Source organism: Chlamydotis macqueenii, chromosome 7, assembly GCF_036417535.1.
Source record: "Chlamydotis macqueenii isolate bChlMac1 chromosome 7, bChlMac1.mat, whole genome shotgun sequence".
Lineage (NCBI taxonomy): Eukaryota > Metazoa > Chordata > Aves > Otidiformes > Otididae > Chlamydotis > Chlamydotis macqueenii.
In genome coordinates this window covers 11310863-11455041 of record NC_141562.1, presented here as the reverse complement: position 1 = coordinate 11455041, position 144179 = coordinate 11310863, and the positions used below count along the sequence as shown (strand labels likewise).

General features: G+C 43.6%; 2 protein-coding genes and 2 long non-coding RNA genes across 4 annotated transcripts; 3 read left to right on the top strand and 1 right to left on the bottom strand.

Annotated features, from left to right (window-relative positions):
* Positions 1–46644: 46644 nt before the first annotated feature.
* EGR2 (early growth response 2) lies at positions 46645–49240 on the top strand. The gene is made up of 2 exons (XM_086751898.1): positions 46645–47002; positions 47319–49240. The coding sequence occupies exons 1-2, from the start codon at positions 46825–46827 to the stop codon at positions 48521–48523; spliced, it is 1383 nt and encodes a 460-aa protein (XP_086608024.1). The 5' UTR covers positions 46645–46824; the 3' UTR covers positions 48524–49240.
* Positions 49241–50976: 1736 nt separating this feature from the next.
* ADO (2-aminoethanethiol dioxygenase) lies at positions 50977–54280 on the bottom strand. The gene has a single exon (XM_086751899.1). It carries the CDS (start codon positions 54046–54048, stop codon positions 53305–53307), a length of 744 nt encoding a protein of 247 aa, XP_086608025.1. The 5' UTR covers positions 54049–54280; the 3' UTR covers positions 50977–53304.
* Positions 54281–56104: 1824 nt separating this feature from the next.
* Positions 56105–74109, top strand: LOC147600046 (uncharacterized). The gene is made up of 6 exons (XR_015259036.1): positions 56105–56426; positions 57218–57328; positions 70003–70043; positions 71831–72200; positions 72774–72914; positions 74037–74109. It is a non-coding gene; the product is annotated as an uncharacterized LOC147600046 (long non-coding RNA).
* Positions 74110–77226: 3117 nt separating this feature from the next.
* LOC147600045 (uncharacterized) lies at positions 77227–102767 on the top strand. Its single transcript, XR_015259037.1, has 3 exons — positions 77227–77399; positions 82843–82982; positions 102568–102767. It is a non-coding gene; the product is annotated as an uncharacterized LOC147600045 (long non-coding RNA).
* The last annotated feature ends 41412 nt before the right edge of the window (positions 102768–144179 follow it).

Sequence of the window (144179 nt, the reverse complement as noted above, 5' to 3'; positions counted from 1 at the left end):
GTTGCCTGACAGTCACTATCATATGAATTTCAGAGAAATGGCAAAATTAACTGATACACAAAATTTCAGAGGTGAAAACTAGGGACAATTTCTGATAAATCAAAAAAGTAAATGCTAGACAATGAGAAGAAATAGAATTCGTAGTATAATTTTGAAGGTAGCTATTGGACTGTGGATCTAGAGATTGAAGAGTTCTTGCTTGCTGTGGATATATTCATCATAACAGAAAAATATTTTGTAGTCAAACTGTTTATGCTCTACAAAATTGCTCGAAGAATCATAACTGCAAGGCCAATTGTTAAGCATATACATAAGGGAAGATACTTATGTTTGCGAGCCTTTGCTCTCACGGAAAGAAGCCAGTCGTAGTGTAGTACTAATTATTAGTATGGAGCTGCTTACTTTTCTCATATTGGTGTAAGTAATACTGGTGAGAAATACACTGACTTTGAATTTCCTTTGATGATTGCCTACACAGTGGGTAGCAATGCCAACCTTCTTTCCTCCAACCCCCAGATGGATGGTCCCCCCACAGTTACTTTATGTAACAGCCTGTCATGGACAGGATTAGGCCATTATGGCAAAGTAGATGCTTTTGTTTATATTCACCAGCAAGATGTTTAAAGTGCCCTCAGCCCACAGGCTGTCATACAGCCAGCCAGCCTCATCCTCATCTTGCTACACTGACTGGAGGGTTGGTCTTATGGTCATCCTGCTATGGCTGCAAAGCTAGTGCAGCAGAGGATGTAGCAGATGAACATGGGATGGATACTTTTAGTGCTAAGGGGAAAAGATTGCGCCTCCAAAAAGCTGAGTATTTCCTTCCTACTTCCTGGGAGCGGTTTGGGGCCTTTAGTACCTCACAGGAACATGGCAAATCCAGCCAGCTAGTTAACATTGCTAATACTTTTGAGTGGGTCAGCTGAAAATGGTGATTATTTGTATGTTAGATGAGTAACTGATAGGCTTACCAATTTTTAGTTTAGAGCATATTTTGTGGTTTAATGGTTTCTGACAAGGATATGAACAAATGCTAAATTGAAAAAAGACAATAATATATGGAAGCTCACAAATGTGAGTGTCAGTGGCAGCAATTCGTTCTTTCTTGTTTGCTACCCAGCCACCTCTCATTATGTTATTCTTCATGTCTTAAAGTCGACCAATTTCAGGAACAAATCAATACCAGGGAAATCCTTTTGTCTTCTTCTAAGGCATAACATGTAAAGAAAGTTCAGTCAATATGTCTTTTAATAACATCTCATGGAAATGCCTGGATTTCCGTTCATGTTCTATAATTAATTGAGCTCCTTGCCACCCACAACGTATAGCTGTTCCCCTCTATAATTCTCTTTCGGCTTAATTGTCATTTGTTTTTCTGTTCTATTTGTCTTTAGCTATTTCTTTTGTTGTTGTTGTTGTTGTTTTTATGGTGTTGGATGTGCTTTGTACTTAGTTTTATCTTTCTGAGCTTTTGCTTCTAAATGTCAGCATAATTTTTCTGCCTTATAATATCGGAGATGTTATAACCATCAATCAGTCCAACAGAAGAGCAGAAAAGATTAGATACCATTTATCTGTATTGGTTGCCCATTGTAATGACCCAGTGGACAACATGAACAGATAATCTGTTGCTTTGATGGAAACTAATTATTCTTAAGAGTGACAGCGTCGAAATAGCTTTTGTGACATTGTTTTTTAAAATGATGACTACCTAGTCATTGCTAGTGTAAGACTGCAATTCCGTGCTGTTCCTCAATGATTTCCCTATATAAGCAGCAGGAAACCAAGTTGTTTTTTTTTAAAGGAAAGAACCCTATTTGCAGAGACAAAAATATCTGACATCCCATGTAAAATGCCTATTAAATTTAATACAGAAAACACTGCACTAGCTGCTGAAAAGTATAAAAGTGCACTGCCATCTTATTTCTGTCGTGTGTAGTTGATCTTGTTGTTCTGTGAATATGAAGCCTGTTTTATTTTGACAGCTAATGGTTCTGCTAGTGTACTGTGCTGGCATTTCACCTCTTGAAAAGAAAGTTTCCTGAAGCTAAAATATATGTCTAATTGAATGATGGAATTAAAAGTAAGTGATACAGTTAAAAATAGCTGCAACCATGCTTTCCAAGCACATGTAAATCACAGAGATTTTACTCCGTGTCAATTAAAGGACTAGGGGGGAAAAAGGCAAAAAATAACTGTGCCTTGCAAAAAGTTTCAAGAACCTCCTTAAAAATTGCCTGTGTGAGAACTTTGTAAATGGCAGGGTTCTTCGGTGTGTCCTGAAATTCAGTATACTCAAGCTACTGTTGACTAGGGAGGCATGAGGGAAGAGTTCGGGGAATTGGGTCTCCTCACTGGTACAGATAATCTATCCGAGACCTTAGATTCTTATGTAGTTACAGAGCTGTCTGTGACATGTAATGAGTAGGAAGTACTTGCACGGCAGATGCCTTGTGCCTTAGCCAGAAGACAGTAGCTTCTTGAGTGTTCTACAGCTGTTGCTAAGCTTGTGAAACTGATGGCCGTTGGGGCAAATAGAATAGGTGCAGTGCTCTTTGGTAGGTTTGCTTTCAGTGGGCACACTGAGTATGAGCTGCGGCAGCTGAAGGGCTGGTGCTGCTCCCTCTCTGAGGCGTGTGATGGGCAGCTGGAGGTGGCAGTGTTCTCATCCCTACTGTCTGGTGAATTATTGACACATCTGGAAGGAAGTGGAGGGATATCCCTGTCTTCCTAAACAAATGAAGGAAAATACTAAGTTGAGAAAGTTAAGCTGACTTCCTTTAGGAAGATGAGTGCTTTTTCAGTGCTGTCATTTGATTTCTCGGGTCAATAGGAGTAGGATGTCTGGAGACACTACTGATGACCTGGCCTGGTCAAAGCACCACGTTGGCTATTTTCATAGTCAGCTCTGATGTGACTTAATCTCACCTGGACTGTTGTAAATCAAAATGTCAGTTCCACCATGCTGCAAACCCGTGTAAATAGGATCATGAAACTTGGATGTCTACCCAGCATTAAGTACAGATCACTGCTAGCGGTCTGTGCTCTTTTGTGGTCTCAGTGGGCCTAACCACAAATTAAAATGGCCGAAGAAATTTGAAGGCTTTGTGGCAATATCAAGGGTTGATTGGTGTGTCCTTATCTGCAATGGTTTCTTGAAAGGTGGAAAAAGAAAGCTTAAGGGTCAGGAGAATGGGCTTACTAATTTGAACAGTTTAAACTCATGCATATTGTGAATACTGTGATAGCCAGCACTGGACTAAAGCTGGTTTTTTGGGCACTAATGAAAAATTCTTACCCGTATCGTTATTTGGAGTCAGGAGCAAGGGGTAGGTATTAAAGTCTAGACTGTTAAGTAACTAATAACCTAAAATAACCTAAATAAATAACCTAAATGCATAACCTAACCTCATAAAGAAAACCAAATACTCCACAGCAGAGCTCCTAGAAATCCTTTTGAAGCATCTGGGAATTAAATTGTGGTGGTATTTCAGGATGGAAAGAGTCAATGGTACAAAAGATTTCGAGGGGCTTTGCAGTGAATAGAGCACACCAAAAAATATATTTTAAGAAGCACACTTAACTTCAATGTGGTCTCTGCAGCCAGTTCTCGGTTACTCAGACCAGTCCACCTCTACTTTTTCTTCCACAAGTCTCTCTTCTTCCCTCTGTAAAAACAACATAAACCTATGGACTGATGAATTTTCCAGATTGCTAGAAACTGTTTTTGCAGGAGTTTTCAGCAAGGTATGCTTTAATCCTGTATACATACTTTATTGGAAATACATTCAATAGAGGCATTTCTATACACGTTTCAAATGTGCTTGTGTGTGTGTATGGATCTTTTTAAAAGTCTCAAAGACATTCCACCATCTCTCCCTATGTTTTTCTCATTCTTAAATTGTTCTCGTGGTAGAGCCTGCTGTAATCAGCCGTTTTTGAAATACACAAAGCAATCTGTTATATCCTACACAGCATTTCAGATCTTTCCAAAGCATCTATCTTAGCATCACTGAAAGAAAAAAACCTGATGTTAAGCATTGCAAAGTTAATGATTAATCAACAGTGTCTGGTCCCCATCCATGGGACATCTTGTAGAACAATCAAGCCCTGCTCCGTCATAGTCCCAAGCAGTGATTGCTTCTGCGTCCTATGAGGCGTGAGGCACTGGGGATGAAGATGGAACACCTCAGTAGCTAATTAAACAAGGCAACTTACAACTAAAGTACATGCCTGGCTAAATAGGCTGGAGTGCAGAGTCTGTCAGGCTGATCTGTCTTTTAAGTGCTTTGCACCCTTCACTGTACCTGGTTGAACATTAACATCCCAAATTTGCTGATTTTCACCAATATCCTGCCACATGCAGAGATCTAGCTGAAAGAAAGCTGGTATTTTTTTGTAATGTAGTTCCTTGAAGCATTATCCTAAAAAAGACATCAGTCTTCACTGTCGCAAAGAAACAGCACAAGATGTTTTAAACATTTTGAAGGGAAAATGCACTGTCTGTACTTTCCTATTTCTCTTCTACTATTTCCTCACTCACTGGGATGTATGTTTTTATAAGAATTCAGAAAAGAAGTATCTAAAGAAAATGCAGGAACAGTAACAAAGTAAATTATCTGCTCTTCCCTGCCTGTTCACAGATTTTCTAACTTTGTCTGTGGCTGAGCTTTTTAAAATTATCTTATCTGTACATTTCAAAGGTCACCAGAACTTCTTTCTGAAGAGCCAGTGAAGAGAGCTATGCAAAATATAAAGCAGGAATAAATACAGAGAGAAAAGCTTTTCCTCAAAGCATTTTATCTTCATCTCCTGATCCTGTCTGGATCAAAAGACATACATATGCAAAATCTAAAGGAAATAAGCAAAATATTTGTTGGAAATAGACATTGAAAAAAGGAATGGGGAGGTTGACCAAAAATACAGATGTAGAAGCATGAATGTGAGGAAAAATAGCATCAAGAAGCTGCAGCTAGCGCGGTTGTGAATAGTCATCATCTCTGAGAGAGAACAGCAGAGATCACAGACTGGTATTCCAAAAATCTGTGGAAAAGTCTGTATTGTAATAGAAAGATGTCAGAGTAGAGAAAAAATATTTAGCGAATTTGGGCAATAGTTATTATTGTCTGTGCAGAGTTCAAAATGTAATTTTCCCTTCTGTAGGAAAGGTTGTACCTTTAACATTAAGTGGTCTCCTTAAATTTATGCATTATCCTTGGACAAAGGACTGTGCAAAGCAGTTGGAATATACAATATTGAGGCCCAAGATTCCTAGATGATTTCAATAAGAAGCTCAATTCTTGTTAAGACTCCTCAGAATAACTGGAGAGTTTGTAAGGTTTGGGGTGAGCCCCCAATTGACATGGGAGAACTTTGATGAGAATTGACACTAACAGTCTTGCAACAGTGAAAGAGTATGAGAATGGTTGTGAGTGGAGGATTTTGACCATCTGTTGTGAGTGATGTGAATTTTAAGGGATAAAAACAGTTAACATGAAGATGCTTGTGCAGATAGCTAGTGATAATGTGCAGGGTAGCTGTCATGAGGAACTGCTTGATATGGTGGAGGAATGGAACAAATACAGCAGGATGTATAAAAATTGAAAATGTACACACTTACGTTCAGGAACCCTTCCAGGGTATGTAGCAGTGTTCCTAGGAAATGCCAGCAGTCCTGTAACATCGGAATTAAAAGCAGATAAAGTTTCTGAAAGTTCATGAGTAAGGCAGGAACCAAACCCTGTCTTCAGAAAGGGTCTAGGCCACAGAAGGATCGAGCCATGACTGTGCTCCAAGCCTTACTTTAAATGCTGTGCTACAGTTCATACTCTCACTTTTCTCTGGCCCTGTCTTGTAAAGCAGCTTAAACAGGAAACCTGGGAAGTGCCTATAACTGCTGAGGCGGTGAGGTGATGGAAACTTCTCAGATGGAGCTGAATATGGTTTCATGCATGTGGCAACTGCAAGCTTGGTGCATAGAAGTGCACATTATTACATGTAGTTAATCCACCTCCTGTGCTGAGAAGGTGTATCGTATAGAAGGAACAGTCTCTGCATTGCTTGTTACAGAAAGACACTCTGGGCAGGTCCTTCTCTGGACACTTTGGCAAGATCTCGATTTTGTAATGATAAAAGACCTTGGATAACTGTTTCTGCCCCTAAGAAATTCCTTTGAATTTGTATAAATTTCTCAGTCCTCAAATGTTTATTTTTTTCAAAGCTAAGATAGCTCTAAAGCTGCATTTGATGACAGAGATATTTTATAGAAAATGCTAGGGAAAACTAAATTTTACTAAACCATTGGCCAAGGAAGTACGCTAAAAAAATAGTGACATAGGCTAAAGTCTGGAAGTGCAGATGCATCATTGCAGTAGCTGTCATCTTAATTGTCTGTTTTCTGTTAAATCGGTGAGAAAATGCAAATTGCCATAATTGGAATGAGATTGGACTTAATTTATACTCTATGTAGCTGAAGTGGTTTGTGAATGTTTTCCTCTACAAAAAAAAAAAAAAAAAAAAAAAAGCTTTTTGAGATATAGAAAATATTCACAGCAGTTTTCAGATACGTGGAGATAGTCCTGCGTTCAGTGCAGTAATTAAAAATGGAAAATGTTCTGACTGAACCTGAAGCTAAAATAAAAGTATCTGGGATTTGATTTACCCCAGTGCTTCCCTTTCTTCTCTTTTTTTTTCTTAAGGAAAGTGCGGGGAAAAAGTCCCAAAAGCAGAAAACCAAACCATCAAAATGTTTTTAAATCTAGTTTGTTTCAAATCCTCTTTTGTATCTGTGCTACATTCCTAAGATCAAGCAAAACCAATCACAAAATAAGTGGAAAAGGATTTACTTCTATTGATATTGTTAGAATTTTGCTACTTGCTTAATCCAGTGCAAAACTGGAATAAGGCTGAGCCAGACCATCTCTCTTTGTTCAGTAAAAAGCACCTTTCAAATCAGGTGATCTATCAGCCATGTTTTCAAAGACAGTAAGGTGCTTAATGCCTGTGTATCTCCTGGCGGGTGTGAAGATTTACCTAATCACTCTGCATTAGTGTAAGTAACTGCCCAAACCACTATGTAGAGTGAATTTGTCCCTAAGGCTTGATCTTATACCATTTGCATTTCAACTTCAGGGAGAGCATTGTGTGCATAAGGAGAGAAGAAGTGATGCCCCTGTTGGACATTGGAGCTCAATTTTAGTCTGAGTACTGAATGTGCAGAGTTTGGCTAATAGCAGTCAAAGTTTTCTCGTTACATTGATATTCACTGAAACACCTAAGCTAACCCTGAACTGGTAAAATTAGAAGTGGAATCAGCAGAATGCTGCAAGACAATATTTCGTTTCTTGCAAATGTTTTTCCTGCTAATAAACATCTGTCAGAAAGGACTCCATGGGGGCAAGAACACCTGAAAACACAGAAAATTTAAAGAAGTGTTCTTCCATGTTGCTAATGACTTGGTCAACTGAGAGCGTGCAACAGCTCATTTTTGTTCGTTGTTAGGCAAAACATGCTTGATTTCTAAGTGCAGAAAATATGAGCTTTTGATATCACTACTTAGTCTAATTGACTCATCTGAGTCCTGTTTGAACTCTATGATTCATCGTTTTTCAAATTAGTAGGGACATAGGTAGGATAATCTGTGGATACAATCAGTAAAACATTCACAATGCTTTCCACTGTAATGGATTATCCTGTCATTTACAGTATCTCTTATTTCTGTTATTATCAGGGCTTCACATCCCAATTAAAAGCCTCATTAGTTTGTTCCTGAGGAAGCTACCCCTCTGCATTGCTTCTGACAGCTGAAGGAAGTGTGTCAGCTTGCTGTGTAGAGCATTATTTGCTTGAAGTTGGCAGCTCACTTTAGCATAGCCGTCCTCCCGCCACATAGGAGATACTTAAGTGTCAAGCGCTTTCAGGCCATCCATCTTCTTTGGCCATTCCACCCACCCATGCTTGAGCCACATCCACCAGTGCTGGTGCCCCTCTCTGCCTTCCCTTTGTCATTATGTCATTGTCAGTTGTTCAGTTTATTCAGTGATTAATCATCATTTGGAAGGTTCTGCTGGGAGTAAACAGAAAAGAGGGTATTCCTGCAGGTGGTTTCTCTCTGATTAGTTAAAGACACAATGGCTGGCTGCTGAGCCTTTGTTTCGGTTTCTTCTGAAGACTGCACGGCCTTTTTCCTTACCAGAATTTAACTGCGCTGGTAACTGTGGGCCTGCCTTGGGTATCCTACTGGTGTACGCCGAAAATTAGACCTGTTAAGCTCAGCGGTCTAACATAGCACTCGTCTCTTTTGGAAAGATTGGTGGAGGGTTTTTGTAAGGAGTCCCTTGTTACGTGTCCACACTAACCCTGTTACAGGTTTACCAGCAGAGCTTTACACTATTTGTTCAGAAATGCCTGCCTGGCTGCTTTGTGTGTCGCCCAGAAGATAAGAGCAGTTCAGCATCTCATTTCTCCTTTGTATTTGCACCAACTATTTGATGAAGTCAAGTAATAAGACTTTTCAATAACCTCTGAAGAGGGGAAATGATGGTATTCAAAACTGTGGAAAACAAGGGAGCTTTTCTAAGCATTGCTTTAACTTCTGAACAATGGCTTATATGCAGCTATTTCACTATCTAATTTTACACCTCTTTGGGTCACATGAAAAATCATATAAATATTTCATGTATTCTCTCTACTTCTGTATTCCTTGACAATCCTAACTTACCAAAACTTATGTTCAGTTAGGAAGGTGGTTGATGACACTAACAGCTATGCCATGGTTCCAGATCTGTTAGCTTGCCTCAGTATTAAATTGCTCTTCACATTTCTCTTGCGGATTAATATTTCTTTTTATGCTGCAGCAGCTTTTAATGTCATCAAAAGGAGACAAGATGAATAAGATATGTGTGGGAGGATGAAGCAGTGGTCACTCAAAGTATCCTGCTGTTTACTCTGGCTGCAGAGTTTATAGTCCCTCCCACAGGGCAGCTGGCACTGGGATATGATTTTAGTACTTGCATTATTTGCAATTCACAGCCTCCAGTCATGAAACGACAAACTGAGCATTCAGGTAAACTTGCAGCAGCTGTATTCTGACAGGCAGACTCACAAATGTGACGAGCTAACTCTGAGTGACATAGTGAAAGGATACTTTTTTTGCATGTTTACTGTTTGTTTTATTATATGCGTAAGAAAGGGTGGATGGGTGGGTAACTGTGGGTGGAAACGACTGGAAGCGTAGCACAGCTAGACTTAATAGAACCTGAGGAAGATGCAGTTAGGGGCTTAGGTGCTTGTATGTTTAACTGAAAGCATTCTCAATTTTTGTGCAAAAAGATCTTCTTTTGTTGTTTTTTACCTTGATTCACAGGGACTCTGCTCCACATCTTCTTCGCACACAGGAAGTGAAAGGCAAGAAATCCAAGACAAGCAAATAGTGGTGGTGAATGGGATAGCTTTAAGAAGAGTTTTGTCATGCAGACCTGCTATTCTAGCTCGACTGGGTACGGCCATAGTGAGCATTCCTCTGCCTGGGAATGATTCTCCGGGGGTGTTTCAAAGAGTAAAAAAGCAGCCTGCATGCCCTTTATTGTCCCAAGGCCTAAGCTAGGACATTTCGGGGGAGGGAGGAGAGATAAGACAGGCCAGCAGTTGCGTGTATAAGTCTGTACATGGACCTGTGTCAATACCAAGTATGCAGGCATGGGTGGTAGGTAATGTGCCAACAACTGCTTTTCTAAGCTCCACCAGCATCTCTTCTGTTCTGCTGAAATCCTGAGTCAAATGAAGGGGGGAAAAAAAGTAAAAAAAAATAAGCTTAATAGTCAAGATTCTGAAAACAAATTGTTTATTTGCCCATAATCTTCAGAGCTTCTGGAAAGTCTCTGTTCAATACTTCTCACCAAGGCCACATTTGCTGCCTAGCAGCATTGAAAAAAAGGAACAGAGGGATTTTTCCAGAACCACACGCCTCTAAGAGGGAGCAACACATTAAGGAAAAGCATCAAAACCCACATAGCTTTTAATAACGTTGCAAGACCTGGTCATACCACTAGCTGTCACTATAAGAGGGCTCGTCCACCTGGTTGCATATGCAGAGCCCTCTTACAGTTCGTGCCTGTGAAGCACCCCTTATTCTTGTCTCCCAGTGTACATCCACAGATAGGGGTATGCTTATGCAAACAGGAGCCCTTTGACTTTTGCAAACCTCATTATTGTATGGTCCAAAATGGGAGGCTCACACTAAAAGTCTGGCAGGAGAAAGCCTTGAGAGCGAGGTCTTGCCAATCAGCAAGACTTTTTCTTCCAGGAATTGCCTGGGACTCTAAAAGAAGGAACCTCCTCCAACAGTTCTAGTCTTGGCCCTTCTTTGCACTTACTCTGCATTATCAAGAAAGCCTGGCTGTAAAACACTTGTCACTCATAGTTTTCGTGTTTTGTCAATTAATATCTGACTCATGCTGTATCCCAGCTGTCTGAGTTTCTTTTGCAACTACTCGTTTATTGGTGTACATAAAATAATAATAAAAAAAATCGATGAAAAGGCCTAGACAGTAACAGAGCTTTATAGAGACTTATTCAGAACAAATGGGAAAGAATTGAATTGCATTTTTAGGACTCGTGGGTGGGTACTTCAGATAAAGTTCACAAGGTTGACTGCAGCTTGTTTTTCATGAAACACAAGAAAATGGCAAAGATGGCGACACGGTATTGCTATCACAAGACCCCTTGCCCTTCTGGTGCTTCTCCTCCCTTGTCATCCCACGGTCAGCATGGAGGAGCAGCAGTCAGCAAAGGGCAGGGGCCAGGGACTCCTGGGGATACAAGGGACCTTTCTCCTTTGGAGCAGCAGGCATCTTCTCTTTCTCATCGCAAAGCAAAATCCTCCAGGAGGTGTAGCCAAAAGACACCCTAGCTATTGGGGTCAGGATGGGTTGCATTTACTTTTACTACACCCAGTCCTGTGTTTGGTGGTGCAGTGATGGCTGCCCAGGGCCATGAGTGGTCCCTTCACCCTGGGGCCAGGCAGTCCCTGCAGCCTCAGGAGCTGGGAAGACCACAAAAGCTAATTGATACTTTTGTGTTGGATGGTTTTTAACGTTAAAATTTTCCCTTCATGATTATTTTTGTTTACTCAAGCTCTACTTAGTGCATAATAACACTAGGTTAATATGTCTTCACCATATTGTTATGGTTATTGTTTTTTAACTAAGCTACAAAATCAAGTGGACTTTGTATGCAAGCATAGGCTTTACATTTTTCAGTGAAAGGTGGGTTAGTTTTTAAAGCATGGAAATTAAGTTGGTGTGTTGTCCATAAAATGCACCCAATTTGCCAATAATTTGCTTGAAAAGTAACATTATTCTTCTAATTGAGGATGTTATTGTGTTTTATTAAAAAGATTTGATTTAAAAGAAAAATACTTAAAGAAACAAAGTGACAGAGAAAGGGAGATCAATGGGGCAAGCTGACTACAGGCAGCAGATACTAATTTAAGAAATAGCAAATTATCATTATGTTAAATACACAAAATAAAGTACTTATACTCTGGCTTATGCCAGAGAATCTGTGCATACTAAAGGATTTCAGAAGGTGATTGTTTTTTGTTAATTGATTAATGCTGATAATATGCCTGGTACTGTACAGTGAGCCCTACTCTATTTTTAATAGCACAGCCCCATCAATGTAAAGACTGTACTAAATTAACATATAGCTGCAGGTGACATGGAATCCTATTTTTACACAAATTAAATGTGCACTCTGATCCAGCTCCTTCAAAACTCTTAGATGCTTTTCTTCAGACCTCCTGTCACTGAAGCCATTTTGGGAATGGGGCACAATGCTATGATTAATTCTAGTTCGAGCAGCTATTTTTAGTATTTGCATATTTCCTATAGAGCAGAGCCCGAGACTTCACTCAGATGAAATCTGAACTGATCTGGTCACATGTGAACTGTGTCTGAAGGATGCTGGAATAGTAAAGGAGTGTCATACTTCAAAATGGCAGAAAAGCCACAGATCCTAGTCTTCTCTATTTTTAAACATGATTAAACCAAATATACTTTTTATATATATATACGTATGTGTGCGTACGTGTGTATACACACATGCACACATATAACACAGAAGGATACCTTTTTGTGTTCTTGTCAGTTTGGGGTTTTTTTTTCAGATCTTAGAAGCCAAAGAGTAACATCCAAATTATACCCTACCCTTCCTGTGCTGGTGTGCTTTTTGGATATAAGACCTTTTTGGAAACAGGATTTAATTGGTTTTGTCCACTTAGACCTCATGAGGTATTAAGTTGACTTTATGTGGCAGTGGGTCAGCAGTGCAGCTACATTATTGAAGAGTTGAGGGTCTTCCTCTTTGTAGTTAGTGATCCAGTCCTCTCACCGCTTACTCCTAACCTAACTATATGTTGTTAACAGCACTGAATTTTTCACAAACGGGAACGTCTTAATCAATATACTGAAAAATTTAATCTATTAATATTTTACTTCAAGGATATTTTTTTACAGTTATTTTCATTGTTTCCAACACTGTTGTTTATGTTCGTATAATTGTACTGCAGAAATCCTCAAGTGAACTCATTAATGTGTATCAGGTTCATCAGTACATAAATAGCTTTCGCTGTGTGCGGTAGACACACCATATTTGTGTGCTGGAGCAGGCAAATAATGTTGGTTGTCTTTATTCATTCTCACACTCTCACTTCTTGCTGCTCTAAAAGTTTTATTTACATGTTCTCCTCTGTTGATGGAATTTTGACTTGGGTGATGAGTGAAAGGACAACTTTGGTTTCTCAAATAAAATAAGAAAAACAATTGAGCACTCTTACCTTTATGATACATTAATTATTAAGGAGAAGATTATATGAATCAAAAGTACAAAGGCTTCTTCATTAAGGGCAGTTAAAGAAGCCATTTTCTGAGAACAAGAGGACAATAAAATGTAAATATGTGTACAAAAATATGCCCCAGAAAAGATTTGCATATGTGCTCATTGTGAAAAAAAAAAATGATGTGTATTTAGCTGAGAACATGGTAGACTTTGAACTGCATGAGAGCTATTTCTGTATAAATACTTCTTCCTATAACAATGAAAAGGGAAACAGACACTGACTGGCATCTCCTTTCTCTCCCAGTAAAACTGATGAAAGCTTCTCAGCCAAAACCATATCCAACTGGAAAACAGAATTTTGTTCAAAATTATTTTTTATTTGGGTAAAGGGTGTAGATTTGGATGGAAAATTTCTTGTCGTTAAAATGTAAGAATTTCAGTGTCTTGGATCTTTTATTCACAACCACTGATTACCTGTCTAAGTCTTAATTTCACTCCCCCCTACCCCTCTCTGTAGTGACTTTTTAAGGCACCTGTCTTCTCAGATTTCAGAAAAATGACAGGACAGCAGAAGGGAGAAAATGAAATTATTTCTCGTTCTGCAAATCTTAGTAGTTGATGGTAGCAAAAAAAAAGTGTATTTTGTTTCTGTAGGCTCAAATGTACAGCTGCTACGCCAGATCCCTCCCCAAACCAAACACAAATAGAGATTGGTCCACAATGGCTAACAAGCTAGAATAAGTAAAAACTAGCAAAATTCAGAGAATTTCCTGGTTAACTAAGAATTATTCATATTAATATATATTGCAGCTTGGGGTACTGTCCCTCAGCTGATAAAATGTTTTATAGCAATGATCATAAAACCACATGTAATTTCCTTTGTTTATATTCTTTTTGAGCTTTGAGAATAGGCTCAAGAGATCTTGAATTGTGTCTCCTGAAATGACAAACCTACACAATTCAAGTGTTGTCATACGATAGGTGTATGAAAGAGCGGAAATCTTGCAGATCCCTCTGGCAACATTGATGCCAATAGCGTTGGCTGGAGGTGCAAATGTTCCTGCCGGAGCCGTTGCGGTGGAAATGTGCACCAGATGAACAGCTGCCCTCCTCGCTCAGCAGGCAGATTCAGCATGTTAAAATAGCTGCTACATAAAGCATGGAGAGAAAAGAGCAGATAAGCACTATTTCAGCTGTAAAGCACAGGAAGATGCGTTTCCCATTGTAACTATAAAAGGCATTTTAATATTTATGTAGCATTTATTCTCATCTCTGAGTGGGGGATTAATGTAAATTACTTACTGTACATAAAGATAGAAAAATACCCCAAATATTCCACTATGTTATTTATTCCTTCACAAGCATCCATTATGAAGTTTATTTTCCAATTAATCCTGACTATCAAACTAATGTTATTCTCCTTCTGCATCCCCAATGGTAACTTCCTTCTTGTGAGTTTTTCAGTGGTTGAATTAATTAAATGATGCTTGGTGATTTTGTTGCTGTTATAAGAATAATTATGTATCAGCAACTGCAAACCATGCTATTTAAGAAAGACCATTTACAAAAAGTGAAAATGCAGTAGTCTTCAGGAAGATTATTTTCATGGCAGATTATAACCAAGATGTGTGTGTCTGAATGAGGGAAAGTGGGAGATAAAGAAATTGAAATGATTTGTTGTTTCTCCTTTCTCGTCTTCCTCAGTTTTAGACTTCTTTTAGTGTGGCCCCTCCTCAAAGCTTCCTACAGAAACTGAACTGTGAAAGATGGAAGTTCTTCATATGGATAAATGAATTACTTAAAGATAGAAAACAAGGAGCAAGAATAAATGATTGGGTTGCTCGATGGAGCGATAGAATCATAGAGTCATAGAATAGATAGGGCCGGAAGTGACCTATGAATATAATCTAGTCCAACCCCCCTGCAAGGAGCAGGGACATCTCCAACCAGATCAGGTTGCTCAGAGCCCCGTCCAGCCTGGCCTTGAATGTTTCCAGGGATGGGGCATCCACCACCTCTCTGGGTAACCTGGGCCAGTGCCGCACCACTCTCGTTGTAAAAAGTTTTTTCCTTATATCCAGTCTGAATCTGCCTCCTTTTATTTTAAAGCCATTAGCCCTGGTCCTATCATAACAGGCCCTACTGAAGAGCCTCTCCCCATCTTTCCTGTAGCCCCCTTTAGGTACTGGAAGGCCACTATAAGGTCTCCCTGGAGCCTCCTCTTCTCCAGGCTGAACAGCCCCAGCTCTCTCAGCCTGTCCTCATAGGAGAGGTGCTCCAGAGCCCTCTGATCGTCTTTGTGCCCCTTCTCTGGACCCTCTCCAGCAGGTCCATGTCTTCCTTATGTTGGGGGCTCCTGAGCTGGACACAGTACTGCAAATGTCAGGAGAGTCCTTTGGAAACTAGTGCTGGTTTGGGGCTGGTCTGCTTCTTTGTAGATAATTGCCTGTGAAGTGCATGATGGTGTAGTTAGTGTGTTCACTGATGTGACATTATTTAGGACAGTTAAAGAAAAATATTGAAAAAATAAAGGCTTTAAATGGTGGACAGAAGAGTTTCATGCTATAGAGTGTCTCAGAAACAAAAAGGCACATGAAATTCAGTACAGATTTCAGTAGATTAATGTACATGAAGAAAACACATTTGATACTGCATGCACAGTAATGGGCTCTGAACTGATTACTGTCATGATGGCTTAGCCAGGGCAAAAACCAAACAAAATTAGGAAAAGAGAAGGAAACAGAAGATAGAAAAAAGAGTCCTGACAGTCATGAGAAAAGTGCATAGGGATACTATGTCTTGTCTTCTCCTATACAACTGTGAGGAGCCATCAAAACTAATTATCAAATTGCAGACTGAAAACAAGCAAGTTACTTCTCCACACGGTGTGCAGTTAAGCTCTGGAAGTCACCACCACAGGATGCTGTGCATTGTAACAGGCTCACATGGTTCAAAAAGCGATTAGAAAAAAGAAATGGAAGAAAAATCCATCTGCTAAATGCAAAGATGCCCTGCCTGGCTCAGGAAGCTCCTAAGCTGCAAATTTCTGCAGAGTGAGAAAGTGTGTCATAGACATAGCACTATATGTCTACGCTTTTTTTTTTGTCTTTCTGACAATCTGCTGCTGGCCCCAGTTGGGACACAGGATGGTTAACCACCTGACTCATGGTGGTTGTTACTATCAGGTGATGGGTACAGTCAGGAAGGTGGAAGAAGTAGCTTGCCTTTCCTCAGAGCTGTAGTGGCCTGATTGCGATGGGTAGTAAAGGGCTAAATGGTAAGAAAGCTGCTTGATGCGTTTTCAGAGAGAAAGTAGTGATTTTGGGAGAAGAGAGAGAGCAAAATATACTGCGATATGGAAAGCCAAGCCTCTTGGGAATCACCTTGGCTATTAGTGTTGGCTTTTGCAAGGAGGAGGTGGATGTCACTGTTTTCACAGAGAGTTATCTGTTTGAGGCATGGGAAAACTGCTTCTGCAAAAAACTGAGGTAGGTCATTACCTGCCATGGTGACCATGGCTTACAGCCAGGAGAGGCTCACATCCTGTCCTGCACGGACAAACCTCAGCAAGAAACTGAATTGTCAGGGCTTTCTGGGTGGAGATAGAGCCTAGCTCTCAGGACCAGCTTCCACAGGTACAGTCAGAGTGTGCAGTTGCACTGGTTATGAGACCTCGTGTGAGCGGAGGTTTGCAAGGCTGAATCCACAAACAGCCTGGTGGGCTTTGGTTATATTTTGCCTGTTTAGATAAAGGTGATTTAATTTTATTAGTTTTATTATTCAAGTTTATATCTGCCTTAGGAGGAAAGTGAGTTTTGCTTTTCTCTCCAGAGAAGAATGCAAATAGATGGGAAGTATGGTTTTTTACATATTGAGTATCTGGTGGCTTAAAGATTGAGCTCAGTTGTATAACCCTAGGGCTACATGTCTTGGAGTACTGAACAATTACAAAGGAGTCATTGTTTTCTGATATTCCTTTTTTTTTTTTTTTTTAAGTAAAATTCACATTTGAAATCTCCTTTGAGCAGCACTTTGAAGTAGAATGTAGCTCCCAGAGGTGGGTAATCTTAATGCTAATTTACTATACAACAATGTACATTATTAAAGGACATGTGAATGATTCATCCAGTGAATGAAGAAAAATTATTCCAAATGATTATTGATGAGTTAATCAAGATAGCCACGTCAACTTTCTTTTGTCCATTAGTGTGAACAGTATTTCACAATCATAATAATAAGAGCCAAATGTTAATGGCTGAGGTAATCAGACCCTAATGAAGAGCAGTGAAAAGTGCTCTCTTCAAATAGTTTACAGTTTTCATAATCACTGGAGTGGTCAGTTGGTCCCATGATTCTTTGTATTTCATAATGTATGTTTACTATCAGCTTTTGTTTTTAATTTCCTTTTTCTTTCTCCAGAAGGTGAGCGAAGAGAGAAATTAAGAGGCATAAAGCTATGTAATAGCATACCAAATAAAACTCATTCTGTAACATGAATGGAATTATAGGTAGCTAGGAGCCTGCTTCTGCCTTTAATTTCTATTTGTCATACAATTCTTTTGTTGAAAATAATCACTATCATTATTAAGAGCTCAACAGAGGCTTAAGCCTTATCAGGATAGCCAACCAAGACCCTTGGCTGCTTTGGTCTGGGAGTCTTTTGGGGAAGAATATTTTAACTGCTCTCTTTCCCGAGTAGTATACTTGTGATCCACAAACATGCAGTTCAAGAACTGGTTAGTGTGACTGATCCTGTGAGTAAATTTACTCAAATGGCTTTTCAGGATCAGTGCCTTTCCCGTTGCTGGTGTACTTGACTTGCCTTTCTCTCCCTCCAGTATCTAAGACAGTTCTTTGAAAGTGTATTTTCTCCTTCAATGTAACATTTGAAAAATCAATTAAAATTATATAATTTTGTGTCATTTTAGGCCAACAGACTCACCAAGTACCTGTAGTTTAGACTGGTCCACAAAACATTCATCCAGCTTCCTCCTCCTTTTCCCAAGTGATGAGACTTTGTAGCACCCTCTGATAAAATGAGGCCATTAGTGTAAAAGATCAAAAGCCACGAAACTGGAAAAAACCAAGGCATGTCCTAGGTCACTGCAGTGGCAGCAGATTGCAATAAAAGGAAAAAAAAGCAGTTTGGCCTGGGGGGAAATGCCTTTCTGACTCCAGTGGTCATTTCCACTTCTCTTTCCTGGACAATAACCTTTCCATCCACAAGTCCCTCATTTGAGGGATTGCTTTGAAGGCTGGAAGCGGTAACTTGAATAGTCCAGCTACCCACAGTTTGTAAGGTGGGAAGAACACAATGTTATTTTGCCACACCACGTATCTGCACCAACTCTCATGTCATTTTGGACAGGGACACGGCATTGTCAAGTCATTTCTTAGGCTACTAGGGACCATGCACCACACTGGCAAAGACCTTCGATCAGTAGACCCAAGCCCAATTACTTTATGTTCTACGGACTACTCAAGCCTCATCCACACAGCCCCATTGCCTGTCTCACATTACTGTTGTCTGAACGCTTGTTGGAAGGAGAGTGTGATAAACCTACCTGCTGAAATGCTGCCTTGCATATAGCTCCCCAGAAACATCTCTTCTGTTTCTTTGTGTGGAAAACCATATTAGTGGGAACTTAGGAGTGTTGTGGGCTTGGCTAGCTTGGCAAACTCACAAAATGTTGCAGCACGTACTCCAGGGGAATTGCAACTGTGGACCAATGTGCATCTTTAAACTCCCCCAAACAGGACAATAGATGCAGATTGGTATTTCAGCAGCTGCTGAATTTGTGATGATGCTTACTGGAGAAGAGTCTGGCAATGGTGTCTCACTGAAGGTTGTGAGAAAATTTGACTGATCTCTAGGTGTGCAAGTCTATGATAAGGAACAACCCTGTCATGGGAGGGAGTTAGACTGGCTGGGAGAGACCTTGATCAACATCCTCTGTAGATCCAGCACATTCACAGCTTTGGCTGCGCAGGCAGTGTAGTGCAGTCAAGATGCATCAGTGTCTTCCTCTAAAAGTCTCCAAGAAGGTGTTTGCTACTTGACTGCAGGATGACTCAGCCAGTGTCTGCTCAGCTAAAGTGCATGGCACCGGGGGAAGGAAGCTACCAGGTGAGACTGACCCTGTTCTTGCAGGAGGCTGAGGTCTCCTCAGAGCTCAGGAATGCATGTCCTGAGGGGAATAACTGGGCAGGAATATAAAATGTCCTATTGTTTAGAGCCTGCCTAGGCTGCAAGGAGGCAACTGGCATTCTTCTTTGTGGTTTAAAACATTTTATTGTTTTTTCAGACTCAACTCTTTGGGAATATTATTGGAAATCCGGGGGATAGCTGTATCTGGGGGACACGTAAATATGCGGATAATTACAGGAGCTATTAGCTGTGAGTCTTACCCACTACAGTAACTTCAGATGGTAGGGACAGTTATAGTGTCAAATGAGAAGTGAGAAGAAAGATCTGACAACTTTATTATGGTTATTGCTGTTTGAGAAACCACTATGCAGCTAGTAAGTGTACACTGTATTTAGCACGTCTTGCAGTTTCCTCCCAAAAGAGAGAGAACATCTGAATTGTTAGAATTAATGGTGCTGTAGTGTAGGTCAGAAACACACTAAAAACCAGAAAGTAGAAGCAAAATTTGCCTTAAAACTATTCTAAACTCTCTGTGATGTATGTGTATGTGTATACATCGGCTTGGCATTAGGAAAGCCAGGGGTGATGCTTCTGCTGCTAGGGGCTTGCAAATAATAACTTTACTTTTCATATTCGGTTAGCTTCTGTTGCTAAGCTGAATTTTGCCTGGTGTGTGTGTGTGCATTTGCTTGCACTGCCTAGTGATGCAGGGAAAATTCAAGCACATTTTTGGAAAGTGTAGCCCATCTAAGGCATAAGTGTACATGTGACTCTAGGGACTGTCACATATAAATTAGAAGGACAAACTTGTCCTGGCCTGCTAGCAACTTTTGAAGTCAAGCTTCTACTGTATAGAATAGAGGTAGTCTTGTAGAGTTCCCCTGACTTCTGGGTACTGAGGATTTTGGAAAATGAAGTTCATAACTGGTTCTCATTTTATGTCCCGGAATGACCTGGTCAAAACATAGCATGTGGCATTTCCCAGAGTCCAGTGGGAATGAAAATCATATCTGGAGACAAATCCTGTGGTTTAGCACACCTGTACCGGAAAGAGAATATTGTACTTTTATGTTATAATTGTCTGATATACTTGTGTCCTGTATACTCTACCCAAAGAGCAGTTTTGTGCAAGAGTAAATTTGGGATGAACTGCCTTAATGGCAATTTCCTGAGTCTTGTTCTTGACCCTGCCATGCTACTTATTCCTTCTCACTTCCATAATGCACATATATATTTTTTTTTTCAAACACTGTTATGTTATATAAGCTATTAATAGGAAACTCAAATAATCACTTGGGTAAGCTTTTGTCTCCTTTTTACCTGTTTTTCTTTGCATTATCTGACCTTTAGGAAAATACCATTAAAATACATTTTCTGCTGTACATAAATGATTTTAAATGAATTGTTTACTAGAGATATGACGTTTACATGCTGTGTGAGTTACTTATGCATATGAAAGAAGAGATTAAGAGAGCTTTTTTTATATCAGGTGTACAGTATCACATCTCTGTTAAGTGTCCACCTGCAATTAGTGGCCTTGTAAGACCTTTGACATTTGATTTACAGGTTACAATCAAATTTCTTGCCCATTGCTGCTGCTGCTGATTTTGCTTTTAAATGCTTGTTATCTTCTTGAGACCCTTGTTTGTGAACTTAGCCAGAGATGCAACATGACGTTCAATTCTAGTGTATACAGAGTCATTAATTTCAACCTATTCATGTGCTCATCATCTTTGCTCTGAGGCTGCTGCCTTTGATTGAACCAAAGCTTTGCATTAACACAATATGTAATTTGTGTAAATGTATATATTGTTTAGCTCTCATGCTCTGATCAAGCTTTCTGTAACAAAGTCACATCTTTGCACAGGAAGGGAGGTGACACAGCAACGGTGTTCTTCAAAACAGCAGTCTGGGATTGTTGATGGCTCAGAGTAGCAGCCTGATGCCATACTCCTGCTGGAAGATCAGCACTCTGAGCTATAGGAATAAAAAGCAGGACTCAGCCTCTGAGAGAAAGTATGGCCCATGAGATAAGGGAAGCCAGCACAGAGTCATGCTCATTCTGTGCAACCTCCTCTTGCAGCTTCATGCCTGACTCCTCCTGTGTTTGGAAAAAAGTCCTATTCTCTTACATATCTAATCAAGCATGACACATAAGCAGCTGGCTGTAACCCAGCATGAGACTGAGGGTGTATGTGAGAAAGATGGAGGTAAAACAAGGTTGGTGAAAACCCTCCCCAAGGTTTTTGGACCACTCCAGTGTCTTCCAAAGATATCAAAATTCTTGTTTACAAAGTGAGACAGCAATCATCATCTTCCCATCTTTGGGACCTGCAACAGTAAAGTGGTTGGGAAAAAAGTACAAAATACAGTGCTGGATTTTTTAGATTTTTCTGTTTCTTCTATGCTTGGCTTGGCAGATGTGTCTGTGTACCCTTTCAGCCAGCTTTCATGCATCTTCTGCAGGTACCAATATGCAGCACCTAGTCCTTGGATTCGTGTTGGCTCCCATTCACAGGCCACTCTCAGTTCTTGTCTGACAAATTCGATGGTCTTCTATGTCAGGCTTACAGCATTGGTGGATAAGGGAAGAGCAACTGATGTAATCTACCTGGACTTATGCAAAGCATTTGACACTCTCCTGCACGACATCCTTGTCTCTAAACCAGAGAGACATGGATTTCCTGTATGGACCACTCGGTAGATAAGGAATTGGCTGGATGGTCACACTCAAAGTGTTGCGATCAACTGCTCAATGTCCAAGTGGAGACCGGTGATGAGTGGCATTCCTCAGGGCTCAGTACTGAGACTGGCACTATTTAACATATTTGTTGACGATGTGGACAGACTGAGTGCACTCTCAGCAAGTTTGCTGACAACACCAGGCTGTGTGGTATTTTTCAAAATAATTCCTGAGGGCAACAGAAATGTCATTTATCCTGCTCCCATCACAATCTTCTAGCTTAATTTTTCAGAAGCACTTAGGTAAACTGTTTTTCATGCCTGTAGTTTTGTTCAATGACTTCAGCTGAGGAAAACTGATACCTGCTTTAAGTTGCACCTGGCAGCTTCGAAATTTTCATTGTTTTTCTTTTCTTGAGAGGAGAGTGTGATTATGCCATCTGGAATATCTCCCATTTGGCTCTCTGCCGCTTTCAGCTGTCTCTGAGGGCTGTATCCTGCTCCAGTTGTATCTGCACAAGGTTTGTTACCGTAATTTCATTGTGCTCACCTGCATGTCAGAGAGTTGGGTCTTAAAGGCCTCATTTAACCATAACATTTAAATTAGTTATTTCTCCCAATTGTGAGGACTGGCATGTCTGTTGACTCCTGCAGTCCTTACCTGACAAATACCCTTGTAAAATCAAAGGAGCAGTGCCTGTCCTTAAACCAAATGACAAAACCAGTGCCCTTAGTGTCAGTACAGGTGACTTAGCAGGACTGCTAACTGATGTTAGTCGTCTTCAGATTGTTACTGGAAATACCACACTTTGTACTGATTGTGCTTAGCTAAAGAAGATTCTAGGTATAACTGTTGTTGGAGTAACAGCCAGAAGTTTCTAAAAAACAGAAGTTCCTAATCTATGCCCTCAGATCCACCCTGACAGCATCTTGAGTTTACGGAAGGTAAAAATACTAAGCGTGTTGTAGGATCTGATTAGTTGTTTGCACGCCATTTTAACATAAAGCTATCAGCGTTCCTTTGCTTTGCAGAAGGATGTTTTATTATTTTTTTTGTGACTGTTAAAACCAAATCTAAATACTGGTGGTTTACAGCGCTGAGATTCTGCTGCATGGCAACATTGGTGGGGTAATTTGTCAATGACTTCTCAGAAAGGCTATGGATGAGCAGTGTTGGGAAACCTGAGCCATCAGCTGTCTCATCATTTAAGAAAATTGTTCCAAGTTTGTTGTAGTTCCCGGTGCAGAGAATGAATTCATTATAAAATTAAATGCTTAAAAGAGTTATACTGGGGCCTATAAAATCTGTATAAAACCAAATAGGAATGATTCAATTGTTTATATAAAAGACTTCTTCCAGGAATATTTGCTTGCTAAACTACCAGCCTCACTAATTTCTACCGCTCTACTTGGGGAAAATAGACTCCTAAAATAGCAGTTTTAAATTCTCTTAACTGTCCCTTCCTTTTAATTTCTTTTTGTTGTGACACTGACTTTGTGTTGTAGTCCCATCAACAGACCATGGTAACAACATAACACCATCTTCCACATATAGCTTTGCTGAGGGATGTCTTTTTCTGAGAGTTAGTGTTTGGCTTTGTTGCTCTTTTAGCTCCTCCTTTTGGAGCTGCATGGCTGTTCTGCCAGCTTTGGGTAAGAGTAGCGTGTGTTTGTATGTGTACATGAATGTGCCTGTGGCGGAGCAGGGTGGGGGGGGGCGGGCGTGGTGTCCTTTTTGGTACCACTGTGTCAGTATAATAGACGTTTTGTTGTGGGTTAAATTGATAAAATAAACATCTCCTGTTTGATAACAAATACTGCAGTGTTTTTTTAAACTTTATGTTGCAATTTAAGGTAGTATGTTTCAGTAATGAAAAAAAATTGTATTTCTAGTAATAGCATTTTATATTCACTTCAAAGTGCTGTGTAGTGTTAGGTTTTAATAAGATGACATGGCTCTGCTCCATTTTATTGTTTTATTTACATTTTAAACTGAATTGAACACAACAGCTTTGAACAAGTGAAAAATAGCAAAGTAGACCTATATATATATATATATATTTTTTTTTTTTAAGCAGACTTTTTGGAAGGCTATATTCTGCAGTCTCTAAAATGTTTAAGTTGCTGCCGTGTGAACTCATGTGAGAGGAGGAAGACAGAGAACTCAAGTGCCTCATTCTATAGTGTGAAAGGTTTGTGGGTGGACTTTTTACAGGGCTGCATTATGCTTTGTCTCCATGTGACACGCTGGTTAAATGGACAGGACGAGCCTTTGTAGTTTTGTAATGTCCCATTGTTACTTAGCACATAAGAACAGCGCAGTATTGGTGCAGCTGTTCATAAACTGGTGATTGGAAAACCTTTAACAGGACAAGACAAAATGTTGTATCATAATTTTGAGTCTGAGTCTTGAAGATGCTTCTGGCGATGTGAAACACTCCCTTTCCTTAAAAACATGATTACCTCTAATCCTCATTGTGTGATACTGCAGATGGAGACAGTACTGAGCAGCTATTAGCAATTCAGATACACAGGGCTGAGGTTGAAGTTTTGATCTTTTATGCTCTCTGAGGATCTCTGAAGAGTATTTTTGGCCTGGGGGTTTTACACAGTCCTATTTTGTGAGAAATGCTGAGCTCCCGTTTCTTTTCTTTTTGCTTTGCTGAGGGTGGGGTTCTGAAAGCCACTGCTGAAAACTTCAGTTGTAGCCTGTCTTTTTGAAGTTGTTGTATTTTAAATACTTTGTGAGCTTAAAGTATTCTAATTTCCCCTACAAGCATCTTCCTCTAAGAGTAGCCAAGAGGAGACTAGCTAACACCACTTTTCACACACACTACCTAGTTCATGTGAAATCTCATACCCCAGGGTACCAGACCTGTTCTGCACTGCTGACCTGGACATTAGCCATTACCTTTAACTTTAGCAAGGAAGGACGGATTTGGCCAAAACTGTGGATTTGGGATGTTTGCTAGAAGGCTAGGATGTATAAGTCAACAACTAGATATCTTCATCTGTTGCAGCTGCCATGTAGCATCAGGAGCTCCCTGGGAGCTTTTGCTGTTCATAGAGTCCCAGAGAGCTGGTACCATGCAGGGAGAGCAAACTGAAGGGTCAAGAGGATGTCAGGTACGCGCTCAACTGAGGTGTTTCTGATGTCCTGGAAAAGCCATACAAAAATGCAAGGATGCATCTGACACCTTCCCACATTCCTTGCCTAGGCTATGGAGTCGGGGAGCACCCCTTTCCGGCATTTTAACACTGATCGTGAGAAGTCTAAATGTTTGTTTGGCAGGTCTGTGTTGGTGGTTTGGAAATTTAGTTTTCCTTTGTACTGCAAGGCTTGTTTTCTGGATACTCCCAGGTTTTACCATGGTCATTGAAATTCAGTGCAAGAGGACAGATCTGTCCTTGCTATTATTTACTCACAGGTGCTTGGTTTAGGAAGCAGCTATTACAGAACAGGGTGAAAATATTAATCACAGAGAAGGCATTATGTCACACATCATTTTTTCCACTGAATGCATACAAATATGGGACTCATGAGATGACACCCTGTGTTGCACTGGCTGCTGTATAAAAGATGAAATCTTGGAGCAGTTTGTTTGATTAATTCCAGTGTAGCAGAGTCCATTGCTAGTATGTGACCAAGGACTGAGACAAAGGGTAATCGTTAGAATGTGTTAACTGCCGGGGATTGGGGCCGACTTTCACAGAGGTCACAGAAAAGGGTTCGTCCCAGCTCAGTGGGTAAGTGATCTCCCTGTTAAAGAGAGCAAATGCTGCTTTTACATACATGATGCTCTTATTTGCTCACAATGTGACAGCACAAAAGACAATCAAAATGAGTTAATATATTAATTCTTCTCTTTTTTTCTCTTTCTTGATGAGTCATTGTAATTACTGAAAACTAACATACTTTCCAACATTGAAATACAGCATTGGGCTATCAGTATTCTAGTGTACTCTTTCATGCTCAAAATGTGGAAGGGAGTTGCTAGAAGATAACTTCCTGTCTTTAATTAAGTGGCTTATATGTATATGGTACTTTTCAGAAAAACTAAATGAATAATCTTAGAAAGGATATTGTCAGGGTGCAGAGTTTGAAATGATATATTGCACTGTCTTACTTTATCATTATTTTTCATTAATGGAAATCTTAAAAAACAAAAAACTCCAAAATAATGAAAGGATTATTCAACAATTTTACGAGTGAATGTTCTTGCATTTGTGTATTTTGTTATTTTCTTACAATCAGAAAATACTGCCTACAAAAACTGCTTGTCCTTTTATCTCTGCACAGGGTCACCTGGAATGATCTCAGTATTTCCATATGAACAGTAAAGAGCTGCTCTTTCCAGTGTCAGACTTGCCTTCTGGTCCAACAGGTATGGGAGTACGTGCTGAGGTTCTCTTACTGTGAATTACATATTTATATTTTTTAAAGCACCTCTTTTCAGAAGCAAATTAAACTTTTTGGACAGGATTTGTAAAGTTATTGAGGTTCCTACAATGCAGATAAACTCTAGCTGGGACTTTTAAACAAGAATTAGGACTCCAAGATACCTCTTAGAATCTAGGTTAGCATATATTTGCATCTTTGGGCCAAATGTGGCCCTGGGTCACTTCTTGACGATGGGATTTAGGAACTACTATCACTCAGAGATATATCCAAAAGCATGCAAGTATTTTGCCGGATAAGACGAGACTTTAAACAGTATGTGTTTTGCTTCCTTTGGCTGACAGACTTACATCATGCTTTAAATTCTGCAGTACATGTATGGCTGGCTGAATTTCAGCACCTCATTTCCCAAACATGCAGGCTTTGTGCAGAAAATGGTGGACTTAACTGCTGGCACCAATGTATGAAAGGAAAGTTTCTTAGAAGCTGTCTGACATGGCACCTAAAGTCCCTTAAGGTAACCACTCTGCCAGTGAGCCTGCGCTTGCCTGGACTGTGTTGTTATGATATCCTAAACTGTCTGAGATAGTATCTCAGGCTAGCATGTAAAGCCCTATGTAAGTGCTAAATATTCCCCAAACTCTGTTTGTCTTTGTAGATGTCCTTATTCCTTGCTGAGAAATCGAAGAATGCCATTAACATATTTTGTAGAAAAATTGGCTCATCTTTGCTTTTTTTCTCCTATTTCCTTCTCAGTCAGGAGGAAAAAAAATCAACTTTTTGATGACCAAGGTACTGGGTAGAGTCACAGGTTGTACACGTCATGGTTTTGGAGTTCTTGGCAGTGCCTGGACAAGAGGTTTAGAATGATGAACAGCTTTCAGATTCAGCTCTTTAGCAGCAAGCCAGTCTGCAAACTGCTATTGCAGTATCTTTAAGCAAACTGAACACTTCTAACTTGATGGTTGGATTAGGAATAAAGACTAAGTTTCTCCCATTTTGATATACTTTGGGAATACTTGGGGCTGAATATATTATATTCAGATTTTTGCAGCCACGTTACAAGTGTACTCATTGTTAAAAGACAACGTAGATCTGGTTCAGAAGCACATTACCTCTGCTGAAGTTACGATGTATTTGTTAGAATTAATTTTAATGGTAAATCCCCAACACAAGCAGATGTGCAACGTGGTGACTGAAACTCGTTCAGTGCTGCAACGCACATGTGGACAGCACCCACTGTTCAGCACCTGCCACATACAGGTGGATCAGCCCGCAGCTGCTCTGACTCAGAGGTGAGGATGCAGCGTGGGTGAGCATCCTCGCTGCCATGCAGCAGCCAGGATCATCTGTCATCTGGCAGGTCCACCCTCTCCCTCGATTGAAGGAGGTCTGCCTGAGAGCACACGCTTTGGCAGTACAAAGCTTATATACTACAAAAACAGAGAGCACTTATTCTATTACTAAGAGCAGTTGGATGAGGATGTAACTATTCAAACACTGAACTGGGAGTTCTGATTTACTTGCATGAAGATAATTTGTACTCCAATCCAGCGCAACACTTGGATGTATGCTTAACTGTGAGCCTCGTAGACGTATCAAATGGAGCACTTGCAGAAGCATTTATAAGATTCATGATCATACTGGTGAGAGATGAGGAAGCATCCTTGCAGATGGATACACAGGAATGGTGCCTTCTTTTTGTATTTTTATAAGACAAGCAAAAACAAAAATTGCCTAGAATAGAATAAAAATCATAACGGTAGAAAGATGCAATGAAAAGCCTGACATTCTTCTAGTGTTCAACAGCCTTCATAACAATGCATATTGTTCTATGGCAGTGTGTCAGCCACCCAGAGTGTTTAGATCAGCAGCAGGGAGATTCATGATCCTGCAAGAAAATTTATAATTGTGGCAAAACCAGAATGAAATCCAATTTCCCTCCTTTTTACATATTTTATCTTGAATTGTACCTTATGTGACAGGATTGCAATTAATATCTCTTGTAAAACAGAAGGCTCATTAAATTGGTCTCATTATGGTTGCTGAGGTTGTGTGGTGCTGCTGAAAGGGATTCCCCCATTATCTGTGTTTGACACGTATTCCTAATCAACCAGGCCAATTCTGCTTTATCAGAGGTCTGTCACATGAGAGGAGATAATATTTATTCTGACTTGTATTATTAGTGTAAAAAATGTAGGTTGCGTTGGCAGACACATAAGCTTCTGTCACAAATGGCCACGCAGAGCATTTATTGAGGTGTTCCCTTTCTGCAAAGGTGGTTCTAAATATAGCCCACTTCACCTTTCAGTACAGGGGACGCAGATCATTTCATTTTTTTAAAACCTTTACTTTTGAGGGATATTTATGAAATTAAATTTAAATAGACTGTGAGGAAGTCACACAGCAAGAAGTGTTAAGGGGCAAGATTAATATCAATTCTGCAATTTCCTCCACAATTTATTGATGAAAAAATCATCCAGCAGCCCTACATATCAAGATTGCTTTGCAAGCTTGTTAGCAATAAGTGTTCTCCTGTCTGAGAGGTCTTAATATGTATCACAATTTTACCTCGTTTGTTCATAATTTTCTGAAGACTTGGTTTTGTTTCATATCAATACTCAGTTTACCAGCATCACAGACATTTTCTCTGTTTATAGAACTGTTTATAGAAAATTGATGAATGAGTTTTAATAGAGATGATACCACTCTAGTCTATTGGACTTACTCAAATGCAACGCTTAACAACATCACCCATAAAAGGTTTGCAAAAGTATTTTCATATTGTTACAGTGCTATATGTTCAAAAGAAACATTTGTAGCTGCAGTGCAGCCTCATATATTTGCATGACAAACCACATACCCCGAACTGCAAACCAAATGCTCTCTTAGCTACCCATAAGAAATTTTGGATAACAGGTAGATCCATACAAATGATATATATAGATATATAACGTATACAAATGCTACAGACTTGTTTTTTTATTTTTCCTCCTTTCCTTATATATAGTCCATCTGTTACCAGGGGAAGATGCTTCCTCATCTCCAGTAATACAAAACAGTTTCCAATTTGAGGGAGAAGATGGGAACTGGGAGGAAAGGGAATCGACAGCACTCATGCCAACAGTTGGAATGATGCTGCAACACCCTGACCAGGACAGATTGCTAGGAGAATGACAAATAAATTAGGTATGAGAATGTTTTTTGCTATGGGAGTCCTTCTTTGGTTGTTTAAACCTCTTTTTACATCAGCATAATTTCTTTCTTAGATTACCATGAAACTGAGAGAATACTGACCTGCATTTTGCAACAGACCCCTTGATACAGTAGTGCTGAGTATTGGCTGATACTTCAGACAAGGTAAATGAAGCCTGGAGAAAAAAAAAAGCAGCCCCGGAAGGAGATGGGGGAATGTGATTGCTGCAGAAATCACTGTCACATCAAGGAGGAAGGTGAGAAGTTGTAAGGGTGCTGAGCTTGAATGAAAGCAGATAATGTCCTGCAAGTGCCTGAAAGAGGTTTTGCAGGAGGGCCCTTAAAAGCACAGCTTAGTGCCAGATCTCTTGGCCTCTCCCTTTCGTCTTGGGGCCAATGGCTGAAACTCTGGATGTCTAGGAATCAAATGGTTTCCCAGTCACTATTCTGTTCCTGGAAAAGCTTTATCTGCTAATGAGGGCCTTATGTTTATGATTTACTCCGCTATGCAGAAAAGCTTCAACTGGGGTTGTAATTCAGAAGGCAACATCTGTCTCCTTCTACAAGAGATGGTCTGAGTCAGTGTGTTAATGCCAAGAGATGGGGCCCTTTACTTCCTGTTGAGAAGGGAACTTTCTTTTTTCTATCTCTTTCTTCCCCTCCCAAGGTGAAAAACTCTGCATTGTTTCTCTGGTCCCACACAGAATGATGGGAATCATTGTATTTTACAAATGAACAGAGACAGAACACCACAGTAGAAAAATTTTAGTCTTTAGTTTGATTGTTCTTAGGTACAGTGTGTAGAACATTGGAATATCATATAGAGATATAATATGCTAAATCAGTCAATCACAACTTGGAAATTATTAATCCACTTGTAGCCAAAACATCTAAAACAGCTGAAGCTAAAAGTGAAGTGAGGTTTCTTAACATGTAGATAATAATATTTCCCTTTTGCAGACTCATCTTCCATGAGCTCCCAGTATTGTGTGTACTTCTAACACTGTGTAGTTTGGTGCATAATTAATGAGCTTAGTATAATGCCATGTTTGTTTATTCATACCTACTTCAGATTTATTAGCTGCAATATCCTGAAAGTCAGTGTTGGAAATCAGAAAGCATGGAGCTGGTCTTTTGATGAATAATTTGTTAAGAAGTTGATGCTTTTGCAGACGTAAATCATCAGTTAAATAAACATGAATGTAGACAACAGAATGGTCCTGGTGGGGTAGTCTCTGCACCCTGAAGCTTAACGAGTCCCATTCGCACAAAGTTCCTGCAGGCCTTGTGGAGCTGCTGCCTTGTATGTGCAATGATCTTCCTGTCAGCTGTACACTGGCAGCTGGTGGCAGTCTGGGTTAGCAGGAACTCCCCAGGCATTGCTGTGCTGGGAACAGTCATTGGCTGCATCTTGCTTTGTGGGGGACAATTGCTCCTGGCTTCAGTAGGATTTGGAGCCAGACCTCTTTTTAGTTACTTACAGTACTCAGAGAAGAGGACACCTACATGAACTGAGGTTTGCATGGATTATCAGGGCACAACTCTGCTTGTGCTTTCAAATTTTCATTAATTTTTATTGCACAATGTATTGTCTTAAGCACTTCGCAAGATCTGGCAGGAAGGATGCGGAAACATGGGACTGTGTTCCCTGCAGGAAGTCCATCTTTCCCTCTTCTGTGGACTGAAGTCTCAAAGAGAAAGTCCAAGAGTCAATACGGGCAGGGGATAACTCAGCTAAGAGGGCTGTGTAGGCAAATGCTGGGCAGGTCGTAAGTCCAGGCATGGTCTGATGCAAAAGGCTGACGTTCTGTAGGAACTTCTGAACATAATTAACAAACAACAGGCCAAATTATTTCCTCTGAGTCTTCCTAATCTGGAAGAAAGAATTGAAAGAAAAATCTTGCATATGCAGAGCTCAGAGATGTGCATTATCCCCCAAAAATGGGGCTGAAAATACAACTTCAAGTGTTTAGCGCAAGGATGAGCCTTTAAAAAGTCTTTCATTTAGACATCTGGAAAACCAGAGAAATAGAGGTGACGATCTCTGCTTGCACCGAGAACTGATTTCTCCAGGTCAGAGATACTGGGGTCACTTTTGATTTGTTGTGGGGCACTTCTGATTTTTTTAATAATTGCACAGAGACATCTCGATGTTTTGTCGAGAGAATGTAATGAAATCAAAGGGCAGTGGTTTATCTGAAAATACTGAAGGGAAATATTTTTGCTGTGCATGTTAGACTGTAGGAGTCAGGCTGGTATTTTGCCAGAAAATGTGATTTTGGGGAATTCTGTGGAAATTTCAAGATATAATAAAGAAAAGCTGTCTGGCAAAAGGTATGAAATCAAATGTTTTCATCTTCTGAAATAGACTTATTTAAGAAACACTACAGATATGTGAACTGTAGAACAGTGCAGGGGGTGGGGAAGGAACTCCTGTTCTTCCTTTAATCATCCCTTAATTTCCTTCTGACCAATCTCATTTAAGTATCAAGATGACTGATTTCTAACTGCACCCAGCTAAAAAGAGAATTGTTTCTTTTTACTCTGTTTAAATTTTAAGCTTAGCATAGATTTCTAGAAAGGACTGTCTTTACGGAAATTGGCAATGCCAATGGACTTACACTTTTCAAAGGAAACTCCATCCGGGCTTCATCAGTTCAGTTATAAATATATACTTGAATATATATATATATATTAAATATATATATATATATGTCCATATATATACACCCTTTGCTGCACTTTTATTTTAGAAAGAACTCAAAGAAATTAGACTTCAATTCAGCTACTTATCTAAATATTCCCCATAGGTGTATATGTAGTGAACTGACTAGCTGCTAAATTGATAGCCACTCTTGAAACATTGTCCTTACACTTTAATATCACAAAGGTCTTCTGTTTTAATTCCTTATACATAAGGAAAAAGAGAATGGGTTCCAGTGTGAATAGGACAAGAAAATGGGATGCACATGTGTGTGAAGTTAAACATATGTGTAAGTGCTCACAGTATTGCAGCCTGTGCTAATAAAAATGACAGACTTTATAATTTTCTATTACTTTTTCACTCAAAGTGGTTGATGAATGGCTTTTTATTCATCTTTGGAAATATATTTTATTTTAGACTTTATACAATATTTCAGATTGCACAAAGCTACAGTTCTTATTTGTAGAGCAAAGAGGACAAGCTATTATGCTCTGTGTCTGCCCGAGCCTTCTCTCAGTTTCTCTTAGTTATTACAGACAGCTTGAAATGCCTTCCTTTTTTGTGCTTATATACAATGCTTATCTTGCATCCACATCTTCTATCCTCTAGATCATACTATATGAAAACAGTGTAAAATTTAAAAGTGATTTTGGCAATGTATCAAAGTTACTTAGGAGTAATCTTGTTTGTAATTTTCTATTAATAGGTATTTTTTTCTTTTTTTTTTCCTAGCAGTCATTATTCATCAAAAAGGACTTTTTGTGTTTCTCCAAATGGGTAGCTCAGTGCCTTTTTATTGGCTATAAGCCTAAACTTCAGCAAGTGTGTGACCAAGTATACCGGAAAAATCCTTTGTCCATTGCTAAACCTTATGAAATTGTAGATCAAAAGAATTTTCCTATCTTACAAGGACTGTGGTACTATTCATGGGCTAAAAATGACTGTCAAAGTAATAAAACAACTACTGTTGTCAGGGAAAGATTAAAAGCAGCAGCTGGATTGTACACAGTCAACTTTTAAATCTTTCTCTAGGAAGGTAGATGCTTTAGAAAATGATCTGGCTTTTCAATTGATTTGCCATGATTGGCAGCCCCATAAAATGGCTACTGACACAGGAACTTGTGACAGAAAGAAGCCTTTTTTTTTGCTTATGAAGAGAATATTCTGCTTCTTGCCTTCTCCCAAATTGGACTCTGCACTTGGAAGTGAGATGTAATGCAAGTGTCATGGAGATGATGGGTGCCAGCCTTTTCCTCTGTTTTATCCAATTTACCTATCCTCTTTTTTTTCTGAAATCATTCTTGCTGTCAGTTTTCTGCAGCTTGTATTTTAACCTATGTTCTTCTTACTATTTTAGTTTTGTTGCTTGAGTTCATCTGTACATTTTGCAATTCTCCTTAAATTCAGTATATTGCAACATCGGTTTCCATGTAAGTTTTCGAAGATCATAATCAGCTGGAACACTACCACATACATCTAATCTCCATTCAAATTCTGCCTTTATCCCTGGTGCCAAGGAGTGAATATTTTTGTCTCCAAACTTCTAGCCATCCTGCTCCTCAAATTAGCATTTGTGCAGTCTTTGAAACTTACATTTATGCGAGGTCAGTGTAATGGTTTCTTTAATTAATTCTTTCTTTCCATTTTGATGATCTCTCTTATTTCTAAAAATCTAGACTTTCTTGTTCTACTGAATGAAGTAGACTATCTTTCTACCTTTATCTACAAGATAGTGCTGTCTACTTTGTACTTACTGGTGAATTTGCACAGATTGTTGTTATCTTTGAGGTTTTCTTTCCCTATACCTTTTTGATTTATGTTTATTTCTTAACCTCTTCCCTCAAATATTTCTGTCTGTATAACCTGTTAACTTGGAGGGTAGTTTATCTTTTTTTTCACCCTGACAGCACCATTGGAAATCAACTAAATGTTTTCACAGCCCTTCTCTTCTCCCTGGTTTCTGATTCTAGCCCTCCTAGCATATCAGACTGTAATCCTGGGCTCCACATACCCCTGTGAACATCCTTGTATCTCTTCTCACATATGCTTGGCTAGATTACCAAACTTAGGACCTGTTTGTCTGTGCTGTTTCCCCTTTAAGTTATGTGCAATGGAGTTATGAAATGGATAGCTTTGTTCCACTACGCCCTTTTTTCCATGCACTGGTCTTAAAATCATGTATGTGTTTGGCTTTTGTGGGGGTAAGGACACATGTATAGTGCGTAATTTGTCACAACTCAAATTCATTAGTGGTGACCATGCCAGGCCTGTAACGTGCCCAGTTTGTAAGCATGTACGTTTTCTTCTTGTCCATTCAGATGCTGGGCTTGGAACATACTGCCCCACAGTTATCAGTTAACATCAGCAGTGTTCTTCGTATCTGTGCTGAGGATGGAAAACTTCAGCTAGTAGCCAAAACTTACTGTCCCTTCTGATCTTTTTTCAGTGCCCTGCCTGAAAAACACAAGCTCTTACAGTAGGTGCTGGTTGAACTGATTCAGAAGGAACGGTGTGCAGAAGAGCTGCTGAGTAGGAGGGGTGCTGGGTGCATCTGCTGGCACAATGGCAGGCAATGTGGTCCACCCTCTCCGCAGTTACCCTGCTTACAAACTCCTTTTATCCAAATCTATAAGCACCACCGTCTGAATGCCTTCAGCTTCTTTTTGGGCTCAAGCTCTAACAGCAGCACCAAACCTCACCCTTGCTGACCGTGGACCTTGAAAAAGAAAAGAAGAAAACAATGTCTGTTTTTTTTTTTTTTCAGATCTTTCTGAAGGAGAAATACAGATAAAAGCAAAGCTCTTTGTGATTGATTTTTTTCACTATCTACTTGAAAGGCAGTGGGTCAGAATTAAGGCATTTTTGCTGTGGAGGAAATGTGTGGGATGTTGGCTGCAAGCCAGTAGCCACTAACATCCCTGCTGCACTAGGAATACTTGAATGAAGTGGGCGTCAACCTCGGGAGAGCGGGCAGCACTACCTACATCAGAGGAAAACCTCTTCATTGAGATTCAAGGAGTGAAAATACTGAATGGAGATAAACCGGTCTGGTAGATTTTTCTGCGAGGGACAGTGAAAATGCAAGAATTGTCATTCAGTCTGGAAGAATGTCCTCTAAGGTTCTGTGCCTGTCAGGTCTCATTCATTCTGCAGGAGAAGAGATCCATACAGTCCCTGACTTCCCTGGCAATTTTAAAGTTTCATCTTCTAGTTCTGTTTTCTCAACACACAGAATGATGAAATAACATCCAGAAACTTTCAGACCGTAGTCCTTGCTACAGCTGGTCTTTTAGTACTTTTTTCCAAAACCAGAATATAGATCTGAAGTGTGTCAAATGCTTCTATAGAATATAGTTTATCCACACACTAATCCTGCTTGTGTCCAGGTGAATATCCACATGGGAAAAAAAAGTGAATTCTAGAGTTCCTTTGTACCACTAAATTATGAATCTGAAGGATCAAACAGAATACTCCCAGTGTTGTCGTTCTCATTGTTATCTGCCCTAGTTACAGAGTTAAGCCATCTCACTGAGTCAGTCACCAGTTCTATCCAGTCTAAATATGACCACATTTTTCTTGAATCAAGTCCATCATCAAAACATCATGCCTGTGAAATAGTTTTTCTTTCCAGCTCCAGTAATGTGATATGTAAGCAACAGTTTGGTTTTTTTTTTTGTCCAAAACTACAGATCTGTTCTCAGTATGCATAAGGGAAAGGAGATACCCATCTTATTTGCGACATTATTGTATTATTACAAAGTAATAAATTATTTTTCTTCAAATAAGAAAAATGGCAATGATGGAAAAAGGGAAGGAAGTGTTTTGGCTAAGTGCTGGCACTGGACAAAAGTGGCCATATAAAGACAGAATGCCTAGAACAGAGCCTCACAAATACTTTAAAAAGTTCTTCTCTCACATGGAAAACAAAGAGATCCTAGACAAGTGCCAAAACTATTTCCATGTAAATCTAGATGTTTACATGGTAGTGATGATTTAGATTTTGGATACAGTTGTGCATGTTGGCTCAAACACATCTGGTCTAGTAACACTGAGGTTACAGAAAGCTAGAGGCTAGAGGACCCAGAATGACAGCTAATTGACATACATTAAAAAAGTGAATTTGAGCAGGATTTGGGAAAACTAGAGTCATAAACTGGAGCAGGTCTACCAAAGCAGACAAGGTAATCATTGGCTTTGCTTTTATTATGGATAATAGCTTTATGCGGACAACTTATCTTTCCAATTCTAGTTTTGGAAATGACCTGTAGGGATGTGTTTGTGGACAACTGGTTTGCAGTGTCCTACCTCCTGGGTAGAAAGCCTAGGGTGAGGAGAAACAGCTTTAGTGCCTCAGGGCTGTGTAGTTCCTGTGGCTACAAACTGAAGATCACCAACCAACCAACAGAGCAGGTCTAGGTGGATTGATGGGTGATGTCTGGTATGAATCAAGCCTGTAAGATTAGGGAGAGAAATGTACTTGCTAGAGCAAAACTAATTGTTGGACTTCTAATGAGTTGGAAAGTGAATTAGGCTGCAGCTTGAAAAAAAAGGGTGAGGCTGAGGAAATGTGCAGCCAGGGGAGCCCATTAAGGATGGATGAGGCAAAATTTGTAATTGCCAAGGTAAGTGTGGATGTCTGTGAGAATACACAGAACAGAGCTAAGAATCAAAGCCTAAGATGAGGAGAAGGAGTTGGAAGAAAGCTTAATGGCAGCAACACAGGAAGGAGAGAAGGAACAATGCAGAGAATGTTTGGATGCAATATTGGAAGATGCTTAGATACTTCAGCAAGAAAAATGGTCTGAAGGGTAAAATACTCAGGCAAGTGGAAGAAATGAATGTAACTGTAATGTCTTACACTGTGAAGAACCTTTCTTTTTCTGAGATCCCTGGGTAGCAAGCAGCAAATTAGCAAATCCTCAAAATGAATTTTGAAAGTAACCACACTTTCTGCTCTGAGAGAAAAGTTTAAAACATCTAAAGGAAAATATGCTGGAGGGCTGAGAGTTCTTAAGACCAAGTTATAAACCTTTGAAAATAGGATTTTATAATGGAAATGCAGAGATCATTAACTATTGTAAGCACCTCTAAGAATGACACCTCTATAGTAAATTACATTCAAATTAATATAAAACTGTAAAGATTCCCTGACAGCTTTGATTATGTAAGTTGATTTTAGTAGTTAAGTGTTGACTTTTTATAATGCATTCTCCAAATATTATACTGAATGCTGCATCATATATAACAATTACCATGTCACAGTGCTATTTTGTGTAAATTAAATTATTGACAGCAATATAATTTTGTATTCACTTTATTATTTTGATTCATTTTTCTGTCAAAATATACATTGACTCTTCACTAGATTTAGAAACTAGAAAAACTCTTTAGATGGTGAAGTATTATTCTCCATACATTATTTTTCCTCAGCCTGTAATGAGGTTGGGGGGGAGAGAGGGAAGCAACATTTCATTCCTTCTCTGACATTGTGCATGTTTTTAGACACGTTGTCAAATTTAAATCGTGTTACAATAAGTGTGCTTATCAGAAAGCCTGCAAAGTCCATGGCAGCCCTGGTCAGCCTCTCCAAGTGTGCTGCAGACCTGGTGTTCTTAGTGTGCTCCGGCACAAGCGCTGGCTGCCTGAAATCACAGGACGGGGTTTATGATACAATGATTATTCAGCCTAGCTTTAAGGAAGGCCTGATATACACCACAGGGTGAATACTTTATGTTCTTTGAGATTTCTTGTGAATAAAAGTGAGAAATATCATCTATTTCGTGCTGCTCTTTCTTCACATGTCCTTTGTGGGTTATGGCAGCAGTGATTGTCCCTCCTTGGATGCCTGGAAAGTACTTGCAGGTTGTGGTTGTAACTGCAAATTGATACTGATACTTGTAATGCAGCACTTAAAGTTTTCTCATTAACCCTCCTCCAGATGCACGGCCTGTCATCTCCTCACGACCTGCTCAAAGCTACAGTGTGGAAATTGAGGTACCAGCTGCGTCCCCCTACTGGCTGTTCTCCAGGCAGGTGCTCTGACCTCCCCTGCAGGGAGGTAAAGCTCAAAGTCTGCATCAGGACACAGGCAGGCCCCAGAGTGACTCTGAAACATTGTTTTGGGCACCATCCTACAAGATGGAAGAAAGGAGCTCAGCTGCATTTAAGCAGAAAAGGGGACTCAAGCCAGCATGTCACACACCATGGACAAAGACTCCAACTCTGGGTATAAAAATGCCCTCCATTCTGAGTGGTGGTAAAAAGGCTCAGAAAATGCTCATCTTCTCAGCTGGTTCAGACCAAGGAGATTGGGGAAAGCCTACTTCGCAAATCTCAGCAGAGTTCAGTTATGGCTTACATGCAGCCAAACCTTAGTCACGTTTGCATCTGCTCAGTAATAAAAACCAAAGGCACATCAGCACTCCAGAGGGCCTGGAAAGCAGTTTCTGGTCCCTGGGCCAGTGAGTGCAAACTTGTTTGTGGCCATACAGCTGTAGGCTAGCTCCCTCTTCAGCAAACTGGCCCAGGTCTATGCCCCGTGTAGCGCCCTGAGTTCCTTAAACCTAAATATTATATTTCGGATGCTCTTTGCCAGTTGTGTTATTCAACTGTACTCAGCATGTGGAGTCAAGGAGGCTGAGAGGAAAGCTGCAAGTTGCCAGCATGGTGAGGATGGGACAGAGGATAAGAGGTAACAGGGGAGGGCTAAATCCTCTCCGAGTTAACCATGGATTTAGCGGTGTTCTTCAAATATGTCAAAGTTCATTTGTCTGTTGACCTGAGGCTGGAAACGCGTAAATGAAATACATTCCCTTTCTATGGCTGCACAAAATTGCAAAACTTCATCTGATACTGATGAAGTACACTTAGCCATTGCACTTGCATTTAATTCAGTATGAAATGTTATTATATTGTTATGTCTGCAGCATACACCAAATTCCCTTGTGCTCAGTGTTAAGGGACAGCAGCCCAAAGACACCTGGCAGTCTCTGTTGGGGATTAGAGGCAGTGCTGAAAGTAGATGCCACTTCTTAGCCTGGATCATTCTTTTTCCGCTTTGCTTAGCCTCTGTTTGATATGGCACATTCAAGATGTGCAGTGTGGTGGCAGTAGAAGTAGTGTGGACATGGAAAAGAGTCTATTTGCTTGAAAATTGATCTGATATTCTATTAGATGGTCTGATAGAAAAACATGACAGCTCTGTCAGCCTTGCCCTCCTAAGATACTGTCCAGTGCCTAAAGGAGGCTTATAGGATAGATGAGGAGAAACTCTTTAGCAGGGCCTGTTGTGATAAGACGAGGGGCAATGGTTTTAAAATAGAAGGAAGCAGATTCAGACTGGACATAAGGAAAAATTTTTTTACACTGAGGGTGGTGGAACACTGGTACAGGTTGCCCAGAGAGGTGGTGGATGCTCCATCCCTGGAAGTATTCAAGGCCAGATTGGATGAGGCTGTGAGCAACCTGATCTGGTTGGAGATGGCCCTGCTCCTTGCAGGGGCGTTGGACTGGATGGCCTTTAAAAGTCCCTTCCAAGCCAAACTATTCTATGGTTTTATGATTTTATGATTCTGGTATTGACAGGTATCCTGAAGGCAAACGGGATGTACTAACACTTTTTGCAGAGACAACTGTGGAAGCCCCATGTCAGCATGACCATTTGTGTTAGCTGGTTTATAAAATCCCGGGAAGCCATCACTAGATGGAAGAATCATTTCTGTCTAGCTTCTCGTCTAACATTTAGCAGCCATCCCGCCTTTGAATGTTTACCTTGAAGGAAAGATCTTGTCCCCTCATCTGTCTGCATGTAATTTCATGTATCTTTCCCTGTATGAAGCAGTTGCACACACAAACACATGGACAGCAGTACGGTTTTAATAGAAACAGCTTTACTTGGGAGCAGGCAAATAGTCCTCGGTCTTCTTCTGGCATAGGCACAAAACATTAAGCTGTGATGCTGAATTTCTCATTTGGCCTCATTTCTTGTTTGGTTTGCCAATGTGGGAGTTAATTGTATAAACACAGAAATATGGGGGATAGGGAGAAATACATTCTGTGCTGTCCTGTTCGTGTAGCTCTGGTTCTTGCTGGCTTTGTTAATATATTGCTTACAGCAGTTTAAATGGCAGGGGTGATGAGGAACAGGTGGTGGTGAGAAGGAGTTAATGTGAGAGGACATGGAGAAATCACGTTGCTCAATAGGAAATTGTTCCTCCCAGCATATTTCTGTGCTAGCCCATACAAGTGGGACTCTATAACAGTATCCTGTGACTACACCACAAGATATAATGGCATTGAGTTCAAGTGTTAAACAAGTATATATCCTGTTTCATCTAATTCTGGCATCTGAGATTTTAAGTGTCAGTCATTTCCCTTGATGTGTGAGTGCCCGAATGTTGTGGTGATGAGCTAGGCCTTGTTAGGACCTTAGCTTACAAACCTGGAGAGAGGAATTTTGCACAAAAGGAGAACTGAAAGCTAAAACAGAGCAAATAAGAACTAACAGCTGGTTAAAGTTATCCTGAGAGTTGGGAAAGACGAACCTGCTGGGCAGGTATTCCCTCACAATGTAATTTTGACTTTACTAGCCTGCCTTCTCTTTGGTGTATCCTCTATTTGTTCAAAGAAAATCATCTGCTCCTCTCAGTTATTTCAAAGTAAAGTCACAAGAATAGCTTGTTCCCACTCTATTCCAAATATAGCTGTTGGCAGCAATTGCTGAGATAAGGGGGAAGGAAAAGGAACTACCAAGGAAGAGGAAAGACAGGAGGGGGAAGAGAGAAAAGATAGCTGAAAAGGTTGGACAATAGAGAGTAAGGAGAGAGACATGAATGAGAGGGGAGGTGAAAGAATAAGGACAATACACCACAGCAGAGAAAAAAAAAACAAAGACAGAAACAAACTCCTGTAAAACAGGTGGAAGAAGCCCAAATACAGAATGAAAAGGACTATGGCCACCCTCAGGAGCAGTTTGAGTTTTAGCCTTGAAAAGTAAACAAACCTTAAATAAAATCATGTCCAATTTTGATTTTCACTCAGATTGCAGGGGTTAGAGCATCAGAAAACTTATGTTAATTTACACTGCTTGAAGATCTGGCCCTAGAAATTTTAAAGCAAAACATGTTGCTTATTTTAATCTTTTGTGGGATTTAAAAAAATATATATATATCTGCCCCAATAAACTTTGTTCGCAGTTTCTGACAGAAAGACATCCATTGGGAAACTTTGCTGAAAATGAACCTGAACACCCTTCTCCTCAGGAGTTCACAGTCAGGATGGTCTTCTTGTGAGACTCGAGCATGTAGACATGCCCTCGGGAGCAGAAAATAAATGATGCTAAAAACTAAGGAAAAGCCAGAACCACGCTCAGACTGACTTACCCAGAGCAAAGAGCTGAGGGTTTTCAAGGCTCAAGGCAGACTGGTTTAAGACCAAAGCACAGAGAAACGAGACATAAATGGAAACAGGTTCTGAGAAGTGGTGCATAGACAGGGCAAATGCAACAAGTCCTTGGCAATCTAGAAATCCTGTGAATGGCTCCAGCTTCCCTGGAGGGGTGGGAAGTTTCTCAGAAACACCCCACAGAGCTCTTCTCTTCTCAGAAAACTGCTTGGAAAATGGTGCCAGAGTTTTGCTTTCCCTCCTGGTCTGCTAAAAAGAGATGCCATATGTGACCTTACTTCTCAGCTGAGGATAAAAAGCCACACTGAGTTCTGAGGGCGCTGTTTCCTATAAACTGAGTATGTCCTGAAAGCCTTCTGACAAGCTTTCTAAGTACTCAAACACTAGGTAATGGGACCAACAAGAGAACTGAAAATGTGACATCTGCTGTACTTCTATTATTTCAGTACTTCAAGGAAGAAGGTCACTTGTCTTGTTAAGGAAAATGCTCGATTAGTCTCTCCCTGGACTAAAAGCCCAGTGCAGCCATGGGACAAGATGGTATTTACACAAAGCACAGGAGACACGTTAGAGCAGGAAATACAAGGGTAAGTGAAACTAGTTTCAGAAGAAAGGACTGGAAAGTAGAGCTTAGCAGTCAGATTATTGCTATTCAGAAAGAAAGTCGTAATTATTTTCAGAGTCTTGTCACATGAATGATAGGTGTATCCGAGTTATTTTCCCTGATAGGAGAAGCAACTTTTCTTTTTTCTTGTTGTTTCCCCAGCAAGCACCATGCAGCACTGATATTTTAGCCTTTCATCAGGGATGCCCTCTCTGTGGCTTGCTCCTAAGCATCTCTCCGGGGTATGCGATCTTCATCCTGACACCTTTCAGGCTACAGGGGTCACAGCCTGTGGGACAGCCATCAGGCAGCCCTGCTGCCCTGGCCGGGGTCTCTAACCCAGCGGGGCTATACTTTGGTCTCTCTATAGGTAGCAGGTCTGTGGTGTAAAGCTTTGCGGGCGCTGTTAGAGGTGAAACACCAGCAGGACTCTGCCCGGCGCACCGCTTTTTGTTCAGCTGTCGTGTCCTCGCCGGCTACCGGGAGCGCCTTCCCCCAGGAGAGGGCAGTGGAGCCCGCACACGCTCCACGCTTCCCTCCCGCCGGCTGTGGGAACGTCCCTTCCCTCGGGGGTTCCGTGAGGAACGAAAGGGAAGAGCACAGCTTGGACGGCGGATTTAATACACACGCTAGAAACCGTGTATGGGAATGTCCAGGAAATGTTCTGCACGTTTAATAACAAGAATAGGTTTTGGGCAAACGAGTTTGTTGTTGCTTTTATTTGACTGGAACTTTTCTCTGTCACACGTACGTTTTTACAGATGCACAAACTTAAACTAGCAACTTGCTGATTCCACACGGGTTTGTTTAATTCCTATAGCCCGAATTAGAAAATGTTACTGACATCTAAATAACCCTTCAGGATTCTGCTAAGGCTCTCCTGAGCCAAATCCTCACAATAAAGTCATTTACTTATTTCAAATTTACAGGCATTCATCCTAAGACAACAAGCAGCCTTGGCTGAAAACCACAGAGTGTGGTTTCAAGGTATTGTAGTTAAGGGCAGACTGGGATGCCTTCTCCTCTGCTCTTAACCATTCCCTTCCCCTAGCACACCAGCAGTCCGGCAGCTGGTTTCCATACGTTCATGTTTACAGCGGGTTTCCCTGGCTGGGTACCAGGTTTCAGTGACTGGCCAGTACAGGCTCAGAGCCTGTATCAGGCCTGTGAGGGGCAGGCAGGGTAGATTGAAGGGAAGTAGCTTTTGCCTGCAGCCTGGGAATCCAGCAGACACCCCTGGCAAAACAACAGGTATTAGTAACCCAGCATCTCTACCTGTGAGGACACGCCAGATCTCTCTACCCCCAGTGAAAAGGGGCAAATTTAGGAAACACTGAAATCCAGCTTTGGAGAGAAGAGCTTCTCTTTTACATGAAACATAGCAACGCCAATCTGAATCTAGTCCAGACTTAGGACACGTCCCTTGCCATTGTCAGATGACAAGGCCACTCGCCTCCTGTCCAGGAACACGTCCCTGCACCTGCTGAGCTGGGGCCACCCTAATGTTCCCAAAAGCAGCAGGGTGTGTAGTGGAAGTGGCAGGGTGCGTTTCCCAAGCAGGCCTACTAGCATCACTGCTGTTAGCACATGAGGCTGGTGGAGTTTTGCTACAAAAGCATAGTAACCCCCCGGAGGGATGACTCAAATGTGTGATGTTAAGCTGGTTAAATGGTACCGCCACCTCTGCAGGTGATCAGCTGCCTTTTATTCCTCAGCCTCTCCTAAGCTCAGGTATGGAGGCAAGGACAATTTTATTTCTACGGCTCCTGTCTCAGGTCTTTGTGGTAGAGAATGACTGCAGGAAAATATACCCAGTGCAATGTCAGCTAGCACCTTGTTAAAAGAGCAAATACAGTAAACCCAAAGGAGGCTGGTTTCAAAGAAATTGGGAATAAAAGCACAGTTCCACCCTTCAGCTCTGAACCCTCCTCAGTCAGTGCGTTACGCGCGAACGAAGCGCAGCTCCTCTCGGTGTGAGTGGGGCTTTGGCAATTTGCACCAGCAATCTGTCCGTCATATGAAACCACGTGGTTTATAGGAACCACAGGAATCAGTAGGATTTTTTGCATGTAAGGCTCATTGACGTCAGCACGAGTTGGACGGTCTAATTCTCGAAGTCTAGTATAATCAGCCAAATGGGGATCAAAGGCACAAAGCACATGCAAAGCACTACAGCAAGAATATCTGAAAAGGGACCAGAAACATTTGAGTTTCAGCTGTCAACATCTTCCTGAAGACCAAGCATTAACTATGTTTCTATCTTGCCCTGCACCATTCAGACAAAGCTCCCATTGAGACAAGTTGAGTGACTTGATTGTCTGTGTAAAGGCTGGAAATCGGACACAATTTACCCCATTCTTGAGAAGGCTTTTAAAATTAACCAACAAAGTCAACTAATGCTAGTATTCCTTAGGTGAAGTTAGCCAGAAGGTACGTTCAGTTTTGTGTCCGTCTTTCATTGAATCCTTCTCTGTAGTGGAAGAACATTAAATTTGCCTAGTTCAAAGGTGCAGCTGAGACGTGGGAGGTTAAGGTGGGATATGAAACCTTGGTTCTTCTTTCTCCTGTGTGCATTACGATTTAGTGTCATCAGTGGGCACATGGTATGTTCAAATAATACAGGAAGATATTATAGAGTATCCCTAAAGCCTGTATCTGATACATCCATACATCCATGACTTTTTGCAGTAAGGAGGATACTGTACTTGTTTCTCAAATTCATCTAAAGTAACTTGCCCCACCGCACAACAGATTCCAATATTTTGTTCTTTCATAGTAACGATCAGACCAATTATAGCTCGGCTGTAATGGAAAGGCACAATACAATTGCTCCTACTTCTCAGTCAAATTTCCCAGAACCTGTCTGTCTCTCTGTCACAATTTAACTTTTAAATTGAGATGGGTTTTTAAAATGAAAATATCTAGAATCCTACTGAGATTGAACACAAGCTTTCTTTCAACTAAATCTCATACACCAAACTGTATTGGCTGTACATTAAGTGCTAGAAAGGACTGGTAACAAAATCTACATTAAAAACTGCCAAGTATTACGTATTTACTGACTACTGTGCACACTTTCCTGATCACCCATAAAGGAAAATATCTAGGTTTATGCCTACCGTGCCTTAGCAAGTATGACAAATGCCCCTAAAACTTTTACTTCTTCAGGCACACTCCTGTCTAGCCTGGGCTCTACAGCGACCAGACAAGTAGCGAACCCAGAGCATCACCAAAGGCAGTGAAACAAAACTGGAGGAACTGAGAGCGCCTTTCTCAGCTGGGGTGTGAGGTGTTGCATGGATGAAGAGGGGCCTGGGAGACAGACGCCCTGTGACAGTGTTTGGGACCTGAAGCAGAGGTAAGTGCACGCACCATGGGGACATGCGAGCGTGCCACAATTCTGTGACACATGCTGTAATGTTCTAAAACCTGTAAATACTTGTATCTGCAGTTAAACATGAAAGAGAAGAGTCTGTAGCCTTCCTATGTATTCTCTGGCTCATTGCTTTGGAACAGGAGTGTGCTTTTGTAGCATCTCTCATATGTTGCCGTGTTTTGCTGCTGCTTGGGTTGTCAGTGGGTTTTTTCCCTCAGACCGCTGAAAAAGGGCCTTGCACGCCACAGACCATATGTGAGAGTTGCTTTCCTAAACGCAGGAATAAACAGCCGTGAGATGAAATATCTCTAAGCAATGAGATTAGTGACATGAACGTAGCATGGGACACAGCTTTCAAAAATAATTACATCTGACACCCTCATCAGCAAGAAGATGTAGGGGCTGCAAGCTCTGAGCATATGAAAGATTGGCTTCTCCTGGGAAGGAAGGCACAAGGGAGGTTATTTTTAGTACTTTGGGGAAAAAAAAAAAAAAAAAAAAAAACAGCTAGAATTTAAGCACTCCTCGGTTTGATAGGAGCAGGGTGGCAGCAGTGAGGACGGGACGGGCGGCAGGGGTGCCCCCCCGCTGCCTCCCCGTCCCGTCCCCGGCTGCGCCCGTCGGTACAATAACAACCCCCCGACGGCGGAGCGGGCGGTTCCGTTTTCGCGACGGTATATATATATCGGACACTTTCCAAAAAAAGCAGCGACGCGCTCGCTGTGTTCGGTGCCTCTTTCCACCCGTAATTCAGATTTTTTTTTTTTTTTTAAAAAAAAGGAGAAGCCAGATTCCGTGAATGCGGCTGTTTTCTGACCCGCCGCCGCTTTGCGGTTACGGGCTGCTGAGAAAGTGAGCGAGGTCCAACGGGGCGGCCCCGGGACCTCCTCTGCTTTTCCGAGCTTTTTAAAATTTTCCGGAACGAGCCCTAAAAAGGGCAGGCGGGGCGGGGCCGGATCCTCGCCTTTTTAGGACAAGGGCTCCGCCACCGGAATACCCCCCTGGGCGGCGCGGCGGGAGGCGGCAGGGCGCTGCCGGCGCGGCGGGGGCCGAGCGGGGCCGGGGCGGGTCGGGGCCGCCCCCGCGGGGCGCAGGAAAGTGGGGGGGGAAGGACGGGTCGGGGCGGGTGCGGGGCGGCGGGTCCCGCAGGCGGGCGTCCACGTGATCGCCGGCCCCGTTCCTCAGTCCTTATATGGGCAGTGACGTCCCGGGCATTCAGGGGGCCCCCATAAATACTTACCGCCAGACTTGTCTTCCAGCGCGAGCTGCGGCGGGAGCGCGGCTCTCCCGGGGCACCGCGGGCACCGCACCGCCGCGACGGGGCGGCCGCCCGCCCGCACATGCCTCCCGGCGCGCCGCGCCGGCTCCCCGCCGTCCCCCCGCGCCGGTAGTGGGAGGCAGGGGGAAGCGCCCCCTCCTCTCCCCTCCCCACCCCGGCGGCCGGGAGCGCCGCTCCCCCGGCCGCCCCGCCGCCCCCATGATGACCGCCAAGGCGGTGGACAAGATCCCGGTGACCCTCGGCGGGTTCGTGCACCAGCTCCCCGAGGGCATTTACCCCGCGGATGACATCTCCGCCGCGCTGCCAACTTCGGTCGCGATCTTCCCCAATGCCGACCTGGCAGGGCCGTTTGACCAGATGAGCGGTGTGGCAGGAGGTAAGGGAGCCCGCGCGGCCGCGCAGGTGCGGGCCGGGCCGCCGGCGGGGGGGCGGACTGGGCCGGGGGCCGAGGCTCGCCCGCCCCGGGCCCCCGGCGCCCCCCGTGCCAGCCCTGCCTCCGCGCCCGGGGTGGGGGGCGGAGGGGAAAGTTGGGGCCGCGGGGAGCCCCCGCAGCCGGAGCGCAACATGTGCGCGGCGCAGCCCCGCGCCGGGCCGGGCTGGGGGCGGCCGGGGACCGGGAGCCGGGAGGGACTGGTGCCGGGCCGCCCGGCGGGCGGCGGCGCGGAGGACTGACCGGCTCCTTGCCCCCGCAGACGGCATGATCAACGTGGATATGGGCGACAAGCGGGCGCTGGACCTGCCCTACGGAGGCGGCTTCGCGCCCAGCGCCCCGGCCTCCCGCAACCAGACCTTCACATACATGGGCAAATTCTCCATCGACCCGCAGTACCCCGGCGCCGGCTGCTACCCCGAGGGCATCATCAACATCGTGAGCGCGGGGATCCTGCAGGGGGTCAGCACGCCTTCCTCCTCCTCCTCCTCCGCCGCCGCCTCCTCCGCCGCCTCCTCCTCGGCCACCGCCGCCTCCGCCGCCTCCCCCAACCCGCTGGCCGGGGCCCTCGGCTGCACGATGGCGCAGGGCCAGCCGGCCGACCTGGAACATCTCTACTCGCCGCCACCGCCGCCCTACTCGGGCTGCGGCGACCTGTACTCGCAGGACCCCTCCTCAGCCTTCCTGCCCGCCGCCGGCGGCGGGGCGCTGCCGTTCCCCCCGCCGCCCTCCTACCCCTCCCCAAAGGCGGCGGCGGCCGACGGCGGGCTCTTCTCCATGATCCCCGAGTACGGCGGCTTCTTCCCACCGCCCCAGTGCCAGCGGGAGCTGCACGCCGGTCCCGACCGCAAGCCCTTCCCCTGCCCCCTCGACTCGCTCCGCGTCCCGCCGCCCCTCACGCCGCTCTCCACCATCCGCAACTTCACCATGGGGGCGCCCACGGCGGGCACCGCCCCCGGCACCGCTCCCGGCGGCGGCGGGGGCGAGGGCGCGGGCGCCCGGCTGCCCGCCGGCGCCTACAGCCCGCACCACCTGCCGCTGCGGCCCATCCTGCGGCCCCGCAAGTACCCCAACCGCCCCAGCAAGACGCCGGTCCACGAGCGGCCCTACCCCTGCCCCGCCGAGGGCTGCGACCGCCGCTTCTCCCGCTCCGACGAGCTCACCCGGCACATCCGCATCCACACGGGCCACAAGCCCTTCCAGTGCCGCATCTGCATGCGGAACTTCAGCCGCAGCGACCACCTCACCACCCACATCCGCACGCACACCGGCGAGAAGCCCTTCGCCTGCGACTTCTGCGGCAGGAAGTTCGCCCGCTCCGACGAGAGGAAGCGGCACACCAAGATCCACCTGCGCCAGAAGGAGCGGAAAGGAGCCGCCGCCGCCGCCGGCGGGTGCCCGCAGCCGGGCAGCGGGAGCGGCGCGGCCGCCCTGGCCCCCTGCGCGGCGCGGACGCGGACGCCCTGAGGGCGCTGGGCGCGCAGGCAGGAGCCAGCGCCGAGGCGCGGAAGCCGCCGCCGAACGCGGCGGGGCGCGGAGCGGAGCGGGGTCCGGCGGGGCGCGGTGAGCACCTGGCGGCGCCGCGGGCTCCCCCGGGCCGGGGCCGGGGCCGGGGCCGGGCCGGCGGGTGTACATAGGGGCTGCGGCGGGAGGATGGATGCATGCAGTGCCGTCGTGGTGAGTGAGGTGTCCTTGGTGCCTTGTGTGGTGTAGAGCCCGGTCCCCTGACTGCATGTGGGGGGTGCCTTACCGATCCGCTCCGGCGACAGCGGCGACACCGAGACCGGAAAGTTTTTCCCTCCCTGGTTTTAGTATGGCTGTACATTTCTGCCTATTAATATTGGAATTTTTTTTTAGAGACTATATTTTTGTACGCACTGGTTTGGGGTTTTGTGTTTTGGTTTTTTTTTCTTTTTTTTTCTTTTTTTTCTTTTCGGTGATTTAAAAGTGTTACGTTCGTAGTAGGACTTGGGACGGGATGTAAATACTCTGGCTGGAACCGGCGCCCGTTGTCCGCCGGGACGCGGCGTGCGGCCGGTAACACGAATAATGCACAACCACTAACGGGAGCTGGAAGGAGAGAGGGTTTCTTTCTGGCCACTCTGTAAATAAACTTTTCGACAGTAGGGTCGGTGCTTACGACGTTTATAAAAGATGACAAATAAATCTCTTAATTATGCTAAATCGGCACCTTTATTTCCGTAGGTTCCCTGGTCCGGCCCGGGGGCGGCGGTGCCTCCCGCTTCTGCCCGGGCCCCGCCGGACCCCGGGCAACCCGCACCGCCCGGCTCCGCTCCACCTCGGCGCGGAAAACCAGCAGCCCCGGCCCCGCCGTACAAACACCCGCTGCCGGGCGCGGGGATTTCCCTCGGAGTCCAGAGACGCGATAATATTAACCGGGGAGCGGGGTGGGTTTTTTTTGACTCACTTTCTGTTGTGTTCCGCGGTTACGGTCCGCCCCGGGCGATCTCCCCGAGTGGGCTCCGGAAGAGGCGGTGGGGGCCGACGCCCGGGGAAAGCGGCTCTGGCGGCGCGGGGCTGCGCGGGCGGGCGGCCGGCACCGCGCCCGTTCCCGGGGGGCTCCTGGGGGCCCGGGGGCGGCGGCACCCACCCCCGCGGCGCAGCCGGGCTTTTTCTGCTGAACCCACCCGGCCGCAACATTGCGCTGGGTTGTGGGTGGATTTTTTTTTTTTAACCTATTTTGATTGTTGTTTTTTAAGATGTTATCCCCGCCTGGGCTCACTCTCGTGTCCCGCCGTCTGTGCAGGGTCGTACCGGCCCCGCGGGTTCGGCCCGTTGCCGCAGAGCTCCCCGGTACGGCCCGCCCCCCAGGATGGACCGCACCGCTACTGCCACAGCCCAGCACCGCAGGGAGCGGGGGCAAAGGCCTTGCACAGCCCCTCGCAAGCACTGCTGGCCCCGGTGCCCGGTCCCGCTGCGCAGAGCCCCAGTGGCACCTGCCTTTTCTCTCTGAAACACCCGGCTCCCCGGCTCCTGGAACCGGCACTGGCTTTTGGGGCAGCTGCTCTTTGCTTGGGAAAGGTGGCTGGTGGTAGCTGAAGCGATGTGCCTGGGTTTCTGCATTGGACGTGAAGCTGGGCATGGACCAGTCTGTGCAGGATGGAGAAGCCACAGAACGATGCCAGCTGCAGAGCTGCCACACTCACCACCCTGCCATCCACCTTAGCAGCACAAGCAAGCCTTCATCTCCACTGCTGCATGTGGGCAGGTTGCAGCTTCGCCACCTGATTGTGCGTCCTCTTGGCCCCGAAAAGAGACGAGATCCCGAAAAGAGACGAGATGTCACATGGGAGCGCAACCCCACAGGAGCCGTGGCCTCCACGGTCGGCATTGGTGAGCTGTGTTCTGGGGAGGTGGACGGAGATCCAGCCCTGTCGGCCTGCGAACTCCTGGAGGTACTGCCGTGGCCTCAGATAACCACAGCTCGGTTGCAGCTGGAGTGCTGCAACATTGGGCTCTCAGCTACCCAGGTGCACAATCCAAGGCTCCAGTCGCACTCTCCAAACTGTCTGCTGCCATGCTACAAGATTAAAATCCCGGTGAAAAGCAAAACGAGAGAAACACCACAGAAATTGTAAAAGAGCTGAATTAAGGAAACTGCCGACAACTAGCACACAGCTACAAGAGAACCTTACAGCGTGTAATAGTATCAGCGATCTTAAACCCATTCCTTTGCCTTACAATAACAGCCAGCTTCAAAAGTGGTGATACTGCACGTGCCTGGATTTGTCTGCAGGGTGCTGGTGGAAGATTTGGGCTGAGAATCCAGCGTTAAGCATCCCCGTTCACAGAAAGGCCAGTCACACCATTCAGACTGTCAGGCAAAAGAACCTCGCGCTCTGTCCCATACGTAGTTCAAGACTGTTGTACTGTGAAGGAAAGTGATGACTGGTCAGTGGTGAGATATCCTGTATTTATTCTGTAATTCAGCAGTAACAGTAATTTTGCTGTTGTGAAAACACAATAACCAGACTGCAAAGAGAAGGAACAGCATTACAGACTTAAACCTTCTGCTTACAGATAACCAGAACATGGGAAGTAAATTTCGATTACTGAGTAAGCAAGAAGTTACACAAAGAGGCTTTTCTTTAACACATCTCAAGTTTTCTTTGCTATTTTTTCTGGCTTTAATATTTTGATGCTAACACCTTTATTAAAAAAAAAAAAAAAAGTAAAAGGTTTTGCCATGGTTGTTAACAGCACTCCACAGTGTAAGGGACCACGCTGTCCTCTACAAAAAGAGGCATTGAAAGTCCTCTCCCATTAAACATCTAGGTTTTACGTGGAGAAAAAAAAATTAAAAACTGAGCAGAAAGACCTAAGGGGAGGATAGAGCAGATGAGATAAAAACGCTCTCTGTCACAGTTTGTTTTTCCAGTACAGCTGTTTGCATGCACCACGCTATCTTCTTTGTGGACTTCTGAAAAAAAAAAAGATGGTCTTCATTAGCATCGGCGAGAGTTAGAAACGGGCTGTAACACAGGGAGGCATTGCGTTATAGTTAATGGCTCAGTTCGACAGAGAATTGTTGCACATTAACTAAGGCTAAGCTGCAGGGGAATTCCAGGAAAAACAGGTAAGCCAGCTGCAGAAATATCAGACACTTTAGAGTGCTGTAAGAATAAATGGAAATCGCCTGAAATTATTTCCACCAATTTTTCCTTGCAAAACAATTAATCTGAGCATGCATAACGCTGACTGTATTTCACATTCATTCTTTTGCAGGCAAAAAAAAAAAAAAAAAGGCAATGTCATATCAGAATCATTTAAAAATTCACACATACAAGCTACTGTACAGGAAAAACAAGTGTTTTGATAAATACACAAAGAAAAATTAAAGCCAGTTGTGGAACGATTTCTGGAGCAGGCTGGTACATCACTTGGGAGGTTGGTAAGTTGTGTTTTCTTATTCAGATTCCCACATCGTGGCCAGAGGGCCAAGGCTGCCCGGGCCTGGGTTTGTGGTACGAAGCGTGCGTTGGGATGGACGGGCACGAGACCAGTCCCTGCAGTACAGATGGAGTATTTCACCTACAGAAAAAGTTTCTCCCTTGTTAGAAAGATCACATCCCCTGCCGTGGACAAACTGCGTCTCCAGACTGCTTCCATCATAGCAAGGTGAATTTCACGGTGTCTCTTCTATGCTATGTTTATTTAAAGGCCTTATGAAAAAGTAGACTTTATAAATAGTATAAAGAGGAAAACCACAAGGCTTCAAAAGTCCGACACATTCACTTGTCCATATAAAAACAGAGACCACAATTTAAAGAGAAGTCATCAGGTCAAATCTTATCTGTACCTAGGGTATGTGTGCCGCTGTATACGTAGTGTTTGCAAATACGTCGTGTTTCTAGAATAGCTTCCATGACACAACAGCGGATAGTTGGTTTTCCTCTTAAGATGCCCGCGGTTTCCGCTACCCTTCGCCACCGCCGCATGAGAGGTTCCAAGCGAGGTTAATTAGCAGCTGACTAGTCTCCTTCTAGCTGAAGGAAGTATGCATAGATGTACTCGGTAATTCTCAGTTGTAACAGCGAGATCTTAAATGCAACGCTTTAAAGAACTGTGAAAAAGTAATTCTGAACCCAAGTGTCCCTTCGGAGTGGGAATTCCCTTAACGATCACTGGGCTTTACTGGAGGAGCATGTCCCGACTCAGGAGTTGTTCTGGGTCTGTTTTTGGCTAGCAGGGTACAGCTCTCACTGGGACTCGCTCTGGAGCCAGATTCCCCAAAGGCTACAGCCAGCGCAAGGTGGGCAGGTGTGCCCAGGCTGGGTGGGCACACTCTGCCGGCCCACCGGCACCGGGGGAAGTCGGGGCGCTCCACCGCAATCCTTATTGCATTGACTCTCCCCGCCGCCGGAGCCCGATCCCCCCTCGCTGCTGCGCAGGCCTCAGTATTTACGCAGGACGCTGGATTATTTTCCCCCAACCATTCGGCTGAGCCGAAGTTTAACAGTGCCACTTCTCCACATCGGCCCAAAGGAAACAAAACACGCTCTGGCGCTTTATTGCCTCCGGCTCATAAGGCAAGCGGGGGTCCCGAGGAGCCCCCGCCGGCCCGGCGCGGCACACCAGGCGAAGTGCAGCCATGGTCGCGGCGGTGCTGCCCGCCGGGGCCGGGGCTGGCGCAGCTCCGGCAGGCCGGTCCGTGAGGCGTGGCCCGGCGGGCTCCCGCCAACCGTCCCAACAACGGCCGCCGCCGGGCGCGGGCCGTCGCCGCCGTCTCAGACGCTGACGCGGGGCCCGGGGTAGGGCTCGCCCCCGCACCAGAAGTCGGCGGCCTGCGGGGTCTCCATCAGCCACACCTCCCGCGGCAGCCCGGGCGGCTCGGCGCCCGCCGGCGGCGGCGGCCCCTCCAGCAGCCGGTAGTAGTGGCAGTCCCGGCCGTGCTGGGTGTCGTAGGGCGGCGCCAGGATGTCGAGGAAGGCAGCGGGCCCGTCCACGGCGTCGATCTGGTGGAGGTTGTCGGTGTGCGGCGAGAGCAGGCAGGGCGGGGAGGCCGGCGTGTACTGCTGCCGGGAGCGGAACAGGGCGCGGTGGCAGGGCCCGCCACCGGCGGCGGCGGGCGGCGGCGGAGCGGCGGCGGCTGGGGGCAGCGTGTCCATGCAGGCGATGCGCAGCGTGCCATAGAGCACCTTCAGCATGCCGTTCATGCCCGGGTGGTCGTGCAGCGGGATGCAGGCGCCGCTCCGCAGCAGGAACACGCCCATGCTGAAGCTCTCCGTCTCGCAGATATGCATGTAGCTGACGGGCGGCACCGCGCCGCCCCACGGGAACCCCCCGCCTGCCGCCGCCGCTGCTGACGGCCCCCGCGGCGCCAAGTGCAAGTCCTCGGCGCGCACCTCGTCCAGCAGCTGCTGCAGCCGGTGCAGGTTCTCCCCGAAGGCCGGCCCCGCCGGGCTGCGGAAGGTGAGCCGCGCCTGCCGCGCCACCCGCTGGATCAGGGAGGCCATGTTGTCCCGGGGCATGGCGGCAGCGACCGACCGGGCCCCGCCGCGGCAGGCGGTCCACTCGCTGCTTCCGCCTCCTCCTCCTCCTGTCCCCGCCGCGCAGGCGCGCCCTTTGCCGCCGTGCACCACGGGGCTCGTAGTCTTGCCCGCCGCCGCTCCGCAATCCCTGCCTCTCCCCGCGGCCCCGCGGCGGCGGAGAGCTGGGGAAGGGCGGGGAGGAGGAGGACTGCGGCTCCCAGTAGGGCCGGCGGAGGTGAAGGGCTGGCGGGGCTGGCCGGCTCCTGGAGGTGTACAACGGGGGTCGCCTGCCGCCGCCATCTTAGCGCCGCGGGCGGTGAGGCGAGGCGAGGCGCGGAGTCCGGGAGAGGGCCGCTGCCCGGGTTCCCTGCGGCGGGGCGCTGAGGGACGGCGCGGACGGGCGAAGTCGCCCAGCGGCTGCGGGGGCCCGGGCCCGAGCACGAGCACGAGCACAGGCGCGGTCTCGCCCGCCCCGGGGACCAGCGCAGTGCCCTGCCTGCCGGGACGGGGCAGGCACGGTAACGAACAAAGTTCCCGTGCCGCCCGCTGTCTCCCGTGTAGCTGCGGGAAGGGCGAGGAGAAGGTGCGGGAGGAGCTTTTTACTTTTCTTGTAGTTTAGCCATGTAAAACTGACCACTGTAGCACAAGTACAGCCTCACGGGCGTACAACAGACAACATAAACAGTTTATTTTTGATCACTAATTATTTGTTACAGCAGAGCCATTTTGTCAAATCTACCAGATTTCAACTTATTTTCTGATACTGCCTGTCCCACTGGAGTATTGGATCGAGTTCTTGCTGTACGGCGTGTGCCGTCCTTAATGTGTTTCGTTATCATCGCTGTTGAATGTGATTGTATCTGAATTAATTATCTTTAACCGCAGATGAGCACTGAACGAGCACATGGAGTTCCAGGCGCTGATCCTCAGAGAATCCACATGTGACAGAAAGGATGGATGGTCTTTGGGCTCCGTTCCAGCCTGGTGGAGCCTGCTTGTGATTGTTTCAGGCTGATGTACAACATGGGTACAGCATTTATTCTGCCAGGGCATTACATGCAACATTTTATTTAATTTATATATCTGTGACAACGATCTTGTTACCTTCTTTCTAATACACGTGACTGCGCATAGTGGATCATGCCTAGAAAATATTGTGGTTTTGAAGTCAGAAATTAACCTGTTAGTGCTGGGACTTGTTAAACAAAGTCAGGCTCCAATTACAAAAATACACAGGCTCATACCACCTTGAGTTCAATTATTTAAGTGGGTGTTCAGCACCTAAGTACCATGGTACTTAGGCCCAGCTGGTTAGGATTCTGAAAAACAGCTGAATGATAGTACTCAACCAAATAGGACTTTACTGGTTGCAGCCCACGAAGTTAAAATAATTTAAAGCCAAGATAAGCCAATGTGTGTTCTTGATTAAAGGCAAACTCGAGTCTTAAGATATGCATTAAACTTTGGGTAAGATATATGTGGCCTTACAGTGTTCTTACATATTATACATTAATCAGAAATATAGGTGGCCTAGCAGAGGATGAAATACTGATACTGTAAACAAAGATCAGTGACTTGAATCTCTTTTCCCAAACCTATTTCCCTCCTTCTATAAATAAGTTTGGTGCACAGAATGCAAATTTAGGTCATGGCATTATTACTTCATCTTCATAGAGGAGGATGTTAATTTGAGTTGCTGCTTTCAAGTTCCATCTGAAGCTACAAAGGATTGCTGCCTTCAGCTGTTTCATGTTCACACATCAGTGTTTAAAGTCTTTCCTCTCTCCAGTGCCAGTATTGGCGGCACAGGATGAAGATCAGGTGAGCATTTCTATGCCTGGCAGGAACAACTATGCCTGGCAGGATAAGGGGGTAGACATCTTGAGAGGTAGAGTCTTTAACGGCCTGTTCACTCCAGTGAACAGCTGAGGACACTGACAGTCTCACCACTGCTGCATTGATTGGCAGCTTTTGTCAGATACCAAGGGCTTTGGAAGGCTCCGTGTTCACTGTGCTCTTGTATTCAGTCCCTTTCTGCAGGGGCAGTCAATTTAATTATGGAGGTATGGACTGGAATTTTTGGCAGTTATCAGTGATAATGATAATTTATCTCTTTATTGACTTAAGCTGTGTATTTCTGTCCTGCCTCACCAGTTGCATTTTATGCTTGCAAGTGATTGCTAGAATGCTTACTTTTGAACACATGGTTTCTTTTTCTATGCAGCACAAAGATTAGCCATTTTGTGGAAACAGAAATGCTTGGTTGTGGTAGGACATTGTGCACTTGGAGTAATACGCAGTTGTAAGAAAGATCAGCAGGAAAACAGGAATCCTGAGTTCTGATCTCAGCCTGATCTTGACTTGCTGGGTGATGTTAGGTGAGTTACTTGACCCTTTAGCGCTTATCACTCGGTAAACCATGAATCATACGTCCTGTGTACAAGGATGTTTATTAAGATTTAAGGACATCTTTAGTGAACATTCATGTTGCCATGTTAAATTGGTGATGAGGTTTATACTGTGCGTGACTGATCACCTTATGATCCTCAATGTTTTTACTGTATTGATTTCCATTTCTACCAGATACAGACAAAAATGTGTCCTTGGCACTTAATGTTCCAGTTAAATGCTATATCACACCCACATTTTTCAGTGCAGTAATAAAACAAACAAACAAACAAACCCACCAAAACCAAACCCAACCTTAAATGGAAAGCAGGCTGTCCAGCCAACTGACAATTGACATGTTTTTTCTTCTGAAAGGCCCTATTATTAGCTGAACTCTACCATCTTGAGTGCACGTGAAGGGAAAAAAAAATCACAATATAGTTGCTTGCCTGGGCTTTGAGACTGCGTTGTGTTGGTGATGCAATGACCAAAGTTCAGCCCAGTGGTTTTATGATACAACCAGTGTGAGTGAGGTCAGGTTCAGGTTACGGTTTTGGTCTCCTACTGTGTTTGTTTTTTTCCCCCACACAGAGAAAGAGAATGTGTTGAGAAGTGTTAAAGCTATGTTTTCCTACCCAACTCCCACTATTTCTGGGCTCCTCTCCTTTCTACCTGAACTCTCCTGTGGAATTGACAGCTTTTCACTGTTTTGTTGCTGTTATGTGTTAGAGTTCCCCTCAAGTTTGTGGAATATCTTTTGCTCATTTTCACTTTCTTCTAGGGGTTGCTTCCCAGATCCTCTTAATTTGGTTTCAGAAGTTGAAATTACCGGTAACCATCAGGTAAAACAACAGTCTTGAATGGATGAAAATGACAGCTGCCTGCTTAGAAGGTCAGTTGTTAGCTGTAATTAAGTGTTGTGTCACAATGCTAGAGTATTTTACAAGGTGTAGAACTTGGACAGGCAGTACAGAAACCATTCTCAGTCATAATGTTGCCAACGGCTGCAGATTGTGTTTACATAGGACAAAAAATAAGAATTTGTGTCAACGTATTTTTTGCACTCTTCCTGCTAGCAGTTCTGCAAGGGTATATATTTTTTTTTTTCACAGTTACCACCAATCAAGGACATAGATACGAATGCTAGCCAAACATGATTCAGATGAGAACAAGACTAAAAAGAGAAAAGACAACATGTCTGTAATATTTGCTGGCTCTCCAGTAATGGCTTACGTAAAAGTTGGTTATCAGTTATTCATCAGAGAACTTATATATCAGTAGAAACATAGAGGAGTGCTAGATATAACTGTACTGAAATCAAAAGGAGAATTAGGTTCGTATATATACCAAACTTCAAGCAGATCTACCTAACATGAAGACTCCCACCCACCTTTACCACTTCACTGACACACATCCTGTATTCCACTAACCACGTAATTCACCCCTCGCTGCACCCTTCATTTGTTGTAGCCTCTCAGTGAAATGCCCTATTGCTATATAAAGCGCATCATTAATGAATTTTATTGACAGTTTGCTACTGAACAGCCTAGAGCGGGAGTTGGAGTGACTCAGAGTAGGAAAGGCTGTGCAGCATGCAGCTCCCTGTGTGTGAATTTGCAGAGATAGTGAGCCTCATTCTGATCTTCTGAGTTTAGCTCCGCTGATTTCACGCTTTCCACTGGTGCAAGTCTGACCTGTGCTGATGTCTCTGACGCCTCCCACCCAGGTTAGACTGTGGTGATGGCTGCTGTGAGTTAGTCATGGCTGTGTGCCTTCTGAACTCTCTGACTGTCTAGGGCTGATCCTGGGTGTGAAGAAGAAGGTGTTTACCAGCGTGGGTAGAAGCTGCTCTCCCTCCATGCGCTCCCTTCTCAGTCTGTAGTTTGCAAGAAGGCATCTCTGGCCAGAGCTGCTTGTGTGGTGTCGCTTAGCCACTGCAGCTGTGGAGCTGCGCGATACTTTTGCCAATTGTATGCAGTGATGACAAAAAAGAGAGAGAAAGAGAGGGAGAAATCCCCTGGTGGTTGGGAAAAGAGTTATTACTTGACTTTTCTAAGTTTTTCATTTATCTGCAATGTTTTCTAAAGATAACCTGATTATATAATCTGGGAAAAATATGACCTTTATGTCTAAAACTTAAAAATATATTAAAAACTATTGTTGAAGTGTCCAGAATCCTGAGTGCTCAGATACAGGCAGGAAGGTAAAAAAAGTGGTGGGTTTTTTGTTTGTTTGGGCTTTTTTTTGAGCTGAAAAAAACCCACAGCTCAATTTGCAAGTGTAATTCTGAGTCCACAAAAAGCTGTATTATTGCTCTTTTTTATTGCTGGCATAACTTTCAAAATAAAATATCAACAGGGATGCGTATGGATACTATGTTATGAAGAATGTAATTAGAAATAAATGGGAGTCTTTGATTAAACTGGTTAATCTTACAATGTACGGAACACTGTCATTTGGACCATCGCTTTTATTCTTTTAACTAAGAGTAGAAAAGACACAGTTTAAGATGTGATATGTTTACTTGTGATTTCTTCCCTGTATATCTTTATCTCTGGTTGTATTAAAATCATTTGATATTTGATATTTTACATAAGTGCATTCAAAAGTAGTAAAATGTCTAGAAGTAATTTATCATTTTATTGGTATGAGTTACTGTTGACTTAAAAGCTGACACAACCTGTTAGGAGAGTTGAAATCTGTTTCCTGGGATAGCTGGTACAGAATGAAAGTCATTCATACTTGTCTGTAGTCCTGATGCTCTATTAGCGTGAGGGGGTTGCTTCATCCCTGAAAGGTCCTGGCTAGTGGTGAAGTGGAGCATCCAGAGTCTGTCCTGCTCTCGCTATTTCTGGGGCTCAGAGTGCGGCCGTCTCCACCACTTTTGAAACCACTTCCATGTAGGTCCTTTGAATTCTGTCACCATCACTGGCTGCCAGACCCATAAGGCTGCTCTGGCCTCTGTTACATCAGTGCTGAACTCCACTTGGTTTTTTTCTCTCTCTGTTACTTTTTCAGAGAATGCCGAGGGTCCCATTTGGTTGCTCAGTGGGAGTGTCGAGGGTGGGAGAAAACTTGCAAGGTCACCTCTGTTTGGAAGCAGCTCCCTTGGCCTCCAGCCCTCCCCTCAGCAGCTGGCTTTCAAATGGCAAGAGAAGGTTTTGTTGATACGACCCAGGGGACAGGCCCGCTTAGCGTACGAAGGCTCTGCAAAGTGCTCGTTGTAGGGCTGTGATGCGAAAAGCTGCTCCCTTGCAGGGAAAGCCTTCTGTTTCTCTCTCGGTGCATGTCCGTTCTCCCACTATCGCTGACTTCAGTGCCGTATTTACTTTTGCCTGCTTGGAGATAGTGCCGTATATAAGCACTTTTGTACGAGGGTAGGGTGTGATCCTGCTCTATTACAGTCTGAGCTGCAAGTAGGTCGTTTACTAACTGGGCTCCCTGAGGGTGTGAGGTGTGGGCCTGCCACTCCTTGTGCTGCACTAATTAGTGATCACACACCAACTTTTAGGCAACCTTAGTAGCACACTTTGAAGTAATCCCATTTCTGTGGCTTAAAGAGTTACTGCTGTGCTGCTGAGTCACTAACCTGCCTGGTGCTCACTCATAGCCTTCCCTCACTGCCAAAAATGCTGTAGCACAGACTATCTTTAAGCTAAGCCTTTATATCAGGAGTGAGGACTGGGTATCGTCGTCACACAGGTGATAAGCAGTAACGCATGAAGCTGTAGTAACTGGATTGCCTTTGGTTATACATATAACACAGGATTTTAAGAATTTATTTTCAGCAGGAGAGAACTTTTTGAATTTCTTAACGATTTGGGGTCAAATTTATCCCAGTAGAGATCTATTCAGGGTTAATCAATAGTGCTAAATTCAAGAAGGAAAGAATAAGTAATTTTTCAGGAATAGCCAAGGAACATTTTTCTGTTTTGAATAAATAGTACATACATTTTTTTTAATGGAAAGACTTAGTGTTCAGCAGAAAAAGAATAGCGAAATTTAGTGAGTAAGGTATTTAGTGGGACAGGGAAATTTCTTTCAATGTTTTCAGGTGTTTGTAGTGTTGAGGTTAGTTGGTAAATCCAGTAAAATCCTTTTTTGTCCCATAGGAGAAGGGTCCAAATTAAACTCGAGGCCTCTGGGAGGAGGAAGAAAGTTTTATGCAAGTGTTTTGAACAAGGGAGGTGGACTGAGGGAAGCAGAAGAAAATGGCCAGGACTCACAGGACTATTACAGCCACCCACACAGTGGTATTTATCTCTCTTTAAGTTGTGATTATCAACCAGGATTTGACTACTTCCAAGACAAAATTATTAAAATACAAGAACATAAATTAAAAAATCTTGGCAATTACTTAGTAGAGGGAAAAGTTAGTCAAGGAAAAGAAAAGGAAGGAAGAAGTGCCAGTGTGGAAGAAATGTCGGTGAAAGAAATCAGGGGGATGTTCCGGAGAAGCAGCATGCAGAAGTGACTCAATATTTGAATGTTCAGGGAATGCGGCAAGGAGGGAACAGGGCAGTTGGGTTCCATGACGTACGGTTGCAGGATGCAGTGTCACAGAGACACACAAAGGCATTTGGAGAATTAGTGTTATGTGTAGGCTAGGTTTTGAAGTTGGATTGAAATGATGATATTTTAGTTTCTTTAAAAATGAAGAAAGTAATTTTAATGGTGTGTTTGAGGACAAAGTGAAAAGTCACAAGTTTGGAAATGACAAATGCTTGCGGGAGCTATAAACGTGACGTTTGCTGGTTGTGCTCTACTACTCAGAGCATTTACGTGACCACTTGTTCTTTTTCTGTTAGAATAATTTACTTGTCAGTAACATACCACTTCTGCACTATGCTAGAGTATGCATAGGTATATCTTCAGATGATTGAGGAAAAATCCGAAATGTTGCCAAGGTATAAAGGGAAATTAGTTCAGATATTTAGTATCTAGGTTTTACTTTGCATTTCACAGCAAGATAGCAAAAGCGTGGCAGGTTTTTCTTGGAAAATTAGGATGCATTCCAGCAGAGACTCAGCTTTTTCCTAAAAAATAGCTTCCACTATTCCCCACAGCTAAGTATTTAGAGCTTGCAGGATCAGGGCCTAGCAAGCCACACATCCTTCTTACTGGTTTTTTTTTTATTTATTTTGTTGTTTGGTTGGTTGTTTTTTTTTTCTCCAGGAATACTAAATTCTCCATGTCTCCATGTTAAAATGATTGGAAATTGAACTTAGGGGGAACCTAGCATGTGATTACTTTTTTTAGATAGAATTTTCTTCGTAGCTGAATTGGACAGAGTCTTTTTTTTTTTTTTCTCCCAAGCCAGATGGTAAATGATTCAGTACTTTTAGCAGTGGAAAAATTATTTATTTTCTTTCCTCGGTAGTTGGTGTGAATGTACTTTTCTTTATCTATTTACATATTATGTAAACACACTTTACCAGCATTTATGTACATAGTTTACAGTCCTAATCCTGCAGAGAGCCCTGTATAGGCAAAGCCTTGCACGTAGAGGGAGTTGACGTTGCTTTCGGAGAGCTGTTCACATGGGACTCATGGCAGAACCGTAACTGTATTTGTATTTTTATGTGTACACTTAGATTTATGACACTGTGCAAGGATGTCAACAGAACCGTAAGTCCACAAAACAGTTGAGTAACTTTGTGCGCTTTACTTTTTTTCTCTTAACAAAATCTCTGGGGATGCCCTTGGTCTCTTCTGCTGTCTTCCTGTGGTAGGCTATAGTCCTTGTGACTTTTGAGTTAAAGCTAAGTTAAAGCTACAAGCTTTATCCGTGTTACAGAGTCTTGGGGTGAGTTCTTCCTGTCGTGCAGGGGGAATGAGGGCCTCATTCGTGTGACGTTTTGGACTTGTACTGATGCTACTAGGGGGTCCTCAGAAGGGATTCCAGTAATGGTGAAAAATACATGGGAGAGTATTAAAAAAAAACTTTTCACATGTGTACCTGATTTCTCAAGGTTATCTGCATCTATGTTTGTGTATATACAATGTTAAAACTGAATGCTAAATGCAGTGCTTTTCCTTCTTTTGTCTTAAATAAAACATAGATGTAAATCATATATATGTCTAGTCAGCATATGGATATGTGAGGCTGAACGGAAGGATCTGAAGCTGATAGTAGCCTACATTATAGGGAAATAGTATGTTACAGGGTCCGGATACTAATTCCTCATACAAGAAGGTACAAGCAAAGTTGCCCATGTGGCCTTACAGTTGTCCTTTCCAGGTAGTTATGAGCTGTCTTGTAAATTTGATATGCTTTTACTCTAGCTTTGAGAATTAAGACGTTGAATGCATAGAGTCATACTGCTGCTTTACTGAGGTGATAATGCTCCACTTCAAAAATAGCAGTCAGTTTCTCTGTTTACAAATCTAGCTGAACACAGTTGGAATGGGATTATCCAATTCTTCTCTTGGTTCTTGCCTCATCTATGCATGCTTCAGTTGTGTCACGGCATTTGTGCAGAGCAGCTGGCCCCTTGCCTTGTTTTCCAGCTTTACCAGAGAGTTGAAATCCAGTTCTTAGCATCTCCCTCTTGAAAAATGTGACAATCTTCTGCTTCTGTGAATTCTAGCGTGGAAAAAGACACACATGAATTAGCATCAGAAATACTGTGCTGTGGCATGTCAAAATTTTCCCCTCAATTAAATTATTCAGTGGAAGAGTGGCAGAAGAGGGCCCTTGAAATTAGCACTGTTTTTTTGACACAGATCAGTAGTCAAGCTGGAGTGATTCGCTGTGCCTTGTATTTGCGTAATAAATTACTTTTCTTTTTATGCAAGGGGAGTCATTTGGGGGAGTTTGCCTCTCAGGCTATGTGGCTGTTGATGTGGTCACGTAAGGTGGCAGAAAATGCATCTGCAGAAGGACGCATAATCCTGCAGGATGCTGCTGTGTGGGGTGGCGTGTGAATCCCGTCTGAGGTCAGGCTGCCTGCTGGGAGGAACGAGAGCTTGTTTGGCCAGCGCTGTCTCTGTGTTACGTCCCGAGGGCTGTACCTCTGGACACAGAATCATAGAATAGTTAGGGCTGGAAGGGACCTTTAAACAGTCACATTTTTTATAATTGGGAGTTGCTTTATTACATTACCAGAAAGAAATATAAGCACAAAGCAACAGTTATGAACTTCTAAACGCTATATCTGTAGAAGAGCGGAGCAATAACTTGGAACCCAGCTGTGTGGGCATGCAGGGACAGTGGGATTAAGATTTCTGTTCTCTCAGACCGTTGCTGTGCATACTCTTGCGGTGGTTGTAGCTGCCTCCTGACTGGCAGCAGAGTGCTTGCTTCCCAGAGCCACAGTCCCTGGTGTCCCCTGGCATCTAGCCACATGTCCCTGTCCAGGTGTTGCACTGGGACTAGCACTGTGCCTGGGAGTGTGGCAGTGGCTGTGACGTGTGGAGTAAATGAAGGGAGTCCAGGAGAAGTTAAACCAGGTGATCAGTCAGTCAGGGAGAATGGGGAAACTCTGCCCTCAGTGCAGAGGGCTCTGAAAAAACAGGGTTGGAGACCCGTTATCTGTTATCTCCTGTGAGCCCCAGGGAGTAAATACTGTGGAGAAAACGTGACTCAAAGCTTTGAGGACTGAGTAATTGCTGGAAGCTCTAGATTACTTAGGACGTAAGCATGCACTTATCAACACTGGAGGTACTGAAAGGAGTTTCTTCTGGCTTCAGTTAATAATAGGGCACGCTGTGTACAGTTTGTCTGCTTGATTGGTTCATTTTATTGTGTGTAAATACACCGTAGAAACAATTTTGTCTTTTGTTCAGTGCTACTCAGCTGGCGTTCTTCTTGTAAATCCTCTGAATTAAGGAGAATAAGTAACTTGCTCTGGTCCGCCTGTGAAACAAGGTCCATTTAAAGTAAAGGCTCGCAAGGGGTATGGTGGGACTGCAGAGGAGTTAGAAGGACGGTGAGCAGAGGAGGCAGCGTGTGCAGCAGAATGGAAACCTCCAGGCCACGTGCGCCTCAGGCACAACAGCTCGCCGGCGATGTGAGTTGTTTCAGTGAAAAAGGAGTTCTGCTCTCCCATGTGTGGTACGAAACTCAGGCTCCACTGATCTTACTGAAAATGACGTGGTTTTGCACCGGGGCAAGTGAATCTGGCCAACTGTTAATAGCTTTTTGTATTTGGGGCTGAAATAAAGTGGCTGTGTATGCAAATAATTGTGCAAGTGTGATTCCAAAGTGACTTATAAAAGGCAAATTCAATATTTCATTGCTGGAAATACAAACTGTTTGGCACAAAACTCCTGGTTTGGCTGAGCTGTGCTTGACCTGTGACAGAGAGAGCAAAGGTGATTTTAAGTCCTGGGATCCAAGGGACCAGTCTGTAATATGACTCAGCTGTGGCAGAGTCAGCACATTGGCTGCTTTGTAATCACAGATGCTTATTCTGTGTACAAAACCAGTTGATTAATTACCTTTTATTTCCATTATCTCATCTCAATCTTTATGTGTGAATCTGAGCTATTTTACTTCAAGGGGACGGCATATAACTAGAATTTTTAAAAAATGATTTGATAACAAGAAGTTGGTTGTTTTGATATAAAGATGTTCTGATGCAACCAAAATGATAAAATTGGTTAAATCTATGTGCAGAATCTGAATACTTTGTGGGAAGCCTAATAAGTTGAAAATAACCTTTCTTCTACACTGTCCCCCGCATTTCTTGCAATATTTTGACCCGTGCCCTGGAACAAGGATAGTTTAGCTCTTAGAATATAAAAGAGACAATTAGAAGCAATCACGTTGCTGTAGCTTAACACACTGTCAGTCCTCAGCTGTGCTTCAGGAACTGGCTGAACTTCAGGAACTCTCCTCTCATGCCCTGTGGTGAGATGATACCTGCTGGCTTAAGCCATCTTCATGTTCTTAAATTCTCCAACTGTGGTAAGTTTGAGAACCACTTTCTCACGAGTTATCAACTGTCCTTATGCCTAGAAATGTAGTCATCCCGTTCAAACTCCTGAAAGCAGAGAATGTTTTTCCTTAGGCCAGGATGTAAAAATACTTTCACCTTTCAAAGAGCCTCCAGAATTTGACAAAGTAAATTTTACTTTTTACTTTTGTGAACTTTTTTTTTTTCTTTTTTCCCACCTTCCATCGTGTAAAAGTGATGGTACAAGTGTGGATGGTGTGGAGAGACATCAGATTTTGTTGGGACAAAAATGTGAGCCCAGAGCTGATGGGGTATGTCTGAAAATACGTGGCAAAAGTTGTACTGGCTGAGAATCAAAAGCTTGCATTCAGTTGACATAATTGGAAGATGCACGCGCGAAGTGAAAGTACTATGTGGCCTTCAAGCTTCTGTTCCTGTGGTGCATGAGGTTTTATACTACACAGAATAATTGAACTATTCACTTTTCTGGGTAATTTAGATAAAACTGGTATCTGATCTACTCCAGTCTGCTCTGTCTGGGGTATGCCTCCATGACTTTAAGGAAGTGGAACTTATGCACAGCAAGGAAGTTCTTTGGATGGAAACATTGTAATGCAGGACTCATTAACTGATTATAAGTTTTAAAGAAATGAATACACCAGTTGCTGCTCGTGTAGATCATAGAAATAACTTGCAAGAATCATCTATTTTATGATTCTACGAATATGTTCACTGAAGTGAAATATTCTCTAAAATGCTAGCTAACAGGTTACTTGTGCTTCTTTACTGCAAAAGGAGTATCTTTTTCCCTAAGCCAAATGGAAAATTAGATTTTCTTCTTATTTAAGTATATGTAGAGTAACTGTGAAAGTTGGTTGGGTAGCACTGATGTTAAGTATCCCCAGTGGAAAATCAGGCCCAGTGCTTTTTTTGTGTGTGTTTGGCCAAAGCAAGCATTTTCTGTTGCTGATTGAATTCCCCTTGTCTAATATACAGAAACACTGACACTGTATCAGGAATATGGTCTCTCTTATGCCCAACCATGCAGAAAATCATGCAATCAAGTTCCCTGTTTGTGTGTGCCCCCTCCCTTTAACTGTCCTTTTAGATGCAGGCTCTCTGGGACAGGAGCTGTCTGTCACAGTGCCCGAGCCTGTGGGCGCTGCTGGAATAAAGCAAGCAGCTTTCCTTCCACACTGCTGTTGGGAGGTGACTAAGGGCTGAGCTGGAAGGCTGATGAGTGGCTGGCTTGCTTTTCTAGGTGAACCCAAAGAAGCAGGTGGATTATATGAGGAATCTTGTGTTGCTCTGGCTGGCACCAAGTGTGGCTGGATACATCAGAAATGCCAGAGTAGCTCAGCTCTGAGCCCTGTTTTGCATCTAGGGCACCAGTCTCCAGGGAACTGAGGTTACTAGACTGGAGGATACCAGTTGCATTAAAAGGCCAGTCCCTGGGGGTTTAGGAGCGACAGCAGAATAAATACTTACAACTTGCTCTCATTTTGCATGGCACAGGATTTGTTCTCCCTTACAGATGACTTCTCCAGTGCTTCTTGGATGTGCAGGCTGTTCTGTGATTGCTACTAAAGCCTTGATTCGATGCCTCTGGTATGCTGTGGGCCAGCAGATCCGCATAGCAGCAGGCCCACTAATCTTTCTGCAGAGAGTTAAAGGTGTTTTGGAGAAACTGAGTGATTCAAAAGATCACCTCTCCCTTCTCTGGCAGTTCCCTGAATTCGAGGTGTCCCTTGTCTCTGGCACAGCTGGGCAGCAGGCTGGGGAGGAATGTGGCACTGGTTTTATTGTCTTTCACATGCTTAGTGCTGCTGATGTAAGGTGCTGTAAGTGTAGGGTTTTTGAGAGGAGTTTTGTAGGTGAGGAAGAAGCATTGCTATCGGGTAAACTGGAGGGGGGTAGTACTTTGACCTCTTGGCACACAGGAGGCTGGAGAGAAGGAATAAGACTTAGTGTGGGGTAATTGTACAATGTACCCAGAGCTTGCAATTTACCTCAGACCAGATTGGAAATGTTCTGCTGTTTTTCAGTAGTGCTTACAAGCTGGGCACCTGACTCACTGCCCAGAGCACTGACAGTTTGCCCCCTCTTGTTTGTCATACACACCTGCAGACCTAATACTTTCCTTTTGGAGAACACAGCACTCTCCTGTCCTGTGAAACAATGCTTCTCTTTTGCCATTCTCATGGAGATGTGGCACGATGATATCACTTCCTAGCGAGAGGCTGGTGAATCACTTTGTTGGTGTTCATGAATCATTTCTTTGCTACCAGTTTCTGCACTGGTCTTAATATAATTCTGAAAAGCAAAAATCATAATTTCAGAGACCTTTTAGTTCTCGTTAAAGAGACAATACTGGAATTATCTCATTGCATAACATACTGAAGCCAAGCTCCCAGCATGCTGCAGAAGAGCTCTCCCAAATCTATTTGCATAGCTGAAAGTATTGCTACCTCTCCAATCGATCCCTCCCCGGCAATGGAGAGCTTGCACACAGCAGGGCAGGGAGAGGAAGTGTATGTGCTTGTCTCACAGGTTCTGGTGGGTAGTCCGATAACTTAGCTTAAAGTTGAAAGCTCTGCTGTGGGTCTGATAATCTCTTGCACGGGAGTGGAAGTGCTCTGAGCTGTGATGGCTAGGTGTGCAAAGACTTTTCTGCTAGTTGAGAGCCTCTGATATTTTATTGCCTGCCTAGAAAGTGTGACTGGTTGTTCATTTCCATCAACTTTGCGCCTCGTGGTCTAAAGAAGGCAGGAAGCAGGAGTAAGCGAGTCCCTCAGAATTTCCTTGTCCAAGGGGAGAACAGACGACAGGCTTTGTGGTTGTATTGGGGAATGTCAAAGGTCTTCGACATGCATCTTCTTATGCATTGGCACAGGGCGTTTTCCTGGGGAAAAAGGATTTGCACATGGTGTGAATACGATCTTGTGAGGGTAAAGGCACTTGTGGTCTATTCTCGGCAAAGCCTGAGGCTGCTTTAAAGTCTTTATGACAGCACAAATCTTCTGTCACCTGCCGGGCCGGGAATTGCACGGGAAGCGCAGAGGTGCCTTTGCCCATTACCTTCTTTGATGGGCCAAGTGTCCCTCCCTCACAAAGATCCAACTCATTTCTCCAACCAAGCACTGCACGTGCTCCAGCAAGCCCACAGCTGCACTCAGAGGGTATTTCCCTATTGTTTTGTCTTGACTGCTAATGCCTTTCCCTTTCTCTGTGACACATTGCACGTTGCCAGCTGGTATTTGTAACATGTTCAGTAGAATTTTAAAATTAAACTTCTTTGGAGGAGGTCAGCATGCCATGGGGGACACGGCCTGCGTGTGGGCAACATCTGACAGATTCCTGTCACTGTTACCCAACAGCCTTGTCAGAAATGACAGCACCTGCCTGTGGACTGCATTAACATAGTGATACCAGCCAAAATGGGAAGTGTTGATGGTATTGTTTGCCCTGTGTGTTCGTATTCATAGTCCCTCCCCACTATGAGAGGCACAGTGTAAATGTCTGGATGGATACTTACATGAGTTAGGGTAATGATACCAGATACCATTTAGTTCTGAGCAGCCAGTGTGTCATTATGGTAGTAGAAAAGCAGCACAGAAGGTTGCTTAAGAGTTTTTCAGTCATCAATGATTTTGCTGCACATAGGCAGGTAAAGAGGTAACCTGCCTAAAAGATTTCTCACTCCACAATTAGTGTCAAGGATCAGATCTTCCTGATTCATTGCTGGGAAGCTCTTTCTCACAGTTATGGTGTGTCTACATGTTGGAGATTTTTCTGTTTAATTTCATTTTTGTGATGGATGAAATAATTTGAAATCTGTTGTTTTGTTTTTTTTATATCAAAATGCTATTTGACTCTGCCAATGGTAGAATCATAGACACATAGAATAGTTTGGGTTGGAAGGGAACTTGAAAGGCATCCAGTCCAACCCCTCTGCAAGGAGCAGGGCCATCTCCAACCAGATCAGGTTGCTCAGAGCCCTTTCCAACCTGGCCTGGAATGTTTCCAGGGATGGGGCATCCACCACCTCTCTGGGCAACCTGTGCCAGTGCTTTACCACCCTCGTTGTAAAAAATTTCTTCCTTATGTCCAGTCTGAATCTACCTCCTTCTATTTTAAAACCATTACCTCTTGTGCCATCACAACAGGCCCTGCTAACAAGTTGCTCCCCATCTTTCTTATAAGCCCCCTTTAGGTACTGGAAGGCTACAATAACATCTCCCCGGAGCCTTCTCCAGGCTGAACAGCCATTAGTGTGTTTCGGGTATGTTATTAGCATGCCATAGCAAGATGTTGGTTTGTGCCTAACAGGCATTCTCAAAATAGCCATTGCTTCACCCTCTCTCTAAGCTTGTCTGCAGTCCAAGGCACTTAATTTTCCATGTGGTCCTCTGTCAGCATCCCGTTGTAAATTATCTGCCCTTGTAAGACACAGCCTGATTTTTCTTACTCTGTGCAATGGAACTACTGACCATTGAGTTTAGCAAATCAACTTGGTGTTAATAGAATAGCTGTGAGAATTTCCTAGTTGCATGACTTGTACTTATTTTGTAAGTTTTGTAAGGCTGATGGTTCCCTGCTACCCTGATCTCAAATGCATGACCTTGGAAAATGGGTTGATTTGAACATAACTTTTTTTCATTTGCAGCCCCCGGAGGACTGTCATTGCAGGGTTGCCTTGTGACTGTGGTGAGTTAAGAATCAGAGCCCAGCTGAAATTCCTGGACCAAAGGATACGATGGCTATTAGTAACCTTGCTGCCTTTTTAATATTGTTTTTTTTTTCTAAACAATATCTTTTTGCATTGTGTATGGTCAGTGTTTTTGGGAAAAAAAAGTTATTTCTTAGGCACCTATTAAAATTTAAGAAAATAGTGGGTCATCTTCCCCATTATGTGCACACCTTCTCCTTCCATATGCTTTAGTATTGTGAACTGGTCATCTCTTTCCATTGTTATGGGAAAACATTTAAGTAGCACACCATGTTATAGACAAAGGAAGGAGAAATCCAACAACTTTGTATTCTGTAGGAGCTCTCCATCTATGTCCGGCAAAAGTAGCAAATATGAAATGTAGGCCAACAGCTAAGGAGAAGGGAGCGAAATTACAGCTGCTAAATAAAGACAGATTGTTCAAAGAGGCAGGAGGAAGGACAGAGGATACTTGGCAAGAGAGACCCAATGATACAGGTCATCTTTACTCCCATTGAATCTGAGTGTTTTCTCAGATTTATTATGGAGATACGACATCCAAGCCCTCCCAGGGAGAGAGATCTTAGCCCAAAGGGCAGCATGGGATAAGGCTCAAAGCACGGAGAAGAAAAGTAGACACGCAAGAAGAAAGGGATTAAGAAAAGTAGATGGACTGAGAGAGTGAGTAGGGAAGAAGAAAAGCAAAGTCCTATCCCAGGCTGGATAGGACTGTGTAAATGTGAACTGGGGTCTTGAGCAAAGTCAAAGGGACTTTTCCCAAAGATGGTCTCAAGTCCAGCACAAGAACTTGAATTTGACCTGAACGTAGAGAGAATTACAGCAGTTCTGCTATGTGTTAGGTCTGTATTTGGAATTTCAAGCTTTGTTTTGCCTCTGGAGTCCTCAGTCTTGCACAGTCCCATTACAGCAGTGGTAGGCAATGCAGTTTTAGTTAGAACGAGTTCCTATCCTTGGGCAGCTGCAGCAATCGTGCATTTTTATTAAAGGCTGTGCCCAGAGTGAAGGTTAGCTGGTGGAACAAACAGCAGCTTTTTGGAAAGCAACACTGAGTTTGCCATAGGCATGACCCAGTAGCATTTTCCCCTGCCAAGCACTGGGACTGTGTGTGGAGAGCCCAGTTTGATGAAATCTGGGGCAGCTGAAGGACAGACAGGCTATTCTAGTGCTTGCTTGTCTGCTGGAGAAGGTGGAGGCGTACCTGTGCAGCATAGGGAAGTGCTGCTGCATGCTGAAACTTCCCCAAGAACTCTGATTAGAAGATGCAAATGTGGTGCTTTAAAAAAGGTAATTTACTGATGGAAGGAAAACTAGTAATGAGCTGAACAGTTAGCTTGTCTTTCACCTTTCTAGATATTTTAACAGCTAAAGGTTAAAATTAATCTAGAAGAAGTTGGAGCATTAATTTGAGGCTCTTAAAGTCTTCCTGATCAATTTATGATGTTCTTCTGGAGGAAGAGTGTCTTATTTCAAGCTAGCTTAACCCTCACTTTATTATTGTTAGTGGTCAAATTAATTGCTGTCTTTGTCAGAGATCACAAACCCTCCACAAATCTGGTTGTATTTAAGTATATGTTTTCATTTATTGAAAGGTGAAGATGTATTAAAAAAAATAAAGGAACTTTGATGGCAGTTTGTTGGAGTGAGGAATCAAAACTGGATTTTCAATACATCTTAGTAATGTATGTGAATCCATGTGTATCTGAAATTTTATATGTATTTTAAGATTTTTCTCTTGTTCCACTTGCATCTCTTCCTCTCTTCCCAGTCATCGTTTCAAAAATATCAAGGAACCACAACTGAGCATTTTTCCTGTTCCCACCTGTGCTTTGAGATGCGAAAGAATAACATTAGCACACAGAGACCTTGACTTCCTCTTGAATTCATCTGGATGATTTTATGAGACAGTCCACTGCGCCTGTGATCAATCTGAGAGCAGCTGATGGCGAGCAACACCAAGATATGGTACTGGGCTGCTGATCAATTTTGTATCTTTCAGAAGACTTGAAAAATTAGATGCATGAAACATCACTCTCATAAGCCACAGCCTTACCATGAGGGCACTAGGGCAGCCACGACTGTACAAAGTATCTTCACCAGCAATCTTTCACCCTCTGTCAAATCTTTTCTTCTTGAAGGTAACTGTGGGTGGTCTTCCTTTGTCTAATTTCTGTAAATTCAGTACATCACTTTCTAGTTATGCAGCTGATACTTGTGTTTATATGAATGGCTATTTAAAAAAAGAAAGATCAGATGTTTGTTGTTTCATTTCAACATAAATCAAACTTTGTACTCACAGAGCAATTCTAGTTTAGCCCCAGGAATAGCTTTAGTATTGCTAAGTGTCTGGAGAGTATTGACTACAGAGACATGATTTTAAGCAGGCTATAATAGTTTCTACAGCTGTTAACAGTTCGCAGAAGAAAGGCAGTATTATTCATCGGTGTTTAAAATGTGCATGACTTGCATTGCACAGAAGTCAGATTGGGAGAATGTCAGAATTTTTTTTTTCTGAAATTCTGCCAGGAAAGTCTTCAATAACTGGGGAAATTCTTTTCACTGGTGAAATCAACATGCAGCACATTGTGTTATTATAATTGCTTATAGCTCACCATGAAAGTTGTCTTTGTGTGCGTGGATGTACGGCTTGTACTGTTTTGTTTTTATTTATTCTGCATTCTTTATTATAATGTTCTTTCCTTTTTTTCCAGACCAGAAAGATTGTTATTGAGCCTTCCACAAAGCTGAAATAATGCTGTGTGTTAAAAAAATGTTAACAATTTGAAGAAGTTATAAAAATTTATAAGTTGACTGAATGCTTTGGAAATTTCTGCATATTTTAATATAAATAGGTAATGCAAATGTTTGTTCTTTGCATTTAGAGGTGGGTCTCTGTTTTCTAAAGGTCTTGTATATAAATTTGATTCTTACAATTACTTTAGAACAAACCCACTATTTTTTCAGATTGTATAATAGGAAAAATGTATTTGAAAAGACACAGAACATACATGGTTATTTCTGAATGTCACATAGTCATGAAATTTAACACAAATACTATCAGTTGTTTGAATGACTTCATTAAGTGCATCTAGGGGACTGCCTGCAGCTGAGGTCCTTCCATTCAGTTCTGTGGGTCTTGGGTTGGCCCACAAAGAAAAAGACCGTGCTGCAGCTAACTGAGAAATATGAGGAAATGGTTTCTTTATAGATAGCGTGAAGTTCAAGATTGCGTTGGTAGAACTTGCATAGAAATTCAGGCACAGAAAATCAAAGAAAACACAGAAGAAGAGTTTTTTCAGATTAATTTGGTGTTAGTGATGAGCTTGAGCTTTATTTGTAACTCAAATCATAAAACAGACCAAGAGTATACAAAAGAAAGAAAGGAAGAGTAGAAATAGGTGAAAGGGAAGAGGTGAGTGACAGCATACTGGCAGGTGAGCAAGGTGACAGGTGACAGTTTTAACAAAGACTAGTCCAAAATAGTAACCATTCAAATGTTATGATCCACTGGAGCTGCTGGTTGGGTAAATATCTGAAAAGACAGCCATCAGGCTGCTTTTTGGGGAGGTTGGAGGGGAGCAATGTGGGTTTTGGGTAGTTGTACAGAGTAGAAAGAGTTTAAGTTTCCCTGAAGGAGAATGAATGTCTGATACTCAAGGCAATTTCTCCACAAGCAAGTGTGAGGTCCCCTGAACTGCATGCTGTGTGGCACTGGTGTGCTCTGCCTGTGCTGCTGGGGTACCTCCTCCAGCTCCGTTTCCTCTGAAGGGAATCTGGTCTGCACGCTCAGGGGCTGCTCCGTGACGCACAGCAAAGCACCGTAAGTGGGGCATTTGAGGGGCTGGCTTCAAAAGGGCACTGCTGCTCCACGCTTGAACACTAATGCAGAAGCACCTTGCCAAACTTTAGGATGGGAGTGGTGACACAGGACAGGGCAGAGGGGAATACTCAGAATACACTAATTCCTGTTATAGATGCTGGCAGCACGTGGAGCGGAGAGCAGTGAAAGCCCAAAGAAGCATAGCACCTGAAGAAGTCACCAGGAAGTGCAGGGTAAGCAACTCCTCAGGAAAGTTGGTGCCTATCTTAAGGTTACTGTAGTTTAGTATTTCAGGAGGGATTCCTTCCTGACGTATTGCCTGTGAAATTTTGATAGAATCAGTTTGTAACACCAGCTTCATTAAGAAATGTGCAAAACTAATACGCAAGAGTCCCAGGTTTTATCGCGCAGTTTTTATAGATCTTTTTCTCAAGACATTCTGGAACGTACTTTGCTGTGTTGAAAGGCCTCCTTGGTGGTTGTGAGCAGTGCTATGAAATAACATTACTGCTAGCTGGTGGTTTGCTCTGTAGAAAGCTGGTTATATTTTTCAAAGACTGTGTTCCAAATGGAGTCACTATGGTAAATGAACCCTTTAAAACTTACACCAACAAAACTGAATTTGGTTCAGGAAACAGTGTTGATTCTTCAGTCTTTTGTGAGTCACTTCCACTGTAACATTATCAGGAATCATTCATTTTTGAGTGTTAAAAATGAGTGGTTGGTAATGGGGAGTTATCATAGATTCAGAGGTATTTCCACCTTCCCTGTCAGTGTGCCACTTCATACTGTATTTATTCTCACAGAGCCTGTTATGTAAAACCACCTTTTTACAGAGCAAAGGCACAGAGAGAATAAATTATGTAGATAAGTCAGTGTAAGGAAATATGTTGCAGAACTGATCTTGAGTTTCGTCAGCTTACGGTGTTTAGCTGCTGGACTAGCTCTCCTCTTGTTCTCCAGCACAGTTATATTCCTTTCTTGCTACGGCTCTTGGTCATCCCATCCAGCACAGCCAAAAAGGCTGCCACCGATACAGCAACCAGGTGAGTCTGAACGTTATCAGAAAGCTGATAGGATTCTTAGCTTTAGTGACTGGATTCTGTCAAATAATGTGATGATTAGCTAAGACAAATGCGTCTAGTATTTAAGTGTAGCATGTTTATGTATGCTAACACTTTGAAGACAAGGAAAGCAAAAAATGTATGGACAATAGGCTCTTGTCAAGAGCTGCTGTCCTTACTACGAGCAATGGGCATACACAGGCATACACAACAGTTTGGCTTTTGAACTTTGCTAAAATGACTTGCTAATAAGATTTTGGCTTATGAAAGATGATGAAGTACACAAGCAGAACACAAATGTCTTTACTAGATCTTGTCAGCGGTTGTGAAGATAAATTTTAACAATGTTAGGATTTTCCAGGCTTCTTTCAAAATGACTGTATTGCCTTGCTAAATACGCTGATTGTTGTATGTCTTTGTCCAAGAACAGTTGGCCTTAATTGCTTCTGAGCAATATTTTCTTGGAAGCTCTGAGATAACAAAAGGCAATCCAGAGAAATCTGAACGAATCTCTACTTAGAAACTGTTCAATCCGTAAACGGGCCATGTTCAATCTGTAAAATATGTAGATTTTTTTTTTTTTTTTTTTTTTTTCTCTTAGGGAAAGGCAGAAGAGAGCAATAGGTGCAGGATGTGGAGGGAAGAAGCAGTGCCACGACCCTACAGCATTTCTGCATGTTGAGTCATGGAGTGACATTTAAACAATTCTCACTGCACCCAGTATGAAAAACTATGATGCAGGTCAAATTGCTGGCCGAGCTCAGAGAGAGATGAAGAGGAAAAAGGTCAAGGCACTTATCCATAGGTAGCCTTTCCTGTGTTTCAGATGTTGGGGAAGCTTACCAGAAAGCCAAATGGGTCTTTAATGCTTTTTTTTTTTTTCTTTATTTATTTTTTCATTGGGGGAATGAATGGTTCCGGACTTTCCATCTTTAGAGCTGGTGGTTTCCACACCGCAGTGATTCAGCCAGCATGAACTCTTGACCAAATCCCAGTTTGTTTCCTGGTTTTGTTTTTCTAAAATATTTTACATTTAGCAGGGCATAAAGGCCTCCCTACTACGTGACAGCGTAAGAAGGAGAGCCTTGCTCTTTTTACTGGTTAGCCCTCAAAGGACAGTTCTCTGCTTCTGAAAATGTTGCAACCGCAGCAATTGAAAAAGAATCACTGAATTTTGACTAAAACTAAGACCAAATTCTTACATGCTCCATTTGATGCTATGTATTTATGTGGAATTTCCCTTGAGGTTTAATCAGGTCTGATTTTTATCTGAGAAATATACCCTGTCTGAAATGTTCTAATGTATAATCAGTGTGTTGTTGCATAGGAAACTCATGTGCATTTGTGTAGTTGCTAGATAAATAGATTAGTATTGACAATAATTTTGGGCATAGTAGGTTGTTAAATTAATGTGAAGGGCCTTGTTATTTTGCCTTGCTGGATGTTTTTTGATGACTGAATTCTTGAGGTGCCCTTTTTTGGGAATATGCTGGTGGTTATCCCTGTTACCGTGTAAATGATAGGCTCAGCAAGGACTTAGAGTAGCTTGACCCTAGCATTTTAAACACCAAGAGAGGGATGCTGGACAGGAAATCTATAGCCTGGGAAACCTACAAACAAAAGAAATTATATTCGAAGTTTAAAACTTTCAAAATTGCATACATTTATATAGATACATTATCCCAAATGATACGTCATATGAATAAACAACATATTGCTGTAATAAGCTTGAGACCTAAGAGATGGAAACTGATTACAGTTTACCTCTGAAAACACATCGTTACTCCCGTCACACCCTGTGTCATCTTGTTGTTTAGCAGAGAGAAATACTGGTATGTACAGGTTTATTTCACAGTCCCCTTCATGCAGTGATACCTCCCCCCCTTGCCTTGTCTGCTTTCTTTTTTGCACTACTCTCCTTTATCTTCATAATTTTCTCCCTGTACTCCAGTAATTTGTTGTCTGCTTCAGATTCTGTATGGGTTGCCTGAGGCTGTGTGTTGAGGTAAGCTAGTTGTGTGGAGCCATCCTTCTTTTCAAATATCAGTGCTTTTAAAATGGTACAGGGCATCCAAAATGCAGGACATAGATGTATAGGTATGCTAATGACATTACAGCTGATTAACAAATATTCAAATCACCAAGTGTTCAGAAACTGTGAAGCTTCTGAACTAAGATTGTCTTTGCAGTGGAAGTTCAGCCTTGTTTTGTGTATGTGCAATGAGACAAGGTTTCATAACATGATCACATAGGATGGTTTTTTACTTCCCAGTGCAGCTTTTGAGTAGAGCAATCAGGAGGGAGCTGGTGCAGCCGTTGCTACGTGCGTCGTGACTTGAAGAGTGGCTCTCTATCCATCTCCACACGGCTCTAATGCTGTATCATCTCGGCCTTGCATGAGAACGAGTCTGGTCATGGTGCGCATATTGCCTGTGGCACCCGTCGGGGAGCAGGTGAGTGTCCTTACTGCTGTGGCTTTGGAATCTTTGACGATAGATTGCATTGCTGAAATCAGTGACGCAAGATCAGCATTACATCCGCAATGATCTCTGAAACCTCACATTTTCACATTTCAGGAAAGACACAACAGAATGTAAAACACAGTCACCTTTTTGTACTCCATTTTCTAATGTGACTGGCCCAGTTTGAATGTCTTGTCCTGTAGTAGGAAGCAAGTGCTGAACCATATGTGGAGGAATTATTCTATGATACTTTATGGGACCCTATATTCAAATATGTACAGGGCAAAATGAAAGGAAAGAGAAATTATTTCAGCTAAGTGAATAATTCACACTGAAGATTTATTTCAAAGTATCCAACCTTCTCTTCTACTTGCATCGTGTTGATGATGCAGTTGCTGTTCTTTGGTGTTTATGAACCTTTCAAAATTTTTGTTTCTTTTTTAACTCTGTGGATTGATGTGAAACAGTGTTTTGTAAGCTTTTTGTGTTGGCTTGATGGGGTTTGGGTGCTCTTACTGTATTGTTGGTGCTTTCTGTTTGGATGTCTGTTTGCACTGACACTTCCAAAATAAACACTCCTGAGCTAATACAAACTTGAGTTTCCCTGAAGACTGTTCTGTGACGCTCAGGTGCTAGTTTTCTTTAAGCACATTTGCTGTACATCTCAATTGCACAAACATTTGCAGAAGGTACAGAGAAAGCTTGAGGTAATGGAATGGAGAAAATTATCTGCAGCATAAACTTTAGATCTTAAAGGGTGCTGATCTCTTTCTGTGCTTAGAGATGCTTATTGTGCAGAATATTCATACACATCAAAGATGAAACTTATACTTAGTCAAGTGCTGGAAGGGTCACTGCTCTGTGACCTGCATCTCTCAGATAGCTTTTTCAGTCTTGTACTTGTTAACAAGCGGTTCCTGTTCTTCAAACCTCTGTTACCTGCTCCAGCAGGTAAGGATGGTATGGAATACTGTCGTGTATGTGATGGCTGTTCACTGTGGCTGATTCTTTCTGCTGATATCAAGAGATGGTTTATGCCTTCTTGCTTCCCTTGTGATCTTGGGGCTCAAATTTGTGTTAAGTGTTAATCTTTTTCATGCTTGGCAAAATCAGGGATTTCATTGAAGGAGAGTGTTCTGAGCTGCTTTTGAGAAACTGTTTGCCTCAGGTGACAGAGGATATTACTAAATTGACTTGTTGAAAAGGATCCTCCAAGATACAGTGCTGTCACTCTTTATTAGAGGGGTATGGCCACAGGTGGGACTCAGTTGACACTGGTGCAGTGAGTGCCTGAGCCAGCACAGCAGAACAGCACAGGCAGCTGTTAAAGCAGTGCAGGGTCCCAGATGAGCCAAAGCATAAATGCTTCGCTCTATTACAGCCTCACTGCAGCTCCCAGGGAAACAGCACAGGTCTGGTGTGGTGCAAGCTGCTCTCCCTAGGCTGCTATAGACCAAACCGCCCAGCCTGAGGACCCTGATGGAGCTGTGAGCGTACCAGCTGCTTCCTCTGCCTCCTGCTGAAGGCCTCGGGCCTCCCGTTCACTTGCATGTAAAAGCATCTTTCAGCCAAGAAAGTAAGAGTAATCTTGCCCAGCTTCATGGCATTTGTCTACACAGAGCTAACCTTTATGTTTCTGAAGGAGGTTTCAAAGGGCATCCCTTAACCCAGGGATCTAGTGCCTTGGGGAATGGACGTGGTTAGGCTGGTTCAGAGGCAAGGAACTGGTAGGAGGAGACACCTCTGCACTGGGACAGTTTTACTGCTTCCCCTGAGGGTCAGGGGCAAGTAGGTCAGGAGAACAGGGACCTCCAGATGTGAAACTGGAATGGGGAAGGCAAGAGCCAGAGGCCAAGGTACAGAAGTCTGGCATGAAGCTGAGGCAGAGCCAGGGGTTTTGAAGGTGTATCTTGAAGTGGAGGGATGCTGAGAGAGATGATGGGAAGGGACTTTTGGAGTGAACGGAGGGAAGAAGGGCACCATGCACCTGCAGGATTACCATATATGCTATCCAGTTCCCACTTGCCCCTGCAAGCAATAGAGATTCCTGTGTGGGTCTGCAGTTTTGAAAACATATACTTATTTTGTTTGTCTCCACAATTAGGAGGCCAATTTAGGGCTTATCTACTTGGGGAAATCCCTGCAAAATAGGCTAGGGTATGAATTTACAGCCTACTTAAAGACCCAGCAGTAAAGGCAATGTAAGTTCACACTTCAGCTTACTTCACAGGAACTCCCCCGCAGAAACAAACCCTCAGAGTCACCTCTGTACCTCAGTCTGGTGCTAAAAGTGAGTGGAAGCTTTTCAAAATGTGGGCCTCCAATTCCATTTTTATAGCTGGGTTTTTCTATCTCCTGGGGCTTTTTGCAGCGGCTATAAATCACTGTCGCTTTGCTGAGGTTGGAGAAGTTGGGCCACTTTACACTGCTCAGGATCTGACCCTTTGCCTCAAGTAACCTTTTGTTATCAATTGGCCAGAGGATATTTTCCTTTTTACTGGCTTTGTTACTAAGCTTGTTCATTCACTCCCACCACTGTTGATGTCTTTTTTTTTCTTTTTTTTTTTTTTTTTTTTCTTTTTTTTTTTTTTTTTCCCTGTGAATTTTGTGTTGTGTCTTTCCTCCCATGTAATTTCCTAATAGTGAACTAGTGACAGAGTGGGCTGCTGGTATTTCATCTTGTGGCTGGAGAGGTCAGGCTGTTTCTGATACAGACAAACACTCCATTACAGTAAACTCACAGAAAGTTTCCTTTTCAACCTGAAAGGAGAAGGAAACAGACTCTCCACCAATGGGCTTTCAAGAATTATTTCTGTGAGCTGAACTTAAATTAAAGGCCAGTTTTGTAATGTTCTGTGTAGAGAAAAGGGAAAAAAAAGAAAGAGGAAGATGTACTATTTCTTCTTTCTCTTTTTGCTGAAAGTTGGCTTGAGTCTTGGCTCCTTATTGGATTATAGTCTTGCAGTTAAAACACCAACCCTTTGCACTGTGCATTGTTGAAGAAATGATCATTGCTGATGTCCAGCTAAAAGGTCACAAGGATTTAAACATTCAAAGTTCTTTCTCTGTTTCTGTTATTTAGAAAAACTTGCTCCTGGGCAGGGAGAACTCAGTAACAAGGCAGATACATAGTGCAATACATTGATCTAGTGCAGAGATACAGTGCCTCTCCTCTGAAGGACAGCTTCAGAGCAAATACTCCCAGCTTTGCATCTCCAAAGCTCTGAGCAAGACCCGTACATAGTAAGGCTGAGACAAAAGAAGCCGATCAGAACCTTCCATTCCCTCCTCTTCTGCTCATCACTTTTGAATGTTTGCAAAAGCACGGATGGTTGCCAGAGTTTATTTCGGAAGTAGCCCTTGGCACTGACACCCTTTTGGCAGATTGCTGCCCTGTGATATTGGTGCCCACTGAGGAAATTCAGTCCCACACGTAACAGCACTGCAACTGGAAATCTCTGTGTATTGGCCCTGCTCTGTCCATTGGGTGAATTCAGTACCTGTGGGTTTAGTTTGTTTTTCATTTGTTTTTGTGTCCAGTGAAAACCCTCTTCACTAGTGACTTGAAGTCACGATTTCTCCACAAGTACCACACTGAACTAGTGCCATGCTATTTCTGTGTTGACACTTAGATTTTTTAATATTTTTTGGAGTTCAGCAATTACTGAAAATACATTTACAAAACCAGAACTTGACCCTCTGTAATCCTAGAATCACTGGTCTCCACTTGGACATCAAGCTGTTGACTGCAACACTTTGAGTGTGGCCATCCAGCCAATTGCTTATCCACCGAGTGGTCCATCCATCAAATCCATGTCTCTCCAGTTTAGAGACAAGGATGTCATGTGGAACAGTTGCAAATGCTTTGGACATGTCCAGGCAGATGATGTTGGTTGCTTGTCCATTGTCCACCAATGCTGTAACGTCACTGTAGAAGGCCGCTACATTTGTCAGGCACGATTTGCCCATAGTGAAGTCATGTTGGCTGTCACGCGTCACCTCCTTATTTTCCATGTGCCTTAGCATGGTTTCCAGGAGGATCTGCTACATGACCGTGCCGGGCACAGAAGTGAGACTGACCGGCCTGTAGTTTCCTGGGTCTTCCTTGTTTCACTTTTGAAAAACGGGAAATACTATAATAATCACAAAATAAAATAATCTGTTATTTTATATAATAAATAATATAATACTCACAATAACCTATGGATTTACACTATCAGTTTTTCACTGTTTGTTTAAACGATCTATTTTTATTCACTGGAGTGATGTCATTTCTGTAGAGAGCACCAATTTATAACTAACACATGTAAGTACCGCTATCCTGGTGCTAATACATGTCACATATTTAAGGAATTTGGCTGTCAGGTGACAGATACTATTTCTTTGTGGGGTCAGTTAAGCATCCATCTTATACTTTATATGCCAATTGTTCAGGTATTTCAAAAGGCTCGGTCTTATTAGCAGATACTGAAAGCTGGTAGCAGTAGAACTGGTTTTTGAGTTACAAATGGATAAGTCGCCTGCATGCTTGGTGACATCCACATGAAAGATGCGATTTATTGTCTAGTTAAAACAGAGCTAAAATGTAACTGACCACTGCTACAAGATAAGGAGATGTTTCTTGCTGTACTGTAGGGCAAGAGTGAAAAACACTGCCCCTGTCTACTTGATGGCAGTTTAATTTCAGTTCATTAGACTGCTCTGGGGTATCCTGTAATCCGTGGTGAGATCGTATGTACCCGGTATTGCAGTGTTCCCTGTGCAGGGAATAATTTGACTCTCTACTTCTCAGGGGAGAGACAAGTGTAAGAGTGTATTGTCTTGCTGTTCACTGTTTATGTCCCAAACTTGACATAGTATCATAAGTCAATAATTTTTGAAGAGATGTGATTCTTCTTTCTGTCTAATTACTTGATTTGTAGCATCGGTTTACTTACATTTGTTTCTGTGGTAACTTGAGTAATTTTATGCTTCTCCCTTCTACAGAACATTAGTATTGATTTGCTGATTTCCTCTTTAAATGCAGTCAAAAATCCCCTGTTTGCTAAATTAAGAAACAAATAACATGGAATGAAAACACGCACTGCATTACATTGCCTGAGCTCTGTGATTTGTTGACTTTGACATGAGCTATCAATTATTAAAATATAGGTTTATATTAAATATATAATATTAGCTTTCCCCTACCATTCTGGTATTATACCTACATGAAAAATTTGTTTAAAGGGTAGTTAAAAGTTTGGTTAGTTTAAGTGTGCGAGCATGTTATCAATTGAAAAAATGTTATTTGAAATAAGACTTTGTCGTTGAAACAGTTCTGTTAATTGAATGAACATTGATGTGTGTGCACACATTTGTGCTAGGTGTAAGCCGTGAATATTGTGTACACTTGATATTCTCTCATCTTTCATACACTGATTTTTATTACTTGCAGGGAAGAGACAGTGTCCTCCTGCTGCTCTTGATTTGTAGTGTATCTATCTGCAGCGCATACAGAACTTGGTCTGGACAGCCTGGCTAATTTTTAAGCCTTGGAAATAGAATCCTATAAGGAGCTGTACAGGACAAACTGCTGTGAGTAGTGCTTTCGAAGTGTTCACTTTATATTGCATAACAAGCATATTTCAGTTGGTGGCATATGCTTGAATGTGACTGATCTTTTAAAGGCTGGTTGATGCGGGATGCTCTCCGAAGCTTGGGGAGCCTGGTGGAGCAGTCAGTGCCTGGCTGCCTGACGCTGTGTGCTGACTCAAACAGAAACCCTTTTTCTTTCCAACTGTAGCTGACATAGGCATTTGCTGTTCTGTCTCAGCCACAGGATAGGTACAAGCCCAGCCAGATCAGTATCTTGCTGCCATTGCAGTCTCTATGGCAAATCTATGTTTCTCAATTTCTCCGGTCAAAATTCCGGTTTAAAAGGAATAGTTAGGATTGTTCAGAGGGAGAACAATCCACAAGTCAATGATCAATGAAGTGTTAAATGAAGAATGATGTATATCTTTTGCAGTCTTCGCACCTACAAGAAGCCTTTTCAGAGCCCAACTCTGTTGCATTTTGTCCAGCTACTTGCTTTATGTGTTCAGAATGAAAATGCACAAAATCCCATTTCCCCACAGGAGAGGCCATGTCACACCACACAGCTGGGTGTTTCGGAGCCGGCTGAACTTGATCCAGTCCCTGGGCTGATTCCACTGGGTCTTGAACTGGCCTCTCATGGGCATGGCAGAAACCCCCACTGCAAAATGGCAGCCGCTCCACTGGAGCACAAGGTCACCGTGGGCAAATCTTGTACCTCTGTATGATCTTGTGGATCCCTTGGGTCATTTCTGCTTCCTGGCAATGCTGCTGTTGCGGAGACAGGCCCAGCAGCTCACCCTGCCTGGTGCGCCCCTGCAAGAGCTTTGAAACCAGCAGGAGAGAGTCTAGCTGCTTTCACACTGGCAGAGCCTTGCTCTTCCCTGCCACTTCCCCAGCTATTCACCTTGGGTCCAAGCAGACTCTCTACAGGAGGGTTAAAATTACTGTAGAACCCAAGCCAAGGAAATAAATCAAAGCTATGTTGAAAGGGCGGGGTTACTGGTGTTCTTCTGGACAGAAAGTTTCATGCAGGATACCAAGATCATGCAGAAGGAATCTCACGACCTGGTTTCCAAGCCCTTGTGCCAATGGCTCCTTTCCTTCTTCTCTGTTTGAAAACATACACAGCGTGTGATTTGGCAGTGGCCTTCATACTGGCCATATGCGTGATACACATCTACACGCAGGTAGGTTGTGGCACATTTGAGTTTCATGTGGAACAGCTGTTGGCTTCTACGAGAATTACTTTTTGTGTTATTGACTTTCTTATTGGTGTTGTTTCTTTACTGCTTTCATGATAGTTTTATATGGTTATTGTGTCAAGAAGCCACAGTCTGAGTTCCTTTTTCATTTCTCTTGAGCATTGGACACATTCAAAAGAAAAAGACCATCCAGGTAGGATATATCTTCTCTTACTTGAGCTGTCTGAAGGCTAGGGGTCTAGTCTAAGCAAAGCGTATGGGCGCTCTCTGTTTCTCCCTCATCGCTGAAGACAGCCAGAGTGATTCATCAGGTAAGACAGTGAATCATCTAGCAATAGTGGCTGTCTCTGCTGGTGATGGAGAGAGCTGGGATGGTTAGCCTAGACTAGGCGTTAACTTTAAGTTAAAGGGGCATGCTTTTCTTGCTTGGAGCCAGAGAAGTGTGAGTTTAATTTCCAATTAGCAGTATTTAGATGCAAATGAACATAAAGAGAGCCTGGAGTGCTTCATGTCTGCAAAGGCAGCTGTTGCCCACAGACAGATCAATGTGCTGCAGATGCTTGAGCATACTGTATGTGCCCAGAGCCTGTCTTTGCCACATCTTCAGTGAGCGTCCCTTGCATGGTGAGACAGACAGAGCTTCCCTTTTGCTGACTCTGCAAGGGCAGCTGTGACTTCTGGCAGGATTTACAAAGACAGGTAGGGTGGAAATATCTTCAAGTCTGGTAGAAAGTAGACTGAGTTCATCTGTCAGAAACCTCACCTCTGGTTTCTTTATGCCAGCAGTGTACCTAGGTCAGTTAGAAGCTGGAGTTTTCTTTACTGAAGCACTTTTCCTATTGAGAAGGTAGAAGTGTACTGGTATGAAGATGCTCTGCACTGGAAGTTTATTACCCTTCCTGTGGGACAGACACATCAGCGCTTCTTAGATCAGTGTTGCTTTATTCATGCCAGGCAAAGCAGGCTCCACCTCAGAGTTAGAGACCTTCTAAGTTGCTAGCATTGTGCAAACAGGCGTCTGTTATAAATGAGCACTGGAACGTAATAAAAATTTTATCTTCACAGTTTATGGAAGATCTCTCTTTCTCTGGGAAAAAGAGGGCTGCTGTGAGTTTTATTTCACCACGGTCAAGTTATGTCTAGTGTATAGTGTGAAAGACAAGTCAGAAAGTTTCAGATACCATCTTTTGAAGAGAATGAAACTGGATTCAGTACAGCTGTCTGTAGGAAGGTAAGCTCTAGGGACAACTGCAGTACAGTTACTATTCTAGTTGTCCCTCTTTGTTATCTTTTTAGACATATATATATATGGTCTTAGATTATCTGATTTATCTGGCTCAGGCATGCTTTAGTTTGTTCTCTCTAGTGTTGGCATTCAAATTGAAGCCTACTTCTGGAGATAATCTGAATTGTAATGATAAGAAATCCTAAGGAGGTATCTCAGTGTTTACAGAGGAGTATCTTGCTTTATCACACCTCAGTTTTATCAACACAGCCAAATCTCCTTTTAGTAAATTATAGTTTAATTAGCTCCAAATCTTAAGTCATAATCTGTTCCATTGGGGCTGAAGCATACACACACACACACACGTGCGCGCGCACACACACACACACAAAAAGACAAAATGGGAAATGTAGAGAAGTAATTGTGATCTCTGCCACTTGGATTTGGTACCATCTGTTAACATGACTTCTTCTAAAGTCAGTTTCAAACTTATTTGTTGAATTGAGAGTTTCATGGTGTGGATAACATATCACTTAATTGTGAAGCTATCAGGTGTAGCTCCCCTGAGAAAACTTCCCTGCCAATCTGAGATCTGGGGCATAATTGTCTCCTGCTCAAAATCGTCGTGCTTCTAGAAAGCAGTGCCACTGTGTACTCTAGCTGAGGATCTACCCCATGAAGTAATTCAAGGGCAAACTCTAATTGGGCAGTGAACCAAAATGTCAGCCCAGAGGAGCAATTGCCATGAAAACCTTGGCAGAGTTTCCCCAGATACATTGGAGGCATCTGGGCTTCCCAAACCACAGATCTTTCCTTGGCTTCTCTAGAATATTACTTCACTATTAACTTGGTCTGTTTACCCCTCTGTCCGAAGGGTTGGTGCTTCTGATTTTTCATCCTCTTTTTTTGCTACCTCTCTCTTCCAAAAACAAAGTGTTGGAGGGACTTCAAGAACTGATATATCCAGAGCTGGCCCGCCTGTGCCTTGGAGATGTATGTAGCTGTTGAGTGGTTCAAGGGTGCCTGTGATATTGGGACAATGTCATGGACAAAGGTCTCTGTGCTCACCAGGGCTGCTAGGTAGTCTGATCTCCTGGCTGTGGGTGGAAGCAAGCTAGATTGCTAGACCAGCATCTCTGAGCTGCCCAAACCGTCTTGATGTGGAGACACAGGGTCTGGTCAGCCTCTCCTGCCTGTCAGTTCCTCCTGGACTTCCTCACCTCTCAGCTCACTGACATAAATGGTACATATCTCATCGATTTTAGCAATGTAAAGATTTTGATGTGTGGTTTGTTACACTGGCTACGCCAGGGCAGTCTGTCTCCCTGTTCCAGTGTTATTCCTGGATCTATTCTTAAAGTCATCTGCTTTCAACCTTTTTCTGTTAACCTCTCCTGATGCTTTGCTATCAACTTTTTGGGAGGTTTTCCTTTTGTGTGCACTCTTCCACACGCCAGTTACCATTTCTCATGCTTTTCGTGTTATTCTCATTGGTGTCTCATTGTGACAACTCTCTCCTCTGTCACCATCATTGTTACCAGCAGTCGCATCTCTGTCATCTTGCCCATATAAGCTGCAGAGGCTACTGGCATCAGGCTGTATATATTCTTACTGCGTAGCATTTTCTGGTTCCATTTCTTTCTTCATCAAATGTTGATCAGGCATGTACATGAGAAGGAGAATGAAGCAGTTAAATAAGATGGAAATCTCTCTTTTGAAAGCTGCACAGAGAGCAACCACTGCTCTCCTAGAACAAGAGCAGAAAATAGCAGCTTGTGTCACTCCAGAAGTTGTGTGACGAAGATTGCAATAAGAATGGGAAATAGTACACTTCCCTCGTGCCTTTTGCAGCTTCAGGAGTAGATGAATGATAATTTTGGTTCCTTCTCCTCAGATTGAGGAGTGGATGACTAATGTCATTGTGACTGCTGCCATCTAATTGGCTCAAAAGGATTTTCTGTTTGTTCTCATGATTAGCATCATTTCCCATCATGTGCAAGCCATTGGAGAGCAAAGACGTCCTTTTGAACTGTCATGGTATGGAGCAGATGTAAAAGTACTGGGTTCCTGAAGTAGTTCAATGTATATGAAGTATGTATGAATCAGTATTCTGATCTTCCTGTGCAGCAAGTCATGATGACTGATCTATTTCTACAGTTTCTAATTATATTATGTTAAAAAATACTTGGTGTTGAAGTGACTTTTATGCAAAGTTTCTGTGAAGCTGTGATTTAAAAAGGGCTCACCAGGAAGATACAGCTGAAATAGTTTGCTTTGAGTCAGTTTGATCCATTTCAAAACACTTTGTTGTGCTGGATTGCTGTGTGTTATTTAATATTAAGCCTGAGCCATCTGCCTGAACTACTGTGGTATTTTTGGGACAGGTAGCATTGTATTCTGATTATTTCCTACAGCCACCCTCATCTCTGCATTACCTAACCAAGGGTATGTTGCAGTCTACCTTCTTACCTACTGTAGTGCTGGATCATAGGAGAAAGCTTGGTCAGAAAGCCTTGCTCTGGATGGATGAGACAAACTGTTTGATGCCAAACTGGGTCAAATCAAAATATTTTGCTTTCGTTCAACTCATTGAAAAGAAATGTTTCAGTTCAGGAATACCAGACTACTTAATTTTGTTCTTCAAAAGGGTGGAAATAAAATATTTGGCACTTGCTAATGTCAGATTTTAAAGGCAAGGCTATGAATTTCTCAGGTATTGTTGACAGGAGATCCTCCCTTCCACATAACAGCGGATGTTCTTACACAGGCCTGTTGGGGAGATGTGGCACTTAAATGATGAAAGAATAGGAGTCCACCACGTTGCAACGTGCACCAGTTGAGTGAGAAGAGGGCTTTATGCTCAGTTTGAAAGAGGCCAGTGCAAAAGTTACCTAGGTAAGTAAAAATTAAGGAACACAACAAGGAAAAACATTGGAAAGTTTAAAAGAGCAAGTATTACAGTACCACCTTTGGAAGGTTAGGAGAGCAATGTCAATACAAATGTAGGAAAAATGGAAAAGCCGTGAGCTTGTAGCATAGAATCAAATTAAATACTTAATAGACAAGCTAGAAATTTGCTGGGATAAGTCACAGGACTGGCATATTAGCACAGCTCATTCTGGAAGGACAGGCTTGGAGAAATGGAGGAGCATTATCCATGCTTGTCCTGAAGTTGTGGAATAAATGAAGAACAGACTTGTTTGGCTGAAGTTATAAAGAGAGAAAGAACAGAGACTCTTTGACAGGTGATTGTAGTTTAAGGTACCTCCCTGGGAGGAGTGTAAAGATATTTTTGAGCAATTCTTGGAAGCACTTAGCAGCCTTTGCCCCAGGTGGCAATGGACACTTAACTGGGATATTACTTGGAAAGGCAATATGACCAAAAAAATCTCAGTGTATCACCATCTTGGGGTATGTTGAGGCAACCGTGTTTCACAGAGTAGAAGTTATAAGGGAGTTATTTCAGTTATTTCAGGGTCTTACTAAGGAGGGCTTGTCTGTGCATCTAAAGAAGCGAATGTTAATGAAACTGAAAATGCAAATCCAGTTAAGAAAGAGGCTTGGATTCCTGGACAGTTAGTGGAACAGACTATCAGACAGTCTGTACAGACCTAGATTGTGAAATGATTTTCAAATATAATTACCAAGGGTAATTAATTTTAAACTAATGTAATTTCCTAGTTCATAGGGCAACTAAGGAAAAAAGAGTGAAGAGTAGATATCATACAGGTATTCTTTTGATCTTGATATATCTCTTGATCTTGGCTATCAACATCATCCTTCGTTATATTCTCTGATTAGGTGACCAGTCAAAATCTGGGTAATAAGACGGGATAATTTGACCCAGTCACAGTTACCTGGTTGGACAAATATCCCGATGAGTTGATAAGGCAGAGAGACAAGGCTTAAGCATGAGGAAAAATATTCTAATTGCATGAGTAGTAAAATCACAGCACAGATTACTTAGGGAGAAAGTAGAATCTTCTTGGCTGAATTTTTGCAAGAAAAAGGATGACAAATATTTTTTAGAGATGGTCTAAGTTATTTATTCTGCTTTAGAGCAAGGGAAGAGATTAAAAAACCCCACCACATCCCCTTCTAGGCTTGCATTTTTAAGCTCCTATTAAGTGGGCACTTTGGGGACATTTAAGGTCCTTACTTCTCAGGTGGAGTCCAGACAAGAATAAACATTGTACTGTGGAAATTTCCCTCCGGGCAGGTGTACATACAAGTATGGCTTTTGAGTTGTACTGAAAATAACTATTCTTTATCTGCCCTGCAGAACTTTAGACAAGGATGTCCAATTTCCCTGGTTGAAATACTGCGTTATCACAGCACCATAGCATTTCTGGAAGCTACAGCAGATTATCCAAAAATGTTTTTGCATGAACCTGGTTCCTGATTTTATTAGAGAGCTATGATGAGGAAGAAAGGAAGGGCGTGTGATGGAAGTGTGCAGTGTAAACAGCTCATATTGCTTCTTGCAGTTGCATGGTTTTAATTGGGAAACAGATCATGAACTATATTTGTAAAGATTATTCAGCAGTTTCAAAAACCAAAAATATTTAAGAAAACCATGCTCTTCTGGAGACATCTGGCAAACAGATCAAGAGCCAAAGTTCATTAGTAGATGAGTCATTGCTTCTATGACCCTCCCTGAGATACCCCCAGAAAACCCTTGCTGGCTTCAGCAGGTGGTGTGGTCAGCCTGAAGGAGAGTGTGGCCTCTTGGCCTGGCTCTGGCCAAGATCTCACACTGATTTGTTGGCTGTTTTAAGCAATCAGAGAGGAAAGATTGCCACCGGTCTTCCACTACCTCAAGGGGGCCTACAAGAAAGATGGGGAAAGGCTGTTTAGTAGGGCCTGTTGCAATAGGATGAGGGGTAATGGTTTTAAAATAGAGGGGGGTAGATTTAGATTGGAAATTAGGAAAAATTTTTTTATGATGCGAGTTATAGAACACTGGAACAGGTTGCCCAGAAAGGTGGTGGAGGCCCCATCTCTGGAAACATTCAAGGCCAGGCTGGATGAGGCTCTGAGCAACCTGATCTAGTCGGGGATGTCCCTGCTCCTTGCAGGGGGGTTGGACTAGATGACCTTTGAAGGTCCCTTCCAACCCTAACCATTCTATGATTCTATAACCGAGAAGGTGCTTTAGCACTTCTCTTCCTCCCTTTCACCTTCTTGTCCCATCCCTCTCATTGCTTCTTCTGCTCTCCTCATGGCCAGGAACTTGCTAACCCTTTTTCTGGGTGGTGACCACATGGCCAATCTCTCTGCAAAGCCCTGGCTTGTGAGCGATAGCCTTAAAACTTTTGTCTTTAACTGGCCACCACTGCTTTCTTCCAGAGTTCCTTGCCCTTGCTACTGGGATGGCTGTTTCTTGTGAGGCAGGGGGTGATTTGCAAATTATGGAATTGCAATAATTCTATCTACTTTTATATTGGATTACAGAAGTACTGATTTAATTGAGCCCATGGATTTGCAGCCAGCACTTCAGCAGCTGCTTCATGAGCCATCCTTTGCAGGAGGGAAACCTCAGAGAGATGGGTGAGTTGAATGCTAAGAAATGGGAATCGGTCTAGTCATCCCAAGAGAAATCATCCCCATTTGTGAGTCAAAGCCTGCAGTCTCTTGCCTGAGATGAAGGGAATCTCCCAAGGGCAGATAATCTTGCACGATCTCATCAGTTGAGATCAAACATCATGATATCGGGTCAATAGATATTTCTAAAAGTGCACGCAAACCTCATTCAGATTCACATTTAGCTCTAGCCAAAACACAACCCAAATCACGATCCAAATAACCTCCTCCTCAGCCCACCTTCATTGCCGTTCTGTTTCAGTGGCAGATGCAGCACAGAAAAGATGCCTGAATGCTTAATTCAAAAATTTACTGTTTAAGGCATTGCTTGTATGAACACCAGCGTAACACGTAGAATACCAGTGCCCTAAATTTAGTAATTTTGTCTGAGTCATTTTCACTATGTGGGAGGGCTGTGAAGACACTCCGCAGAGTGGAGAAACTTGCTGGTGGTGTCTGTCCAATGAGATTATTTTTTTAAAAAGTCAGAACACAACAGAACTACCGATCTGTTTGTGAGTAAAATGCAGTTTTGTTGCAGACTTCAGTACAGGAAAGGGGTGGTATTGCTCTCCACCCACTTCAAAAGCTGAAGTCAAGCTTGACTGATACCCATCTCTGATACTGAAATAGGTACTGAACTTTTCATGACAGCAACACACAGACACAGGTAAACACTGGCTGCGTGATTCGGAGGGACATGATGTGGTGTAGTCCCCAGATTTCTCTGTGCAATTGCATCTTATTTTCAGATCTTCTAGCAATAGCAGCTGCGTTGTTACAATCCTACACGTTACCAACCAGCAGCCAAAAGCTATTCCTGGGCTTTTTCCCTGAGCGGTGAAATGTTGTCCCACTGAAGACCAGGTGACTTTTGCCACAGAAGTTGTTCAGGAGGGCTGGGAATACACATAGAACTTTTGAAGTAGATGTGGGCACAAGTAATTAGGTGTGGCTGTGAAGGAGGCATTTAGACTCAGTGTTCTAAACTGGTAACACTTACCTTCCTGCCAGTCTGGATTTTATTCTTACTCCATTAGTCTTTCTTCTGCAATGCAGCTGATTTCAAGGTGATACGAATGAATTTAGCAATTCCATTTTGAAGATTTTTCCTGAGACCCTGTGGAATAAAACTGTCCCTCTCCTCAAATGAAAACCTAACTTCACTGCCCGAGTTTTGTCAGAACTGATCATGCTTTTACTTTGAATCAAAGTTAGTTCTAGCTCAGCCCTTGCGCTCTGGATTTGGAGTGGACTCTTCATCAGGCAGAGATGAAGCATGTTTTCAGGTACTGTATACTGTCTGGTATCAGCCAGACAGGTGATGGCAGATAGGTGAACACGCTAGGACTTGGTGCTATGGCCCCGATTGTCATGAGTAGTGCCACTGAGTTCAGGGCTCTGCTTACACAAACTGGAGGATCAGTTGTAATGTGTTTAATGCCAATGAGATGAACTCTGTTCCTAGAGAAACTCCAGTAAAATCAAGAGCTTGTTAATAGAAAAAGTAGTTAGCTGTTATCATAAATGGAGCAAAATGCCAAACAAAATCCGGCTCTACTATTTGTTCCCATGCAGGCATTTAGCTGCCAGGAAAGACCAATCTTATAAACATGAAATTATATCCATGGTAACACACAAGCTGTGTTTAACTTTGCAGCATGTTAAAAGGTACATTAAAAAAACATTTTTGTATTTTACTGCTGAGAATAGCAATTATGACTTTTCAGTCAGCTATTTTCACTCACTCAGCTTGGGAGTTGTTGACTGGTGAGGGTAAGGGCCAGAGGCACAGCTCCTTCCTCAGAACACTTGTTGCTAGACGTTCCCAGAAGTTGTTATTGCTTAAATACAGCTCATGTGTTCTTTACCCAGATGCCTTTAACTAAAAAGACATGACAGGTTGTGATACTGGACTGCAGTGAATTCCCACCTGTGCTATTCTGCCCTTCGTGAGGGAGCAGTGCTGGGACGGTGCAGCTGTCACGCACGTGCCTTTTGGGGTAGCTACTGGATTATTCAAGGAGCCTGCTCTGTGATATGGCATCCTGGGATTATAAGCACTCTGCTCAGGTGCTGTTTAGTGACTTCTGTGTCATGTTAGAAAGCAGATGTTGCTCAGAGAGGGGGAGAGCGGGTGGAGTAGAGAGTAGAGTGAATTAGGGAAACGTATTGGGAACATGGGCTGGGAAACATATTGGGATAAGTAACTGAAAGATCCCAACTTGGAGCAAAAGCTGAAGCTGAAAACTGCAGATGGTTTTCTTGTATGTATGATAATGTCAAACCCAAAAAAGGGAGTTTTCGCACTCTGTTGTCTCTTTAGCAAAAGTGAGAATTATGTACTGGAAAGTGGAGCCCCGTGTCTGGAGAAAACAGCTATGACTATGCCTGTAGAATACCAGGGCTCTGTGGAAATGAGGCTTGGCTGCTTTTGTGGAGATCTCTGAAGCCTTGAGCTCTGTTTGCCATGGAGTGGAGGGAGGGAAAAAGCAATGGGATTCGTCCTCAGTAGTTTTTTTTCTATTAGCACCTGCATGATGATGCCGCTCTGAGTGAATTGTGCTAGGAATGACTTCTAAAAACCAGAAATTTCATCTCTAGGGGCAGCAGAACAGCCCATGCTTGATGCGAAGGAAGTGCCAGAGGTCACAATGGCTACAGCTGGATCCCGCAAAGCATGGAAAAGAAGAACTGGATGTTCTGGTAGCTACTGTCATGTGTGTGTCTTGAAGCAAAGGGGCTGGTGGATGCAGTAGCCTGGGTGTCTGGCTCTGAAAAGGCATGAGCATCTTTGAAGAATATACATGTTTTTGCTGTCTTCCCTTAGCTGTTCTTCAGGGTTTTGGGTTTTTTTTAACTACACAGAAGTGAGACAAAGATGGTACAAGGTGCACTTTGTGTAGAAATTTAAGAACACATGTACTAGCATGTATCTCGCTTAACAGAAAAGTAGAGATAGTTTATCAGCACAGCCTGTTCCCTCGCTTTTTTACTAACAGTCAACACGGTTGTATAGGAAAGACTTAGACCTGTCTCTCTAGCTGGACAAGGAGGGTTGGGCTGTGCTGTGCCTTTTCTGCTTTTGCAAAGTGGACACCGACCATGTCTTCCAGCAGGGTGTATGACTTGACACTGCAAGACCCAACAGTGTCTCAGTTACTGGAGGTACTGTGTTCATGCTGGGCAGGATGAAGAGTGTTTGAGATGCCTTGCCACTAAGTTGTTTGCTCACTGGTGTGAGGGGAGAGAGGAGCAGCCCCAGGCAGTGTCAGAATAGCATCTTAGGGGCCTGAGTCCACAGTAACTTTCTACATGCTACTTCAGTGAGAGTCATCTGTTCCATCACCTTTGAAATACTTATCTTTAGATGCCTAAAATGAGACCCTAGGAGCCTGAAGTATATAATTTTGAGAAGAAAATGGCCTTTATTGATGGGGAGTTTCCTGAAAGGACTTCAGTGTCATTCTGTAATAAACGTTGTATTCTGCCTTGGGTGGTGGTGCCCCTCATGGGATATGCTTAGCTCAGTCTGTAGAAGGGTCAATGCAAGGCATATTTGCTGTATCAGCCCTGTGGGTGCTTTGGCCTTTGCTCTGGATCTTAGATCTAGTCATGCAACTCTTCTCCTTTTGCAGGATGATAGTATCTTTAGACTTGTCTGCTGAGTTCTTCCTGCTTTCATGCTGAAGAGGCGTGTGGGAGAAGGTGGCCAGGTGTGTCAGTGGTTTAATGCCCTTTTACTGATGGAGGCTTACTGGTGGTGTGCACTGGCAACACACTCCAGCAGTGGATGCATCTATTTCAGCAAAGCTTTGCCTCCTGCTGATTGATCTTGTGGGAACAGAAGGAAAGAAACAATACTTGCAGGAGTCTAGGTTGTGGGGTGGTGTTGTGTGCGTAACCGCTATGCTGGTGGACACTCAAAGTGGAGGTCCAATGTTAGCCATGGGTTTCACCTCTCACATTCTAGTGTACATAGCCACGCCTGCAGAAGTCAGTTGTGTGCATGTAGCTGGGATGTTTTCTGCCACTTTCATTTCTGCTATGGGAAATCTCATTAAAAAGGTCCTTAACACTGGCTAGGAGAACCATGGCACCCCTGTGGACACACTGGGACTCAGACCCCATTAACTCAAGGACTTGCCCATAACCTTACCAGACCTCAGAGAAGACCTATAGCACTTGGATCCTGACCTCAGACCAAATGCCTCGTCAGGTGTCAGTGAAGGGATTTTCCTCATTCCCCCATTAAGTGACCACTGGTGGGTTGTTCTGTTGATGAGACAAAAGGACCCACTTAAAGGCTATTTTTCCACCAGGTTAACTTCAGCTTGCTGCTGACAGCTATGGTGGGTGGCTACTGAGCCAAGAGTGTCAAAGCCAACATCTCAAATGACCTTTAGGCTGTTTACTCAAAGCAGTAACAGACTCGCCCCCGACTTCCTGATAGGGGCCATCACTTATCAAGAAATAAGAAGAGCAAGTGTCTAGATATGGAAATCATGGTGGGAGTGAGCCTAATTGAAAACCTACAGCATCGTACAGAAGTAATATTAATACACCGGTAACCTTTACCTCTTCTGTGGAATATGTATGTACAGACTAAGCCAGGAGAATTACCAGGAATTGGGAAGAAAGAAGTAGATAATAAAAATCAATTCCAAAACAAATAGAAAACGTTTTTTTGGGCAGACAGATAATTTAACTCAAGTTAAGGCTGTGCCACATGCCCCATGATCCTTTTTCCTAGCTATGCAGTAAAGTGTCAGAAATCAGTGGTTTTCATGTCGCTTAAGTTTAACTTTTTAGAAAAGGAGCCCAAAGTAAACTGAGGGATTAAGTAGACACTACAAATTCAGTAAGCTTCTAACTTAGTAACTAGATATGCAGAAAGCTAAGTATCAAGTAGAAGCCAATGAGACTGGTTTCTGCTCTAATTTAGAAAGGTAAATTAAGTTCTTGATTAAAAAAAAAAATTATATAATCATAAGTGAAACAGATATATATACTTTAACACATGCTTTCAATATTCTTTAAAAAATGTATGGACTTTTAATGGATTTACCTCTATAAACTATATTATAGCATTTCACCATCTCAAACTAAGCTGCTTTTTAGCTAATATTTACCTGGCTTTGTTCAAGAGGTTCTTTTTCTTTTAATTATTTTTTTCTATTCATTTGAGTCAGAATAGCAGCACCATTTAATCCCACTTTTGTATTTGCTAGATGATGTCTAGACTGGCTAGCAGGAAGGTTTTCATCCTGGAAGGTTTTAGTAAGATCCTTCTCCGCTTGGTATATACGTCACATAAGTAAGTACTGAAACTGAAAGTTTCAGATGCGATACAACACCTAGTAATAAACTGTTTCAGCTTTTTTTTTTTTAAAGGAAAAGAAACATCGTCTTTTGGCAGTGTTTCCTCTCAAACCTCAGAGACTTGCTGATATGCCATGTAGCTCTGTACTGTGATTGCAAAGTATCAAAACAAAACTAAGGATTTTTATGTCTACTTTGCCCACTCAGCACTCACAGCTCCTTCTCCCTTCCCCATCTGGTGGGTAGTTTCTAAAGGCATTGAGGAGACAGGAAGGGAAGGGACGCAGAACTGAGCACTGGACAGATGAATGAACCCATAGTGCCAGCAATTAAGCCTTCTTTCTTTATCAGTGCAGCCTGAAAATGCATTGGTAATTAGCATGGATTGGGAATATTTTAGTTCTTGTGGAAAACTGCAGGATTTTTTGAGGGGGGAAAAAGCAAGGCAGAAGCGACTGGTTTCCACATCAGGTTCAGGAACAAGCAAGTCTTCAGGGCAAATGACCCATTCTCTTCCTTAAACTCAGGGCTTTTTTAATGTGAATGATGGTTTGCTGTTGTGATACATCGTCAGAATATCTGGCAATGATCCATGTTGGACATGGAGTCCAGTTGCCAGAAATGGTCCGTGAAGGGTAATGACATCGAAGCCATAGCTCCAGTAAGTCATTGGGATGTTCAATTTCTTATCAAATTTTGGAAATTTCTTTGCAATTTTCTATGCAAAGCAGGCACTTGGAGTGCAAAGGTCATTTTGATAAAAATCCAACTTTTCAGTAAAATCAGTTCTCTTCAGCACCCTGTCCCAAAATCTGTTATGTTCTGTGTTCCAGAACAGCCTCACCATCTGTCAGAAGCATTTTTAGGTAACAAATTATTCAACCTAACTGTGCCTGATCTTTACCACACCAGTTGTGTGTGTCTTTGAAGTTCCTTGGGGTAGGTAAGCCTGAGGGTCCCCAGGGCCTGCAGGAATGCCCAGATGTTGAAGGGGGAACCCCTAAAGCCAGGAAACAGAAATATTCTGAGGGACATGGGTGTTTCTGAAGCACCAGTCATCTCCTGAGTAGAGATGTCTTTACCTACTACTGCAGAAAGCAAGTGTGTTCCAGCACGGAGGTAGCTCTGTTTCAGAGAGGAGTGTATGTCTTGCTCTCCCTTTAAAATGGATCCTTTTTTGCATATTGTGTGTTCTGGTAGGAGGTGGGAGGTCACACTAAGACTCTTCCTGACAAGATCCAAATTCATATTATCCACCTCCAGTTACTGCCTAAAACATATGAAAAGTCCTCAGATAAAAGATTCATCTCTTCCAGCCATGTGTCCTAATCACTGGGCTGAAGATTCAGCCCTTTTAGGATGAAAGCCTGAATTTTTGTTGCATGATTTCAGTAGGATAAGAGGGGAGTCCCCTATCCAAAGCCCTGTGGTTAAAGCACCTTCTGAAGAGGTGAGAGACATGGCTTCAAGCTGATGAATACGTATCTTCTGCTTCCTTTCAAGAGCATGCTAATTACTAGACTGTGATATGAGAAGCAGACGGTGTTGCCACTATCAAATCAGTCAGCCTGGGTTTTAAGAGAAAGTGGCCACAGCCAAGTTTGAGAGCCCAGCCAGCGCTGGGTCAGTGTGATTGTAGCTGTGCTGCCTCGAGTGTGGGAGGCAGCCAGGCTTTCTGGATCTGAGTTTCAGTCTGGGTGCGAGCTCGGTCAAGTCTCTGAGGCTGGGGGATATCCTGGGCAGGCAGGAGGGGATCCAGACTCGGGCAGGAAGTGGTTAGGGGGCACGGGCACGGGCACGGGCACTGCAGCCTGTGGTGGGGAGGTGGAGGGAAAGCCTTTTCTAGCCATAGTTCTGGACTTAATTTTTTCCAAATGCTGAGATGTAAATGCAACATGTGACTATAAGAGCTGTCACATATTTTGTCATGGGACCAGTAATGAATTTGAGAGCCACCACATTCACCACTTGGTGGAACAGATTTACCCATCGTTTCTGAATTTGAGTTTAAGCGAATGGGACTTCACTCGTGGTTAAAGGTTTGTGTTTATTTTAAATGCGCTGAAGTATCTTGCTGGACTGGGACTTTTAACAGTGTTATTTTGTCTCCTCAAGTCTCCTTCAAGATAAGGTTTTCTTGTATTCTGAAATGATGTGGCAGAAGGCAAAAAATAATCTTGTGACTCATTAGGAAATAAACAGAGGCATAATTGCCATCTGTGTTTCAGTCCGTTTAATCTTTTCTCTCTCCAGTCATGGAAAAAAGTTCATAAAAAAAGTTGAGGTCTGGTTTAGTGATATTTTTGAGAGAAGGTGGGTTAAAAAAAAATACAGAAAAGAAAGGAAAAAAAAACCAACCCCCAATACTGACTCTATACATTATCTTAGACAAAATGGATTAAATTTCTGACACCCTACTCATCAAATTCTGACCTTGATTTGACCCCATTGGCTTTTTACTGTTTGATGTTCTCAAACGATTTGGTGCCACTTTTCCTTAGCAGTGCAGTTAATTTTGAGTGTTAGATAGAGATCAATAGTCATAGCTTGAAATTGGCACCTTTGGAGGAAAAATATGTTGTGTGGCAGTAACATAGATTTGATAGTACTTCAGTTAAGAAAATGGTGTACTCTTTCATTATTGTTTTCAATGACAGTATCCAGAGTGTTCTTTCATTCTCCTACCGAGCTTCTGACAGTCTCTTGTAGTATCTTATCTATCAAAGAGTTTTCATGCCTCTCCTTTCATGCTTGGCTTCTGGAGTGGAACTTTATTTAAAAGGTCCCTGAAATTAGAAAGAATGGCCATGGCACTTCTGCTATCAAGCTGGTCAGTAAGAAATAAACCCCCAGACTTCTAGACTTGCATCTGGCCTCCTGCTTGCCCACATTGAAATATCATTTAATGTGCTGGCTGTAGAATGGAAGTTTGGTTGTCAGGAGGAAGTAAGTGGCCTGTTGGATAAGGTCTCATCTTTTCACAGGTAGCTGGGTTTTGCATGTTGGCATTAGAAGGAAGGATGAGAATGTCATCCCTACCTTTGTCCCTGTGAAAGTGCCCTGTGCCTTGCTTTCAGCCCATTTCTGCAGTGAGAGGTGGGCCTCCATTTGCAGGGGACAGACGTACCTACGGTGCTCCTTGGAGTGGCTGCCTCTGGAGTGCGAGGCTGAGGCAGTGTCTAGGGCACAGGTTTTGCCAGGATCGTGCTCCTTTCCATGAGATCCCACCCCAGAGCACCTGGAGGTGTGGTGAAGCTCTTCTTCAGGCTTACAGCAATGCAGGTGCTGAACAGCTGGGGGAGTTTTCAGCATGCCACTAAAATCCAGCCTCCAGTGCAAGTGCACCCCTCCTCTTCTGTAACTTTGGATATCCTGACTAGTTTCATGCAAATTTGGCAGGTGGCTGAAAATACCTTTTTGACCAAATTCAATGAAATTACGTATGTGGGGGTAGAAAAGAAAATGGAGATAGGCCCGGGAGAGGGGAGGCTGTGGAGGGAGGCACTTGGGAGAGAGATGTCGTGACAGTCTCAGGCACCAGGATATACCAGCTATGGCTTGTGCCTTCTTTGTACTAAGGAATCCAGCCTTTAGACACAGATTAATAAGGAACCTGGCTGCAGTGGTCTGCTGCTCCTGGAACTATTTGTTTCATTTTCACATATTTCCTAGGAAAATCACGAACACCTTTGTTCCAGCAGCTACTTGAAAAACATTCCCCTGACACCTTGAAAAAGTTTTCTTCAAAGATGAAGTAATTTGTCAGGGGCCTTCTGAAGAGCTTTTTAAAAGCCAAGCACTAACAATTTCAGATCAGCAAAGTCTTTAATTTCTCTTCTGACTTGGAACCAATGACAAAAATTACCTGGATGTGTTTCTGATTAGTGATGATGATAAAGCAGGGAAGGGTGGAGCTGTGTGGAGCATTATTCTCCTGTGCATTAGTTAACCATTTGAATTACTACAGTGTAATTGTTCCTCTCATACCACCAGCCTTGTGGCTACTACTTGGGAGCAGAAATCTTCCTCTCTGCTGGGAAACAGTCTGTTCAGATGTAGTGATGGGATATTCAGACTCCTAATTCAGAGGAAATCTTACCAACGGAAAACCTCATCAAAGTGACCACTATTGGTCATGGCACATGCAGCTACTCTTTCTAAGTGACTCACTTAGGCCAGATTTAAATGGCAGATGAGGCGAGGGTTGTCTATTGCGTACGGTGATGCTCTGTAGGAACTGGTGCTGATGGTGGCAGTGACTGGGCAGGAGAGGCTCATGCTATAGGCTCACTGACTCCATCAAGGCTGTTGGCAGCCAACAGTAATTGTTGCACTGTTATCTTTGACACACTGTGTGTTACTGCCATTATTCCACTTGTTTGAGTTTGGTATTATGGGGAATAAATGCACTTAGTGAAAAAGACCATGATCATAGTCATTTGATACAACTTATTAATACATGCTTCACAAGTAATCCATGAGGATTTCAAGAGCTGTCCCTTTAGGAGTGTTCAACTCATTACAGCAGCTGAAAATGAAGGAAGAATGTATTGAGTGAGTCCTTTCTAGAGGCACAGCTCTTTCTTATCCCATTTCACAGAATGTCTCCATGGCCTCTTCAGGCTGTTACTTGAGAACCTAGTGCCCAAGCTGCAAAGCATTTTTACACCTCTGAAGCAAAGATGCCCAGTTTAAAACCATCTCAGTTCTTATTGACTGTGTTCTCTAAGTCATGATACCTAATTGTGTTGAGGACAAGAGTGTATGATATGCAAAGTAGTAGCTGGGATGGTGTGCAGGATCATTGGGCACTGTTAATCACTGCCAATCAAAAAAATTCAACAGAGCACTGTCCATTTACACTCACTGGAGATCTGCCCCATGCTACTGGCAATGAAGTCTCTTTGGAGCAAAAGAAAACAGGGTCAGACTTCCAAAAGGCAAGATTGCCTTATTTTGTTAAGAAATTTGTGGCATGTCATTGTCAGCTCTTCCTAGTCAGCAATCAGAAGTCACAAAGTCTGACTGCAAATACAGACTGCAGGCAAAATGAGAGGGCAACCAGACCCCATTTCCAAAGGATTCCTGCATCTTTGAGTGGGCACATCAGCAGAGATGGCTCTGACTGGAAGTCGTTGTGGCAGGTGCACCGTGATGCGTTTAATGAGGAAGTGAGGACTTCTGTAACAGAGACAGGCTTCTGAAAGTGGTAATATTTTCCTTTCTTCTTTCTTTACTATGCAGTCTCTGGAGAGCATGTGCAGATAGAATGGGGAAGAAATATTTATTTGTGATTTTTCTGCTGTTTAGCAGAGGAGCAGTGGCGCAGTGACAGGGTAAAGACTGCTGAGAAGGGATCTGGTAGGTACCCGTGACTCATGCTCTTTACCTGCCGCATCTCTGAGGCCTGCAGAGATGAAAGGGTCTTCCTTCCCAAGTTCAGTTTTAAACCTAAACCAAGGCTCTGGCCTTGCCTTCCAATAGCCATTGATTGTGTTTGGAAAAGCAGTTCCACTGTAGCTGCTTCTGCTCCTCTTGTTCATGCCTTTCCTGATGTAGACATTTCAGTGCCAGTGTACGTTAGTCATGAGTTATTCTAGAGCAGCTCCAAAGCTGTGCCAGGCAATTTTCCCAGGTTACGGGACCAGCTGTTCAGAGAGGTGTTTGTTTAACAAAGCGCTTGACTGTGCATTTAGGTGATGCCATTGATGACTGAAGCAACACATACAGGTAGGACATGCTTAAAAATGTCTTGTTTGGTTGGGACTGGAGCCCTTAATCTGCTCTGCATACTGCAGTTCACCAGGAAGGCTGGATTTGGTCTCTGGTTTCAGTGGGAGCAAGAGCAACCTCCAGACCACTGAAGAGATGAATGAAAAAGAGTAATCACTAGAAGACTTTGCAGATCAGATTTGACTGCCTTGCTGAATCTGGGTATTCTTCAGGCATGGGATCCACAAGAAATCCCTGGCATGCTGCTAGTTACATAAAATTGCTATTAATAGTGAATTATTTTTAGAAGGGAAGCTGACATATTGTAAAAGTGTCAAATGATAATGATATGGTAGTTGGTATACGTAATGTGCATTTGCAGCCTGGATTGTTAGACACTTCAAGGTTTGATAGAAACTTCAGGGTACACCCTTACTGCAACTTTTAGTGTAGGCAAAATACCCAGCAATACTTCAGTAAATGAATTTGAACAGGAACTATGAATTCAAAAGAAATGTCTGATTTGCTTTATTACTAGGACTACACACGTGCTGGAAGAGTTTGGTCCGGTTCATTAAAACCAGATGTAAAAATGCTGCCTGCAGCCAGCTCCGTCCCCTGCAAACTGCCAGCTGTGAGCACCTTGCCTCTCCGCTGCCCATCTCCTCTGAGCACTCTGACCCCTGCCCAGCTGGTGAGTGACTGCTCATCCTCTCACCTTTACAGACTTTACCTCGAAGTGCCCAGCCCCTCTGGAGCCAAGGTCAAAGCCTCCACGTCTATCCCTATCTGTAGTATTATTTGCCTGGTGTGTACCCGTGTTGATGTGGCATGGTTGCATTCTTTGCATGACTGTACAGAAAGGAGTGTCTGAGTATTTGTGGATCTGGAAAGGACCGCTTTTGTGTGCGCACAGCTGGTGTGTGGGGCATGAGTAAGAACAGTTATGTAGTTTTAGAGAGTGAAAACAGTACATTGGGAAGCTCCACGGTGCCTGTGATATTTTGTCTGAGCTGTTTTGGTCTAGAACTGAGTTTGTCTGAATTTTAGTGATAACCATTTTGAATAATGTCTTGCTATAATATCCTGGGGCTGGTTGTAGCAATGGGATAAAATAAAAGATTGTGCGAATGTTCTGGTTTTGTTTGGTGAGGGGGGGCTACAGTGGTAGCTTCTGTAGGAAACTGCTAGAAGTCGCTCCCCTTTGTTCAGTGGACTCGGCCGGGCCTAGGGCGGACCTGCTGCTGGCCAAGACCAAGCCAATTGGTAGCAGAATGTTCCGTGATAACGTTTCTGCAATAACGTGTTTAAGTAGGGGAAAACAGGAAAAAAAGGAGAGAAGATGTGAAACAGCTGTGTGGGGGCAGAGAGGGGGAGGCCTGAGCCTTGTGGGCCTTGCAGGCCTCACCCTCTGGCCTCCCGCCGGGCAGCCGACTGGGCCCAACTCGGCCCGGCCTGGCTGCAAGAAGTGGAGAGGAGATGAGAAGTGAATAAGATGTAAAAAGGATCCTGAGAGACGTCTGCCAGCCTGTTGTGAGGAACGGCTGCAGACGCCAAGGTCAGTGAAGAAGGAGGGGGAGGAGTAACATGACTCCTGGCCAAGATTCCCCTGCAGCCTGTGGTGACGACCATGGTGGAGCAGGTTGTCCCCCTGCAGCCCATGGAGGTCCACGGAGGAGCAGAGATCCACCTGCAGCCCGTGGAGGACCCCACGCTGGAGCAGGTGGAGGCCTGAAGGAGGCTGTGGCCCGTGGAGGGCCCTCTGGGACAGCTGTTCTAGAGGGACTGCACCCCGTGGAAGAGATGACCCACGCCGGAGCAGTTTCACGAAGGACTGTGGCCCGTGGGAGGGACCCCACGCTGGAGCAGGGGAGGAATGTGAGTAGTTCTTCCCCCGACCATGAAGCAGTGGCGTGAAACGACGTGTGATGAACTGACCGCAACCCCCATTCCCTCTTCCCCCTGTGCTGCTCGGGGGGGAAGGTAGTAGAGATAATGTTAAGCCGGGGAAGAGGGAGGGGTGGGGGGAGGTTATGTTGTTCCCTGTCTCATTCTCATGCTAGTTTTAGAAATAAATGAACAGTTTTCCCCAAGTCGAGTCTGTTTTGCCTGTAATGGTAACTTTAAGGATTTTCTCCCTGTCCTTATCTCAAACCTTGAGCCGTTTTTCTCATATCATCTCCCCCTGTTCTCTCAGAGGGTGCGGGCAGTGAGAGAGAGACTGCGTAGTCTGGTCCTGATTGGGGCTGAACTACGACAGAGAAGCAGAGGAAATACTGGACTTCAGTGCTTCTAGGAATAATAAAATGTCTGTTCTGCAGTATGTTTAGCAATGCATACAGAAACAAATAATCTGTGGAGCTGCTTAGTGTTTTTCTAAGCTTTTATTAGGATGTTAAAGGTAAAATCTTGGCAATCTTGAAGACAGTAGGAAACTCTGCCTTTGCCTCTCTTGGGTCAGGATTTCTCCCTTGCATCTGTGCCTGCTCGAAGTGGCAAATCACCAGAAACCCCATCACGTTGAAGCTAGGAGAACAGAGAGGAGCAAGCATCAGAGCTAAATTTTCTGAACAAAACAGAGTGCCCCCAGGTGATGCTCGAGGGCAGATGTTGTACCTGGCCACTCTCAATCTGTCTCCATACTGAGGGTCTCCTGAGCAAAGAGATGGGAAGAACCAACAGGAAACACGTTTGCTTGGAAACAGGACTCGGAGATGGTAGGGACTCACGGCAGGCCAGGGCCAGAGCTGGGAAGAGACCCTGTTGGCCTGCTCGCCTCTGACTGTGTAGCAATCTACAGGTACGGGGAATTCAGATAGCATCACAAGTAAAGATACATTGAGTTAAATGCATCCCAGAAGAAAGCTACTTCTGCTCCAAAATCCTGACAAACCAGAAAAAAAACCCCTCAATTGCCCAGAAGTGTTGGTTATGATATGTATTAGTGCCTGGAAATTCTCCAAATTTAAGTGACAAATGTTTGGATCTAGAGTATGTGAAATGGTGCCATACGTCATTTCCCAGCTGTGCAAACCTGGACCTGCTCCAGCTCCGTCAGGGGCTGGGAATTTCTGTACCGAGTTTTAGCCTAAGAGCAGTTACGATGGCCCAACTTAGAAATCTCTCAAAGATCTTAAGACGATGCTACTGATCTCCAAATGACAGCCTCTGAGATATTACTGAAACTTTCTGGAAGTAGTGCAAACCAGGAGGGAGCAATTAATCCCTGGAGTAACCCCATTTACTCCAGCAGTTTGGCCCTGAGGGAGCAGGAGCACTTGATGTCTGACAGCAGCCCCGAATGTCAGTATTTCTCCCCTTGTTCATTTGCCTGCTTGCTGTGGTAGATTTCATGCCGTTATAAGCTGTTTATGTACAACCTGATCAAAGTACTTAATGACAGGGTTAATTTCTATGTATAATGAGGAAGTCAAGACAGGAGACAGGTACTGTGTAATCAAATTTTTCATTTTGGAATTTGTTTCTCTTCAAGTATGGCTTAGCTTTGATTTTTATTACCGTTAACGTCTGCATTTACTGTTCTTTCTAGTCTCTCATGAGCTAAACCTACAGTGGAAATAGCGGAGGCGCTGCACTGTTCTAACAGGTTCCATACAAGTATGATGCTAAAGTAAAAAGAGCCTGTAACTTCTCTGCAACAAGACCTAAAAATACAGTTTGTTTTGGGGAACGGTTCTTAATGAACTCACACTGCTTTAATAGTGTTCGGAGACATCTAATCCTCTTTTAATGACTCAGTAGGTATGTGCACAGGCATGGATGCTTAGGTGTGTGTTGTACATAGCCAGAGAAACAGACAAAGATGGTGCTGAAGTCCGGAAATATTACTGTTTATGAGGTGTGTGTCTTCAGCAAGACTTCGCAGACATAAATGAATCCCCACAGCATCTCTTTGAAAAGGAGGTTAACAGTCCTCATTTCTCAAAAGACAGAAATGAGATGGAGTGTTAGATCTGCGTTTGCCCTGCTTATTTTTGTTTTCATTTTTAGATGCAGTGAGCACGTCTGGACGTTCAAAATTCTAGGAGTACAGAAGTGATAGAGGCCTTAGAAGGTAAGGCTCTCGCTGAGGTAGCTGGCTTCAGCAATCAAGTTGGAAGCGGAGACAAAATCAAACCTGGGCATATCCAGCTCACCCTGTATCCACTGTGTTTCTCTTTTTCTAGCACTCTGTAAATTTTAGGAAAACAGGGATTTAAAAGTTCATGTGATGCTAATGTCTGTGAACCACTGTTAGCCCAGTTTCGTTACAGCTGAAGTAAAAATCTTTCTTTGGGAGGAAAGTGTGCACCTCTCTTAGCACCACTGTGCAAGCTGTAGTTTGCAAATGCGGTGGGAGGCTTTGCTCATGCTAATTTGGGCTCAGTCATGCACCTTTTCCTCTTTTACATGCAAATAGCGGCTGTGTCAGTCTCTGGGATGCATGCTTGTTCCCTTACCGGAGAGATTCCAGTTCATACCTTCAACCAGTGCCTTTGTGCGTGGGCAGAGGTATAGCACAGCGGTACAGTTGCTGACAAGGAAAGAGCTGTGATGGAGGTTGGAACAAGTTAGTGAAATAGAGAAGTTTTGAAAGAAGATGCTGAGCTCTTCTGGTGTGTTTTCATTTATTAAAAAAAAGGCGGGAGGGGGGGAGGATGAGAACAGCAAAGGACTACAGAAAATGATAATCCATGATCCTGCCCCCATAAAAAGGAGTCTGCTCATTGCCAGAGGGATCCATTGCTTTCTTCTGAACCCAGGGTTCAGGCAGCGGCCCCGGGCTGGAGCTGGTCAGCCGCCAGCCTGTGCAGCTGGGAGAGCGGTGGGCTGCTGGCAGGTGCTTGGACCCCTCAGGGTGGTGGCCGGGTCCCAGGGGAGCTGAGGTGGTGAGCTGTCCTGCCAGGAGGTGTGGCAGTGTCACGCTTGCCCAGCTTCTGCAAGCCCTTGGCCTCGCGGAGCCGCTAGCTGCTCTGTCGCACTGCTCTCCCAGCAGTTTCCGTGCGGGGTGGGGCAGTGTGTCTGCCCCACTCCAAAGACAAGGAGGTTCATGGTACTTGCTTGGGGCTAGCAGGCAAGTGTGGTTGAAGTAATTGAAAATAAAAAAAAAAACTGGCATGATGTTATTTTCTCCTCTGTCTTCAGCATTCATCTCTGCTTTATGGTTGTGGCTACCTGACTCAACCACTAAGTTACTGTGGCCTCTTCCTCTTCTGAAAGGCCGTCCCTGTTCGTGTGTCACAGAAATCAAAGAAAAATGAAATAAGATAAAATAATTCCCATGGCATCACTTTGGATCGCAATGAACTTAGTGAAGAAAGTAGGCATTAGTGCCATTCGGGCCATGCCTCCAACTACTCCCTCTGCCTTCCACCCCCCCTCCCTCGGCCTCCCACCCCCTTCTTGGTCTCCCACTTCCCCCTTGGTCTCCCACTACCCCTTCGGCCTCCAACCTTCTCATCGGCCTCCCACTACCCCCTTGGCCTTGAACCCCCTCCTCGGCCTCCCACTACCCCCTACCGAGTGGGAGGCTGAACAGGGGGTGGGAGGCAGAGAAGAGAGTGAGAGGCCAAGGAGCGGGAGTTTTTTTTATGAAGATCAACTGAAAAAAATATGATGTCCCTGTGAATTTCTTAGCTGAGTCTGTAGGTGACTTGCCACAAGGATTTTCAGAAGGTGGTAGCTTGCCTGGGTAGTATTTGTCATCCAAAAACACCACCTTGATGTCAGTGCCACTGTGGGATGCAATGTACAGCCAGGACCCTTCGTACATCCTCCTCTTTGTGCGCCCATGGACATCCTTGGAGGCTGTAACATAATAACTGTAAATAACCGTGCTTCATCTCCCCTGACCTGCTTTATAATCTCCTTGAATATATGCCCTCTGTGTGTGTGCAAGTGTCAGGGACTGGGTAAGGGGAAGAAACTTGTACATGCTGTAATCATACTGATGGAGTGAAAGTGATGCTCATGCTTATGTAGGGAAGGCCCTTAAACACCTCTCTAGCCTCCCCACTGATCCGTGGGGAAACAAAGCTGTGACCTGTAGAGTTTCCATTGACTTTGGATTTGGCAACACTAAATGAAGTGGGTAATATGTTGTGACACAATAGGATCAAATATGAAATCCTGGCCCTAGTAATGGCAGTGGATTTTCATATTGATTTGGAAGGTATTTTAGGATTTCAGCTGTAGAAATTAGTGGCAAATCCTTTGATGAAATAATCTGGATCTTCCCTGTCAAACAGAGGCTCCTCAGCAACATGGATATTACAGAAAGTGCTTTTCAAAATGGAAATTTACCCTGTTGCAAAGAACATCTTGAGCTATTGACCCCGCAAAGTAATACATGCAGATAATAAATTTATTGCCTGTCTATTTAAAACGTCCTTGTAACAATGTGGGTGGATCTGGTTATGCTGTTCTCCACCATAACGACAATTTATCCAAAGCAATTTGTTGCCTGGCCTAAATTTTGCAAAAATATCTGGTTTTTAAAACCTTTGAGGAAGGGAGATATTTGCACCTGACATGTCTACAAGTAACTTAGATCAGGTTATTGATCAGTCCTGTGTATGTTGCTTTCCAGTGGGAGGATGAGCTGGAGAGGCCAATCCATTACCGCAGCTGTCTACCACTGGAAAGCAGTAGTGCTAATGACACAGGTTCTCAACAGCTGATTTATATTATCCTGCAGTCAATAACAACTCATGATTTTGTCACTGTATTCCTTAAAGCGATGCTCCCAAATGCTGGCACACCCCAAATGTGACCCTCTGTAAGACAGCAGCTGCATTACGAGCAGGTGAAAACTTAACGAAACCCCACCAGAGTAAGGTTTTGACAAGCTCTTGGCTCGCTGGTCCTGTGAGCCCCGAGCTGGCATAAGGCTCGTTCCGGTGAGCGATTCATGTTAGACTAGCTGCTGCTTCCCAGCACCATGCCACCCGGAGGGGGAAGGACGAAGGAGTTTCAGTCCTTTCTCTGGGCAATACTGCACTTAAAATCTCAGTGACTGACTGCTAATTTGGTGCTGATGAACATGAAACCTCTTTCGGTTTTGTTTGAACACAAGAATGGTCACATCAGGGTGGACTGCCGTAGCAGGTCAGCTCAGCTGGGCTGGGGGTTTGCCACGGGGTGCGCTGGCGGTTCCCAACAAGGGGTGCACAAGCGAAAGGCTGGGTGCAGACCAGCAGTGTGCTGAGAGAGGAGAGTGTAGATGTAGCACGGAGGTTTGGGTGTTCGGATGGGCTGACCTGCAGGGACCACAAATGTCTTTTTGGACTTGTACACACCCTGTTTTCAGGCAAACATTTCATGCACATTTGTAACATGTGATAGCTGCCAAGCATCTTTTACACAGTCACAGTCTAGTGACTGAAGGATCCACTAATTAAGAAGCCCCTAATAAGGCTTTTAAATGATAAACTGTAATAGCTCTAGTGCAGCTGTTGTAAACTATAGAGTAAATTATACCCAGTTGAAAGAGGCTTTAATTACGTATTTATATAACAGACTTTAAGGCCTTTGAAAGATAAAAGAATTTTTAGTATCTGCAATTAAAAAAACAAGAGAGTAACAATAGAGCTCTTAAACCAATGAAAGCAAGGAAATTTAAAGTTAATATGAAAAGCTGCACTCATGGCGTTCTAATTTTTTGGGGGTTGTTTTTATTCTTTCTTGTTTTCATAATGAATGAGATAAAAAAGTATTGTCAGGAAGGAGCTTATGTGCCCTGCTTTAAATTTCCTAGCTTTTATAGGTCCGTGAACAGCATTAATGATATTTCGTCAAACTTTCTGTGGTCTCATTTTTGCAGAAATCCTAGCAAGAAGACCCTTATCAGCAAGCTTTTCTCCTTGCATCCTGATTTACAGAATGGTTAGTTGTACACATGCTTTTGTGAAGTCACAGCTCAAAAAATTGTTTGTATTGGGCCCTTGGAGACCATGTTCACGCCAAATCTAGTCTACATATTGTTGGTGCAGTTCGTTTTGGCAGCCATTCACCACGCTGTGCTTACCAAGTGGAGAAAAGGTTTGGATATATCTGGGACTATTCAGTTATTTGGAGATTGCACTCTGAGCTTCTTTTTCACAGGGCTCAGTCCTGCTCTACTGAAATCGAGGAGAGTTTAGCCCTTGCCCACATCTGGGGCTGGACCAGACTCCAGTCTGCCTACCCTGTAGACATCAGGAGTGCCCTTCTCCCCCCCAGCTCTGCCTGCCAGTGCCTCTTTTGGTAACCTCACCAGTTCTGTCTCCAAACTCGCGTCTGTCCTCAGCCTCCTTCATTTACCAGCCCTGTTTGCTGCCCTTCCTTGTCACCTCCAATCACAACTCACACCGATGCACTGCAGTGAACAAATGCCCCTTTATAGAGAAAAGGAAAGATGTCTCTGATGTGCCAACCATTGCCTGATGGCTTTGCTCATCTGTTGCCAGTTCTGTTGGTTTCTTAGATTACTGCTCCTCAGGACAAGGACTGTGCCTTTTGTGCCTGTGTGCTGCCACCACGTAGAGGATGCAGACGTTAGGCTGTGATGTGCAGAGAGCTCGGTACCTTCAGCTGCTCTCAGGGACTGGCCTTCACAGCTGTAGGACGTAGCAGCCCATAACAGCCAAAGAAGGTAGTGCTTTTTGCTTATTCCAGCCACATCCAAGTATTTTCATCTGGAAATGTCACAGCAAGAGAAATAAGGAATACAGTTCTGATAGTTAATTTTTATGGCTGATTAATTAGCCCAAAGAGTATTAAATTGTGCTAATGTAGTTTGCCTCTTCGATGCTGTCTTTTGACTTCAATGGAACTAAATACATGCTTAAAGTTAACTACATGCCTAAGTGCTGTGTGGTGAATCGGGGCCTAGGGCATTAATTAGAACTTGGCTCAGATTTACTTTCAAGGCTTTCTCCCCACCTTTTTTTTTTTTTTTTTTTTTTAACTCTTCAGCGCTCAGCAGTTTAATTGGTATGCAGATGTTCCCCTTTATTGCTGGCAGAGGCCTCTGTCACTGTTCTGAAGGTACTCAGACATCAAGGCTGGTACAGTGGGCAGGAAGAAACCCCCCCTGAAGGCTTTCAAGCTTTGTGGGAAATAATGATGTATGAGACAGGGGTTCCTTTGGAACCTGAAGGGAACATGACAGACAGAATAATATGGGAGGAAAACATTGTCTTCACAATTGAGACTGATGGTCTCATCTTGTCTCCTTGTTATTGTTACCAACCAAGACTGAGATGAGCTTTCTTATGAAGAACTTCATTTCATGGCAGGTTCTATATGTTGGACACACTGCGCTCAGTGGTAGCTTTCCATCCAAGGTACAGATATTGACAGGCTCTGAGGAACCCTTTGGCGTGGTGTTTTAGCTTACAACCTAAAATTCCTTCCAGCATTGAGATGCATTTTGTCAGGAATGACAGTTGCAATTTGACAATCTTTTACCACTTTGCCTGCCTACCTCAAACAGCTAGCTGGAGGGGAGAAACCCAGACTTGTTGGGCACAGGAGTGTCAGCTTTATGAATCAGCTTTTCTTGCACTTTATTAATTTCACTTTCCAGTGGTTAGTGCGTGTTTGTAACAGACAATTGATTTGTATGGATCTGTGTAGGATGGAGCAAAGCTGGAGCTAAAGGAGGAGTGCAAGTTGACAGCAATGGAATAGCTCTAATTGACAGATACCAAATGCACTATTTAAAGCAACTTTTCTTCTGCTGTTTAGGTTAAAAATGGCCCTCAATTTGTCCTCTGATTGCCATGTTCAAAAAGAAGTGTTTTCATGTATATTCATTCCGAATGCATTAGCTGAAATACCAAGTGCTCATTTTCTATACTTGTATTTTCAAGTTAGAGGATTCAAAATGCTGTTGTGCAAGGTACAGGAAGATGGCTGTTTCTTAACTCCTCCAGAGTAAAAGCTGTCTTTCAGGGGATGCTTTGCACATGTGAGATTTGTGTTAGTATTTTTTGGCACCCACAGTTTCATCAGAAATGCATTGCAGCTAATGGGAGGCAGAAGGACTAATACACACGCTGCATGTTGTGGGTGCAAAAATGCAAATAGAAATTACACCCACCATGGAAAGGTCTAGGAAAATGTACCTTCCTGGACGTGAGCAGGGCAGGTCAGGAAACATCATCTTCCTTTTACAATTGGCTGTTACTCTTTACATTTCTGGAGAACTGGGATCTTGCTGTTAATCTTACAAAAATAGATGCTGTGGTGAAGCCTCAGGCATGAATAAAATTGGATGTTAATCTTAAAGCAGATTTTTTACAGCTATGCACTCAGAGCCAGTGAATCCAAATGATTTTGGAAACTCTGTTTGTTACTTATTTAGATTAAAATGCCGTGGGGAAAGAGGTCAGTGGCACAGGTACATATTGTAACGTTTGGGGCTCTTGAAAGTTGAGCAGATAAGCGCAGCAAACATTAAACATCTCTGGCTCGACACAAATAATAGGCAAAGCTGAAAAAAGCCTGCTGACAAGAGGAGTGGGTGTTGGTGGGTGACTTGCTGTAGTTTTAGAGCTGTTAAGTGTAGGTTTTTTAGCATTTTCATTATTTAAAAGTGGAGTGGTAGTTTCTTCACTCCCTCTGAAAAGTTACTAATTTACTCTGAAATACCGGGTAACCCACAATGATTTAACAGATTTGTAATGTGCTTTTGAGTGATTTCAAGTAACAGACGCCCTCCTCCTCTCCAAGCTTCCCACTGTCTCAGCTCTGCCCTCGCTCCTTTCTCTGTGTACATCTGCACCAAAATGAGAAGCAGGGGCTGCCCAACTTGTGGTTTTCATCTGTCCAGCTCCAGTGTCAGCAGGCTGGGTGGCTTTGACCCCTGGTCCTCTCGCAGGTTTGCCTCATTCCCAGTGTTCAGAAACGGAAGCTGCCTTAGCTATGTCCAGATGTTGGGAATGGCATCCTAGAGCATGGAGTGGTTCAAAAGCTGCTGCTCCACAGGTACTGCTGCAAGCAGACAGGCCTTCCTTAGAGTAGCCCTGATGTGCAGAGGCTGCCTTTTGCTTCCTGTGTGGAAAGTCCCAGTGGAGCGTGGCCAAGGACCGTGATTAAGGTCCCCGGGATGCTTCTGGAATACAAGCAACATTAAGTCCTCTGTGTCTGATTCAGAGATGGCAGCTGAGTCGTGTTCCCAAGGGGCTGTCCAACAAGACAGGCAGCCTGCGGGGATGGGAGGTGGTCAGGGGATTTTCTCCAGTTGCAAAGCTGAACAGGTCTCAGCTATCTCACGCTCCAGCCCGTTTGTGCCTGCATGTTGCTGTGCTGAATAACCATGCCTATGGCAGGATGCTTCAGCTGGAGGGAGGCCCTTCACACAGATGATGTTTAAATTTGATTTGAACCTTGCTGAGAAGGAGCTGGCTTTGCTTTTACTCAGAGAGATCTCTGGTGGTTTGTAGTAAGGAATTGCGACCTGAGGCTGAAGCCACAGCCTCCAGCACCAAACCACAGAATTTACACAATGGCCAAGGCTTGCCCATTTCCCTTCCCAGCTGAAGCTCTGTGTCACCACACATCTGCTGCTTTTCTGTTTGTTCTTGTCATTGCTGTTGGAGGGAACAATCTATTTTTTTCTATATAGCAATGTTGTTCAGTATAGCTTAGCTGCTACTTATTTGTTACTATTCAGTGCATCCACAGGACTGTTTAGTATCAATAACCAAGGGTAGAAATACTTGAATGGAAAGCTAGATGGAAATGCTGAGATTCTCAAGGACTCCAGGGTTTCTTTTGCTCTTCTTTCTTTCCCTGTTCTAGGAGGCCTGGAGAACATTTATCCATTCGTAGCAGAAACTATTCAAGATGCACAGGTCTGAAAGGTCACTGTAAGTTTCTATCGCTCTTCTGGTGTGACTGGTATAGATCATGTCTTCTAGCAAACTTTAAGGAAGAAAGCTTTTGTTACAAGGAGAGACAGTAAGTTTGTGCACTCAGCCTGTATTTGAAGAATATTTTGTTGTGAAACCTTTCTTCTTCTGGAGCCTTGAGCCAACTGCTTTTGATCTGGGAGGTTACAGTGTGGGTAAGTGCGGCCATATTAGGCTGGGCAGATGTCACCTGCAGCGATTCGCACACACAACTCTCCTTGACTTGAACGGGAGAAGGGCCAGAGTTTCTTCACTTTCACTTTCTGTCATTGGGAAAAATGAATACTGTTCTACAGAAGCGATAATTTCTTCCTTTCTTCTCAAGTAGATGATGACTAAAGAAGGCCTGAACTGAGTGTAGATATTCTTATATTTACTTGAAGTGAATGTATCTCATAACTCTTATTTTAGCACCAATCTGGAACAGTACTGTGAACAGATTTACAATGTCTGCCTGTTCCTTACCTTGCCATTCTGGCATTTATGCTCATTCTTGCACTGATATTTGGGAGTTTAATGAAACCAAATGTCTGAAAGGTGAGTAGGTAAAAGGTAGATAGTTTCATATACAAACCTGTTCCTTTTGTGTGCTGCATAATCTTATTTTAGTGCTTAAATAGGATTTTATTCTTCTGATACTAAGGGCCTCAGCACTGATTTTTGTTCTGGTATGTGTGTCATCAGCAGAGTTATTAGCTGTGTTCCAGTTGCACGGTCCTTTGTTGCTGGATTGAAAACATCTACTAACTTAAACTGTGTGTTTTTAGACTAGACACTTACAGAAAACCTTTACTGTATTTATAGAAGAGCAGATTTAATCTGGAAGTCATTGAGAGAAATCTATAAAGAACTTCCTTGATGTGATTTTTGGAGTTACTCTGTGGAACTGAATCGCATGTTTTCAGGTATTGGACATAAGGGCACTTGAAAGCATAAAGAAGGTTAAGTGTAGATGATAATGAAAATGTTATTGGTATTTATAGGTCGGTCAATAATGTCAGCATAATAAAGTCATGTGAATACCTCTTTGATTTCATGGACAGTGCCTTACTGCATATAGTTCACTGTAATAACATGATCCTTGGTATACATTGATGATAAGTTTAACTTTTTATAAAGTTTGTTAGTAATCCAATTGCCTTGGAATGCCTTATGAAAAGTATGTTTATTACAGAACACATACAGTTGCTATCTGCCTAGTTTTATCTCTGTTATAGTGACCTAAGCTAAGAAAACACATTTGGAAAAAACATGTGCCAGGCAGAGGTGGCTGGGGTTTTTTTTTTGTTAGACTTGCTGGAAACATTCATCAATAGTTGAAGATGTGGTCTTTCAACTATATCTCTTTCACTCGGATTACATGCAAATTGCAAGATTCTTCAAGCATAAAGTCGTATGCCAGGAGTATGATACTAGCATTTCTTTTAATAAGAATAACTTTGGAATAAGTACCTTGTCTGGTGAATTGCCTGCCTTGTCATTCACCACTGTGTACCATCTCTGTAGAACTGCAGTAACTGCAAGGAAGGAAAATAATGGAGAGTGTTTCTGCAATTGCAGCTAGGTTTGGCAGATAGTTCCACCTTTCTGGGAAAAAAAAAAATGCTGGTTTTGGTTCTTTGCCCTTCCCTTTTTGTGCTGTTGTGTACTGGAATGAAAGACTAACCGTGAGCACTAGATGAGCTGTGAATTCCCTTTGGACGAGATTTTGGGAATCTCTGCTCTGACACACGTTTTGGTGTTACTTTTTTTATCGGGGGACTTCATTCACAAAATGTCAGAACATATTCTTCCAATAAGATTTTGCATAGTTTGATAAATGTTTGGATAAATTTCATACCATCTTATCAAAGCAGACACAATAGTTCTTTCTTGGGGAACTGAGCTTAAATGAAATACTCATGTATGTTGGCGGGATAGTAATTAAAACTACAGATCCAAATCAGTGGTTTGTTATTCTGTTGCAGGAGTAGGCTGAATCAAAGCCTCTGTCAACAATTAGAGCTGAACTACTGAATTAACATACCAGATAGTAGCAGGTCAGGAGTACAGTCGTTTACTGGAGACAGAGGTGAGATGTACCTTGCTCACAGAAGCTCTGGAAACATTGAGACTTGGACAAACACAATGCATCCTCGGACTGCAGGGATGTTGCTGCTCTCTGAGCACTGCACACTCCAAGTGTGTTCTTGTCTGATGGAAATCTGCCCAGTATTGGGGGCCCTTGGTGGTATGGGAGGCAGTCACAGCTGCTCTGTTACAATGGCTTAACACTGTTTTGTGGGGCAAGATCCAGCCTCTGCTCTCTTTTGCACCTGCAAAACTGGTATAATGTTAATTAGATTGTCATCAGGTTTCATTAGTGAAGCCCCTAAACCAAAAAAAAGAATGGCTCTGCAGTGATGCTGAAACTTGGCAAGTTGTTTATCTTAAGTGGGTGAGCAGAGATCAGTAGCCATGAAGACACTGCTTTTCCAGAAGTGTGAAATATTTACGTAAAATATCTAGGTAAGATCTGAACAGAAATTTGATTACTGCCTGCTAAAATGGTGACCTCTTCCCTTCAAAATAGGTTCAATTATCTTCTTGATGAGACCCCTGCACCGTCACCTAGATTCCTCTCTGGGCAGCTGCGGTGAACAGATCTGACCACCGAGGGAATCTGGCCCACTGAATTCCTTCTCTTTCTGTGCAGCTGAATGAAAAGCGTGTGTCTTTTGAAGAACAGTGACTGAAAGAAATATTGATGACTGCCAGGACATCTACAAAAAAGGATAAGAAAATTACTCTACTACAACAGGGAAGACAAAGGGGCTTTCTTAACTCCTTCTTGTAGGTTGTATATATTAATAGTAACAACTAAAGTTCTGTATTTTTTCAGAGAAACACACAAGGCTTTGAATTGTATTGTTCTAATTGCAGCTAACTGAATGAATTAAGTGGAAAATTGCACACAGTACTTTGATTGTTTAACTCTCTGTATGTGAGGCTTTGGGAACAGTTTGTTATTATAAAAGAATAGCACTAACAAGAAATCAGCCAACATGTAATTGCTAGGCTGAGAGGCAGTTTGGGGAAAGCTGATATTTATTTATAAATTATTAAATAAAAGTACATAATATCTGTATCATCTCTCACTGCCTCCACACTTCATACATTACTCATCTTCCTAAATTTCATGTTCTCTAGGACATTGTTCCTTATAACCAGTGCAGGCATCAAAACCACACACATCCAGGAAAGGAGATGCCTGTGTATTTGTTGCGGTGGCAGATGGGTTCTGGGCTGCATCTAAGAACATGAGCCTTCGGTTCGAGGAAAGGACTCATGACCAGACATTTAAAGGTTGTTTTATGTGCCTAAAATACACATGAGCACTTGGGACTCTGTTGAGGTAGCCTCAACTTTTGCCAATGTTTCTTCTGACCTTTGGACATTTACAGCCAGCCAATACCCTAAATAGAAAGACTTAAGAGCAATTTAGGCATTAAATTTAGCAGGGTTTTTTTAAAAAACATTGCTTATATAATTACCATCAGTTTTGGTTAGAATGAGGTAACTTCTGATTGCCCCTTACGCTTCTCTCTGCATACTTAGTGCCTTACTGCCTTGGGAAACACGGCCACTTTGCAAGACACAGAGAAGAGGTAGACAGTGGTTGGGCTCACCAAGAGGGTGGAACAGTACCTCATCCTCAATGTTTTTGGCTACCGACTACCTGTTCCAGCTCTCCTGGGGGATGGAGCTGCAGTTCTTCCCTTCAGCATAGATTTGTGGGCTTTTTTTTTCTAGGAGAGAAGAGGTAGCTATTATCATCAGCCCAGCTCTTCACAGCTGTACAGTTTCCTCTCATTTCCACGGAAGAGCAAATAAACCAAAATTATTAGGGATTAGCACTCTGAGGATTTCTACCTGTGTCAGAAGAGCATTCTCCCCTGCAGCTTTCCCTTGGCAGCTGAGGAGATGATTTCTGGGGACATGCACAGCCCAGGTTCCTTGCCTTGCTGCCTTTCTCGAGGGGCAGCAGTAGGTGCTGGTGGATGCGGCACTCACAGTCAGGTACGCAGAACAAAATCAATAATAGTCTCTATTTCAGAGGACCCAGTTGCTAACCAGGTGCACTGACACATAAGCAGTTCCTCTCCCCACGTAAAAAGGCAGTGGGTAATGTCCTGGCCTCACAAGCCAGATATGTCTCCTACAGACTGAGAAGCCTTTGGCCTTCTGCAGCGGAGGGTCTGGGGACGGAAAGGTATTCCATCACCTGGGTAGCTGGCACTGCTGGACACATCTTTGGACTCGCTGTGCTGCTATGTACAGATGATGTTTGTGCTGCACAAACAAATCACACTATGAAACCATTTAAACAGTGTTTATGCAACTTTAAAATGATAGAGGCTTAATTTTATGACTTAATCTGCAGGCTTGTTAAAAATTCTGTGTGTGAAGTGACGTGAAGATTATATTGCTAACGCTGGCTACCAACCTAGCTGATGTGAGACTGTTGCACAGAAGGTGCTCGAGTGGTGGAATTGGGTGAGTTCAGCTTTGCACAGCCCTTGCCAAGCGTTGCTTGGTATCCCTGTCACTCTTTTTTGAAGTCCAAAAATATTTTCCCCCAAATAACCTGTTTTTCTACAAGAAAATACAGCTGCATTTATGAAAGGTCTTGGCTTTTACAGTAAGTCTGGTTTGTATAGTTTCCTCTCTATATGTATGTTGCCTGCATAATTACCAACAGTCATAATGAGAAACACAGTTTTGTTGCATGAGCTTTCAACAATGGATTTCAGTAATTTAGAAAATATTGGAGCTATTTCCAACAAAGGAAAAAATCAAAACAAAGCAGCTTTGAAAATGTTGATATACTCAGGGAAATAAATCTTCACTTTTAGCCCCGTTCTAATGTTCTCTCTCTAATCCTAAAACTAAATAAGTAAAGCACTATTGATTTCAGCCAGCTCAACAGGAGATAATGTAGGTCTTCCACCTCGCTCTGCGCTGCGTTAAGGGGGTAAATCTGGGCCGTGCTCCCATGCAGCCTTCAGCTGGGTTTTATGGGATGGTCCCTATTCAATGCCATGTGCACTGCAAAAGCTGTCCTTCCTGCGCGAAGTAACTCACCTTCGCTGCACCTCTTCTTCCAGCAGAACGTGGGAAAGCGCTGGATTAAATTCTCCTCAATCACAAAACTTGTTGTATTGGAGGCACTCAAAATATATGGCCTTTCAAACCCCTGCAAGTTCACAGTATTTAAAGATAAGAGCACTGCACTGCCAAGAAATGTGTCTTGTTAAGGCCCACGAATAACTTTATCAAAAGAAGGAATCTTATTTTTGCCTGCTGCAGATAGAGGGTGCATCTCAAAGCAGCCTAAAGTTAAAAATAGATCTAGCGTCTGGTTCAGATCACGATACGAAGAAAGATCCAGGTTAATTAGTATTTATCCTGAGTTTATAGTTATTCCTTTTGGCTTGAGCTAACAGGCACGAGTTGGAGCCCCACAAATTTGCTTCTCCTGGGAGGAGATGAATGAGAGAGACGGTCTCCGTGGTGAAAATGTACATAGGGGTGGGAATGTCACTGGGGAAGACTGGCCACAGCCCCCTGGGCTCCGTCAGCCTGCAGGGAGGGTGCTCGGAGGGGCAGCTCAGCGCTGGCAGGGAGGATGAGGTGCAGGCATAGACCGAGGCATCCCAGGGGACTGTGGAGAAGGGCAGGTGTCCCAGGTCGCTCCTCAGCCCGGTGCCCTCATATGACCTCCCCCTCAGCCGCCTGTCACCCTTTCTGGGTGTTTTTGGCTGCAGGGAGCGGTTGTACAAGGGCAAGCCGGCAGCTGGCTGGCCTGCAGAGAAGGAGGCCTTGCAGAGCCCCTCCGAGGCTCTCAATTCCCCTTTCTGGCCACTTTCTGCAACACCCCACGGGCTCTACCAGCAACACCACCGCAGCTGAAATGGAGCTGTTTTCTTTCCCCTGAGGTCTCCCGGTAACTGCACAGACTGTTTTATTCCCTCAGGCACTTGCAGAGAAGTTAATTTATCTTTTGGGGCAAATTTTCTGGCTTTGCAGGCACCCACTTCCAGTCACCTAGGCAAAGGCAGCCCCACAGTGGGCGGGCTCTGGGCCTCCTGCCCCACAGCCATAGGGCAGCACCTTTCCCACTCTCTGATGTGATTGGCTGGGCCCTCCCACAGGTGGGGCTGTTGATATAAAAAGGCAGCTGGCGTGGCAGCCATTTTATGAGGGGCTGAGGAGAGGGTGGGTGTGCGGTAGTTGTCTCTGGATTGCCCTCAGGGCACAGAGTGGATGCAGGCATAGCGGGGAAGCCTTCACAGCTGAAAGCCAGGCAGTGTATGTACATTTGTGACTCTCCCGTACTCTTCTTCCTGGAAATGTTTGCTTTGAAGTCTCAATGAAATTTGAGTTCAGTTCTCTTAATGAGCTTTTGGTTGTCCTCCTCGCCTGCCCTGGGGAAGAGGTGCTAACCCCTCCTAGCTGCCTCAGGCAGGCCACTGAGATAATTCTGTGTTTGTGAGCCTCACCAACACTTCTTTTTGCAGGGACCTCTCTGAAGAAGTAGTGGGTTGAATAGAGGTAAAATAGCATAAACTGTAGTTTTTGAATGCGAGTTCACTTGGGAAAGGGCTATCAAATTTGCACATAAGCAGAACAAGTGGTAATTTGCCTCTGGAGAGACTACTGAACAGTGAGCTCCAGCCTCGGAGCACGGTGCTGGGCCTTGCAATACTGGGTATCACCAGCTCCTCAGTGGTCTGCAGCAGCCTCAGTGGACAAGACTCAATGCTTTCAGCACATTAAAATCCTAAGTGTAAACCAAACCGTGTATAGTAAATGCTAAGAGCACCCATTTCAGGGATTCTTCTGCCATCATAAAGAAACTACTAAAAAAAGAGAAGCAGGGATATGTTTTGTTGCTCACTTAATTATGGAAGTTTTATTATGTCCTGCTGTGCTGGTGCTAAAGGCCTATTACCAAGGCTAAATCCAAATTAGATCAGGTGTTTTCCATGTCATTGTAGTCTTGAGCATCAGCTGTTTTAGCAGTGCAACAAAACATTTGTGACAGGCGGCCCAGTTCCTGGAGAATTTGCCTATATAGATCCTCTGTTGATTTGGCCACCGCTTACTGTCAGCATGGCATGCTTATACTGCTCTTATATATCCAAAGGTGTGGACAGAGGGTCTTGGAGATTATGAAGCTGGTTTAAAACTGGCTTTCTTTTCCCCTTTCCTGCTCCCTTTATTTAAATGACTGAAATGTGTGTTCAATTAATGACTACAAATTGTCTCTGTCTTTTGTTTGCCCCCAGAAGGAAGAGAACAGCACTCTTGCCTTTTACCCCTTTGATGGAAATGTGAGGACAACTATGAATCTGCAGTGAACTCCAAGCTGTGTGGTAGCTACAGGTAAGGTCAGAAATTAAGTTGTTACTATGGAAAGCACAAAGCTTGGAAGCAGCTTGCTTTTGCTCCTTGTGTTGACTACTTGAAAGTAAATGCAGTTTCATGCTGTGCTCAGATACAGCCTTTTCCACAAGCTAAGTGTTCTGCAGGTTCACTGAACAGAACTGCCTTTGTGTTTTGGAGATGTGATGAGGCTGGATGGGCAGGCGTGGTAGATGGGGTTAGGTGGATCTGCCACCCTGGAAAGCATTGGAGCTGGATTACAGTAGTGAGACGCTAGACTTGAAAGAAGCTCTAAGGGTGTCTTCCCTTTTCTTTCCTTTTGTGCTCTTGGGCAGGTGGGACTTCAAGTCTAGTGCCTCAAGCCTAGCAGCTTGGATTATTAATTCCTACTCTTTGCTGTTCCAAAGTTCCTTCAGCCTTTGCACTGAGTCTGAAAGCTCTGAGTGAGCACAAATCTGTTCCAGGGCTGAACATGAATATAATTGTCAGTGTTAATGTTCAAATTATTATAGCTGGTTTTCAGAGCAAACCTTTCAGTACAAAACGTATACTTAACGCTTCTCTGAGCTGTTGGCTCGGGCTTTCTACAGATTCAGGAAGACTATATTGAATGTTGGTAAGCTTATACTAAAGAGGATGTGGTTGAGTTCACATTTTGAAATGGCTTTTCCACCACAAGGATTAGTATATACTGTCTTCCTTTTAACTCATAGCTTTGATTCTGTAGTATAAATTTGTGGCAGTGTCTCTGGAATATATTTGTAAATAAGTTTGCTGTAATATATTTCCCAAAGTTATATATTGAATAATTCCTCTTTTTTCAGTGTGTCTGAAATGGTCACATACAGAATGTAATTAAAAATGAATATGCTATGGTAATGGCATGTTTCTGTCAGCTTTTTAACACCTTACTAGGAAATACTTTTTCCTGTTTTATTACATCTATTTAAATTAATGTCATTAACATGAGGAAAATAAGCGTATGTACTGAAGGGGACTGGCTAAAACTATTTATTTGTGTTAGAGTATTATGAAGCATTTTCACACTAGAGGCCGTGGCAAAAATAAAAAAAATCCAATAGCACAGGAAGCCCGTGGTTTTCAAGTATTTGGTGCGTGTGGAAGGGAAAGGTTATAAAAGGGGGAAACAAATGAGGGGGAAAAGGAGGCTGACTACTTTGCATGCTTTATTGACTGGTTAACAAGTCAGACCATGTATATTTCCCTGACTTTTCATGGCTGGCCAGGATCAAGCAAAGGATGTCTTGAAAAGGAAGGGAGATGTCTTGGATTCCCAAACATGGTGAGTTTCCACATGGTGATTATCATCTACTCAGCTCTACAGAGTGCTAAGTCTTTGGTTTAGTTTTCCATGCAGAGAAATGGAACATGACTGAGGCAGAGATTTACACTGTAGGATTGCTGGCACGTTTCAGAAAGTCCATGAGCTTTCAGCAATGCTCTATACAAACACAGCACAAGTGCCAAAGTACATGTGTTTCTTGAGGTAACACTTCACAATGCTATGTTAATTTCTGAACTTGTATAATTACTAAGAAAGTAAAAAGTACTTGGAAAGAACATCTTTTGCTGAAAGATTTTCTGCTGCTGGTTTTGGTTGAATCTATCTTACTGTACAGGCATGGTTTTTGTCATGCACTCTGCGTAAGGAGAGTACTCCCTAGTCACAAAAAATCAGCTGGACACAAGGGATATCATACTGTCCTGGTGCTTGTGTTGCCAGTTGCCCACCTGACAGTCTTTCCAAAGTGGATGGCTTTGTCCAAGAGTGAGAAGTTTATCTGGGGACCTGGCAAATTCCTGGTATGGGGTATGTTTGAAATGACATCTTCTTGGACGAGCTCTCAAGCAATATGTGCCTGAGTATCCACAGCTGTCTTTCTCCTCTTCCTTTAGTTTGAGCTTTCTGCCATCTTGGTGGGAGGTCTCCTTTTTATCTGTACTTCTTAATACTCAGGAACTGAATGTGGCTTTTATCTGTTTAGGGGTTCTGCGGCATTGACAAGATGACCCCTTTCCCGCTGCACTGAATGCTTTCCCATTCTGCATGAATGATGCACAGTGTTGTGCTGTATGTATTATTTTTCACCAGAAATAAATTTTATTTAATTAAAGTGGCCAATTGTAGATAAAATTTGCAGAGTAATGCAACTTAGGCAGATGTGTGACAGACGGTAGAATAAGTATGTGTGTTGAAATGTTTCTGTAACTGTCCTTTTATCTTTGCTAAAAATCAGACTGTCAGCATTGATACCCTGTTTCCTTGCTGGCCCTTCAGATTCCAAGTGTGTTTGGTAAACTGCTGAGCTGAGTGCATTTAGGAGGGTGGACATGGTGCTGGCGTCATTGCAATCTGAAATAGAATGAAAATCGCTTCTGGACCAGTATGCTCAGTGTTTCTAGGAGGCCCTTGTAGTACAAGGAGTGGGCAGATGCCGTAGTGGGCATGTAGCCTAAGTACTGCTCTATGGATCTTCAGATAGATGAGGCTACGATAGCGTGTGGGTTATTGCTACAAGCAGCAGTCCCCTTCAGTGCTGTGGAGCCTGCTCTGTTTGGAAGGAGGTAGAAGAGAGAAGATGGAGCACCTGCCATTCACACCCAGGCTTTCCTGTCTTCAGGGAACCAACAGAGCAGCCCACTGCACTCTGGCATTGCCAGTACGTCATCCTAGAGAAGAAGGTGGGCGTTTCATTTGAAACACAACGCTTTCTCTTTTCAGAGAACTCTCTCCAAGCCTCCTGGACCATATGCTTCTGTCCTCACTGAGGAACTGCAGAAATACCCAACCATGCAATCTCCCTTTCCCTCTCCATATTCTTGAGACAGTGATGGACAAACAATTCCAATAAATTTGCTTATGCTTAGGTAATCAGGCTTTATCTGTCCATACATCTCTGTGAGACCAAAGAGCCAAAGGCAGACTCCAACACTCCTGGGGCTCCTGTGTTTCTCCTTGTGGACCTTTCAGCCTGCTAAACATCTCTGGAAGAGCCCTTATTTTCCAATTGGAGGCTGTGGTGTGCAGAATGGAAAACTTACTTTCGTTATGTGTTCGAATAATCATTCCATAGACTTTCATAGAGCCGTGAATCTACCACTGCTGTCCTGGGTCCCCAGATGGGATGTCCTAAAAGCAGCAGCTGCTTTCCCATCTTACCTTAACTCTCTGAACTAAGGGTGGAGAGGAAGCAAGAAGAGAAAGACGTTTCCGCAGCGATTGCAACATGCTGTGATATGTAGATTCCCTCTCCCTGCCCTGTGACAAGCATGGTGTAGGCCACAAAGTGCTGCAATCCTTATCGGGGCTTTTTGGGCCATTTTTTACAAGAATTCCATCTTTGCTGTCACGTCTTCCTCCCTCGCTGAAGGGGGGACTGACTAATTAGCAACGATTCAGTAGCAGATGCTATTGTGAAAATGGCTTGGTGGTGATCTCACTGGGAATAAAATCCTCTTAAAGGTCCAGGCAGACACTTTCTAACCTCTCTATGATACGGGCTCTGTTGGCTGGCACATGAAACCAGCCCACGCAGTCCTGAAAGGATGAACCCTGTTGCTTGGAAATGGTTGCTCCTCTTCCAAGATGATACCTGTGGGCCTTATAGTTGTGTCCTGCACTAGTACTCACTGGTATGTTAAAAACAATAATGGCATTGACTGATATACCTAGTAATGTTTTCTAACAGGAGGATAAAATGCCAGGGTTGGTGGTAGTTACCTGTTTCACTCCTCAAACACAGCATGCAATCAACATTGGTTGTTTTCTTCTCAGTCTGAAATCACATTAACATTAGTCATGTAAAGGGCTATACTGTTTTGAAATAAATATTTATCAACATATCCTATTGTGGTTTATTTTTTAGTCTGCTGATGTGTTTGACTAGTATCTCATATGACCATGACATTTGTAAACAGAGCAGAGAGGGTGTGTCACTGCCCTTTAGGTTGGTATTTTCTTGGTAATTGTTATCAGATCATGATATTCACTGAACTCTAATTGTCAGTGCAGACAGGAGAGCTATCATTTGATTTCCTGTGGTTACCAGCTTCTCCAGTTGCTTTTAGTTTGGTTTGTGGAAGAATGATTCATGTGCATAAATGTAGAGGACCAGTGCCATTTGAGGTGCACATGCATGTGGCGCCTGAATCCAGCTATTGCTGCAGAGGAGCAGTGGCCTCCAAAATGTCCTGTGCCACAGTCTCAGCCCTGTACAGGCATCGCAGATGCCCAGAGGTGGCTAAATTGGACTGGACAAATCGTGCAGGCAACTGACCCTCATGCTAGGTTTCTGCCAGCTGTTTCCCACGAATGTCACTAGAGAGATACCTTCAGCACACAGCCATCTGCTGACACCTTGGGAGGAGATCTTCATGCCTCCCACCACTGAGCAGGCACAGGCTCAACCCTCTTAGCTACTCCCTGGCTGCTGCATCACTCACGGCAAGCTTGGTGATTTGGGCAGCCTACAGCGAGAGATACTCAAACTTTTTCCTCCTGATGCTATTTGGGAAGATTTTCTCACATGTATGAGAAAACACAGTGGTCTTGCCTGCAGAAGATGGGGAAAAGCCTGAAAACTTTAAGTTAAAACTGCCATGCTTTAAGGTGTAATGAATTTGGCTTTTTATACGTAATTGAAATTTATATATGCAAGTCAACCGTATCCAATGGTTTGAGGCTCTCAGAGCTATTGCGCAGAAGATCAGCAAGTAGTTCAGAGGTGGAAGGGCTGCAGCTTTGCTAGCAGTGGTTGGCTGTGGGAGGCTGCTGCGAGACCCAAGAAAGCCATTTGGTCTCTTACATCTTTCTTTGTTTCTGATGATAAACTATAGAGAAAGTCTCCCTCGTGTTTATTGTGGTACTTTCTCAGTACTGTCCTGGTTTTCTCCACAGTAATTTCTGCAGCTGTCACAAGAGTGGCATGAGCTTTGAGATTGTGGAGATGTGTTCTTCTTTATCTGAGATGATCTTTGGGAGTTAGCTGGCAGATTTCATGCCGCAAACAGGAGGCTGGGTCCACCAATGGGGAGAATGTTCATGTGGTCATTGCACAGCATTGGCCATGGTGTGAAGTTCTGGCAGGCCTGTCTGAAGGACATGGGTCTGACGATACAGTGTGGGCAGCTCGTGGGTGCTTCTCTCCAGTCGTGGCCTCTGAGGAGAGGCACAGGGGCTGCCTCTGTGGGCTGTGTCCTGCATACGGGACCGCTGCCTCCTGCGTGTGCCACTGCTCACAGGTGCTGTTGCTGACATGTCCTTCCAGGCTGCAGAGGGGTATAAAATTGAAGGCCTGCTCCTGTGAATGGCCAGGCTGCCCAGGAAACCAGTTTAATTGACTGTGGATGGTATTTTCAAGGCAAATTAAGGGATCTGTCCCCACTCATCACTATTTCCATCCCACCACAGATTGCTGCACACCTCAGCTTGTCTGAGCGCTCACGGGGGTCACCCGGTCTGTGCTGTGTCAGTGAGTGCTTTCCATGCCTTTCCTACCCTAGCGAACTTTGGCAAAAGCCTGCCCAACCACTGCTGCAGGGAGATTTAAGTCTCAAATGCCTTTGGCTGCTTCAAAAAATCGTAAGCTGCAAAAGTAGAAACCTGGTGGATGGAATTACCAGTTATGCAGTTAGGAATGAAATAAAATAACAAAGAAATGTAGGAAATAGTCAACCAGCTTGTTGCCTAGGAGAGAAAGATTTATGGGATGCTGGAGTTCCTGCTGCCTTACAGAAATGCTGTAATGACAGGCCAGCAAGGCAAGAGAGAACCAGAGGGCCTCATCACTGGGTCATGTTGATGGCATGGTTCAGACCTCAGCTGGGGTGAGTAAGTGGTGTCTGTCACCTTTGCTTGTCAAACTCCTGGTCACCAAATAGTGACGTAATTGTTTAAACCCTTCAAAATATTTTACAGGGCATGCATTTGCCCATGTTAATTTTACATTTTTTTAGAGCAGCGGTGCTCAGGCAGTGTCTGCTATCTCAGGAAGGAGGGCCTCCCAGCCCCTGTGAAACTGGGGAGCTGCACAGAGGCACCTGCGCTGGTGGGGAGGTCGGTGCTGGCTGGGCAGCCTGGTTTCTCCTGGTTCATAGGGCATCCTGACCGACCCTCCTGTGGTCCCAGCCAAGCTGAGAGCAGAGTATGGCAGGAGCAGTCCTAGTCTACTCTCCACCTTTAATTTTGTCCTGAGGAATGGGGACTTTAAAATTCATAAAGTCAGTGCCTTCCATCAGCCCTGGAAAACCAAAGGTAAATGCTAACTGCTGAAGCCTCTCTCAGTATGAATGGGCATACATCAGCTCCTGAAAAATGCGCTTGCTATTTTAGTTAAAAATAAACAAATCAATTCTTGGGCTTTTGAGCATTTAAGCTTCCTTAAGTAAGCAATGGATTTTTCAGAAGAAAAAAAATTTACTAGGAGGCAATCCAGTGAGTCCTATTAAGAACAGGTAGGAGCACTAGGAAACTCAGATTCAAATTTTAGTTTCACCAGTGTTTCCAAATATATACCTAGAAAATCAGCTAAATCATTTATAAGACAAGAATTCTCTTTCAGTGTAGTCAGTGTACTTTTCTGATAAACCCAGAGTGATGACAGGTTTGTTGCAGCAGGAATAAAATTCACTTTGCTGATGGATAATGTGATAAATAATTAGGTAAAATGTTTTTGTAGCGGTTTTGACCCAGTGAGAAGGTAGGTGCTATCAGTTCGCTGGTTGCCTGAAATCACTCAGGGGACTAGCATGTCTTGAAAGAAACAATTGCTGAAATTACCCTGTAGCTCATTTGCATTGAGTGAAAGGACAGTGCTGTCTTCATATTATTAATATTTTTGTTATCTGTCTGCACTGAACTGAGAGAGCTGATGGAGGCACTGACTGATAAGCACTCCTCCTGCTGTACAGTGAGATTTTGGTTACTACTGGGGGCAGGGGGGGAGCTTCCTCCCTGACAGGATAAACTGGATGCTGGAAGAAAAGAATAGGGAAGGTCCCAAACAGAGTCACTTCTTTTAAAACAAAAAAAAAAACACCAAAGTTTTTTTTTTTTAGTTTGTGACAGTGAGGCAGCCTTTACATTTGTTTCATGGAAACCTCTGCAGTTGATCAAGACAGGCGATGAGTAAGATTGTGCTCTGCTCATGAAAGCACCTTCTTCCAGAGACCACTGCTTGCTCCTGATCTGCTGCTAATTAGTCTCCGCCCTGTGATACTGAGTCATTATATTCTTTGCCCTTTTCCATGTCTGCTTTTTGTGTGGAAACTGAGACAAATATTGCTCCCCTGCTGGAAATCATCATCATCATGTCATCAAATTTATCAGTACCTGTAAGCCCAGATGAGAAGGGAATATATATATAAAAAAATATTATTTATTTATTTATTTTCTGGCCAGTGATCTCCGACAGGACTATTTTGAATTTCAGCCATGCTATATGCTATGGTGATACATTGTGTATAGCATCTGGCTAGTTTCTGTAGTGCCAGAAATTATTTAATTTGTTAAAACAACAAAGTTATTAAGGAGCCTTTAAAACTAAAGTGAGGAAAAGGTGGAGGGATTCCACACTGAGGCTCTTCAGTGCTTCTGTCGACAGCAGGTGCCTGTGTTTTTGCTTGCCCATAACTTGCCACGAGATGTATTGCCTTCAGCCATGACTCCCTAGTTTATTACAGGATTGTGCAGGATGTTGCCCTACAACTTTCCTGCATCTGCTTGTTTTATGGATCACTGGATTAAATGCCCCCAGCTTGATGTGGCAAGTTCTGAATTGTTTTGTTAGTGGAGGAAGAAGGGGACAGGTTGCCAGGGTCACCAGAGTCTTTCCCTGGTATGACCAACTTCCTTGATTTGGCAGGCATTACTAGCACTGGGCTATTCCTGAGAACGTGTCCTTCTGTTGAACTGTACTCGACCGAGGCTGGTTCAGGCTTGGTGCTGATGAGCTGGATGCAGACCCTGGGGACTTATGGAAACAATTAGCTTAAGATGACCAAGTTGGACAGTTGTTTAGTGGGTTGTATAGTGCATTACTGTAGCAAATGCATGCGATCATCCCATTGTGCCTTAACCCCTGAAGTAGGGCAAGAAACTCCTAGCAGTGTCCACTGTGATGGGTGGCTGCAAAGCCATAGTGAGTATACCTAGGCAACAGGAGCAAAATTGAAGTGGGTCATTAAAAACTTCAACAAATAGTTCCCCAGGAATCCATGTCCCATGCTGTATTCCTCCTTCCTCCCTTATCTCTGCATCCCCAGCGTCTGGTGTTTCCCTTTCTTTAGCACTTTGGGGCTAGGTGGCATCTCACGTTTCCAAAAGGGCTTGTCATTGTCATTACATTGAAAAACATAATTTGTCTGGATGGCCAGCATGTACCTCTGGGTTGGCAGCTGGGAATCCTGCAGTGCTTTAATTGCTCAGCTCTTGGTGGGGAATAAAAAAAAAAAATCCCAAACATGACTGAGCTTTTCTGCCTGGGCTGCTGGATCTGGGCAGTGCAGGGAGCATAAAGGTGCTCTCCCAGGGGGTTGGGAGGAGGCTGCTGAGCCCTGCCCATAACAGCAAATTCCTGCTTTTTTTTCTTTGCTGTGTTCCTGTGGGAATTAGGATGGCTGTGCCATCCTAGTGGAAATAATTCCACCCATTGCACGTGTACTGCATGAATGACACTGGTGGTGACTGTCTGAAAAGGCCACATAAATGGTGACAACTTGTCAGTGGCTAATTTGCTAGAAGGATAAAATTATCATAATAAAATGATTTTGTTGTGGCACAGCAATTTTAAGAGTGGGAGTAGCCCGAGCATCCCAAAGACTGGAGGCTTTTTCTACTCTTTCTCCACTTCTTGTCTTAATAAGCATCTCTTGCAATAGAAACAAAGATGCAGGGAGAGAGGAAGAGAACAACTGTCTGCACTCAGGTGAAATGCAAAATAAAGGCAGCTTTTTATTGATGTAACGGTTCTACCATAACACCAAGAATCACAAAAGGGACAAATCCTCACCACTGCATATTTGTTCCTTTTGCAGTAAGCCTTGGTAAAACTCAAATAGTCTCTGACCTTACAGTACTAGTTTACAGTATCAGTAGTTTCCTGCCATGACTCAGTGGCTGGAACAGTAATATCTGACAGTCATTTTTTTCCCTCTCTCTTTCCAGATCTCTTTTGAAGCTTCTGAGAGTGGGTGGAGGGAGAGATGAGTGATAGATACAGTCCTGGTTCTTGCCCTTCCTCTTGCCTCCTTTCTTTAAAAAAAAAAAAACCCAACAAATAAAAAAACCCAAACAACCAAACAAATCAATGTGCTCCTTCTTTTTCCGTTTTTCTGTTCCTTTCAGTCCTTTTATCATCAGGCTTCCCTTTCACGCATGTCCTTGACCAAATCTTACTTTCCTTTTCATTCCTATGGGTGGTATCCAGGCCTGCTGATAATGCCTGGGAAACACTGAGCTCATTCCCTCCCTGGCTTTTCCCCCCCTCACTGGTACTTTGTACTTTTCTAGTCCCCAAATCAAACCTCTTCACATCCTCACTTCCTCTGCAGTTATCTTGCTGAGCCTGCGCTGCTATAATAAACTCTGTTAGTAGCAGAGATTGAGTTTTGTATAGTCTGGGCTGGATATGGTTTCTGGTTAAGGCTGGAGTAAAAGTCGGCTGTAAGACTGGGGGCCACCTGGCCTTGAAGGCACTGCTTCATCTTTGGGTCCTTCGTAGCTGGAATAATGAGTGATAACAGAGTAAGACAATGGCAAGTCCCACTTGTGCGGATATGGTCTTAATTCTGCTCTGTGGCCTTGCTGTCACAAGGCCCTCCTGCCCCAGGGCTAAGAGATGGCAATTGCTGTTTATTCCCATCAATTCTCACCAAGCCCTGAGATCTTCCCAGGAGCCTAGAGTGAAACCTTCCTGCTTCTGCGCCCTCCAGCTTAGAGATGGCTGAGCCAGCATGAAGCACTGGGTCAGGGTTAGGCCTGCTAGGAACAGCGCGGGTGCTTCATTGCATCCAGAGAAGCAGCCCTCCACTCTCCCTACAAAAAGCGTAAAAACTTACTTGTAACCCCTACTATGCCTTCTGACCCTACTTAGCCTTTCAGTCTGGACAACAGAGCAAAAGGCCCTTCTCACCAAAGCTAAGAAAAAGACTCCAGAGTCTCCATGTACCGATATCAATTTAACTCTCCCAGATTTTCCAATACTTGCTTCAGACTAGTTAAGAAGTCATTTGAACTTGCAAGTGATGACAGTGAGCCAGTCTTTTAGACTGGCAAAATTATTTCACAATTTGAGTTCTGTACTTTCTTTTCTGCTAAACTTAACCCTTGTGTAGGCTGTGGATTAGGAGTCCATCTTTACTGGACAACTTAGCTTGCTTCTGAGGTCTTGGAGTAATAATCATGGCTCTGCTGCATGTATTCAGGAGGTGTGAGTCTGTGAGACAGACAAGAGATAGGAGTCCATTTCAGGCCAAAACTAAGTGGTAGGTATTTTCCTACTGAAGGCCATCTTCATATGGCCCTTTCAACTTCTATCTGACCACAGCAGGCCCACAGGCTGGGAAAGTATCCATACTCAGTAGAAGCCACTGCTATGTGGAGTTGGCTGTTCTTTCTCCCAGGTTACCTCTTCAGGGCATGCAAAGCCTAGGAACAATTGCAGATGTGCGGCTTGTCTGTAGCCTGCTACTGGGGACCTGTGCCTTACCCTGCTAGATGAGGAGTACAGCTGAGGCCAAAATGAAGCAGGAGGTGTTTGAATCTACTGGTAGCTGTCAAGTTGATCATGACTCTTGCAGCCTCTGTTTCTGAGAACCCTCACGCTAATGTAGGCAATGAAGTAGAAATGCATTTGAGGGCAAAAATTTGAGGGAAAGTCTACTGACACCACTTTTCCACTTTTCCAGTGGGATATATCAAATTTGGTAATGGTCCTGGTTCTCCTCAACAAAACTCTAGTTCTATCTTTAATCTGGAATCAGCCTAGGAATATGTATTGGGCTGGAGAGTCAGAAAATGAGTGAGACTGCAGGCATCCAGGCTCCCCTCAGGGGATATTCAACACCATTCAGTGCTTTTGGTCCTGCAGCTTCTGTCTTGGGGGCAGAAGACTTAATCAACCTCGATTTTTGAAACTGAGTTATAAACCTGATGCTGCTGTGGACACCACATTTTCAGGACAACATTACTTGGAAGTCAGCACAATGTTTTGTTTAGGCTGTGGTCTAAAGATGTTTGTTGGAAAAATTTAGAGCTGCTACAGGCTACTGAAATCAGCCCTCAGTTCACCTCTGCAATGTTTGCTAATACGAGATAGTCTTGACTCTGTGACTGTGATCAGGAGAACGCCCGATTGCAAAGTAGACAACAGAGCAGAATAAGCTATGCTTTTCATGTGAAATATTAAGAAGTAGTGTTAGTGTATGGGGACTAGACTTCTCTTTAGCTTCCAGGACTTTATAAAATCAGTGTTTTTAGCTATACTCGAGGAAAGTCTAGAGTAGTTGTTTGAGTGAGAGAGGACGACACCTTTTCAGGACTGTGTAAAGTGAAAAGCAGTTGAATTTGCTTCATGTGAAACTGAAGAGACCAACCCAATAGAAAAGCAATGTGGCTTGGAAACCTCTACTTCTGTGGAGCCTTCCTTGTCTCCGTAAGGAAGTCCATGTCAATAGGAGCATCGTTTTGGACCCGACGTCCCTGAGCCGTGGTGGCAGGAGGTGAGGAGTGCTGTCAGTGGAGCTGCCTTCTTCAAATCCTCTTGGCTGAAGGCAGCAGGCAGAGCTGGCCGACAGCTTTCCAGTTACAGGAGAGCATGTTAGGCAGAAAATACTCTTTTTGAAGCTGTTTTCCGTGTCTCCAGACTAGATGTAAACACAGGGTGAACTGCCGTGCTTTGAAAATGGCTTTTTTGTTGTCTTTTCCTATACATCTTGGATGCTTATTTAGTTTTTTTTTTTTTTTTTAACAAGATGTGCAGTTTCCTATGAGAATTCAGCCCTTCAAAGCCCTGAAAGGCGTTTGTGTATGTAGTTATTTTCCCAAACAGCGATGTCGCTCCTCCGACTTCCCCTTTCCCATCCGTGGCTGTTTCCCCAGCCCCGGGAGCTGGGAGCACACCGGACCTCGCCTGCCATTCGCACCGGCCGCTTCCCGGGGGCGCGGGGCGGGGCGGGGGGAACCCCGCGCTCCGCCGCTGGCTGAGGCGGCAGCGCCCCCTCTCGGCGCGGCGCCGCCGGGCTCGGGAAGCGGGGCCCGACCGCAGCCGGGCGGTGCGGGGGAGGCGGCAGCTCCCTGCGGAACCCTGTCGCCTCCGTAACCCGGCGGCGGTGCCGTCCTCCGCTGTAACGCTTACCCTGCCCCGCGTACCTGGGTGCGAAGTACACGCTCCTTTCAGCCGGAGAAGGATCAGGACATAAAATTCAGAGTAACGCCCAAAGGACAGCGTTTGTCTCCTGCTTGCACGTACAGTAGCTCTGCCTGAGAAGTCTCCTTACTTTTGGATCCCTAAATTTTAAGGGATCTGGTGTGCTAGAAGGAATGGAAACCACCTGAAATTTTTAGGTCTCAGCTAAGTTGCTCTGGACGACAAAGAGAAGCCGCTGCTGGGAAATAGGTAGTGGGATTTCCCTTGCAAACTCTTTGCTTGACAGCACCTTTTTCCCCAGTTACTTCCCCAGAACCACGTCCTGTCAGCGGAGGTCTTTCCTTCTAATAAGGAAACAATTTATCAACACTCTGAAGCCTCTCAAATTCATATAAAGATAGACCAGTCGAGGGAGAGTCCTAGAGAGCTCTCAAGAGACATCAGATACTGAAAGTGAGCAGATCAGGTCTGGCTGAATAATAACAATAAACAGTGATCTAAATTCTTTACTGCAAACCGCTCTTATACCTAGCCTGAAATTTTGGGTTTGCTAATTTTTTAAGTAGCATGCGGCTGGGAGTATTATTCATGCTAATTTCTGAAAATCTTTTCCTTATGTTCATGTCCACAAATTTAATGCTGAATACCAGAACTTGCATGTAAAATCTTTTATGCTCCGGAAGATTATAAGAAAGTGGAACTATGTGCTGTCGTAGCAGAGCAGTATTTTGTGATAACAAAAGTAACAAGCCTTTGCTTTGTCGAACATTGTTTTGAGCATTTTAGGCCCAAGCGCTGGGGAATTTCAAAGCAGAAGTCAGACATCCCGTTCGGATCTTATCATAAAGGTGTCTGTGCATTTCTGTAGCTCTGTGCTGTAGTTACTGTCTGTCCGACATCTTTCTGTGCCTTCTGGTCATCTGGAGTCACAGCTGCCAGTTGCAGCCCTGTAAGCTCTTCTGAGGATGATTCTCATGATGTGTTGGGCGCTTGCACTTGACACTGTACTTGCTGTGCTCCAAAAACATTGATCCTGTGAGCAGACCATTAGTACAGCAGCACAGGAAGGTAATTTGCAGGCACAAAAGGCTTGTAAGTGGGTACTACATCAGCCATGACACTAAGTTCTCCTCTTACACTGAAGAAGAGTACTGTGGTAACGTGCCCTGCCACAGCGTCTCTGTCAGAGCTGAGTGTGGCACCACTGGGGCAGCAGGGGCAAGGAAAGAAAAGAAATCTTGAAGGGCAGGTGATACAGCTAGGAGCCCTGACCAGGGTACAGTCCTGTGTGTCTGCTGATATTTTTATGTATTCTAGGATTTGTGGAAGCTTTTAAAGACAAGGTTTGGAGGGTTTTGCTCTGTGTAGGACAGCTGCCTGCCAGCCCTTGCCAGTGGCACGATGCAGGGCTGGGGGACATTACCTGAGGCACAGTGGCAAGCTCCTGCCTTGCTCTTTGAGGGAAAGCTCAGCAAGCACTTGGGATTTGGTTTGTTTTGTCAACACACTTTCAGGTTAAAATACGAAGTATTGAAATAATTGACAGTATTTTGTACTTTGTACTGTGCTTTTTATTATAGCTAAGATGGAGGTGAACAGTAAACTCAGATCTTCCCCTCTGCTCATTTCTTATCTTTAATCCAGCATATATATTTCTGCTAGAGTTGTCTTGTTGCTATAGGTTCTGTGTTCATCCCACTATTCCTATGCCGCTAAGGGACTGTAAAGTTGGTTTAAGAAGTCATCTGAGAATTTCTGTAGCGTGGCCCAAGTTCACAGATATCTAGACTGGACTTATTCCCCACTAAGGCTGTCCAGTGTGGCGGTGGGCCTTTGCTGTTGTAAGGTTATTCTGAGCATTACTGAAGCCAGAGCAAGCCCAGCAGCTTTCTCATGGCCACAGGGTCTGAGATCTTGCGCTGATATTCCTCTTACCTGTCTGCACTGAGATGTGAGGGCTAGTGTGAAAGACACTGTCTCTTCAGGACCAAGTGGGATCCATAAACCAGGCAGAAGCTTTGCTCCATCAGCCCCATGAGCTTTTGGTTTTAAACTGCTTGAAAAGCAAATAAAATCTGTTTCTTCTGGCTGAGAGCTGAAGTGCTTAAGCAAAGGACTCATGCATGGAGAATGGAGATGTTTGTCCTCTGAGTGTTTCCATGCTCCAAAAAGTCTATAAAGTGCTGTGAACAAGCCTTTTACTGGAGCAAATTAATTTCACAAATTATTTCCCTGGCTTTTGGGTTTTGTTTTTGCTGCACATCTTTCAGTCTGTTGTCCTGTTCACTAGCAGGAGGTGGAAATAATTTTAGAGAAAATACCTTTGCAGTTCTCATGGTTTTTTTTCTCCATTTCCTAAAAAAAAAAAAAAAAGACTGACAGGGCCAGGAGGTTTTGAGTCTTTAAGCTGTTGGTCTTTGGAAGATTTCTCTCTGTGTATGTGCTCTAGAGGCTCTGTTTCTCAGCCATCTGAGGAAGCAGAGGATGGAGATGGTGGAAGGTGGATTTTTGGCGCAGAGTTTGCTGCATAGACCAATATATCAAAATACCACCCGGTACAGTTTGTCAGGGCTTGGTGTGTCACCTAGTAACAGACTTTGCAATTAGATCTCTCTGTTGCTCCTGCACGTTGAAAAATCCTCCCAGCCTTGGGAGGACTCTGCTGCTGTCATCTCCTTTGGAAGAGCTGCTCTGGCTGATAGGCACTGAGTGTTTTGTATTGACCCAAGTAACACTAGTGTTCCAAAGCCATGGAACTGGGGCACATGTCCTCCCCAAATGGCCACGTTCATCATCATTTCCTCCAGCATTTGTTAGGCAGCTCCATGTGCTTTCCTCTGAACACCTCTGGCCTGTTGCTATGCGATGGGATATCCCTTCACAGTGGCTTTCTGGTACCTCTTTCTGATGACCCAGTGGGAGCTCTCACAAACTGTAAAGCGTAAGAAATTTTTCTTCAGAAGCTCTAGTCGCTTTGGGTTGGTGGTGGCTTAACAACTGGAGTGGCAATCTAAATATTTATATACGTGTCTAAATACAGTGAGTCGCCTCAGTAGTGGTAAATCATCCCAGTTAATGAATTTTCAATGTGGCTTTAGGTAGCTGTTTTTTTTATAAACAAATGGTTTTGCTGTACATGTTTCTCTATAAGTGATGGTTTGAGCAAAGTGTTGCTGACAGTTGTGAGCAAGTAGCGGTGCCGTTTCAGACGTTTCATGTCCCTTTTGATGTCACGCGCTTTCTGGTAATGCAGCATGGTGGTTGTTAATGAGAAAGTGGGGTGCGCGCTCTCCTGTCATTCCCACACGAGAGCTGCTGGCACTTGCACGTGTCTTTAAGTCTGTGTATAAGCACCCTGCTGAATCAGTGGGCAGCTTCAGCGAAACTCTTTCGAGTGATTTGTTTTGTACAGCAACGAACAAGCAGCCTGGCTCAGCACAGCTTCAAAGAATGACATTTTTAATATTTTGATTGACTCAGTACATAAAGAGATGAGACTCCAGCGGCTTGGAAAGACGCAGTTACCGTGGTAGGTGTTACCCAGTGATTAATGTCTCTTACTTTAAATCCAAACCTCTCGGCTCCTTTCATACATTTTTGCTAGCAACAGCAGATCCTGTGCCAGTCTCCTAGGTCTGAGTTTCTTTAGGTGCAGACACTATTGCCGAATTTGGTTTCTTGGCAATTTTGGGCTTAGGAGTCCAGCTCTGACTACGCATTCAGATCCCTCAGTATTCTGCTTGGAAGTTGTTGATCTGTTGAGCCGATTTATAGAATGTGTTATTCTGCTTTCCTGCCGCATTTTTACTGTATGGAAAACATTTTGTGCTTATTATCACTTGTCACATGCATTTAATCTATTTTTGGTAATTCTTCAGGGCCCATCACCATGGTATCCTAGTACCAGTGAACATAATTCCGATATCCATTCAATATGAACCACTGATGCATGACTCCTTCTAATATTAACACAGCTTTGTTATGTTACTTATTTTTCATTTTTCAAATACAAGACATTTGTGCTTTAAAGGCTTAAAGCAAAGACCACATCCGCTGTGGATGAAACCATTTCTAAATGGCCAAAATGAGTTAACAAACGCAGTGGTCTAGACCTGCCTGTAGTAATGCTGGCTACGCGTTATTGTGTTGGCCATAGGCTTGAGGTGAAGTGTGTTTTTAAAAAAAACTGTAGTGACACAAAGTGGCCAAAGTGCCATGGGCAGCACTGTTTTGGTTTTTTTTTCTGCATACTGGGTACTCTAGAGTCTGTAGAGCATGTAACAGGTTGCTCATGTGATGAGAGGCAGCAGTGTAACATATAGGGAGAGACAATCAGTAAACTTGATGCACAGCAGTGGATGTACACCGGTACACTTGATGCACACCAGTCGATGGCAGAATAGTAATTCAGACATTTCTAATTTTCTCTGGGCTCATACTGTAGGAAAATGAAGTGCTTAAGGGGGACATAAGTGATGAGTTCATAGAAGATAACGCTGTAAGAGGCTGTGATTCAGCTCTGCTTCTTTCAACATAACACAGGTTTACTAAGGTAAATAGCTCTGTGCAAGACAATAATATGCACATTTTACATGTTCAGTGTTTTTCTTATTACCTACACTTACCTCTTCCTAATCATTATGCAAATGATTCTGAACTAAATGCTTCACAGCTAAAATATGAATGAAAACGAGGTTGTATTTATTCTCTTGGCAAATACAAGCTTAAAAGACATCAAAGTGGACTGCGTGGGAAAAATGTAAACACCTTTAGATCAAAAACAAATCGGTAACCTTGTGCTGCTGCAAAAGTCTGTGATGGGAATGCCTGAGACTCTCTTGCACATGCTGGGCAGATATGCAGAGAGAAGGCAGTTCTGTGAGCTGAGTGGTATCTCCTGGGGCTGGTGCTGGTGTTGAGTCTCAGCCATGTTCTGCTCCTAGTGTATGTATCCTACTGAAAGCGAAAGGGTGGCTTAATATTTTAAGGCCAAGATCCTCAAAGTTGAGTGTTGCTTGCCAGTGAAATATCATTCTAAAACAGTCTTGTTCCTTTTAACAGGGGCAGATCACCCCTTGCGCTTTTTGTGGGTACCTTTGTACTATGTCCCTATGCCAGTGTAAGGCAAGTGGCATTTTATTTACATGCGTAGCTCTCTGATGCGGCAGCTCTTTAAAAGGAATACATGCACATTTTCATTGTGCTTGGAGAATATTCATAGAAGGATGGCAGAGGATACTTTTAAAAATTTATCTCTGCTTTAGCCATAGATGTCTGATTTCTGTCAATTGTTCACATTCACAGGGAGGGGATGGATGGGCAAACACAGCCCATCCATCTCTGGGCTAGACAAGTCATGCTCTGCGTTTCCAGTTACTGCATGGCACTCCATGATTACCAGGTTCTCGCAGGAGATAAGCTGTGATTGAAAATCAAAGCAAAACAAGAAACTCCAGCATACGGTATCTAGGATGGATTTATGTGACAATTCACTGTAAATAGTAGTGTGCTGACCATGCAGGTGAGTGACACCTTTGCCAGTAAAGGCACTATTTCCTTTCCTTAGTTTTAAGTTATGTTCTTCTTCGACATAATATTCTCCTAATAAGACTAAAAGGAAGTTTAATCTTTCTAGCATGTACTGGAACTGCTGTTTACAGTGTTCCAGTTGATTCTCTAATTTCTGTATTACAGTCCAGAATGGCATGGCTCACCAGAGGTAAGGAAAGATCATTTCTGTGTAGTTGAGCTGTGGGGACCTCAAAAATCTCTTGGGCAAAGGCTGGATCAGTATTACCTCTCCTTTCTGAAGAGTTCTTCATTGTTCCGGGACGCAGGAAAGTTTACAGCTTCCTGATCCAAGCTGTAGCTGTTCTTCTCTCCCTTCACCATTAAGAGGTTTTATCTCATGTCTGAACTGCATCTTTGCAACTGCAGTAAACCCCTCACCTCCTACACTCTTCTGTTCGTTATGGACATTAGAAGGTAAATTCTTCCTTTCCTCCAAGCCACAGGTTTTACATATCCAAAAACTGCTTTCGTGAGTTCCTCAGTCTTCATTTATTTAGATGAAATAATCCTATCTTCTTCCCTCTCTTCCCTGTTGGTACTGTTTTTTGGCCTTTTAATAATTCTTCTTGTATCCTGAATTCTTTCCAGTTGTTCCCCTGTTTTGTCAGGTGCAGTGCCCGACCCGGGAAACGGGCGTGGAAAAGATGGGACTCGGGAGCAGGGCTGTGTGCACTCGATGAGTGACTTCCTGAGCAGTGTAGGCTTCTAGCTCAGCCTATTCCTGTCAGTGCTGCGTTTGACTTTCTGCAATACTGCGGCACAACTGACTCCTGATTTCCCTTGTGACTTACCCACCTCCAGGTCCTTCTCTGCAGACCTGCTGGCTGGACAAGTGTTTTCCTCCCATAGTTGTGAAGCTGATTCTTCCTGCCTGGCAGAAGCATCTTTCAGTTTTCTCTGTTGATTTTTTTTTTTTTTTTTGTCCTTAGAGTGTTTCTGCAAGCAGTCAAAAAAAGTTTTTAAGTCCAAACCTATCCTCCAAGATACTGACAGTCCCATCTGTCTTGCCTCCCAGCTCGTGGTGCCTTGAAAGACCATAGTCTCTTTCCTTCTACCTATTTGCATTTTTCTATCCTTAATGCAAAGCCCAAACAGCAAACTACAGCCAGAGCATATTTTGCTTATGACAGTGTCAAGCCAAGTAATATTGATCTGGCTACCATTTATTTTGGCGAGTAAAGGCTGGAAATTACCACAATTAAGCAGTCTCACAATGCATCCAAAACTCAAACCTCATGAGCAGCAGGACCTGAATCGTCCAGCACTGGCATGTAAAATCACAATAGCAATACTAAAACACCAGAATCATCTACTGAGTTGTCCTTTTCACTAATACCAAAACTAGGCACGTGTTTTGATTCAAACAGGCAGTCTAGTTTGAATCTGAAACCAGCTTTCACTTCACAGACATGTGACACACTGACACTTATTCTTTTCAATCTGTTGCATGAAATTAATACAATTTCTTTTAAAAATTAATCACAGACTAGCTTTTTCCTCTCCCCTGCTCCTGCTGGGCTCAGGGAAATCCTATGTTAAAGGAAATTCACACCGAACACGAAAGCTGGGCTGGAAGGAGCCCGTCCAGCACCCCTTGTCTGGGACACACCATACACTGCTTACCCACTTGCTGTGGGCTTCACACAGTTTCCACTGGAGTTTGGTGGTGACTGGATCATTGGGAGCAGCTGTAGCTCCAATAAGCACTGGGGACAACTCAGGTTCCCAAGTGCTCATAACAGTATTTTTCCCCGGCTGAATGATTGCTTTTCTTGGCTTTTGTGGTTTTGTATTTTGCTGTTTTGGTACCAGAATGAGCCGCTTTGCTGGGGAACTTACTGCGTGTCGTTCCAGTGACGTTTTGGTAAGATATATGTTGTTTTAAGAGGAGATTTCTGTTTCTGGATAATATTGACCAGTGGTCCAGGTCCTTGCAAAGCCTCAGGGGGAGAGTTCAGAAGACGTAAGGGCAAAGGGTGACTCCAAGCAGGTGTCCAGCTGTGTGTTACACGGCTCTCCTGCTCATTGTTGTTTCACCAACTGTGCCCGTCTGCCGATAACCTCACGGTGTCCTCAAAGGGGAATAACAATTTCCAATAGTGTCTGTCAGTGGTGAGGGGCAGTGAGCTGTGGTCTTGGCCTCTCCTGCCATTTGCAAGCTGGCATATTTTCCTAAGCAATGCCTGTATTTTATCCTCATGTTCAAACTCTCCACATGCTTCTGTTTTCTGTCCTCTCCATTGAGAGTCCAGAAATAAAATAACCGCCTAATCATTTATTCTATAACTATACAACTGGAAATGTAAGTGTAAAGGGAAATATAAAGTTTCTTCCTGCTGCTTATTAGTCAATGTAATACATTTTCTAGTCTCAGAGAGATTACAGTAATATTTTATGCCACTTTTTTCTAATCTGCTTTCTCAATTATCGAACCCCTTGGAGGAAAACTTTTCAATTCAGTCATCAGAATAGCAGAGTTGCTTTATATGCTGTTTCCATTTTCGTTATTGAAGTCCGTATCAGGAAGGACAAAGAATAACCCTCGTGTGAGTGTCTATTTTCAGCCCGTCAAGGAACACAGCAAAATGTAGGCTGCCGGATTGCTCGCTCAGCCAAAGTCCAGGGCTGTTGTACTGTTCAACTCCATGCATTTTTATCAGCTTGTGTTTTAGGCTTTCTCTATGTGAGATAGTTTAGATCTAAATGTTGCTTTAAAAGCCCGTAAGTGAGAGAAAGAGGGCAAGATCATAAAATAAGGTCAAAGGGACTAGAGCACAGCTTCACTGTCATGGTCCAATTATTCTTTCCATGAGTCTCAAGGATTATAAATTAATGACTCCACTATTTATTCTTTTTCTGTACTGAAGCATTTGATTAAGCCCATGAACTGCATGAGTCTGTAAATATGAAAAGACTTGGCATTTGATGCCTTCTGTCATGCCAGCAGGGTTGCTGGTTTCTGTTTTCCTCTTAATGTTTCTGTTCCTAAAACACCTTGCTATACACCCCCTGTGCCAGTATTATTTTGAGGCACTAGCAATTCTTTCCACGTCAGCCCAGGATCCACTCATGCTGAGGGAATTCATCACAATACTTTCCCTGCTCTCCACAGCCACAGCACTAGAGAAGGGAGAAAGAGATCATGGGTGGATGCTAGGCCTGGCTCTTAGTGAGTCGTACTCCAGAGGCGCCTAAATCATGCAATATGTAGTGGCACACAGACTTCTTCAGAGTAGTATGGTTGTGAGAAGCTGTTGCTGCTGCCTGCAGCTCTGCTTGTGGGCAGTGGCAAGGTGTCAGCTTCCTGGCCTGGGGCACAGGAGCGAGTCTGGGCTGTGGCCGGCCAGGCTGTGCCGAGAGCGAGTGAGGGATCCTGACCTGGGGAACATGAGGTTAGGTTTCATTGGAGCAGAGCCGGGGTGGGGATATTGAAGAAGGCAGAGGTCCCAGTGTGGAGGATGTGGCTTGGGGTTGGAGCTGTGGTTTGGGCAGAGGATGTAGTGAGAGTGGACACAGGCTTAGGGGCTACTTTTGGGGAGGGTGAGAGCGCTGGGAGTCCTCAGTGGTGGTACTCACAAACGTGGGCAGTAGCAGAGCACATTGCAGTGTTGAACCCTTGTTTTACTCTGTTCTGATACTCTGGGATGTGTTTACTGTGGAAACAGAAAACTTTTACACTCAACCCACTGCAGAGAAGACAGATGTTTCCTCCTGGTAAGCGAAGCTTTCAGATGACAGATTTTGCAAAGCACACCTTTTAAAATAATTCAATTGGGTACCAATTAGCCATAATGAAATAAGTTTAGCATGGATGTTTTTGCACGGAAGTGAGCATTAGCTGCTGCAATGTGCAGTGTGAATGGAAGTATCCTGTATTACAGAGCTTCACCGTGAGAGGGTCAGAGGCATAATTGTTTGCAGCTGTTCCAGGCTTGTTTCCACTGTCAGTGTAAATACTGGGGATGAGTGCATAGACCGGCTAGACTTTGGGCTGACCTAGACGGCTTCTGGAAACTCAGGCAATGCCATTCCTAAAAGGCTCTTAATTTTTCCCATCCCACCCTGATTGAAAACATTCCTCATTCAGCCAAAATGTGAAGGAGAGAGCAAAAGCTCCCGTTCAGCTTCTGTTGAGAGCTGTACCCAATCTCAGCCAGGGCAAGAGCTGGCTGACAGAAGATAACACCAACCTGCCACAGCAAATCAGTCCAGTACTGGCATTTAGAAATCCAGGGTAGTGTCCTCTGTCCCCCCGATCTTCTGTAAAGCTCTGGAGTCAGATTCTGTTCTGGTGCTGATGGAGGGACTTGCTCATTTGGCAACAATTCCCTTTACACCATCTGAAGAGCTGGTTCATTGCACAGGTCTGTAACAACAAAAACAGCAACAGAGTTCTTAGGTGAAGCACTCTATCCACTCTATGGTGAGCACAAGTAGGTTATAGGAGTAATATCCTTTGACTCATTCAAAGAATATTGTAGATTATTTCCTGTTTAAAGGAAAAAAAAATAAGAAAGGAAAAAAGAATGAGAAGGATTTTATTGGAAGGAAAACAGTTTGAAATGAGCCTGGCAGCATCTGCCAGGTTGGTGTTTACTACCTGGAGAAGTCACATTTTAGCCACAAATGGGTGACAGAGGAAAAGCCACAGTCAGTGTCGTTGATTATTTCTGGGGCTGATCACTGGACTTGTTAATTTCTTGTTACTTTTACAAATTGGTAAATTCTAGACTTGTATGTGTAAACAAGACAGATTTGTGTCTGATGGGCTGTCTGAGAAGTGATTCATCCAGAGGGAAAACAAATGGGTCAGCCCTTGAGACAGGTTGCCAAGAGCAATGAGATCACCATGGTCATCTCCACTGATT

Excerpts from the sequence above, each read along its gene's own strand:
- ADO (XM_086751899.1), bottom strand. The coding sequence starts at position 54,048 with ATGCCCCGGGACAACATGGCCTCCCTGATCCAGCGGGTGGCGCGGCAG.
- EGR2 (XM_086751898.1), top strand. The coding sequence starts at position 46,825 with ATGATGACCGCCAAGGCGGTGGACAAGATCCCGGTGACCCTCGGCGGG. Across the intron at positions 47,003-47,318 it reads GATGAGCGGTGTGGCAGGAG|ACGGCATGATCAACGTGGAT; the intron begins GTAAGGGAGCCC and ends TTGCCCCCGCAG.